General features: G+C 49.9%; 5 protein-coding genes across 8 annotated transcripts; 3 read left to right on the forward strand and 2 right to left on the reverse strand.

The window, feature by feature from the left end:
- The first annotated feature begins 853 nt into the window (after positions 1-853).
- Positions 854-43,789, forward strand: ADAR (adenosine deaminase RNA specific). Of its 3 annotated transcripts, none has more exons than XM_045816439.1 (15): positions 854-942; positions 23,481-24,910; positions 26,633-26,816; positions 27,276-27,424; positions 27,984-28,128; positions 28,260-28,450; positions 35,828-35,975; positions 36,307-36,478; positions 36,794-36,887; positions 37,474-37,596; positions 37,850-37,983; positions 39,741-39,923; positions 40,410-40,522; positions 40,860-40,987; positions 41,121-43,789. In XM_045816439.1, exons 2-15 carry the CDS (start codon positions 24,198-24,200, stop codon positions 41,377-41,379), a joined length of 2,736 nt encoding a protein of 911 aa, XP_045672395.1. In that variant the 5' UTR covers positions 854-942; positions 23,481-24,197; the 3' UTR covers positions 41,380-43,789. The 3 variants fall into 3 exon arrangements, with proteins under 3 accessions (XP_045672395.1, XP_045672393.1, XP_045672394.1); XM_045816437.1 differs by lacking the exon at positions 854-942 and adding an exon at positions 17,554-17,749; XM_045816438.1 differs by lacking the exon at positions 854-942 and adding an exon at positions 17,554-17,749 and having other exon boundaries at positions 27,276-27,352.
- A 4,375-nt stretch (positions 43,790-48,164) lies between these two features.
- On the reverse strand, positions 48,165-68,869 carry CHRNB2 (cholinergic receptor nicotinic beta 2 subunit). 2 transcript variants are annotated; one of them, XM_045816595.1, is made up of 6 exons: positions 67,196-68,869; positions 55,568-55,713; positions 55,343-55,387; positions 54,518-54,627; positions 52,749-53,721; positions 48,165-49,513 (listed from the first exon to the last, which is right to left on the reverse strand). In XM_045816595.1, exons 2-6 carry the CDS (start codon positions 55,595-55,597, stop codon positions 49,343-49,345), a joined length of 1,329 nt encoding a protein of 442 aa, XP_045672551.1. In that variant the 5' UTR covers positions 55,598-55,713; positions 67,196-68,869; the 3' UTR covers positions 48,165-49,342. The 2 variants fall into 2 exon arrangements, with proteins under 2 accessions (XP_045672551.1, XP_045672550.1); XM_045816594.1 differs by lacking the exon at positions 67,196-68,869 and adding an exon at positions 56,912-57,004.
- On the forward strand, positions 66,296-74,649 carry UBE2Q1 (ubiquitin conjugating enzyme E2 Q1). Its single transcript, XM_045816596.1, has 13 exons — positions 66,296-66,837; positions 68,888-68,992; positions 69,325-69,429; positions 70,037-70,087; positions 71,489-71,629; positions 71,851-71,935; positions 72,189-72,249; positions 72,469-72,559; positions 72,678-72,736; positions 72,826-72,874; positions 73,140-73,235; positions 73,631-73,697; positions 74,162-74,649. Exons 1-13 carry the CDS (start codon positions 66,511-66,513, stop codon positions 74,191-74,193), a joined length of 1,269 nt encoding a protein of 422 aa, XP_045672552.1. The 5' UTR covers positions 66,296-66,510; the 3' UTR covers positions 74,194-74,649.
- A 2,436-nt stretch (positions 74,650-77,085) lies between these two features.
- Positions 77,086-82,961, reverse strand: TDRD10 (tudor domain containing 10). Its single transcript, XM_045816944.1, is given in 6 exon segments — positions 77,086-77,125; positions 77,303-77,366; positions 78,889-79,043; positions 79,331-79,461; positions 79,698-79,766; positions 82,878-82,961. Coding segments are annotated over 6 exon segments (543 nt in total).
- A 39,258-nt stretch (positions 82,962-122,219) lies between these two features.
- SHE (Src homology 2 domain containing E) lies at positions 122,220-138,877 on the forward strand. Its single transcript, XM_045817182.1, has 6 exons — positions 122,220-123,133; positions 125,166-125,292; positions 133,132-133,437; positions 134,697-134,853; positions 135,170-135,289; positions 136,537-138,877. Exons 1-6 carry the CDS (start codon positions 122,528-122,530, stop codon positions 136,721-136,723), a joined length of 1,503 nt encoding a protein of 500 aa, XP_045673138.1. The 5' UTR covers positions 122,220-122,527; the 3' UTR covers positions 136,724-138,877.
- Positions 138,878-140,763: the final 1,886 nt, after the last annotated feature.

Genomic DNA, 140,763 nt, shown 5'->3' on the forward strand with positions numbered 1-140,763 from the left:
AGTGGGCCACCTGGAGGAAGGCCGTCACCCACTGTGTTTGCACCCACCGTGCTTGCACCCACCGTGCTTGCACCCTGCCCTCCAGCCTCCAGAACTATACTTCCAGAACTGGGCCAATAGTAAATTTTTGTTGCTTACAAATGTGGTATTTTGTTAGAGGGGCCAAATGGACTAAGACATTTAGTAACATTTCTGAAAATAAAAGTCCAGAACACTAGATAAAATTCCAAAACACACAAAAACTAATACAAATATATTGCTTAATAAGGCACATTAATGTGAAACTACATTAAAGCAATGCGAGAGTTGTGTAAACACAAGTCATGGAGATATTTCTGAGGGCAGGCAGAGAGGTAAAGGGCAGGGACCACTCACAAGAAGACGAAAGTTATTGGTAATATTTTAGTTCTCGGGTTGGGGTGGTGAGGTGAAGAGTTAAGGGGGTGTTACATAACTTTAAAAATAATTTAACATAAAAGAACTCTCAAAGAATTATAGTGCATTACCAATTCTGGGTACCTGAAGTCCACTTAAGTAAACATATATTTTAATGTATATGAGTATGGCACCCACATACCTCCAAACCTTCTGCCCGACTACGTTATAAACGACCGAAGAGTTCGGTCAGGGCTATGAGCAAAAAGGCAGCATCCCACACTCAAGTACCTACTCCCTAACGGGCCAACAATGCGATGAACAGGCCGGTAAAAAGGAAGAGAGGGCAGCAAAACCCCAGCCTAACTAGGACGCAAACAAAAGAGGGGGGAGTCACGTGGTACTCCCTCCCACACGCGGCGCGCCAATGATGTCACCAAGCCGCGTCCGGGCCATTGATTCCCGACCGAAGGTAGAGAGGGCTACGTGGTGGGGGCGGGTGGGGGGAGGGTCCGGCGGCTGTGGCGGCCTCCTCTGTGGGCTGCGTTCCGGAGAATTACGAGATCGGTAAGAGGCCTTTTCCTTCTTCGCCATCACCTTCCTGGGCCCAGCGCCCGGCTCGCGCCGCCTCTGCAGGCTTGGACACTGATGGAAGGGGTAGCCTGGAGGCTCCCGGGGGGCTCCGAGGGTGGCCGCGGGGCCGGGTGGGGATGCAGGGGCTGGGGGCCGCGGCTGGGCTTGCAGCCTGGCGGGGAGGCGGACGCCTGGGCCCGTGTGCTGGTTGCATGTGCGCGCGCCAGTGTGTGAGCGCGGCTGTGGGCGGCAGAAGCCGCGCACGGATGCTCCGGCCACTCGTGCCAGCCGGAGGCCAACAGCTGGGTACCACAGGCCCTTGTTTCCCTCTCGCCTCGGAGAGTGACTGGATTGAGAGGCGCCTGCGACTGGTCTTGTGCGCACCTTCCTCCGCCGTGCCGTCCTAGTTGCAGAGGCCCGCGCCGCATCCTTGGGATAACATCCGCCGCCCTTGGCATGCCTGACATAGGGATGGCGTAGGCGGCCGTCGTGGAGAGCCCACTGCGGGGTCACGGCTGCCGCGCTCTGCCTGGGTCTGGCCCTGTGCAGGAGGCCTAGTTGCGTCACCTCCCCATCCTTCATCTCCTTGGCATGATTCTTGCTCCCTGTTAGAAGGTAAAACTGCCTCCGATGTTCCATGTCGGTGTCAGAGTTTGGGAAACTTGCCTTCCAAAAAGACACCTGTCGTTGAATTTTAAATGTGTGCGGAGGGTCCCAGCGTGGGGTTAGCTGAGGGAGCAGAGTCTAAGCGGCCCAGAGAGGAGACGGCTTGCACAGTGGCTGTGGCATTGGGAGCAGAGAACACAGAAGCATTAAACTGTGGAACAAATATGAGTGATGATGCCAACTTCTTTCTTTACCCAAGAAGACTTGTTCCCATCTTTCAAAGGTCCTGGAATATCTTTTTCATCATTTCATTATTTGACAAACAGTTGAGTGCTTTGCCGTGTGGGGGGCAGGGAACAGTGGAAGGGGGCATGAACTTTGGAGTCGGGCCTACCGTTCACCAGCTGAGTGACACTGAGTGAATTATTTAGTCTCTCTACTCCTACTTGGTCTTATCTCCAAAATAAGGATAATTTTATCTACCTTGCAGAGTTGTTCTCAGAATTTGAAGTGTCTAGCTGTTTTTAGTAAGGGCACAGCACCCAGGCACTTGAACTTGCTCCCTCCCTCCTTTGAAGGTACAGCTGCTTGAGAAACAGGGGAGCTTTTTGCTATTTCGGAGGTTTGCTATTCTGCCAGATATGATAAAGCAGACTTGGGTGGGCGGAGTGGTTTAGGTGGGCGGGGCAATCTTAAAATCCATAATCTCTCTGCTGTAGACCTCAACATTTTAGAGCTGGAAAGAGGTGAAGGCCACACTTTGTTAATTATAGCTTCTTTTTATTGAGTTCTTGTTATTTGCATTACACTGAACCAAGCACTTTACATATGCTAATTTATTTAATCCCTCCAGCAATCCAGAGCAACAGTTAAGTATTATCCCCATTTTACAGAGGCAGAAGGTGAACCTTAGCCAAGATCCTGACACTGGCTAAGGGCAGAACTGGAATTTGAACCCAGGCCCTCAGGCTCATAGTTTGGGTCTTGTTATTTCTCAGTGGCTAGAGTCCCAGAAATGTGAACCTGAGTGGTGAAGGAAGGGAGGCTAAGCAGAGTTGAGAGGGCCAGTACTTCCTGTAAGAATAACATCTCAAATTGTTCAATGATAAATTATCTTTTGCTTTGCCCGGCATTGCCCTGGCCAGGTGGCTTATTTGGTTGGATGTTATCCTGTGCACTGAAAGGTTGCAGGTTTGATCCTTAGTCAGGGCACATACCTAGGCTGCAAGTTTGATCCCCAGTCGGGTGCATCCAGGAGACAACCAATTGATGTTTCTCACATCTATGTTTCTCTCTCTCTCTCTCTGTCTCTCACTCAAATCAATAAAGTCATATCCTCAGGTGAGGATTAAAAAAATACTTTGCCCACATGTGAAATGAGATTTGGCTTTTTCACCCCGAGAAAAAGGAAAGGTTCATGAGGCACATGACCTACTGTGTGCACACAGTGCTGGGACCGTGCGCACACAGTAGGTATTTGGCAAATGCCCGTGAAAGAAGAAAAAAATCTGAAGGTATTGTTATTTCTGTCAAAAGGATACCCATTGCTTAATACGCAAAGACTTCCTTAAGCAGAGCTATATGTAATGTATCTTTCTGGTTTATGGTTTTAAAGACTTGAAGCTGTGTGTCAGACCAAGGTTGGTGTTATCATCTGAGACCAACTGATTAGAGTTTTCAGATACGAGAACAGCGGGATCTAAGCCTTTGGGCTTCTGCAGTGATCCCTTGAGATACAGCAGTTTATTTATTTGGCTGTAACATCTACTAGGCCTGGGCTGTGATGGGTGCAGCTGCTTGGGCTGAGTTTGCTGGAGAACACTGCATTTTCTGGCATCAGGAATAAAGAGTTCAAAATACTAGTTTGTTACAAAATTATATATCTGGGAAAGATCTGTGACTGATATGCATTAATGTGGGAATAGCAGAGTGGATTTAAATAGATGATGTTCTTCGCATTTTGGATGAGCTATGTTCTGTTGGCCCTGTGTTTGAAAATGACTTAGGATTGTATAGTCAATTACTAGGGACTCATAAGGCTTATATAACTCACCCACCTAAACTGTGACTTACTTGTATACACCCTTACCCCAAGGAGCTCATGTTGCTGCTTCTATACCCTCAATAGGTGGAAGCCACCTATTTCACGATCTTCATCAAACGTAATGGGAGAAACCCTCTAACACAGTTCAACCTCCTTTCCGTCTGTCCCTCACCACTACCACACAGTGGTGAAGCTCTTTCCCAAAAAGGGGATATATTAACATAGTTGCAAATGGCAGAAACACAGTGTAAACTAACTTAAGCACAAAGGGGTTTTTTACCCTCTTTGATCATTTAACTAGGGAGTCCAAAAAGGAGCTTCAGGCGTGGCTGGATCATGAGGCTGAAATGCAATCATGAGGACTCTCTTGGCTCTGCCTTTCTCTGCTTCTTTCTTTTTTCTTGGCCTCAGTCTCCTGCTGTTTCTCCACACATACTGAAAAGGCCGACTGCTGGCTGCCGGCTGCCCCAAGCCTGTGGCAGTAGAGCTGTCTTCAGGCGTTGTAAAATACTCACCGTGGACAAGCAGATGGGGGGCCCCGATGGGACAGGTCTCTGTCACAGGCCCACCCTTGGGGTGAAGGAGTCAACTGCCTCTCCCCACTCACAGGGGACGGGGAGTCTGGGGACGGGGCAGGCAGAAACAGCGGGTGACTGCACTGTGCGTGTGTCTGCACGCACGCGTGTGTCTGTGCGCTCACAGCCACTTCTTGGAAGCCCTGCCAGAGCCTTCCAGCTGAAAAGGATCCTCCTGGTTTTGTTTGTCTGTCACACATTCGTTCTGTTTGGCATCGACCGTTTGTTCTCTGCCCCTTCCAGGCTTTTACATCGGCCCTTTGGGTTGCCCTCCCCCGCTGCTTCAGCTGGCTGACTTCCTTTCAGAAGCCTTCCTTGGCCTCCACCAATGAATTAGGCAACCTTTCCCATCAACGCCTCAGCACACCCGACTGTGGATTCGACTTCTGTTGGATGGTTGTCTAAACTGGTCACTTCTCTAGATGGAGAGCCCTCGAGCACAGAGGGGCCGTTTGCTTGGTGTTTCCCACCCCCCGTCCTTGGCTGGCGTTCTCTTTCTTCATTGCATGAGCATCCAACCGACATTATGTATTTATTTGTGTTTTGCCTGTCTTCTCACTGGAGCATCAGCTTCGTGAAAATAATAGGAAAAGAATTTTCCTTCTGCTTACTGCTGTGTCTCTAGGGCCTAGGGCAGTGCCCGACACACAGTATGTGCCCAATAAATGTTTGTTAAACGAATGAATGACAGTCTGCTCACAGGGAGAATGTGCCGGCATTGTGGTGAGGAGGATTCTGATCTACATGATAGATGCAGCTCTCACGGTAAATGTCTGTGAACTCGAGTGCTGCGAGGGTCCGCCCTGGAAGGGCAGGACCTCTCTGCCCAGGTGCATCTGTCTAAACCTGCAGAGACCGAGGTCAGGCCCCAAGGAGAAGTCACTGGAAACTTCACCTGTGAGATGTCGTACTCCCCTCAAACCTTTCCGAGCGATGACAGGGTGTATATTAAGGCTTTTTTCTATAGTTTGAATCTTTTTCCATATTTGTTTTTGAAACTTTTCCTTGAGCACTTCCAGTGTGCCAGACACTATTCTAAGCCCTTTTTATCAGTAACAACTCACTCTTTGACCAGAGTTTTGGGATCAAGGCCTGTGAACTTTAAAACATTTATCAAGTACCAAAACACTCAAGAAAAGCTTTAAAAAATCCTTATTAGAAGGTTATGAAAGAAACGAGACCCCTCTCCCTGCAGCCTGCCCCGCCCTGGGAGGTGGAGCTCTGGCAGTAGCTCCGTGTGTGTGTGTGTGTGTGTGTGTGTGTGTCTCCTTCCTGACCTTCCCTCAGGGTTTCGGTTAGAGCTGCTGATCAAGTTGTTGATGGGTTTCTGCCCCCTGCAGCCCTGTTCTACGTGCTGATCTGCACTTGCCTCTCCCGTAGCTGCCTTCAGGGTGCTTCTGCTGCACCCTCCACGGCTCCCCAGGCAGAGCCGCCCGCTCGGGTTTGTGGCAGTGCCGGCTGGGGCACCAGGGGCCCAGAGTGAACTCTGTCCTTCAGCCATCCGTCCCCCAGGGAAGGCCCAGTCCTCATCTCCCGCCCGCCCCCATCTTCCTGCTTGTCGAGGTGCCTTAGCGAATACTATCCATGTCACACTCACCTCCTGATCAAAAGAATAAATAAAAATAAAAACTGGGAGGTAGGGAATTCTATTTTCGAAAGAATAGTTCTCATGAAAGCACTGTAGACTTGAGGTGAGATAATAGTGTTTAGCCCCGCTCCCTTACAGTGCCAGGTCCTGATCTGCTTCCTGGGAAGGGGACTCGGGCCCCACTGCAGTGCCTGCGGTTGCGCTGCCCTCCTCTCCCACCCCCCCCCACCCCTTCTTTCCAGGCTGGTGTTCTCACTGAGACAGGAGGATCTGAAATAAATTGAAGAATGACATCTCTTTTTAATTTGCTTTTTTGTTATGATTAAGTTTTAACTATTTTTATATACCTATTAAGCATTTTTATTATTTCTGTGTTTAAATTTTTCAGTTAATATTTTATCTAGTCACTTATTGTGTTATTTTTATAAATTATACAAGCTCTCTTAAAAAATGAGTATGTGCTCATTATTTTAAAAAACAAACAAAAAAACTTTATTTTCTGTAAATAGTTTTCCAATTTGGTATTGGCCTTCTCATTAAATATACATATTTTTCATCTTTCTGTAGACAAATTGCTTGTAAGCTTTAAAGTGTTTTTTCTTGTTCTGTATTCTAGTATTTTATGATTTGCTTATGACATACTACTTTAAAAAGCTAATACTCAGTTTTATTTCTGATTATGACGATATTTGATAAAAATATTGTGTAATGTTTTAAATAAAATCAGTATGAATTAGATAAAGGTCTATGTTTTGTTTTAAAGATCTTTGCATTAGTGTATATATCATATATTTTTCCTTTTTAAAATAATTGATCAGAATATCAAAGCATGCTCTATGAAACTGAGATTCAAATACACGTGTAGTTCTCATGATCGCAGTGTTCTCAGCATTTCCTTAAACTGCTCCGTGTCCATTTGTCCACGTCTGTCAGTTGGTGTGACGAGTGCTCGCATTCCACCCACAGCTTCAGAGTGCATAGCCGCGAGGGTGAAGTTAGCCTCTTCTGGTGCTCTTACTCCCACTGCTTCCCAGCTCTCTTTTACTGAGATATAATTATATGCAATAAACAGCACACAATTTATGGGTGTCATTTAGTGACTTTTGACAACTATATAGTATACCCATTCAATCACCATTCGAATCAAGAAAATAAAACACTTCCATCACCCCAGGAAGTTCTCTCAGGCTCCTTTCTAGTCGCCGCCCTCCCCAAACCACCACTATGCTAATGTCTGTCATTGTGAGTTAGTTTTGTCTGTTCTGAAATTTCATGTAAATGGAATTGTGCTTTTGTAAGTGGCTTCTTTTAGCCAGGCTAACCCGTGTTGCATGAGTCAGCATCTTCTGTGTGAATGTACCTCAGCTGTTCCTTCGTTCTGCAGGTGACAAGCAGTTGGTTTGTTTCTAGTTTGAGGCTATTAAGGATAAAGCTCCGTACCCTGGCCAGTGGCTCAGTGGGGTGGAGCATCGTCCTGTACACCAAGGTTGCAGTTCATCCCCCATCCCAGCACATACCTGCGGTGCAAGTTCAATCCTTAGTTAGGGCACATATCGGAGGCAAGCGACCAGTGCTTCTCTCTATATAAAAATCAATAAACATATCTTCAGGTGAGGATTAAGAAAGAGAAAAAAGGAATAAAGTTCTATGAACATTCTTTTTTATTGTGGTAAAATACCATGACATTTACTATTTTAACCATTTTTAAGGTACAGTTCGGCAATGTTACATATATTCACACTGTGAAACATCTCCAGAACTTTTTCATCTTGGAAGTCTGAAACTGTACCCATTAACCAGCAACGTCCCTTTCCCCTTCTCCCTCCCCCGGTTCTACCACAACTCTCCCTGTCTTCTTCTGGTTGTTTCTTTCCGTTTTTCCGCCAGCATCGGTGCACAGTTGCCAGGTTGTAGGGAGGGCAGTTACGTACTTAACCCTGGAAGAAGCTGCCAAACGGTTACCAGAACAGTTGTACCTCTTACATTCCCACCAAGAGCGTAGGAGACTTGTAGTTGCTTCATTCCCTGACCGACGGTACATACTGTGAGTTTTTATTTCAGTTGTTCCGGTATCTGCAGTGGTGTCTCATTGTGGTTTTATCAGGTCACATTTTAATTCATTTACGTGGCTGTTTCTATTATTGTACTGAGCTTCTTAAGGGCAAATTTCATGCAATTCATTTATCCTTTTGTTACTATTAACTTTTTTTCCCTATTGAAGAGGTGACAGGTGCTTTGTTATAGAAAACATGAACATTGGTGAAAACTACAATATTAAAATGAATAAGATTACTGGTAGCCCCAGGCCTCATCACGAGCAGTTTGCTGTCTCGTGCAGTGCGGCGTTGGTCACCCCGCAGGTAAGGCTGTTCCAGGGGCTGGCTGAGCGGGCAGCTCAGCGGCGTGCCCGCCCTCCCTTCCGTCATCTCGGACGGCGCTGCTCCACAGCCGGGAGCCGGTGTCCCAGAAAGCCCCTGGCAGACTTCCTCTTGTGTTTCCTTGACCAGAGTCATGTCACCTGCATTACTGACAGGAGACATGGGCGTGCAAAGCGGGAGCTGGGCCTTCTCCAGGGAAGTGGGCGGAGCCAGGCGCTCTCGGAAAGGAGGCACTGGTCTGGGGGCCAGTCGGCGCGGTCTGCCACTTGGGCATATTGTTTTCCCAGACTTAAATTGTTCCCTCTTTACATTTTATGTTCTTTCCGCTTATTATGCTCTAAACACCTTCCACGGTGTTCACTCTGTAAATATCACTTCTGGGTGTCGCGTGCTCTCCAACCGCACCCGAATGCGCCTGACTGTGTCTCCAGTTCTGGACCTTAAGGCTGTTTTCGATTTCTGCTATTGTAAACAGAACTATAGCGCACATAAGGTTTTGTAGTAGATTTTAAGTTCTCCATCTCAAGGTAGATTTTTATTTACATTATTGATAGTAACTGTAGGAGTAGGTTTACATTATTAGTAACAATGACTGCTATTAGCTGAGGTTATGGATGTACTGAAGACTTTGATACACATTGTGCAATTGCTTTGTAAAAAAAGTTGAACTCAGCAGTTTAGCTTTCCCAGCAGTATAGTAGAGTGCCTGTTCCTCCTCCTCACTTTTCCCTTGTCTGTCTTTCTTTCATTCAATCAGTAATATATATCCTATTGGCAAATATTGGCTGAGTACTTTCTCCAGGCAGAGCACGTGCTGGGTCATGGGGTTACAAGACTTGTTCTGCTCAGGAAAGACACATTGCAGTTTGTATGAAGAAAGCTTCCCAGGGCTATGAGAACTGCAGGCGTTATAAGCCCACTTCCCCCCCCCCCTCACTTCCCTTGCCCCGCATGGGGCAGGCGTGGAGGAGGAGCCTGTGACTGGGCTTTGCCAGGTTTGCAGGAGTGCTCTGTGGCTGCTGGGCAAACAGGATGGTGTCTTTCATGAAGCCTGGCTGGGACGGGCTGGGCGGTGGAGTGGGGTCACATGGCAGACCTCGTGATGGACTTGGGCCTTCCTCCAGAGAGTGATGGGCAGCCACGAATCAAGGGGTTTCCAGAGAGGAGATGGTGGTGACCCGATCGTGTGTGGAAGCATTTGGGAGGGACCGGAGTGGACCCTAGAAGAAAGATGAGATTGCAGAGGTAGCCATGGAATGCCCAACCAGCACCGAGTGAATCTCTTTTTTTTAATTGCTAATTTCATTAACGAGAACGTAATTTATCACATTTCCGTGGCTTTAATGGTTAGTGTGATTGGATCACTTCCCCACATGCTTGGTGGGCGTTTGCGCTCCCTTTCCGGTGGGTGGCCTTTTGCAGACTGCTGCGTCAGTGGGGCGGCCCCGTGTGGCAGCCGGGCTGCCCCCTGTGCAGCCACAGTGCTGGCCGTCACCCTGAACTTCCTCTGCAGCTTTGTTCTGCCTCGGTTTCCTCTTCTGTGACATGGTGAGGGTTACAGGTAAACCCCAGTGCCAACCCACGTGGGCGCTGCGTGTGTGTACGTCTCAGTTAAGTGTGTGGGCCCCGTGAGCTGTGAACATACATGAGCTGTGTTTAACTCGGATTCAGGGTCTGTACTCATTTTTGTTATTGTTATGTTTTTAACTCTTCCCTACAAACAAACTCAAACACTGCGTCGCTGTTCTGAAGTACAGACGTTGTCTGCGTGAGCAGATGCCCGGCCTCTCTTTCCGGGGCGTCTCCCGCCACTGTGACACCGGTCAGGTCGCACACACCATTTGTGTATCGGTGTATTTATCAAAATGCTTTACAAGTAATCTTCCAATCCATTTATAATGTCTACTGGTTTGTTAATATGAGACAAGGCTGTAAATAGATTTCTTTCTCGTGAAGCCAGCCAGTAGGCTCCACCTGCTGACTCACCCTCCTCCCCTCGCCGGGGCTGTGGTGCCCCACCTGCGGGGGCCACGCACACCTTGGGTCTGTTTTGGGGAACGTGTCTCCGTGGTTAGGCTATAGCTCCGTTCTTGTATCATGCTAGGACCGCCTTGATGTGAGCAGGGCAGCTGTCCTTTTAAAAAAATAATTTAGCCATTCTTACCTGTTTGTTCTTGCACTTGAACTTCAGATTAATCGTTTCATTAGGTATGCACTCCTCACTGTCTCTATCCTCATTAGAATTTTCAGTAAACTGCTATTTAATTTGGTACTAATTAGCATTTATAAATTATTTGACTATCACATTTGGGGGTTGTATATTCTATTTAACACACATGTATTTCTCAGCAGAGTTTCATACTTTCCTGTATTTCTTAAGATTATTCATAAATGTTTCTGTTTTTTTAAAAAAATGGTTTATTTGCTGTTAAGGATATAGTATTTCTCAAGAACGAAGTTGTCTTGTCTTGTATATTTCTGTTTCATACCCAGCCACATTCCTTGACTGGTGGTGGTTCTAAGAGTTTTTTAGGTAATCCTCTGTCAAGTAGGGTTATGATGCTATCGCAAATAATCTGGGTTTGTTTCCTTTTTTAATAGTTTATCTTTTATTTGTTTTGTGTTATAGAATATGCTAGAATTTGCCAAACAACATTAAATACAATATTTCTTTGATTTTAAAACCATTCAGCTTAAGAACATGCTATTGATTTAACGATAGCTTTTGGGGGCTACTATTTGAAATGCCCACATGTTGTAACTCACGTTCCAATATCAGACGTGTGTGGCGTACATCTCACAATTGGGGAAATAACATAATAGTGGTAACAGTGGCTCCCATTTCTTATTTTAGTGGGATTTATGATAGTCTTTGTTATGTTAAAGAATATTCTTTTTTCAAGTCAAATAAAAAGCTCTAATTCTGCTGGACAGTAAGGAGAAGGCTGTACTGTTCGGTTTAACAAAAAGGGGACATGGTAGCTGCGCACGTGTCAGCCAGGACGCTGGCGTGTTTGGCCCTTGCCCTCTGGCCGCCCCAGGTGCGCAGCGCCCACTGCAGAGCGCGGTCTCTGGAGGCCCTGCCCTCGGGGCTCCCGGCCGCACGGCCCATCGAGGTGGTATATTAGTCTCGAGCATGGCAGTGACGCATTTGGTTGCTTAAAGCAACAAGTTTATTTTCTGACTGTTCTGGAGGCCAAAAGTCAGAAATTGGTACCACTGGGCCAAAATGAAGGAGTCTCGGGGCTGTGCTCCTTCCGGAGGCTCTAGGGAGGAATCCCTACCTCACCTTCTCCAGCTCCTGGTGGCTGCCTGCCTTACTTGGCTTGTGGCCACGTCACTCCAGTCTTTAAGGCCAGAATCTTCACATCTCTGTCTGCGGCGTCTTCACACACCCTCTCCTCTCTGTGTGTAATGGAAATTTTTGTGAACTTGTTGGTGCTGAGGGTGATGCTTTCAACGATGTGTGTTAGCAGGGGCAAAGCCTTGGTCATGCCCTTTGGAAAGAAGACTGTCGACACCTGGAAATGGCTCCAAGTCGATTCTCAGAAAACCAGTTCATTATAAAACTGGTTCTACAAAGGCCGCTGGACCTCACCCCACCCCAGCCCCCACTGCCCCTGGTCCGCAGCTCTACGGGGCAGGGAGGTGGGCAGAGGACATTTTCTCTAATACTGTTGTGAAGGCAGAATAAAAACTGGTCAATTAAGACCTTAAAGAAAGAAATCAGTTCAGCATATTGGTTGCTTAGTAAAGTGATAATTTAGGAAATTGGCCATTTGGCAAATTGGCTTTCTGCAGTTGGCTCTTGGGGAAATCAGTCTGCTTCCCTAGAAAACACTGCGGGACTGGGGCAGAGGCTGTCTGCAGCCTGCCCGGAACAGCAGTGCACTCGTCCCCTCTGCTCGTCCCTGCAAGCCACGGACACGGGGACATTGCCCTTGCAGGAAAGTGGGACTCGGCCCAGCCACTCGTTCTCTGTGAGGGCTGGGTCATAGAGGGGAAGAGGAAGAGAAAGCAAGAGTAGGAGGTGCCCCACCTTTGGACCCTGACTCAGCGGAACCCAGATGTGGGCCAGCAGCTGAACTTCTCTGTGCTGGTCAGGCCAAGCGGGAGGGCGGTCAGCTGGTATGTGCCAGCCGGACGTAGGAAGGCGGCCGTAGGGTGTCCAGACTTAATGCATACAACCTCAGGTTGTATGGGGTGATCTTGGGGAGTTGTTAGGAGACTAAATGTGCACTAACTGTTTCAACTTACAGCATAAAATACTCAGCACAGGGCTGTTAGCCGTTGTTAGTGGTACTGTTCTGACACTGGTGCGACAGTCTTAATGTGTGATCATACCCACCACCACAGTGCCTGGCGCCCACTTCTCTTCTTCATTGTCTGGGTAACTTAGGGTACAGGCGCTTGTCCACTTTGGAGACCTGTTTGTCCTGGGGGTACCTGAGGCATCTCTTGTTTCTTGTAACTTCAAAAGCCAGTCTGGTCATTAACATCAGTGGAGTATATACACAAGCACAAACACAGCCACGGAGCACTACTCAGGCAGTTGCCCAACTCACTGTTCTGTCTGCAGAAAGCCTTACCGATCACCAAAGCAAGTGGGGGCTACTGGGGGAAGACCCTGAGGATTTTGACATTATGTTGATGCAGCATGAACTGTTACAATGGAATAAAAAACCCAAAGATAAAGAAATGAAAAGAAACAACAAAACAAGGAGGACAATAAACTGGTGCCTGGCAACCCTGCAAATTGCTGATTATGTATATTATGTGCACATATCACCTTGGACTAAAGATAAGAACAAGGGTTTATTCCTGTGCGCATCCTTTTCTAACACAATGACCTGGGAACTAAAAATAACTCAGCGCTCTATTGCCTTTTGGTGATACGTTGCCAGTGTAGTAGCACACATTCACAGGCAGCGCATTTCCGTTGCCGCATCCCTGTGTGAGCAAGTGTTGGAGGGGCCTGCAGACATCTGCCTTACCAGAGGGAGCAGACGATCCAGCTGGATGCAGCCCATATGTGCAGTAGTCTGGTATACGAAGCCGTAGACTAAAAAGACTTGTAAATCCCCTTCCCTGCACACAGTGAGGTTAAACAGAAGATCTGCAACAAGCCAGACTAATGGTTATTTATGGTGAAAAGGCAAGAATAGCAGGGATTGGAAACTAAAACCAGACCAGTAGCCAGATGATAACGTCCTCCCCATAAGGGGGATGTCCAGGCCCCTGAAGGCACATACGGAGCCGGAGCTTGGCAGCGTTACGGGAAAGCCAGAGTTGGAGTGAGGGGCTTTTTCATGCTCACCTTATTTTAGATGGTAACTCTGAAACCATTTAGGTGGTGGTTAGTAAATAGCGCTCGGTTACTGCACAGCGGGGCAGCAGGCGCGCTCAGACCCCAGGAACGGGAGCTCCCCAAAGTAGTCGAGGAGCATGTTCCCGGTGCCTTTGTGCATGGGGGCAGCACAGGAAGGGAAGGCACTGGTCCACAAATGGGGGAGGGGGGGGAGGGGTCATTTTGACTGTTTGCTTTTCTGTATTTTCTGGAATTTTCTCTAATCAACTTTTTTTTACTTCTTTTACCTTTTTTAAAAAATATATTTTATTGATTATGCTATTACAGTTGTCCTATTACCCCCCTTAATTTCCCTCCACCCTGCACACCCTCTCCTACCCACATTCCCCCACTTTAGTTCATGTCCATGTGTCATAATTTCTTTAGCTTCTACATTTCCCATACTATTCTTGCCCTCCCCCTATTTTCCACCTACCATCTATGCTACTTATTCTCCGTACCTTTTCCCCCTCTCTTCTCCTCCCACTCCCCTGATGCTAACCCTCCATGTGATCTCCATTTCTGTGGTTCTGTTCCTGTTCTAGTTGTTTGCTTAGTTTGTTTTTATTTTGTTTTAGGTGTGGTTGTTAATAATTGTGAGTTTGCTGTCATTTTACTATACATGGTTTTTATCTTCTTTTTCTTAGATAAGTCCCTTTAACATTTCATAAAATAAGGACTTAGTGATAATGAAGTCCTTTAACTTGACCTTATCTGAGAAGCACTTTATCTGCCCTTGCATTCTAAGTGAAAGCTTTGCTGGATAGAGCAATCTGGGATGTAGGTCCTTGCCTTTCATGACTTGGAATACTTCTTTCCAGCCCCTTCTTGCCTGGAAGGTCTCTCTTGAGAAATCAGCTGACAATCTGATGAGAACTCCTTTATAGGTTACTGTCCCCTTATCTCTTGCTGCTTCTAGGATTCTCTCCTTCATTTTTCCCTTGGCTAATGTAATTATGATGTGCCTTGGTGTGTTTCTTCTTGGGTCCAACTTCTTTGGGACTCTCTGAGCTTCCTGTACTTCCTGGAAGTCTATTTCCTTTGCCAGAATGGGGAAGTTCTCCTTTATTATTTGTTCAGATCACTTTTCCACTTGTTGCTCTTCCTCTTCTCCTTCTGGTACCCCTATAATTTGGATGTTGGAATGTTTAAAGATGTCCTGGAGATTCCTAAGCTTCTCCTCATTTTTTTTTTGAATTTTTATTTCTCCATTCTTTCCTGTTTGGTTGTTTCTTTCTTCCTTCTGGTCCACTCTATTGTTTTGAGTCCCAATTTCCTTCCCATCACTATTAGTTCGCTGTGCATTTTCCTTCATTTCTCTTATCGTAGCCTGCATTTGTTAGTCTAATTTGTGACCAAAATCAACCAATTCTGTGCGCATCCTGATTACCAGTGCTTTGAACTGTGCATCTCATAGGTTGGCTCTCTTTCAGTCGCTTAAGAGTATTGCCTGTGGGGCTTTCATTCTGTTTGAGCCATCTTTTTTTTTTTCTTCCTTTGGTCTGGTCGCTCCTGTTACATTGAGGGGCGGAGCCTTAGGTGTTCACCAGGGCGGGGTACCCTAGTCGCTGGGTTGTGACGTTGTATGTGGGGGCGGGGTCCGAGAGGGAACAATGGCGCTTGCTCCACTCTCCGTCGGACCTCAGTCTCTTCTGCTACTGGGCCCCTCTGGTGCCAATTCCCGTGTGGGTGGGTTTGTGCACCCCATGGGACTTTCCAAGGACCTCTCTTGTGAGGCTGGGAGTCTCTCCCTGCGCCTCAACTCCCACAGGTGTTTTCAGTCAGTGCCCCAAGGCTCTATTTCCCGGTGCTGGGATCCTGGGTTGTGTGCTGTGCCTTGCTTAACAATCCCCAGCTCCCTGGGTCTGCTGGTTGCCACCCTTCAGCCAGGGTCTGCCAACTGGCGCTTGTGCACTCAGGGTCCATCTGCTGCGGTCTTGAGCGCCCAGGATGCCTTACGAGCCCGGTCCCAACACTCTGTTCTCCGTGCCGTGACCCATGCCCGGCTGCCCGACTCTGCCCCTCCTATCGGTGTGGATGAACATGTCTATTTTAACTTCTTGGTTGTCTGACCTCCATACAGTTCAACTTTCTGTCAGTTCTGGTTGTTATTCTGTTTCTAAATTATTGTTGTCCCTATCTTGGTTGTGTGAGGAGGCACAGTGTGTCTGCCTATGCCTCCATCTTGGCCAGAAGTCCTGGTTAATTTTTTTTTAATCAAGCCCATACAACAGAACAGCAGAAAGGTTCACGGGTCACCACCTCACAACCCTGTGGACCCCAAAGCAATTGCTGGGGGCGGTGGAAGTTGAAATGTTTATGAATGAGACTGGCTGCGGTTACTTGAGCTGCTAAGATTAAATTACAAGAGCAGTTGTTCTTTCAAGGCCCAACTGACCCTCTGCTTAGAAGACAAATCTCCCTTCTGCTCTGCCACTGCGTCCTATGTTAGATTATAAAAGGGACAGGGCAGCAGCAGCAGGCTTTCCCCTGCCCAACTATGATTAAGGCTTTTCTGGAATATTCTTGTAGAAGGGTTAAGAGCTGTGGTGTTGTTTAGCCCAAAGGCAAGGTAGCAGAGGTAAGACATAACTTATTTGAAAACAATGGAAAAATGGAAAACAATATGGGGAGATAGGCTGGAATTGTTATAGCAAGAGTCTGTTCTTGTTCTTCACCTTATAAAATTATGACGTAGCGCAGAAAGAGTGAGTGCGTGACAATGAACCACTGGGAAGCAGCTGTATATGTGTCCGCCCCCCAGCGCCATCAGCCACAGTCTTCCCCACCAGGCTGACTCTTAGCTGGGAGATGGGGGCTCTCATGCGTGTCAGGTCCTCCGTACTGAACACATGTCCAGCACGTGTCAGGCGCTCAGACTGAATGAGCTGTGTTCTGAGATGGTGAAAGTGTCTAGTAGGGTAAGTGCAGAGAAACGCAAAATGAGGGACCACAAATTGCACCTGCTCCCCCAACCTAAAGTAAGGAAAGGCTCCCTTGGAGGTAATAGCTGAAACAGATCTTCAAAGACTGTTGCACCAGAAGCAGTGCAGGAAGCACAGTATACACCAGGGAACAGAATGTGCAAAGACAGGGAAGCAGGAAAGAACACAGCCAAGCCAAATGTGAAGTCTGGGGCGACTGACACTTAGGGTGACTGGAATAGGAGGAGAGTGGAGAAGGGACATCAGCTGGTGGTAACGCTGGAGAGGGACTGCCTTGGAGGTCTCCAAAGCAGTGGGGATAAAATTAAACACAAAAAGGAAATGTTCAGAGGTGAGGGTTTGTTGAGCACTGGGGCTGATCCATAGAATTTTTTCTAGGTATCTTGAGCAAAGTAGAGCAGACACATGAGCCTGGTCACAAAATCAACTGAAGTTTCGCCTCTAGATAATACAAGCGACCTTTCGGACAGTCGGGCTGTCACTGGAGCGAGTGCGATGGTGGTTTTCCACAGCCAGACCTGGAAAGCCTCACTCCCCACCTCTGTGACTTGGGGATCTTGTCTACCAGGTAAAGCTGTGTGAAGATTAAGGGGGTGTGTGCCCTCCTTGAGATGGCTGGATGGTGGCAGCGGGTAGGTTTTATGACGTAGATCCTAAATTGTTCAGTTGCTGTCATTGTCTTGCATTTTAGTGGCTATTACCAGTTCATGTCTGTTCATAATATTAATCCTATGTTAATGTTAACCATGTAAGAGATCTGCCCTCAACCCTACCCCACCACTTGCCACATTAGGGATTCAAGGTCGGTAGTGCGGGGCCAGGGCGACAGCAGAGGGAGCCTAAGGCCATTTCTCCAGTGTGGGGCTTCCTGGTGCGTCTTTGTTTTCCTTTGCTTTTTCCCTTGCATACCTGAGAGGGCCGCTTAGTAGCATTCTTAGTTCAGTATTTACAGATGTTTTCCAAAAGAAAGAGCACCCTGCCCAGGATTTCTGAAAGGAAGGATTGGAGCTATAACCGGCTGAGACCAGGCAGCTTCTGTTAGCTGTGCTCAAGCCCCTCCCCTTGGCCAAACTTTCCAAAGGGGCTGTCCTTCCCGAGAAACGAAAGTGAAATTGAACCGGAGCCATTTCACAGCCAGTTCACCAACCGCCTGGCCCAGGGGTGTTTCCTGTCTGGACTCCACCGACACCCCCTTTTCTGCGAAGCCACGAGCGGAAGCCTGGCCCCTGGAAACGAACGGTGGCCGCGGGGAGGGTCCCACCGCGGGGAGGGTCGCGCTGCCCGGACATGTTTCCCGGGCGCCATGGACCCGAGGCAGGTAAGTGTGGGCCCCCCAGAACTCGGCGCCTTGGCCCACCGCTGGTGCGCTCGCGTTTCAGCCCTTGGTCTGTGTGCTCTGTGAGTGCGCGTGCACGCACGCGCGTGTGTTTTCTTTCCAAGCAGAGTTGCTGTTCTCGTACTTTGTATCCTGCTAATCATAGTGCCGTGTTGAGCGATGTGAGCAAGAGGGGCCGTGAGGGGGCTGCACCTCCGTCAGAGGAGCGAGGCCTGAGCCCAAGTCGAGGCAGAGTCCCTCTCCCTTGCTGGTTGGACCTCCGAGGCACGCCCCCGGCCGCCCTTGAGTCCCATTTAGACAACATGCTTTACTTCTAGCAATCTCCTCTCTGCGCCCTTTAAACTTCCTGAAGGCATTTGGGAAATTAAAACCCACTCTTCTTAACCTGCAGGAGAAAGTTTATAGCAGCTTTATTCATCATGGCTAAAAACCCAAATGTCCCTCAACAGGTGATGGGATTTAAAAAAAAAGATGGGGGGCGTCCGGCGGTGTGATGGACTACCGCTTGGCCAGAGGAAGGAGGAGAGGCTGGTGATGCGACAGCACGGGGGCACCCGCGATGCTCTGCACTAAGGCACGGCCTGCGTGCTGTGTGCGTCCCCTTAGCTTTGTTCTGGAAAAAAGAAAGCCATAGGACAGCACCCAGGTGTGGGTGCTGGGGTCTGGTTGGAGGCAGAAGGAGTTTGCTGCAGAGTAGGGAAAACGTTTTTGGGAAAGGGAAATATTCTGTGTCTTGATTGCGGTGGTAGTGATAAGGCTGTATGTGCTCTGACTCTATGCAGTCAAGTCTCAGAATTATACACTAAAAAGGGTAAGTTTTACTCTTTGTTAATTTACCTCCATTTAAAAAAAATATACAGGATCCCACAGGTAACACCTGCTTGAGTGTGGTTGATGGGGTAATGATATGGGTGTAATAATTCATAATTTCAATTTGAACAATTCACCTGAAATGTCATATGGTGTGCTTGAGTGTGACATTGTTCTGTTTCAGAATTACATGCTTATCATTGTGTAGTACAAGATTTCATAATACAAAGGGGTGTTACTTGTGCCAGACCCTGTGTATAAAACACATGTACATGTATGCATGCATATGTGTGTGAAGAACAGAGATATCGACCAGAGCGGGCAAGTGTAGGTTTACAGTTGTGAGTACAGGGAACAGTTTATTCTTGTATTATTATTTATTAACTATTATTTGTATTACAACTCACTTCATATGTGTTTTATATATGTCTTTAAAAATCAGGTAAATTTAACATACAGTGAAGCTTACCCTTTTTAGTGTTTAATTCTGAGTTTTGACTTGAGTCAAAGCACACAGCCTTATAAATGCCTCCACAATCGTACAATATACACACGTACACGTGTGCACATAGGTGTGTGTCCCTGCTGTGAAAGAGCTGGAGACATCCTACTTGAAGGAAAAGCAGTCTTCGCACTCCTAGTGTATTGCCCTACGGGGCCCGTGTGATGAACGTGGGGGCTCCTCTCGTGACCCCCGACACGTGAGACTGGGCGGAAGTGCAGCTCTGCAGGGCAGCAAGTGCGCAGCGGCCGTTACACGGTTTGCGTGATAAGCAGGTGTGAAGCAAGTGAGGAGGGATGTCGAGGGATTTAGGAACCATGGTGCAAGTTGGTTTCCCACTTTCTTGCTCTCACTCCCGTGCAGCAAATCTCCAAATGGCGATTATTTTCAAGTGTCGGCTTGGCTTGGCTTCCCAGGGGCCTTGGGTGTGGGGGAGGGGGGAGAAAAAATTAACAATCTCCCTCTAATCTTTCCCTAAAATAACAGTTGTTAACAAATGTAGCCTTCTTTTCTCTGTGCTCATTCTGGCGTGTACACGCACATGCGTATTCATGGGGGTTTTCTTTTGTTTACAAAAAGGTGGGTTACAGCATACATGTTCCTCTGCAGCTTGCTTTTTTATTGCCGTTTAATTTAACATTATATCATTCCTAAATTTTCTCCAGGTGAATACAAATAGATTGCAACACTTTTTTTTATAAAAACTGAGTACTTTTCCAAAGCATGAATTTGTCACAATTCTATTCTTTTCACGTAGATGAACATGCAAATGTTTTGCAGGTAGACGCAGTTTAAATCTAGAAAGCATTTAGCTAGGAACTGACTTTAGCCACTTTGAAACAGTTATTTTGACCGAGGTCACTCTAAGAACTAATGAGAACAGCACAGAAACCCTCCTAATTCAGCTCCCGGGGCCAGGCTCCCGGCTCGCACACACACCTCGGCTCTCAGCAGTGCGGTGGGGACGGTTGTGTGTATGCAGCAGGAGGGACAAGGGAGAAGGGGCTGCGGCGTAGGGGTGTCTTGTTTGTGCAATTGTAGTTCCACAGATGTTGGTTTGGGACCAGCCCTGTGCCAGGTGTTCTCTTCGGTGCTGGGGGTGCGGAGACCACCCAAGCGTGCGTGGTCCTTTCCCCCGGGAGCGCACCGTGGAGCTGACGGAGCCCCCGTCAGTACCATGTGAGGAATATTGGGAGTAATTGGGAGTAGTTTCTAGGGCACCTACTGTTGTTAATCACCTTTCAAATGTATTGCAATCTATATATGTGTGCCATTTACAAAATCAGTAGCTGTCCGGGCCGGTGCGGCCCAGGTGGTTGGAGCCTCATCCCGTAACCGCAGGGCTGCGGATTCCGTTCCTGGTCTGGGCACGAGTGAGAGGCAGCCAGTCATTCAGTGTTTCTCATGTCGATGTTTCCATCTCTCCCTTCCTTGCTCCCTTCTCCCCGTCTCTAAAAAGCAAGGGAAAAAAATGTCTTCAAGTGAGGATTAAAAAATAACAAAATAAAAATAAAATGAGATATAAAAACATTAGTAGCTATGATAAAAGGTAAAGTAAGCACTGTAACACGTGCTGAGTAGGAGGAGTTCAAAGACAGGAGGCGGGAGGAGATGGAGGCAGAAGTCTCCTGGAGAACGCTTTCAGGAGATCTGCAAGGGAGAGGCTGGACTTGCAGTAGGTGGTCATAGAGGGAGAAGCAGGCCCACTGGATTGGCATGCAGAGGGATGGAAAGGTGAGAGGCTCTTGTCCTAGGTCGGTAGCCCTGGTGAGAGGTAAGGAGGGGCTAGAACTGTAGGCAATGCACTTACGGGCAAATACGGAGGTGGCAGACAACACAGGACTTGGCAACTACCTGATTTTTAGATGTTGGAGACTCGGAGGAAGGCAGGCAGGCAGCAGAGAGGACTCAGGTTTCTAGCCTTAATGACTAGAAGGAGAAGGGTGCTGCTAACAGTAATGAGAACAGCAGCAGGAGGGGTGGGGGTGGGGGGAAGACTCATCCAGTCAGAATTTGGGGCATTTGAGGAAATGGCAAGGATAGCTAAGTGGACAGATTGTTTAGGCGTTTAAAAATTCAGTCTTGAGCTTCAGCATAACATGGTGGCTGGAGATGATCAATGTGAACAGTTTCTTAAGAGGGCTGGTTTAGGTTGAGGGAGTGGATGGAATCACCTCAGGGAAGGAAGAGGCAGCCCTGAGACAAAGCCCTGGGGACCAGTTGCGTGTGAGGGGCAGGAGAAAGGGCCGAGGACAGACAGAAGGTAAAGAGGGGTGAAAGGAGACCTTCGATGCTGCCACCAAACTGTGGTGGTTGGGGGGGGGGGGTAATTTCTAAAGGACAGAGCTCAGCCCACAGTGAAGCAATGTTGAACTGAACTGACCACCGAAGAAGTGAAAACCTGAAGTTCAAGAGGAGGAATTTATGTGACCCCTTTTGTCAGTGTCCTTCTCCAACACCGTGTGGACCCTTTGGAAAAGAAAAAGGGGACAGTGGGCCTTGCTTGGGTGGGTAAGGGAACCGACCACGACATCCAGGCTGAACGAGGAGGTGTGTGGAGCCAGGGTGGTGTTGAGCGGGACTGGCTGACCCGTGGCTACGTGGGGATCACATGAATAAGGAGAGGAAGTTGTAGGAACGGGGAAGTTTCCATCAGAAAAACAGCAGGAGTCAGCAAAGTGCAGCCCTCCACCTGTTTTGTAAATGAAGTTTTGTTACTGAACTCTTAGGGGTTCAGGGTGGTCTGTTCGAAAGTGAAAGTGGTTGCCGCCACATAGTTTTATTTATACTTCCAACAGCAAAGGAGGCTGGATTCATATCAGAAGCTCTGCCTCCCCAAGGGAGGCTTAGCCATTCCTTATACACACTGTTTGGTCAATTACATGTTAATTTTCTCTTTGCAGTTGGCTACTTTCATTCCAGTTGAGTTCCTGTCTGCTCTTCCTATTTACAGTTGTATCTGCAAAATACTTGGCTACATTTTAACATTTAGCAAGAAATAACACTGAGAATTTCCTAGACTTTGAGACCTTTGTCCCATCTAACAGTTTTCATATTGGGGACAGCTGCTTTTGTGCTACAATAGAAGATTCATCTGGCCCTTTTCTAGAAAAAATGTCCCGACCCCTGGAAAAGAGTTTGAGGGCTTGAGGTTTGGTGGTGGCGACAGCTAGAGTTGATGGTGAGACTGAATGAGAAACTAGAACAGCCAGTCACGTGGCTGAAGGGTCCAGGTGGCAGTCATTCGGGAGGCCCACAGCCAGGGCGCCGTGGGCCGGATTCACAGGGTGCTGAAATCCCCTGATTGCATCAGGGGCGTGGGGAAGTAGAAGGCTGAAGTCATCGAAAAAGGGGCACAGCTGCCTGCAGGGCCCCTGGAGCCTTCAGGAGATTCGGACAAGGGGGACAGTCGTGGGGAACACTGTTCCTAGCAGTTGCCCCACCTCCACCCTCAGGCGCACACAGGTCTGCAAGCCCCAGAGGGAGTCAGCAAAGTATTTTCCGAGAGCCCACCCTGGGTCCCCTAAGTACCTCCTGCCCCCACCCCCACAAGGGAGAGGGGAAGGGGTCACAAGGGCTCGTCCTGGTAACTGTATGGCAGTTGGTGAGGACGTGGTGTGCCTGTGCCCTGTGGAGCTGGGTTCTGAAGGACACACCGTGGAAGCAGGGAACTCGGGGAGTATGGGAGCGTGGGGCTGCGGTGTCCGGGAATAGGCCCTGCCGGCTCCACTTGCCCAGGAGAACCTGGGTAGTTTGGGAAGAAAGGAGTAAGGGCCCAGCGTCCCTTCTGAGCTTGAGCTCCACACCGAGTCTGGAAACAGTGTAACTTTTTTTCAAAGGAATCTTCCAGTGCTCTAAAACCAAATTCTGGCAGGGACCTGCAGATGAACCTGTGCACTCCTGCTGCCCTTCTCAGGGGCGGAGGCTCCCTCTGCCGCTGTCTGGGGAGACCCGGCTTCCACCTGTGTGTCTTCTGATCATCCAGAGGGGTCAGAGGGAGGGTCTGTGCTGCAGGCTGTTCCCTGGGCCCCTGCTCCCTTTGCAGTCTAGGTTATTATCCTGTTTTTGTTTCTTTTTAAAACAAAACATCTGTTTGTTTTTCTGATTTGAAAAGGGTAGTTGTTTTGATGAGTAGGAAGATTTTTCTCAGCTCCCTAAAGTTCTGCCAAAGGGGAAAGAACGAGCTAGGTTGCGGGAGAGGCCACGCTACTCCTGGGAGCCCTGTGTTCTGCCTCCTGTGCCTCCCTCTCGCCTGTGCTGGGTCCACAGGCAGTGCCTACAAGGTGGGCAAGCCCTCCCGGCTGGGTCCCACCAGGTGCAGTGCGCGCCCCCCCCCCCACCTGCAGGGCCCGGCTGACCACGGCAGCCCTAATTCACATTCTCTTCCGTCCTGTTCTGCAGGGGCCTTTCCTGAACAGATACTACCCCAGCCCACCTCAAGGCTATGTGCACAGTGAACTCAGACACCAGCAGCCGGGACCAGGATCTTATCCTAACAGTTTCCAGCTTCAGCAAATAGAGTTTCTCAAGGGGCAGCTCCCAGAAGTACCTCTGATTGGAAAGCAGGCACCAGTCCTGCCGCTGCCCCTCCCTGAATTCTGGCCAAGGTTTCCAGGACCCCCTGCCAGAGGCAGGCAGCCGGAGATCTGGGGTATCCCCAGGGGCGCACCTCTCAGAAGTCAGGTGCTCCAGAGAGAATTCCAGCTTCCTTCCCCACACGGCAGGATTCTGCCATGGAGGGGTGTCGATAGGCTCTCCTCACACTTCCAGGACCTGCGGATCGGCCTGCAGGGCCAGGAACAAAGGGTGTTAGAGCTCTTTCAGGAGCTCGGCGAAGGGAGGGTCACCACAGCGCAGGATCTGGCTGCGAAGCTCCAAGCCCCCAAGAAGGAAGTCAATCGCATTTTGTACTCGCTAGCGAAGAAGGGCACGCTGCATCAGGAGGCAGGAAGGCCCCCTCTGTGGAGACTTGCGGCCTCGGCCCCGCGCTGGAACCAGCCCAGTCAAGCACCGAGAGCAGACGGGTGTAGCCAGGGAGCTCCAGACTCAGCCCCCGGTTTGGAAGCTGAAGACAGAGACCCCACGTCCGGCTTGGAAGACCCTTCTGAGCCTGCTGACATGGCCGAGATCAGGGAGGAGATCTGCAACTACTTGTTCAGTGTGTTCCAGTCCTCCGCTCTGAATTTGGCCAAAAACATCGGCCTCACGAAAGCCCGAGACGTCAACGCCGTGCTGATTGACTTGGAAAGGCAGGGCGATGTCTACAGGCAAGGGACAACCCCTCCCATCTGGTATTTGACTGACAAGAAGCGGGAGAGGATACAAATCAAGAGAAATACGAACAGTGTCCCTGAAACCCCTCAAGCTGCTGTCCCTGAGACCAAAGGAAGCGCAGAGCTCCCTCCTTGTGACTCACCTGTGCAAGATGCCTCCAACAGTGTCGCCACAGGAAACCTGGAGAATGGGCAAGAACCGGTCATAAAGTTAGAAAGGGAGCAGGATGTCACCCCAGAACCAATAAAACCGAAACCACCTGTCCGTGACAATGGCCCCTCAAAAACAGGGTATGTTGACTTTGAAAATGGCCAGTGGGCCACAGATGACATCCCCGATGACTTGAATAGCATCCACGCAGCCCCAGGTGAGTTTCGAGCCATCATGGAGATGCCCTCCTTCTACAGTCATGGCTTGCCGCGGTGTTCACCCTACAAGAAACTGACAGAGTGCCAGCTGAAGAATCCCATCAGCGGGCTGTTAGAATATGCTCAGTTCGCTAGTCAGACCTGTGAGTTCAACCTGATAGAGCAGAGTGGACCACCCCATGAACCTCGGTAAGAGACCCCAGGAACTGTGCCTAGGGTTGGGGTCAGGCGCTCTGGCTCCCGATGCAGTCTCTGCTGACTCGTGAGAGTGCCATGTGGTGGCCCCTGTCTTTTCCCTCCTCTTCTCTGCCTTTTGGCAAAAGCACCCTTGTTGGCCCTTCCTGTAGCTCTTGAGCAGGGAATGTAGGGTTGGACCAGCCAGGATCTTGGCTGAGCAAGGGGGAGGTTGACCCTGTTGGCTAGAATGAAGCTTCTGGGGAAGGATGAGCTTTCATGCATCAGTATCGTGTCTGCCCGCTAAGGCCGGAAGTAATAAAGACCAGACTCCCTTCCCGCATCTCTTCACGTGCCATTCCCCCCTTCCCGACACTGAGTCCCCGAGAGTGCAGGAACGGAGGGGTTGGGGCAGGCTGCACACCCAGAGCCAGGGCGAGCTGAGCTGTAGCAGCAGTGGATTCAGACCCACCCCCAGCCCCCGAAGGGAAACGGCGCTGTAGGGCGAGCACAGCTGCCTGCCTCCTGGAGGTGCTGGCTGATTTTGCATACCTCCTCTGCACAGATGGCTGGGCTAGCACTTGCTGCTGCTCCTGAGCTGTGAATAAGAAATCCCCTCCTCCAGGCTCCTGCAGGCCAGCGGACAGATTGAGGAAGACGGGTGGGCCCCAAAGAAGCTGCTGCAGGGCCTAGCAGGAAGCTGAACCCACTGAGGCTAGTGAGGACAGGAGAGAGCAACCTAGACTGTCTCTGAGGGTGAGGGTTCCCAGCTTGACCTGCATCCCCTGTTGTGACTGTCTTAATGACACGGCAGTGTCACTGCGGGGGAGCCGGCACGTGAAGGGGGTGTGTCTGACCGAAAGCTAGCAGGGCGGGGCCGGTTCTTTTCCGTTTGGGGTAAAGACTGGATGGCTGCTGTTCTCTTTCCTCTGCCCCCTCCCCAGGGTTGGGGACAAGCAGTGGGTTTTGTGGCTAACCTTCCTTTGGACTCCGGCTATAAGAAACATTGGTGCCATATTCAAATATTTCAGAAGACCCAGGAAATGAGAAATTTGACCTACTTTTCTAAATGAAATCCCAGGTTGAGCAAAGAGCTGAACAAATTTGAAAGCTTGGACAAAGGAAATCTAAGTTTAGCCCAGAGGCCCAGAACAAGCGCTTTTCGGTTTTCTACATAACGGGGAAATTCCTTTCATCTCTGGCGTCAGACAAACAGACCTTTAGAATGACTCAAACCACGAGCGAGTGGTGTGTCTCTGTAGGCAGGTTGGGGACAAGAACAGGCCCCCAGGAGTGGCAGGGGCCCAGGGGTGTGAGGCCCCATCGCAAGGCCCCGCTCGCTGCCCTTGGGGCGGGCAGCCTACCACAGGTGCTTTAGGGCGAAGGCTTTTTGGTTGCTAACAAGACTGTGATGTGGTGGTTTTACCTCATCCTTTTCGTGCAGACTCATTGCCGAGAGGTGAGAGACAGTGGGTGTCCCCTGAGCTAGTTCCATGTCACCTGTGGCTACGTTTGCTCTGACGAGCTGTAGGGAGGCAGCCACTGGCTGCTTTGTTCCCAAAAAGTAGCAACAGGCCGAGCCTCCAAAGGGACAGGAGTCTCTTGGCCTACCTTCCGTCTCCTCCACAAATCAAAAAGCCCCTTAGAGTAGCAGGAGTTCCAGGGTGAAGATCTCTTTGGAGAGGGCAAAAGGGAGGCCTAGACTAGTGTTCACACATCTAATCACTTTCCGTCAAGATTTAAATTCCAAGTTGTCATCAATGGCCGAGAGTTTCCCCCAGCTGAAGCTGGCAGCAAGAAAGTGGCCAAGCAGGACGCAGCCATGAAAGCCATGACAATCCTGCTTGAGGAAGCTAAAGCCAAGGACGGCGGAAGACCGGAAGAAGTGAACTGCGGCTCCACGGAGAGAGAACCGGAGAAGGTGGGTGTCCTGCCCTCCGGGAGGGCGTCGCTCAGGACGGGGCTGGCCCTCTTGGGGCCGTCTCGGCCTCCTGGCTGGTTCCTCATCTCCGAGCCGGTGGCCTGCTGCTCCCACCGGCCCCCCTCGCCTGCTCCTGCCCAGCTCCCCTCTGCCCTCCGCCCCCCGCCCCCGCCCCCTGACCAAGTAGACTTACAGATTGCAGAGCTGCACGAGACATTAAAGATCATCAAGCCCCATCTCCAGATAAGAAAAGAGACCCGGGACATTTAAATAACTCACCCTCTCCTGTAGTGCGTAGAACGTCCCCCCAGTCCTTTCTTCGGGGGAACCGGCCCTTCACGTGCAGTTGGCCAACAGAAACTCTCCCGTCGCCATTCCCTCTGCTCGGATGGACTAGCTGATGTTTTCTCAGTTGTTTTTGTTTTGTTTTTGTTTTTCTTTGTCTCTCATTTTCTCCAGACGGCAGAGGCCCAGCCCACCACCCCTTCAGCAGCTTCCTTCTTTTCTGGGAAGAACCCCGTCACCACATTGCTTGAGTGTGTGCACAAGCTGGGGAGCTCCTGTGAATTCCGCCTCCTATCCAGAGAAGGCCCTGCCCATGACCCCAAGTACATCTCTTGTATCATGTATCTCTGCTGAGGTTTTCTCAAAAGAGAGAGAGATGCAGCTCCTCTTTGCCTCCTCAGAGATGGCAGATTATTTCACAGAGCGATCACTCCTGTGTTTGATATGGAAGACGGGGGGCCTTGAGGGCATGGCAAAGAGTCTGGGACTAGGAATTCAAAGGGCGAAGCAGGGACCGAGCACTGGGGAGCTGCACGGCTCGGGGGCTATTGGTGGTGGGACAAAATGGTCCGGGACCCGGGCATACGTGTGACAAGCTCTGCTCTGAGGCTCTGCAGACTTACATGTGCAAGAGAAGGGTTCCTGGAGGAGGTGACTCTAGGCCGGTGCTCAGTGTTGAGTAGGGGTGAGCGAGACTCAGCGAGACAAGGGCAGGAGGAGGGAGAGAGGCACCGGCTCTTCAAGGCAGAAGTGGCTGCGTGAGCCAAGGCACAGAGGTGATGTGTGCAAGGAAATGGCGAGTCCTACAGGATAACAACCGACAAAGGCTAGGTATGTCTCTTAGATCGAAACCGTTTTAATTCTCCTTTCATCTCCTGCCAGGTTCCAGTACTGTGTTGCGATGGGAAACCACACTTTCCCCACTGCAAGTGCCCCCAGCAAGAAAGTGGCAAAGCAGATGGCTGCGGAGGAAGCCATGAAGGCCCTGCACGGGGAGGCGACCAACTCGACACCTTCCGAGACCCAGGTGGGGCCACTCCCTACTCGAAAGATACGGGTGGTTTTTAGCAGCAGGATGGTGTAGGATTGCCCGTGAATCCCTCAGTTTCCTTAAGTGTTTATGGTCGGTCCCTCTTGGTTTGGCTAATTCTCTTTCAGCCCGGAAGTACCAACACAGAATCGTTTGATAACTCGGAATCTGCGATGCCCAACAAGGTCAGGAGGATTGGTGAGCTCGTCAGATACCTGAACACCAACCCCGTGGGCGGCCTGTTAGAATACGCCCGCTCCCACGGCTTTGCTGCTGAGTTCAAGCTGGTTGACCAGTCCGGACCGCCTCACGAGCCCAAGTGAGTGTTCCAGGGCTGGTGGCTGCCCAGTGTCACCGGGGAAAGAGAGGGTGGGTGTGCATTAGCTGTGAACGACGGACGGGAGGGGCAAGCTGAGGGAGACGGGTCCAGCCCTGTCTCTGCAGCCCCTAGAAGATCAGCCACTTTGAAAATAGTTACTTTTCCAATGAGCGTGATCTTTTTTAAAATTTTGTAACTAATTTTAATTTGAAAGAACTATATATATACATAAGAGAATCATTCAAGCTGATTCAAAATGTATGCAACAGAATGTCTCGTTTCTATCTCGGATTCTAGTTTCCTTTCCCTTACCCCCCATACACTATTACCAGTTTTTTGAGTCCTTCTAGAAATTTCCATGCACATATTAGCATAGTTTCTTTTCTGTTATAAAGAAAAATAAGTATATAACACTTCTGTGTTAGGCTGTGACTCCTTTACTTACGAAAGTATCTCAGAGGTCATCACAGGTCAGCGTGTACAGGTCAGTGGAATCGTACACAGCTGCCTAACGTTTCGTTGAGCAGATGCTGTTTTTAAATGGTTCTGTTAAACCAGAGATAGAGGATCTCTCCGAACATGTTCACCGATGTCGTGCCCCTGGTTTAAGACAGTGAATGTCGGTCCTGCTGATGCCCTCCCTCACATGATTTATTTAACCAGCTTCCAATGGCGTTTAGGTTGGTTTCGGTTTGACCAACAAAAACACTCCGGCAGTGACTGTCCGTGCACTGTGTGCACGTCTGCTCGCGTGTGTGCACACGTCTGTGGTGTAAACCCCGCGGTGACTGTCCGTGTGCTGTCTGCTCACCATGTGCGAGCAAGTGTGTGGTGTAAACCCCGTGGTGACTGTCCATGCACCACGTGCAAGTCTGCAAGCATGTGTGTGCACGCCTGTGGTTTAAACTTTCAGGAGTGGAGTTTCTGGACCATGGGTTGTGTAGTTTTATTTATTTATTTAATCCTCGCCTGAGGATGTGTTTGTTGATTTTTAGAGAGAGGAAAGGGGGGAGAGAGAAACACAGATGCGAGTGAGACACATCAGCCATTTCCCTCGTGTGCAGGCCTCAACCGGGGATGGAACCCACAACCCTTGGTGCATCATGGAGGGTGCCCCAGCCAACTGAGCCATCCTCCACTGAGAATTACACCAGCTTATGCTTCCGTCAGCAATGTGGGGTGGGGCAAAAACTAGGTTTACAGTTGTGAGTCTGCCAAACACAGTGTATCGTAGTCTTGTGTGTCAGTTACTGCTTTCCCACACAGACCACCGCAAACCTGCTTGCACTGCGCCCTGTGCGTGAGAGTGGCTCCCCCGCACCGTGAGTGGTGAGTGCAGCACCGTCAGCATTTCTGTCTCTGCCGTTCCACAGTGTGAACGATGGCACGTCGGTGCAGTGCGAAGATTAGTCTACATTCGGATATTTATTATTGTAATTTACCATATTCATAGATCAAAGGAGAAAAATTCCAAAAAGTCATTTAGTAGAATTCAGCATTCACTCAGACTTTTTAAAAAATCTAGTCTGTGAAATTATTGAGCGCCTCCCTGGCAAGATAAAAATACACGTCTGAAGTCAAAAGCCAGCCACTTACCTAGCACTGAACCTGGAACTGTCCCTGAAGTCAGGAGGGAGGTGTCATTATTTACTGTTGTCCTGGAGCTGCTGGTTAATGCAGTCCACAGAGAAAAATAAGTATAAAGGAAGGAAAGAGGATGTAAAGTTACCATTATTTGCAGATAATGTATATACGGAATATTCTTGAGAAAACTGAAGAAATATTAGAGACAAGGGAAAGTTTAGGAGAGCAGGGGAATTACAAAATAATGTATAAGAATAAAGAACTGTTCTGCTTGCAGCCACAAGCAATTAGAAAACACAGCGGGAAAAGACCCTGTCTGCCCCAGCAGCTGAAAACATGAACAGCAGGCACATTGCTAGTAAGAAGTGCAAAGTCTGCCCAGCAGGTACCCAGCCATGTAATGTGTCTCTATCTTTGTCTCTATAAATGTCTCTGTAAAAAATCTATTTTTATGGAGACATTTATTGAAGAAGATACAAAATACACAAAACATTGTACTCAGAACAGGGACGCCTCAGTCCCCTTCAGCGTAGGCACCTTGGGACCTCACACAGTCAAGTCTCCATCAGCTGCCCCGCCGTATTTTCCTGAATCTCATCCATGGTCTGAAATCTCTTCCCTTTCAAAGGTGATTATAGTTTTGGGAAAAGCCAGAAGTTGCAGGTGCCAAATCTGGGCTGTAGGAGGGCTGAGTCACCTGGGTGATTTTGATGTTTCACCAAAAAAGGTCTGCACAAGGCATATTATCATGAAGCTGCCAGTCACCAGCTGCCCATAGCCGTGGCCTTTTGAATCATACAAGTAGTTTCCACGGAGGAAAGTTCAAGTTTAACGCAAAATTTGGTGCAGATTCATTGCTGCACTGACTAGTACAGTGAAGCTGTCATTGCTCACACATGCGCATTCCAGTCCACCCTCCTTTGCTGCCGGGTTACATTGATGTCACACAAACCATTCTCACTGTATTAACAGTGACTGGACTTTTTCCAGACAGACCTCGTCATACCTGGGCTCTGCCTTAAGTAAAATGCTGCTGGAGAGTCGAAGGAAGACTGGTGACGTGGGGACAACTGATAGAATGACTTAATGATCATATTTGTCTCCAGGTTAATCTTCACCTTTAACGCGATCCCAATAAAACACCATTGGAATTTATTTATTTTAGAACTAAAATTTGTTTTAGAACCAGAAGACTTAGGTTCTAAAGTTCACATGAAAAATAAAGATGCAAGGAGAGGAAAACTGAAAGAATAATAAAGTAACTGCTGTAGCAAACATTAAAATAGTGCCGTCTTGGCGTGTGGCTAGCGAGGCGGCGGGTCAGTGGAACAGAAGGAGGTGCCTAGGAGTAGGCAGAGACGTGAGTGGGACTTCCGTGCATTAGACAGATGAGGCTCCAGCTCCGTGGGGAAGTGATGGGTCACTCAGTGATGGTGTGAAGCTGCTGGCGGTCCGTCCGAGAAGGAAACCAGCTGGGACGGCTCCTTCCCTGCACCCAGATTCCGCTGGATCCAGGATTTAAATATAAAGTGAATGAAGTCATAGAAGCACTAGATAAAAAGTAGGGACTTTTTTTTTTTTAATTTTGGGATGGCAAAAAGCCCTTACAGTCAAGACATAAAACAGTTATAAAGGAAAAAGAAATTTGACTGTAAGAAAAATTGATGTGCCGTCACGAAGCCCCACATAAAAACCCCTGGGGGGGGACAGCCCTTCTGATAAACAGCGGCCCAAGGCTATTTTTTAAATATTAAATACATAAGGGATTCTTTTCAAATATAATAGAAAAAATAGAGAAAAACAGAAAAAGAAAAATAATGAATTATTAATAAATGACCAGGTGCTCCTCCTTGCTTTGTCATAAATTAGACTTTGTCAATGGACTTTAGCATCAGTGGTGTGGGTTACCGTCTGCACCGTTGTGGAGGGTGGAGAGCGGTGCCTCCCGACCTAGTAGTGCCACCTGTAGGAACTTTGTCATGCTCGTGCACACAAGCTTACACACACACACACACACACACTGGCAGGCTGGTTAAGTAGCCCACAGCACATTGACGCCTGGGGGTACCAGACCGTAAGAAACTGAGGTGTATCCATACGAAACCACCTCAGGCATGTTCCTAATGAGAAAGCCAGGCGTAAAGCGAGGGCGGGGGAGATAAGTAGCATACTTACACGTGCACAGAATATTTTCATGAAAGATAAAAATCCCATTAATCGTATGTGCTTCTAGGGAAAGAGGGGCACTTATTTCATTGTACAATGAAACTAGTTGAATTATCTTAACTATTTGAATTTTTACTTGTGGGTTAGTCAGTGTTTCAATTTTTAAAAGTCACTAAGGAAAATGTATAAAAATGGTCTCTTGTATCTTAGTTTGAAACAGTAATAGGCAGTGTTATTCATCTAGTCATGATTATGCTACTCGTACTTCCTTTCCTGTGAACCGCCTGCTCTCGTCCTTGTCCATCTTTCCTCTGGCTCGTTCCCCCTCACTGACACATAAGAGCATTTAGCATCATTGAAAACTCGCGCTTGGACCAGCATGCCCCAGTTTAGAACAGTCAGCCGAGGGGCCAGATGCATTTAGAACGAGTTAGACCAGTGGGACTCTGCCCTCTGTTTAAAGCCAGCTCAGAAAGGAGGGGCGTGGTCTCCCTCCAGCTGCTTTTCTCCTGGTTCACACCCTTCAAACTCCCGGTCTTTAACCTCATCCTTCGGGTGGTAGGTTTATCCATTTCTTCTTTCCCTTCAGTAATCTTCTGTAAAATCCTCTCTGGGACTTCACGTCAGTCATTCATTCAGAACTTAAGAACTCCCTGTGAACTAGATTGAAGATTCAGAAGCCGCCTGCCCCGCGATGTGCTGCAGACACTGATCACAGCACAGCAGGTTGTAACGGCGGTGATGCCCTGTGCTGTGGGGACGCGGTGCACTGCGTGGCCAGTGCCGCCTGGGGAGTCGAGGAAGGTCGCAGAGAGGAGGGGAAATGCTAATTTAGAAGCTACAAGTGTCGAACGTCTAGTACAGTAACACACGTTATACAGTAACACACGTTACTTCCTTCTTACTGTGAATGATCCCAGGTCCTCTTTTTCTCCTTTTTTTCTTCCTGGCAACCTTCAGCAATTTCACGACTTTTAATATCGAAATGCTGGAGGCCTTTTCAGAGCTTCAGACTCCTCTCTGCCCAGCTGCTCACGTGTCCCTTCTTCTTGGACAGACATCTCTAATATGATGTGTCCAAAGCAGAACTCCTGACTTTCGCTCCCTTAAGCTCTTCCGAGCTGGGTCTTTCCCGTCTCAGGAGACGACGGCACTGCGCATCCTCGGGCTCCGTTCATCTCTATCCCAACCCCCTTCCTCCCCCCCCACTGTTACCCTCTGGGTTGAGCCACTGTCCTCTCACGTAACCCCTGGCAGTAGTGTGCTGATCTCCCTGCTTTATTCATCCAACAGATATTTATTTGTTAGTACAGGAGCTGGATACTGGTGATCACATGAAATGCAGCTCCCACGTTGATACGCATTCCAAAGGGCTGGAGTTGCATGATACAGTCAGGGAGCATCTACGTGGCCTGACTTGACTCAGTAAGGAGAGGGGAGGGGGCTTCCCTGAGAAGCGAGGAAGATGAAGAGAATGCACCACAGACCCTCCATCACAGCGCAGGGTTATAACAGGCGGGGGGGGTGAAGGCGGACGGTACTAGGCGAAGGCGAGAGTCCCCTGCAGGGCTGTGGTGGAGGCCAGGGCCGTGGGCGGCGCTCAGGGAGGCCTGGCGCCAGGTGAGGCTGGAGGGTCGGGGGGCCCCGGGGCCTGGGAGGCCTGCAGCCTTGACCACATGGGCAGCGGAAACCCACTGAAGGGTTCTGCGTAAAGGACTGCCACTTGCCCCCATTCCCACTTTTGCCCCCCTCCCAGCATTTTTCCTGCTGTTTTTTTTTGTACTGAATTTTCTTTCCTACTCTGAAAAAACTATTTCAGACCTTCGCCTCTTTGTTCAGATCTCCACCAAAACCCGTCCTCCTCACACTAAACTGGTAACCTTAATTCACACTTGATTGAGAAAATAGCAATACTCATGTGACAAATATTTTGCCTTGTCATCAGCAAGTTCACCTCCCTACCTGCCCATCTTTCTGTTGCAGCAGGTGCAGGGGGCCTCTCCCCTCCACCCCTCTGCCTGGGCCCCTGTCCTCTCGTCTGCGCCTTCAGTGGCCTCTCTCCCACATCACCAGCCGTTCCCTCTGCTGGGAAATTCCCATCAGCCTGTGGACATGGCCTTGTCCGTCTTAGGGACCTTCCCTTGACCCCACACCTCCCTCCCAGTACCACCTCATCTCCCTGCTCCCCTCACAGCCAGACCTCTCCGAAGAATTATTTATAGTCTTTGTCTTCACTTTCTTAATCATTCCAGTGCAGCTCCTGTCCCTGCGTTTCACTGAGAAGGCTAAGCACCAGCCATATGTGGTTATTGAGCATTTGAAAGGTGGCTAGTGTGACTGAGGAACTGAATTACTAATTGTGTTGAATTTTAATTAAAGTTAATAAGCTTGTGTGGCTAGTGGCTACCATGTTGGACAGGGCCACTCTGAAGGGTTCTATTTGCATAATTCACAAACTGTCACAGGTGCATCTGTGATATATGCTCAAACACACGGCACCGTCGTGAAATCTCAGGATCCCTCTGGCAGAGGCCCCCGTGGTTTAGCCCTCCACGTGCTCGGTGTCGCTCAGCCTGCTGTCCCTCTCCGTCACCAAACCTCCGCCCGCTGCCCCGCATGACCCTGCCGCCGGCAGCAGCAAAGTCAGGAGCGAAGGCTCTTGGTGCTTAGGATAAGCAGGGAACAGTGGGAAGCTCTGTGTGGGCGCATGTAAAGATCGATTCCTGCTGCCACCTGAGCTGCTAAGTCTCAACACGGAAGCTTTTCCCGTGAGCAGTCGGATGAGCCAAAGCAGGGTCCCCACCCAGCAGCTTAGGGCCTGGTTGGAATCCAGGGCTCTCAACCCCTGGTCTGGTCGGCGCCCCCGCCATTTCGCTCCGTCCTGCTCTTCCCACTGTGTGAGAGACCCCCGCCAGGAAGGGAGGGGCCCCCAGCGGCACTGCCCACCTCCCTGCTCCACTGGAGCCCTGCACGGCTCGCCAAGCTGACGTGCCCAAGGGACCCTCCCGTCCCCCAATATCCGCCTCGAGGCTTCCAGGAGTCAGAAAGTGCTTCCTCGTGAAAGCTTGGTTCCCCGGACTAAGGCAGACCTTGGCATTTTGACTTCTTGAGGTTAGGTCCTGTTGAGCTGATGAGGAAAATGGAATCAGGTACATCAGAGTGTTCAACGCCGGTGGTTCAAGCAGGGAGAGAGCTATTTGCTTCTCCTTTTCTGCTTAGGAAGAAAGTCCGAGTCAGGCGTTGGTGTTTCTGTACATAAAGGCCGGCCCGGAGCCTGCAGGCAGTGGTGTCAGATTCAATGGCTTCATCATACTCAGTTCGCAGCCACCTTCAGATGATGACGAGTGACACGGTTTTTCTTTCACAGTGTGGTATTTCCATGTTAAACGTGTTTACATTTTAAAAGAGTCAGTTCAGGGAAAAATGTTTCATAAGTAGCCGTCCAGGTGGTATCTGAGTCTAGCAGACACCACCCTGCGATCCCCGAGCACCTGAGTCTGGGCGGCGCCGCCTGGGACGCAGCTGTGCGAGTGACGGGCCTCGTGCCGGCAGGACTGGCTGCCCCGGCAATGCCAGCCGCCGTCCATTTCGGGGGCCTGTCCTGACCCCCTGCTTCTCATCCCAAAGGTTTGTTTATCAAGCGAAAGTCGGAGGCCGCTGGTTCCCAGCCGTCTGCGCGCACAGCAAGAAGCAAGGCAAGCAGGAGGCAGCGGACGCCGCTCTCCGTGTCCTGATTGGGGAGAACGAGAAGGCAGAGCGCATGGGCTTCACAGAGGTAACCCCAGTGGCAGGGGCTGGTCCCAGAGGAACTGTGCTTCTCCCCTTAAGGTCCCCAGAAGCACAGCCAAAGACAGTTAAGACGTCTACTTTTGTGCTGTCTTTTTGGGGGTCCAGCTAGCTCCTGTCTGGGCGAGTTAGCTTTTAAGTTGCTATTATCTGAATTATTCCTGGGCTTTAATATTAGCCTTATAGGACACGGAACCGGGACACCAGGCGTGAAGGGGAAAGACGGTTCACGGTGGTGTGAACCTAACCCCCCCGCCCACTCTGAGACGAGGTGGCCATGGCCCAGGCTTGCGGCCCTGACACGGCCTCCGTCCCCACAGCTCCCTCTCACCGGCAGCACCTTCCACGACCAGATAGCCATGCTCAGCCACCGGTGCTTCAACGCTCTCACCAACAGTTTCCAGCCCTCCTTGCTCGGCCGCAAGATCTTGGCTGCTATCATCATGAAGAAGGACTCTGACGACCTGGGGGTTGTGGTCAGCTTGGGGACAGGTCAGTGAGGCTTCGAGGCGTGCGCCCACGGTGCGGTGCCTGGGAGCAGGTCTGGCCACTCTCTGCTGGCATCCCCCGGGGGCGAGTTGAAGGCGGGGGGGAGGGGGGCGGTGGCGGAGACCTGCTTGTGCTTCAGTGTGCCGGCAGTTAACTCAGAGCCGGGAGCGAGTTCTCATTTCCCAGGGAGGAGGGTGCAGGAGTCGGGATTGATGCATCGAGGGCGTCTCTGCCTTCACGCCTTGAGAACAGACAGCCTCCCGCTCTTCATCACCTCTCCCTTTGGGAATTCCCCGTTTCCCGCCGATGCCCTTCCAGGGAACCGCTGTGTGAAAGGAGACTCGCTGAGCCTGAAGGGGGAGACCGTCAACGACTGCCACGCGGAGATCATCTCCCGCAGGGGCTTCATCAGGTGAGCGGGGCTGCGGGGGGCGATGGCTGCGCCTGCCACCGGCCGGTGTGGGGGCCAGCACCCAGCAGACAGGCAGGCCCCTGGCCACGGCGTCGGCCATTTGACCCCGTGACCCAGGCACGCCCACTTCTCGGCCTGCGGTCAGGTGCTCTCCCTTCCTCTGCTAACTTGGCTTCGTGCCTTTTTTAAGAAGCACAGCATGACCTCAGGGATGAGGAAGCCCTCCATGTGCGTCTGAGGACCTTTAAACCCGACAGCCTGTCGGCCTTCTCCTCCAGTTCACCTTTCCTTTATGGTGGAGAGACTCGGGGAGAAGCCACGGCCCCCTTGGCCCACGAACCCGTCTGCTGCGCCCGGGAACCCTGCGCCTGCCACAGCGGGCGCTCCTGGCAGAAGGGAGACTTGCCCTGGCTGACGGGGCTTTAACACACGCTGAGGTCTCCCGTGGAGAGCTCCCACCACCTCTTTCCGCCTGAGAAACCGCGGCAGGTCCGAGGCGTTCAGGCTCTTCTCCCTTGAGGCCGGAGCACAGGCAGCTGCTCTCCCCAGAACCACACGTTTTCTCAGCCAGGCTTCCTTGTCGCAGGTTTCTCTACAGCGAGCTGATGAAGTACAGCCCCCAGACTGCAAAGGACAGCATATTCGAACCTGTTCGGGGAGGAGAGAAGCTCCAGATAAAGAAGACCGTGTCGTTTCACCTGTACATCAGGTCTGCCCTGCCTGTCGCCACGCTGCCCGGTGGGGTGCCGGCGTGCTCCCCTAGTCCCTCGGTCAGAGCCGATTCCTGGGCCCCTGTCAGCCCTGGTGTGGAATGAGTCAGTCCCACATACAGTCCGCCCGCCCCCGTCACCCGTGACAGGCTTCAGAGAAAGTCCCTGGTTTCCCCTCGAGGGAGAGTCCTTGAGCTCAGGGAACGGGAGACGCCTGCACGGGCAAGTTTACCAGCTGCCCCTGTTCCGCAGCACGGCCCCCTGCGGGGACGGCGCCCTCTTCGACAAGTCCTGCAGCGACCGTGCGGTGGAGAGCACTGACTCCCGCCACTACCCGGTCTTCGAGAACCCCAAGCAAGGCAAGCTGCGCACCAAGGTAGAGAACGGTGAGTGGTAAAGCCTTCCCTGCCCCCGCCCCCCAGGAGGGCTCTGCAGAGCCCAGGTCCGCATGCTTGGTCATGAGGACTCAGATGCCAGGGTTTTGCCATTAGCTGCCGGGTGCTAGCGCCTTGTTCGCAGGGAGAGGGGAGGTCTGGGGGTGGGGGAGCTGTCTGCCGGAAGAGGAAGACCAAATAGGAGGCAGAGGTAACGGTCTAGAGCTCAGGGGCGAGGGCCTGGCTGGAAGTGGCAGTGTGGGAGTCAGCTTCCTACAGCTGGTCTTTTGGCCCTGGGGGATGGGGCGGGGGGGGGGGGGAGAGGTGGGGCAGACCCAAATCCTACAGAGGGGGACACCACGTGCTGGGCCCCCGGGTTTGCTGCTGGCTCTGCTCCTTGTCTGCCCACTCCTTTTCCACTGGCCTCTGGCGTCTCTTACTGTCCCCTCACGACTGCCCGTTTCCTCCCGCAGTCATCGGAGCCACACTCACACGTGAATTAGACGTGTCACTTTCCCACTCACAGTCCTTAAGCTGCTCTTAGGTCTTTCTCTCCGAGAGAAATGAAGAGCTTTGTTCATACAAAACTTGCACATGAAAGTTCATAGCAGCATTCCTTATCGTAGCAAAAAGTGGGAACAACCGAATGCCCAAACTGATAAGTGGAGAAACCAGAAGCAGTACATCCATTCTGTGGAATATCATTCAGCCTTGAAAATGAGCGAAGTACCCATACATGCTGCCACGTGGGTGGGCCTTGAAAACACAAGTGAAAGAAACCAGACACAAAAGGTTACACATATGATTCCATTTATACTAAATGTTCCGAATAGGCAAAGCCATGGAAACAGAGTAAATTACTGGTTGCCAAGAGGTGGGAGGGGTCAGGGGAGACCGGGTGTGACTGCTAACGGAGGATTCTTTTTTTTTTGTCATTGTTTTTTTAAGATTTTATTTATTTATTTTTAGAGAGGGGAGGGAGGGAGAGACAGAGAGAGAGAGACACATCAATGTGTGGTTGCTGGAGGTTATGGCCTGCAACCCAGGCATGTGCCCTGACTGGGAATCGAACCTGCAACACTTTGGTTCACAGCCTGCGCTCAATCCACTGAGCTACGCCAGCCAGGGCTAGAAGATTCTTCTGGGGATAATAAAATGTTTTAAAATCGATTGGGGCAATGGGTGCACAACTGTGCACACCCTGAAAAGTCGCTGAGTTGCGTGCTGTAAGTGGGTGAGTTGTCTCTCACTCCAGCTGTCATTTAGAGAAGGAGGAGCTGCCCCCTCTAGTGGTTTCCCCGTCACGGCAAAGCAGACCTCCTTCGCCACCGGCCGCAGTCAGCTCCCGGACAGCCCACCCTCTTGCTGCCTCGGGGGCTCCGCTTGCCCTGTTCCCCGTGTCTGAACACGCTCGACCGTTCCTTCTCCTTTGCATCTCAGCACCCTGGTGGCTTCTCCCCGCGGGTGCCCTGCTGTCCCTCAGAGCCCTCGGGGCAGGTTGCCCCCCAGTAGCCTTGTGTCCGTGTTGGTTTGTATCGCTCGGTGTCTGGCCCGTTTCCCTTCTGTTCTCACACCTCCGTGAGCGTTCGGGGAGGGGAAGGATCTCACTCGGTTTTGCTCACCGTGATTCCTCGGCACCAGACGCAGCGCCCCACGCACAGTAGGCGCTGTGGGATGTGTGAAGAGCGAAGGCGTGAGTAGCCTGTGGCCCGAGTCGGAGGAACAGACCCTGCACTCCGGCCCAGGGGTCTGACCCGGGTCTCTCGCAGGGGAAGGCACGATCCCGGTGGAGTCCAGCGACATCGTGCCCACGTGGGACGGCATCCGGCTCGGGGAGAGGCTCCGCACCATGTCCTGCAGTGACAAAATCCTGCGCTGGAACGTGCTGGGCCTGCAAGGGGCGCTATTGACCCACTTCCTGCAGCCCGTGTATCTCCAGTCTGTCACACTGGGTAAGGGCCTGCCTGGGAGCCGGGACCAGGCTGTCCTTCTGGTGCCCAGATCTCAGCAGACCACGTGCTTCGTGGCCAGGTGTTAGCGTGAAGCCTCCCCTCTCAGAGTGTGTCTGACCCAGTCGTCAGTGGTTGAGTCCTTGCGTGTGGTCTGTCGCGCTGGGGGGGCTGGTTTAGGCAGCGAGCCCAGGCAAGGATGTGCCAGGCAGGTTTCTTCAGGATGAATTAAGGAAGCACAGCAGCCAAAGACTGCAGCGTCTTCGCTTCCTCCACCTCCCCAGCCCTGACCTTTACCTGGAACCTTACACATTTTGCCCACATCTTCGATGATGGCAGCCACAGCCACGGTTCAGCCTCCTTAACGTCCCGACAACTCCGTTTTGTACCCTCAGGCACCCCCCAGCTCCAGCCCCTGCCCCTGCATGCCTCTGCTCAGTGCGGCGTTTGGTGCAAACACAGGTGTGCACATTTCTCTTTTGTACCCAGGTTACCTTTTCAGCCAAGGGCATCTGACACGTGCCATTTGCTGTCGTGTGACAAGAGACGGGAGTGCATTTGAGGATGGACTGCGACACCCCTTTATTGTCAACCACCCCAAGGTGCTATGTGTAACCCCTTCTGTTTTCCCCTTGACGTTCTTCTGTTCAAGTACTCCGTGTGCAGGGCAAACATGCGCAGTGCAGTCAAAGGCAGCCTTAGTCAGGACCCCAGGAATTTACCCTTTTCTTGTGATTGCCAACGGCTGCCCTCCTTTTTGTCTTGGATTCATCTGAATCTAGGAGTTAGTATACCTCGTGCCACAGTCACACAGAATCCTACAGAAGGGGGAAGGTCGTGAGCCCGTGGTCCCTCTTCCCTCTGAGTCCCGAGTTCCTGCTCCAGCACCTTTTTCCTGAGCCGTGTTCCTCCTTTTCCCGGCGCTCTTGCGACTCCTAGGTCGGCCGAGTCAGCGTGTATGACTCCAAAAGGCAGTCCGGGAAGACCAAGGAGACGAGCGTCAACTGGTGTTTGGCCGACGGCTACGACCTGGAGATCCTGGATGGGACCAGGGGCACCGTGGACGGGTGAGGAATGGGGAGCACAGGGTGTCGCGCGGGGCCACTCTCTAGGGCTGCCCTTCCCGCCGTGGTGTCCCCTCCCGGGGCTCCCCTCGATGTCTGGTCCCAGCCGAGTGATGAATGCCTTCTGTTTTTCCAGGCCGAGGAATGAATTGTCCCGGGTCTCCAAAAAGAACATTTTTTTTCTATTTAAGAGGCTCTGTTCCTTCCGGGGCCGCAGAGATCTACTTCAACTCTCCTATGGTGAGGCCAAGAAAGCTGCCCGTGACTATGAGACAGCCAAGAACTATTTCAAAAAAAGCCTGAAGGACATGGGCTATGGGAACTGGATAAGCAAGCCCCAGGAGGAAAAGAACTTCTATCTCTGTGGTCCCTCGACTGACCACAGGACAGTGTAGGGCGGGGCGTTTCACACCAGGGTGAGAGACGTCGGTCGGAGCATCCCTCAGCACATTGGACGTGGGGGCCTGTTTTTTCTTTCTCTTCCCTTTTTAATGGAACCACAGTTGCTGGTACTGAGACCTCGGGGTTCCTGTTTGTCCTGCTTCCCTTGGGAATACCAGGCCAGTTTCTCCAGGTCCCTTTTCTTTTCCCAAGGGGAGAGAAAAGGGGTTCTCTCGTCTCTCCACCCGACGCATAAGCAGTCACTGAGCACCCGCAACCCACCTCCTCTTCAGTTGGGTTTGGGTGTTTTCCGTTTCCTTTCCCTCTGTCTGCTCCCCTGTCTTCTCGTGGTCAAGAGCAGGTTCCATCAGCTCTGTGAGTCGTGTCAGGGACGATGGTCTCATGTGGGTGATTTCATCTGCAAGCCCCCCCACCCCTTCTGTGGTCACACTTCTCACTTTCCTCCAAGCAGGTGAGCAGGGGACCTACAGAGTCTAGTGAGGCAGTTAGAAGGACAGGGTTTGAAGCTGCAGTCAGCTAATTCCTGGTGCCCAGTGTGATTGGGATCTGTAGACAATACTCATTGATCTTCGGATCTTGCACTTTAGCCAGCTGGGGAGGGGCCCAGAGGCAGGGACAGCTGCCTCTCCAAAGTGTGTCCCTTGCCCAGGTGGCAGGAAAGGTGAGGGCCAGCCAGACTGGACGAGGGAATTGCCCGAGGGGCGGCTGAGATGCCCCCTGCAGGGCTGGCCAGTCTGTTTCCCAGGGGAGCACAGGCGGGCCTTGGAGTGTCGCCAGGGCCCCAGCTGTCGCTCCTCCTAAAGCATTCCTAGGAATTCGCCCTGCCAGTACAGGGATTAGGGCCTGGAGGGCTGTCCTCTTTCCTTAAGTAAACAGGACTTAGCAAGAACAAGGCAGAAACGAGGTCGGGGCAGGTCGCTGTCCCACCCAGCATATTTCTTAGGACAGCGACCCCAGGGGAGGCCAGTTAAGTCGTGGGTGAATTAGGAGTGTTGAAAGGAATGCCATAATTTGTAATTGCACAGGTTGAAATTCAGATACAATTTTCCATTTATCCAGGCGTTTATCATGCTTTTGTTCTGCTAGGTAGCTCCAGAAGGCTGTTCGCGGGCAGGTCGCACACCTGTGGTGTCCCTGCCTGGCGGGGAGTTCTTCAGGGTTGACGTGACAGCAGTCGTAGGGCAAAGGGCAGGTTGTCCTCAGATTCTGTGAGGGGGAGTCCCCAGTCTACACCTTAAGTAATGACACTTGTGGTCTGAGCCTCCGGCTCTTTGTGGGGCCTGGCTGTAGGCCAGCGTCAGGCAGACACGCTCCAGAGAGGCACAGAGGCCCTGCCGCCTCGCCACCTGCGCCGGCCTCTCTGGAGGAATCTTCTCTCTCCGTCTGTGAACGTGCTGAGCCAGCACCCTCCATGGTTTCCCACCCTCCCCTGCCCCACCCACTGCTGACTAGGCAACCCCGCCTGTCCCCCCCCCTTCAGCAGTAGGTATGTCCACGTGTATACTTTTGTTTTTATTCTTGTAGCTACTGTTCCCAAAAACTGACCAAATGAGAAACCCAAGTTTTATTAACACACTTAGGGTGTCTGCAGACACCCGAGTGTCTGGAGGGGCTCGTAGGGAAACGGCGCTGTCTCCTGGAGCGGAGGGAGCCTGCCCGCCGAGTCCTGTGCGTCTGCTGAAGGCACAGTGGGCAGTCCTACCTCGGAGGCAGCTGGTCCTCCTGCTGCTCCCAGCTGGAGGCTGTCACCCGCTGGTTCCTCAGAATATCGCCCCCCCTGGTCCATCTCAGGCACTAGAATCTCTGGCTTAGCTCTTTAACCAGGAGCACAGGGCTCTCAAAAGACCAGAGACCCCGCTCACCCCAGGGTCTTATCTAGCAAGCTTGAAGCATTTGGTTTCTGCTGTAGGAAGAAAGCAAGGCACCCCGAACCCCCCGTGTCTGCTGGAATCAAGCCTGTGTCGGGCCCTGCACAGCCATGCCGCCCCCGCCCCATGCCCCTCAGTCACATGGGACAGAGGAGGCAGAGCCCGTGCCTGAATCCCTCTCTTCACTTTCTCGTCCACTATTTGTTTTTAATGAGCAGGACCCCCTTCTGCCTCTCCCCCCACCTTTTTTTAAATGATCTTTGTAGTTGATTTGTCTGAACTGTGGCTATTGTGCATTCTTTGAGTAATCACTTGTAAAAGTTGTCGCTGCTCGAAGCTATTTTCCTTTACTCACTTCTAAGAGATTTTGCTGGTTTGGGGGTCCTGGCAGAGACTCCCAAGAGCAGAGTAGGGAAGAGCCCCGCGGGGACTTGGATGCCACGATGGCCGCAGTCAGGTTTTGATTCCGCTTTGTGTGCCCCTTAACAGAGACTAACTGTCCACATTCCTCCTGAATAAAAGATCTGAATTGGTAGAAAGCGTCACGTCCTGGTTTCTTGGGGAGGTGAGAGTGGGGGCGATGGCTGCACCTGGCGCCTGGGGAGAGGGCCGCCCTCTTCGCCATTTCATCGGCCCCTCTGGGAGGCGAGCTTGTGTTTGGGTGGGCTGAGCTACACCAGGTACATGCCCCACCCCAACCCCACCAGAGCCCACCCTTAAATGCCTGGTTCCCAGAAACTTCACAGGCAAGATTTCAAGGCCTAGGGGAGGAACCGTATCACCAATCACACACGGAATTCCCCTCCCCTTGCTGGTGGTGGTTCTCCGCCCCCGCCCCCACCCACCCACACACCCGCTCACGCTGCCTTGCCTGCAGGGCTGTGCCTGTTCGGAGTCAAGTTGCAGTCTGAACCCGGGCTGGCTTGCCTGCATTCTCAGGAGACCATTTGCCTTTTACTTCATAGATGGCACCCAGAATATTTCTTCATCTTGAATTTCAAAGAGAATGCACAGCTTTCCACATTGTCATTTAGTTCGGAATTTCTACAGGGCTCATCCTTGACCTTTTAAAAATGATATGCCTGAGGACAGGGGGGTGGGCCTAAGTCACAACAAAGCCTGCTTCCTCATGCATCATACAGACAGCAGCGGGGCAGGAGGGCCAGCGACATGCTTGGGCGCGCAGAAGGACTCTGGGTATCACAGGGGTGCTGGGTGAGCCGGACAGGGAAGGACAATGTGCCTGCTGGGGTGCCCTGGGACCCTGGGCACCCGTCTGGTTCTTGGGCAGCTCCCGGTTCCACCTGGAGGGAAATGTAGTGCCCGAGTATTTCAGAACGAGGGCCATTTCCTTCGTACCTGAGGCGAGTGCCAGGCGCGCCTGCGGAGGAAGCAAGGCCGTCCTCCCCACCGTGCACCTCCAGCTGGACAGGAGAGCAGACTGCCCTGCAGGACCTCAGGGTTTTCTTCCACTGCTGGTGACCCTGCATTTCATCTGGGGGCCCACTGATACCAGCTTGAGGAGTTGGGACCAGGTCATGCCAGTGTCCAGGGAGCAGTTCTGGCCTCCATGCAGACTACGGCCTTGACTTCCCAGAGCACAGGGAGAGGTGGCCCCAGCCATCCCTGCCTCCAGGAGACTGATCCTCACCTCTACCCTGTCCTCTGGGGTCCTCCCCTGGAGCTTTTTCTGGGCTCTGTCTAGTACAGGCCCAGGCATTTCATTTCCATCTGATGGACAGACTTGTGAGGCAACACAGCACGATAATGGAACTGTTACTACTGACCTTTGCTTTAGTTTTCTTCAGAAAACTGCATGCATGCAGCTTTCCCTGAGTTCTCCCTTTTTCCCATGCAGCCGGTCCCTGAGGATCCTCCCCCCTCCCAATATAAGAGACAAAACATTTTTGGAAACTTGTCTTTATGAGAATCTTGAGTTCCTAATGCATCTGGCCTGGAGTAGGCTGAACAGTGCAAATATTCCAGGAAGACAGACAAGGGAGGCCAACCGAGGCCAGTGTCAGGGAGAAGGGGGCACTGCGGGCTGGCGAGTGAGGCGTCCTAAGATTCCTAGCCCTATGGTCCCTTAGCAACCACTAGGCTCTCACACCCACCGCTGGGACCTGGTGGGACGCATCTCTAAAGGTAGCTGCTTGTCCTCTGTCTAGCCTGGCTGGGTGAGTGGGAGGCTGGTCAGCACCAGTGGGCTGTGAGGGATGCTGTGACACCAGCCCGGCTGTGAAGTGGAGAGTGGCAGCTGGGTCCGGGGCCACTCTGGCTTGGGAACAAATTCAGAGCAGACCGATGCCCTGACTTTCCTGCTACCTGCCTCAGAGGACAGCTGGACTCTGAGACCAGGAGCCTTGGGTTTCAGGCCCAGCACTGCTCGCCAGATGTCGCCTGGTTCTCTCTTCTGTCAACAGGGCCCCTTCCCTGCGGGGTCGTGGTGAGGGGTAGAGGCGGTGCAGCTGGAGCACGTGGCAGGGATCAGGCTACCAGCGAACGGCAGCCACGCCGGAAGTGGGAGGAGACAGGACGGGAGTCTGAGCTCCAAAGTCTCCGCAGAGCATTCCCCGCAGAGCATTCCCCGCCTCCTTCCCGGGAGCCTGCTGCCCGTCCTCCGCAGGCGGCCTTCCCCTGCAGGAAGTGCCAGCCGGGGGCTGCCCCTGTCTTGTTTGCTTTTAAATTTGCAATAACTCGGTACCAGCTGTCCGAGCATTAGCCCCCTCGCTGCCAGGAAACTGCCTTCCTCCTGCGGCAGTGCCAGCCAGCCGAAGCAGGGAGTCTGCGCAGAGCCTCTTTTCAGACAAAAATGGCTACAGAGCACCTGTGGTCTCCCGTTTCTGACTGAGACCATCCCAAAGTCTCTCCTCACTGTCCCCCTCTGGCCCACCTCACTCAGGTTACAACCCAGAATCTCCCGCCCTCCACAGGTCTGGGGCCCCTGGCCTTGCCCAGTGCTGAGCCAGGCTACCGGTTCCCTCCAGAGACGGCTGGGCTGCAGAAGGGGCAAGGTGCCGCCCAGACAACACCCAGGGAAGAAGACAGAGGACCTGAGAACAGAAGAGACTGGTTCTCCAAACCCGGGACTGACGAGTAACACCTGGCCCGTGCAGCGGCGTCCTCCTCCCTGCACCTCTGCCCTCCCCGCTCAGCCAGGATGGCCCCTGAAGGGCTGCAGCCGGAGGTGGGGGGGGATAGCGCTGTCCCACAGACCCCGACCAGTTAACCCCTCAAGTACACCGACCCTCTCTTCCTTGCTGCAGCCCTCAGCCTGCTCCGCCTGATTTATGGTCCCAGCCTGTGCTCAGTGCTGGGACAGCAGGTGGCCAGTCACAGAGGGGTCACTATGCCAAGTGCACTGAGGGGCCTGCCACGCACAGACCATGCTCTTCTCATGCCCAGCTGGGCCCCTGCTTCTCCAGGCACAGCGCCATTTGGCGTGGGGGCAGGTGCCAGTGGGTAAGAGGACACAGGTGGCACATGCGAGCACCAGGATCACATTCTGGACTCTAGTCCCGGCTGTGCCTCTTCCTCAGCCACCTGGAGGGAGTCTGCCTCGCTGGTTCTCAGCTTCCTCACCTGTCAGATGCGGACAGTCAGATGTGGTCAGATGCGCTCAGCTTCTGTTTACAGAAGAGGAGGAGCAAGTTCTGAGCTAGGTGCTGGAGGGAGCGCAAGGTCAGGCAGCAAACGCCCTCCAGGCCCCTGTTTGGTGGTGTCAGGCGGGTTTCGGAGAGGATTTGGAGAAGCTGCTCTCTAAGTCCCCTGAGCCATCTGCTGACTACCTTGGACAACAGTCACTTGGGAAGTACTGAAAGCATGTACAGCCGACAGCAGCAGCCGATGGGGCCAGGAGCCTGGGAGAGCTGGCCCGGTGGGCCCCCGGCGGCACGCCACCCTTCAGAGGGAAGGTTCCTTTCCAGTTGCTGTTTCAGGTTCCAGGCTGTTTCTTCAGGGCTGTGAGTTTGAGGCAGGGCCCAGCACAATGCGGGCAACTGGAAATTTGCTGTTCTATTTTGTTTGAACAAAAAGGAAAAAAGGACTCATAGCCATGGTCAATAGTGGGGTGATTGCAGGGGAAAGGGGCTATGAGGGGTTAAACAGAAATAGAAAACAATACAATAAAAATAAATCAATCTGCTGTTCCAGAAGGGAGTGTCCATGGAGCCAAGACACTAGCCCTCGGAAGAGATGTGCAGAAGCCCACGCTGGCAGGTGGGTAGCAGCACTGGGGACAAGGCACACGACACCGGCAGGGTTAGGTCAGCAGAGGGCTCTGAGCGCACATGCATGGGGAGGAGCTGACCGAGAAGGGAGGTCAAGGCCAGTGCCAGAGCTCTCAACCCAGGAGAGGCAGGAGACTCCGCTGAAGACGCTGGGGGAGCCCTGCCCACCAGACTCACAAGCATTCCCTCCAGCTCGCAGTTTCCCCGGGCCCAGGCCCTGTTCCGGGGGACTTGGTTTGTCCGAGGAAGAGGCAGGGTAAGTGAGGGTCTGGGGGAAGGCGGACATGACAGGGGACCCCGTTCCCACTGGCTGCGACTGCCTCACATTCACAGAGCACCCTCTCTGTGCCAGGGAAAGCACGGGGCTTTTTCACAAACGCCACTTCACCCTCAGAGCAAGCCCATAAAGGGGCACCACTGTCCGCATCTGACAGGTGAGGAAGCTGAGAACCAGCGAGGCAGACTCCCTTCAGGTGGCTGAGGAAGAGGCACAGCCGGGACTAGAGTCCAGAATGTGATCCTGGTGCTCGCATGTGCCACCTGTGTCCTCTCACCCACTGGCACCCGCCCCCACGCCAAATGGCGCTGTGCCTGGAGAAGCAGGGGCCCAGCTGGGCATGAGAAGAGCATGGTCTGTGCGTGGCAGGCCCCTCAGTGCACTTGGCATAGTGATCCCTCTGTGACTGGCCACCTGCTGGCCCAGCACTGAGCACAGGCTGGGACCATAAATCAGAGCCCGTCATGTAGCAGGGACAGGGACAGAAGATCTCATAACAGGTCTCTTTCCTATGCTAACAGGCCAGGTGGCCTCCAGCTGTCCCCTGGGAGCAGTGTCAGAATACGGCCTCCGGGGACTCGCAGGACAGGATGCTTTCAGGGGCGCTGCTGGCAGCAGCAGCCCCGTCCCACTGCAGCCTTGCTCAGGTTTGGGTTGGTGGGGGGGTGGCAGTGGGTGGGCACAAGCAGAAAGGATGGAGCCCTGAAGGGAAGGGCGGAGCAGGAGCAGCGCTGATGTGGCCACTCGCTCTGCAGCCGGCTCCGCTTCGGGCAAAAAGGCCGGGTCTGCTTACAGCTAACATCCTCCCTTCATTTACTACAAACAAACGGTCAGTTCAGCTGGGATGAAAAACAGCCTGTGGACATGACCTCAGGCTCCAAGCAGGTCATGCAAAGACTCAAAACTCAGAGGCTCCCCAATGCCCAGCCTTGCCCACCACACCCGGGCCAGGCAGGAAAGGAAGAAAAACCCAGGGGGTGTGAGAATTCGTCACTGGAGAAGGGGAACTGGGGCTGGGCTCTGGACCCCTCAGGAGCAAGGGGCTGTGGGGCTGGGCTGGAAGCTTCCCTCCAGGAGGCTGACCCTCTTGGCAGGACCCTCTGCCCAGCTGCTGTCCACTGGGGCGGGGGCAGGTGTCAGGTCAAGTCCAGGCCGCTCTTGCTCCTCCCTTCTGAGCTGCCTCAGGTCCAGCCAGCCTATCACAGGGTCGGAGCCCCTGTTCCTCCTCCCCACGTCCCTTCCCAAGATTGGGAGGCAACAGATGATTCTGTCCCTTCTCGGCCCCTTCCCCTTGGCACTGTCCTCAGGCTGGAAGTCTCAGACGTCTCCGTCCTCTTCTTCTCCGCTTCTGTCCTCGACCAGCAGCACTCTCCCTGGGCTGGTGCAAGAGAAGAGCGGCCCGCCCAGCCCCCAGCTGGAGCTGGCTGCGTGTGGGCTGCGGTGCGGGGGCAGGGGCTCCAGGCGATGTGAAGGAATGGATCTTTGTGGGCAGCGACCCTTTCCTGGTCGCTCATCCACCTCCACCCGAAACTACTGAACGACAGAGGACAAAGGGGCGAAGGAGCACGTAGCCGGGGGGGCCTCACTTGGAGCTGGGAGCCGAGTGGTCTGCGTGGAGGAAGGTGGCCGTGGTGTAGTTTTGGAAGAGAGGCTGTAGGAACATTCCGATGGTGCCAAAGACACAGACGAAGACAAAGATCCAAAGGAATAGGCGATCGATCACCATGGCAACATACTTCCAGTCCTCACTCACCTGGACGGGAGACAAATGATGCCCAGGTGTATCAGTCACATGACGTGGGATAGGAGTGGGGTGGTGATAAGCAGGTCACACCTTACGCACACACATCACTCTCTCCCTCCATGACCCTAGAGTGACCCTTCCGAAGCATGGTTTCAGTCCTGCCTGCTTAAAAGCCTCCAGTGGCCCCACTGCCCCCAGGACCTCTCCAAACTCCCAGATCTGGAATCAAGACCCTGCTGTGACAATGTGCGCCTACCCCCACCCTCTTCCATGCCGGAACCCGGATTTACCAAACCCTGCAGGTCCTCTCGGGTCTCTGTGTCTTTGGGTTTCCTTTCTGTCTAGAATTCTGGTCCTCCCTTTCTATACTTGCTGAACTCCTACACATCCTTCCAAGCCCAAATCAAATGTTACCTCTTCTGGGAAGGCTTCCTTGATCCCCCTGATCAGAATGAACCATTGTCCCTTCCAGGTTCCTTTAGCACTGCATACACATTTCCGCCACGGCATTTTCACTGCACTGTGCCATCACTTCAATTTGCATGTCTGCCTCCGCCCCCACTCCTAAACTACAGGGACCCATCAAATGTACTTGTGTCATTCCAGCACCTGGAACACAGAGAGCCAGGAAATGGGTCTTGAATTAGCGAATGGATGGCTCCCTCTGCTCCCTGTGTGACCGCAGGGGAGCCCCGTCCCAGGGCACTGCCTGAGCATGCAGGCCCCAGAGGATGAAGACTGGGTCCTGGATGTGAACAAATCTGTCAAAAAGACAGTGACTTCTGTGGGTTCTAGGGGGAGTGGTGGCCTCCCCTCAGAGCTGCTCCGCTCTAGCCTGGCTCTGGGCCTGGGCACAAGCTCTCCTGCAGCCCGGCCGGCGGGGGCTGGGGGAAGAGGCTGCGCACCTTCGTTTAGCCAGGAGCTGAATAATGACTCGTTCCCGTCACATGTGTGCCTCCTGTGTCCCTGGCACCATGCTGGCACGGGAGACATATAAAGAGAGCAGGACAAAAAAATACATCCTGTGGTTTGCAGTCTACTGAGGGAGGTGATGGACACTAAATAAGTAAAAATTTAAAAAGTACACAGGCTGCTTATAAGGAAACAGATGGCTGAGACAGAGAAGTGGAGGGGACGATGTGATTTACAGTGTGGTCTGGGAAGGCCTCCTGGAGGCGGTGACATCTGCAGTAAGAGGGGATGTGAGGAGCCAGCTGTGGCAGGAGCAGTCACCTTCAGCCAGCCTGCACCCTTCAAAAGGGTTTACACCAGGGAACACCAAGCTGAGGAACTGCTCCGGGCTGAACTAAAGAGGCGGGGCAGCCAAATGCCCTGGATTTGCCATGGTCCCGAGACCATGGATTGACATGAGGGCGATGCTACCAAGGGCATCACGGAAAAACTGGGAAAACTGAATCTGGACTTTAGATATTGTACTGATGCTGAGTTTCCCGAATTTGGTCATTGAACCTGGTTTATGCAAGGCAGTGTCCCTGTTCTTAGGAGGGGCACGCTGTCGTGCTTGGGATAAAGGGTCACAATGTCTACAACATAAACAGGATATCGAAAGTTATTAATAAATGTTTAAAAGGGAAAAGGGCATTCTGAGCAGAGAGACCAATCTGTGCAAACGTCCTGAGGCAGGAAAGAGCTTAGCTTGCTTAGGAAGGTCAGACAAGCCAGTGAGCTGAGCAAGGGGGAGGAGGCACAAGGGGGCGGGGGCGGGGGAGGGCGACACTGTCTGTCTGGATGGAGACGCACAGGAGCTGAGTCCAGGGCACCAGCACACGTCTCTGCTCTCGCCGGGGCGAGAGCTGACCGAGGCCCACAGCCAGGGGCAGCGTGCAGACGGTGCAGGAACAGGGAAGCTGAGGATTATGTTGGGGGTTGTGCTCACGGGTCAAGACTTCTGAGAATCTGGACAGTGAGGGAGGTGAGAGAGAAAGTTAAATGTAGGGAATCACTCGAGGTTTTTAGTCCAAACCATCACATGGAAGGAGCTGATTCCATTTGCTAAAAGATGGATGAGGAGGAGGTGGGGATATGTGTTAAGCACTCAGCTTGGGAACGTTGAGTCTGAGATGCCTCCGAAGCATCCAAGTAGGTCACTGCACCGTCAGCACCAGCTCAGAAGACGCACAGGGCAGGAGCGGACTGCAGCAGAGGCGGCGGAGGCGGAGAGGAACGGCTGAGCCCCTGCACCTCTACCCCCACCCCTGCCTCTCCCACTCGGCCTCTGCTGGCTCTGAGGCTTTCACCCCAAACCCTCCAGCCTGGGCAGCCCCTCTTCCTCCATCAGAACCCGAGCAAACGCCAGGCTCTGAAGTCCTCCTCCTCCTCCTTCTCCCTCCAAACAGTAGGGCAGAGAGCTCACCCTTCCTCACCCACAAACCAAAATGGCAGCGACCCAGCAGAAACATCACCGGTGACCATGGCAACAGCTGGGCAGCAGCCAGGAGCTAGCCAGGTACTGGAGACTGAAGAGGGTGGGGGCTGGGCCTGGCCAGCCACAACCCAAAGTGGGGGCACTCAACTCTTTATACTTGGTTCCCAGATGCAGAAATCAGGGGAGTCCCCGTCTGAAGAAGTGTCACAGAAAACGCCTGCTGGGCAGCAATGTGGAGGACAGGTCTCGGAAGCCCCAGCCTCCACCTGCCCTCACCTCCATAAACATTTCACGAGGCCATCCCCGGGGCCCCATGACAGCAGAAGCAGTATGTTGATCTGGCATTGTTCTCCCCTCTACCAGCGGGCTCTCGGAAACTCTTAACCGCCCCCCAACACACACACCCTTTGCACTCCCCTTAGTTTTGCCCCCCCCAGGGGAGGCACACAAAGGACTCAGCTGTGGTTTGTGCTGAGAGCTGAAAATTAACAGCTTGGACTTGGGAATGCAAGAGGTGGGTAGGAACTCTCGGGACACGGCCACAGGCCAACTGCAAACGCAGAAGGGCCTCCTCGCTTTCCTGGCCGTCCTCCGGACACTAACGATGCCCCAGATGGGGCATCTTCGCCCTGGCTACTAGTCCTCAGGGAGCCACAAGGTCAGCCTGTATGGACTCCAACTTAGGCGGCGCCACCACCTGGAAGCAGACTGCGAACGCCGACCAGCGCCCATGCCTACCGCCCCAAGCAGACGCACGTTTCCCTCATCTAGCCCTTTTCGCTGTGCACGCGGCTACCCTGCGGCCGCTTTCCACTGCGGCCCCGCATCTCACGTCCCACGACCGCGCGCTGCACTCACGCTTTGGTCGTCGTCCTCGCTGCGCATGTGGTCCGCGATGAAGCGCACACCGTCCACCGCCTCCTGGAGGCCACAGCCACACGGCCCCCCCAAGCGCCCCGGGACAGCTGCCGGCGCGGGCTCTGCCCCAAAGGCCTCAGCCAAGCCCTGGACCGACGCGCGGTTGACAAAGCACGTGCAGGAGTCGGCCCCAGGGGCTTCGCGGAAGAAGAGGGTCCTGGGGCCCTCGCGCTCGCGCTGGCGCCTCCGAAGGCGCAGGCGTTGGCGGGCGCAGTGGCGGCGAGGCTGCTGCATGAAGAGTAGCGTGGGCAGCTTCTCCAGGAAGACGACCTTGACCCAGGGTGCCATGGTGTGTGTGGTGGGCGAGCGGTGGTGCACGTTGAGCACGCACACACTGGTGACGATGGAGAAGGTGACGAGCACCATGGTGAACATGAGGTACTTGCCCACAAGCGGCACGTCCAGGGACGTGGGCGGCACGATCTTGGAGATGAGCAGCAGGAAGACGGTGAGAGCCAGCAGCACAGAGATGCACAGTGTCATCTTCTCGCCGCAGTCGGACGGCAGGTAGAAGACGAGGATGGCCAGGGAGGTGATGAGCACACAGGGGATGATGAGGTTGATGGTGTAGAACAGCGGCTTGCGGCGGATGATGAAGTCGTAGGTGATGTCCACGTAAGTGGAGTCCTCCGGGTTCTCGTTGCGCCGGCCGGGCAGCGCCACGATGTCCCACTCGCCACTGGGTGTGAAGTCGTCCAGGCTGGCCACATCACTCTTGAGCACCAGGTCGATCTCCGTGCGGTCGTAGGTCCACGAGCGGAACTTCATGGTACAGTTCTGCTGGTCAAACGGGAAGTGCTTTACTTCGATCTTGCAGGCGCTCTTGTAGATGGCCGGTGGCAGCCAGAAGATGCTGCCGTCGTAGGAGACCACGGCGTTGGAATAGAAGGACACCTCATACATGCCGTCCGCACTGCCGAGGGATGAGCAGTCAGCTCTGGCCCCAACGTTCTCCACCCCCACCCATCAACCCAGCCCTGGCTAGGAGGAGAGGAAAGCCAAAGGGAGGTACGGGAGGGGGAACCCAGGTCTGAGGGAAACCGCCCAGAGTGTAGGGAGGTAGAGCAGGAACCATATCTGGGGGGGGGGGGTTGTGGGGAGAAGGGGTGTTCTGCTCAGAACTGTGAGGCCCCTCTGAGATGAAGGGGTGGGGGGGTGTGGCTGCTACCTGTCCTGCACTGTGGAAGCCGTTTGCTTCATGTAAGGGTGGAGAAGCTGGGGGAGCCAGGGAGGCCAGAGTGAGGCACCCCAAGCAACGGTGTGGGACAGAGGCAGGTGGGAGCAGGAGATGGTCCCAATAACGGTTTTGGAGGTAAAAGGGATTATTTCAGGAGAGGGCATAGCACCTGGAGGAGGAAGTGAGACCTCCGGGTTGTCCGATCCTGACCAAGCCTCCAGGAAAGCCTATCCTCGAATCAGTTTAGGCACTGGAGGCTATGAGTCCTTGCTTACATCCCATAGCAGCTCCAAACACTGGGACTCCTGAATGGCTGGGCGGGGCCAACAGTGGGCCGAGTTACCCTGGCTGTCCACATTATACCTCACCGGTCTGCGTCTGTCTGTCTGTCTGGGTAGCGCCTGCATCTACTCCAAGGAAGAGACTCTTCTCTGCACCCACCATGAGCTGAGTTGCCTCCCCCGAGACCCCTTCCTTCTCTGAGCACTCCCATGGTCTCCCCCAGCCTTCCCATTGCTCCAAGGTCACCTACTTGTTGTACAGGACCACATCTGGGAGCCAGATGTGTTTGGAAGGGAGTCGAACTTTCTTCATGTTGTCAAACTCCTCAGGCTTCCAAGTGAGGCGATAATCCTCCCATTCCTGGGAAAGGGAGAGAGGGAGGCAGCACCGACCTCTGGCTTGGGAGGGGCCCACAAGTTAAGGATAGTGACAAGAGGGGCCCATCTAGCTTGAGGAAGCTTTTCAAGCCATCACCTTTCCAAGGTGACTACTCTGCCCAGCAAATGTGGCTTATAAAATACACTCTCATTTAAACTGCACAGCTGAGCCAAGACATTAGAATCTACATTTTACAAATGAGAAAATGAGCCCTGGCTGGCATAGCTCAGTGGATTGAGCACAGGCTGCTAACCAAAGCATCGCAGGTTCAATTCCCAGTCAGGGCACATGCCTGGGTTGCAAGCCATGGCCCCAGCAACCGCACATTGAGGTTTCTCTCTCTCTCTCTCTCTCTCTCTCTCTCTCTCTCTCTCTCTCTTTCTCCCTCCCTTCCCTCTCTAAAAATAAATAAATAAAATCTTTAAAAAAAGAATTACCACCAATTAACAATAAAATGTAATTATAATACTCCTTAAAAAAATGAGAAAATGAATCTTGTGGAGTTTAATATGTTCAAGTCATAGAGCTGGTGAGTGGAAGAACCAAGATTCAGATCCAGTTATTTAGGACACCAAAGTTTATGCCTTTCTGCCCCTCTTCAGGAGAGTAAAAGAGGGGAAAGCACCTAAAAAGAGAAGAAGAAGAAAAGAAAAAGGATGAAAGAAAAGACCAGGGTGTGGGCAGGAAGAGCACCTACCTGGGTGAGCCAGACATTGGTGGTCATGATCTGCTCCCGCTCGTGCTGCAGGACAGAAGAGAAGCTGCTGCAAAGGCCTCCCCACCTGTGGGCCCCCCACAGCTGCCCCCAGGCCCCGCCACAGCTCCCAGGCCTTGGGAACTCCAGAGGAGTCAGCACTAATATGAACACATTCTGGCTGTGTTGAGTTCGGTAGCTGGGCGGAGAGTTTGGGAGCCCACTCACCACACTGATGAGCTGGGCCAGTGAGACCATAAGCTGGACTGTCACCAGCTCAGAGCCATTTGTGGCTGGGCGGATGAGCTTGTTGTAGCGGGAAGGATCCAGGAGATGCTCCACCAGCCGCTCCTCTGTATCCGTACCCCAGACTCCTGGGCAGGGGATTGAGGGGCAAGAGGTAAGTAAGTAGGCAAAAAAGGCCCACCCCCCCTAGGCAAGGGGGTCAATCCAGGCCCAAACAAGAGGCTGTAGCTTCCCAATGTTCCATCCCTAAGGATACATCAAAATGCTTTGGTTCCCTATAGAGGCCCCTCATAGAGAAACCCTTCCCGGAGAGCCCCAAGCTGCCCAGACAGCCCTGCACCAATGTCTCCGGCCCAAGAAACCATTCTGTAAAGATTAGTGGAGACCTGCTCTTCCTCTAAGGTCTCAGAGAGTGGTTTCAAGAGACATGCACGTTTCCAGAGCTTCTCCTAAAAGATGCCTACAATTCAGAGAAGGTTATTCATGTCCCACCATACACCCCTTCCCCTCAGTCCGTGTTCATCTATGCACTCAAGTCACATGATGTGCCTCCACATGTAACTGGCTGTGACCCCACCCCCACTCTCGAAGGTACTGGGTTGGAGTAGAACCGCTGGAATTTCTAAGTTGTGGGTCAGGGTGCATATTTAGTCCCAAGTTTCAAATATACAGGATCCCACACCCCAGGAGATGACATGCGGGGGTAGAAGTCTCATTAGGTTGTACCTTCCCTTTGCACCTGCTCTCCATACACTTCCTCTCCTTCTGTAACTCTGCACAAACACACGCCATCCCCTCAGAGAGGTCCTCCCTGGGCCCCAGCCTGGCAGAGCTCATTCCCCTCCAAGTCTCCTGTCCCACCCTACGAGACCGTTGAAAAGTCACTTCTCTCCCCCTCCTTCCCTGCCTCTGTGGAGTGACCGGAATCAGGAGCCCAAGGTGGTGGGCATGGGCAACAGAATCAGGAGCCCAGGGGAATGATGGAGAGCCAAGGGAGGGTGCTGAGCCAGGTGGATGTCTTGACACAATGTTTCACAAGAAGTCAATGGCATCTCAGCCGCAGAGGCTGCCCTCCTGACGACCTAGAAAGCCTGGGGAGATTCCCTCCCTCCTTCTTTGTGTGCCCCACCTCCCCACCCACCCCTGCCCAGGTTTCTGTCGCTTCCTTTCATCACTGCTCCTCCCAGCTCAGTCTCCCGGGGCTCCCTGCAGGCCCGAAGGTCTCTCCCCTGACTCCCAGCAGACGCCCCCACCTCCAGGAATCCCTTCCTCCCCCCTCGGAGCCTGGCCGGGCGAGGCAGAGCGCGGCGGGCGCTCCGGCGTTACCTGAGCACAGCTGGAGGAGGCCGAAGCCGAGGAGCAGCGCCGCGGAGCCGGGGCGCCAGGCCATGCTGCGGGCATCGCTCGCCGCCTCGCGTAGACCGGCCGGCGGCGCCGCGGCGGGTGCTGTCCGCGGTGCTGAAGCCGCGCTCGCGCCGCCTGCGCTCGGCTCGGGGCTGGGCCTTCGGCCCGACGCCGCGGCGACTGCGGGGCGCAGGGAGTGGGCTGCGAGAAGGGACCGGCTTCTCGCGGGTCCGGTCCGAACGGCGGAGGCTTTTCTGGCCGCTGCTCCGGGGAGTGCGAGCGGGACGGCGAGGGGAGGAGTCTCCGCCCGGAGGCGGAAGCGCCGGGCCCCGGGAAACCGGGGTCTCCGGGCGGGACGCTCTTTGGCCGGTCCTGCCAGGGCGCCAGGTGTTCGGGAAGCGAAAGCAGACGGCCCTTCGGGCGGCGGCGGCGGCGTCCTGGAGCCCGAGGTTGGGGCAGGGCCTGCAGGCTGTTGGAGAAGAGGCGGAGGAACTGCGCGGGTCGGACAAATGAATGGGCCGGGGCCCGCTCAGTCCGGAGGGACGCGGGCCAGCCTGAGGGGGCGCCAGTCGGGGGTTCTGGGGTCCCGCCCATCTGTTTTCTCTCACCGAACCCGAATGATCCTGCCTCCTGGGAAGGCCGAGGGTGCCCCAGAGAACATGACCCTAGGGGAAGAGACAGGGGGCTGTGGGTTTGCTATTTTAAGAAAACAAACAACTTTGGAGTCTGGAAACAGGGCCCCCTCACCTGTCCCACTCTCTACCTCCCTCCATAAATTCCCTAAAAGGCCAAGCTTTCTGTCCCGTCCCAAGTGGTCTAAGGTGAGGACTTCTGGACACAGTCTGAATAGGTGACCTTGAAGGTCGTGAACAGTGGAAGGGTGGGTGGTTCTTATCACTTAGCCTTCCTCACCTCGTTTCTTTCTACTCCAGTCTTTGGGTTCCCTGTGACAAGGTGGATCAGAAGGCCCTTTCACAGAGGCCAGCCCAAGAACGTGGTTAACACAAAGGAGAGCAAAGACGAGATAGAGAAAGAGGTGTCAAAATTCAATGACATCTTTGATCTTGAAAGCCCTGAACTTTTAGCTTGAGAGCCGATAAAGGCTTCCCTTTTTTCTTAGGTGGATTTTTATCACTTTCAACCAAGATTCCTGCCTAAAGCAACCTTATCATACATCAAGGCTCTGTCTTATTCCCTCTCTGCCTACTTCTTCCACCTCATCTGGGCCACCACCTCCATCTCTACACTTCAAATATTGGCAATGTCTCTATGATCCTCGAATATTCTGTCCCTTCCATCCTCCACACTTCACGGTCCTTTAAACATGGAGTTCCCTTGGCTTTTTTGTTACCCATTTCCCCCTCAGCTGCCTTTTACTTAATTTTGAACATCTGGCAGCAACGTCAGTTCCTCAAGGAAGCTATGCCTGAGCAAGAACTAGATCAGTAACTTGCTTTATGTTTCCAGAGGATGTCCAATAAGTCAACGAACCAGCCTAGGGTGTTGCTGTCTCTTCCACGGGATCATGAACCAGCACAGTGCCTGGCATATTGTGAGGGCTCAACAAATATGGAAAAGGGCTGGTACAGGACTGACGCCTTTTACTGTGTAGGGGGATGCTCCACTTTAAAAGCTCAGTTCCTGGAATGGGGGAGGAAGAGCAGGACAAGTACCAGAAAAGGAAGGACTGGGGTGACTGCAAGCCCCTTACTGCACATGAAAGTAGGCCACAGATCTGCTCCACCAGCTTCCAGGCAAGTGCCTATGTAGACATGTGATAATATCTGAAGAATGAAAGAAATCCTGGAACCAAGGAAAGGACTGAATGATAACAGCCTATGGAAAAGGGAAGGGAAAGAGAAGGGTATACAGTCACACCGCTGGGGGAAAGGGTCAGAGGCAGGAAGGACTACCTTCAGCAATCAGAGCCACGTGTGCTGAGTGCACAGGTGTTGAGGATGCATGGACCAAAAAGACCTAGTCCCAGCCATTAAGGAGATCACAGTTCGGCAACAAAGGCTTATCACACAACATGGTGGCTGCTCAGTAGAGATATAAATGAGGAGCTGTGGAAGCAGGGGAGGGAGAGGTGAATAGTGCCTCTGTGCCTGGAGGGCATGGAGATTAAAACCGAGATTTGAAAACTGAGTGTGCCAGTATGACAAGGGTGGCTTAAAGGCACTCCTGAAAGAGGGATGGTGGGGGGGGGGAGGCTTATGCATAGATGCTGCTTAGTCCTTTCTTCTTCTGGTGGGTGTCAGACGATTGAAGAAGGCTTCCTTTATGAAAATCTCTCTCTGGGGTAGTTGCTTGTGTCTTGTTTGACAGACTAGAGGATCATTTGCTTTCTTGAAGCTCTTGGTTTCTCCCCGATGCTCCTTTAGGCCAGTCACGCAGCCTGCTCACCTTGGCCTCTACCTTCTCTTTTCAACTTCCCCAGCTTTTACGTGAAGAGTAATTCCAGCCTGGCAGGGAGTGAGTCCTCTGCACAACACCCTGCAGCCAAGGAGAACTGGAACGCCCTCTCTCCCTCCTCTCCCACACACGCTCCTCCCACACCCACCAGGAAGAAAGGCAGCCAGGGAGAGAGGGAACCATGCAGGGTGATGGACAGATACAGAAGTATCAGTCCTGAGGCAAAACAGGGACCAGGCAAAGTCTGGTGTGGCACTCCCTTTGCCTCTGATGGAAAGACATTTTCTTTTGAAAAGCATCACAATCCATTTGTTTACACATTTATGTGTACTTAGATATAACATATATACAAATGTACATAAATTACAAATGTACAGCTAGGTACATTTTCACAACACAAACATAGCCACATCATTTTCACCCATATTTGTAAAAATAGAACATTAGTGATGTCTCGAAGTTCCCCCGGAAGGCACCCCCATCATTATCCTCTCCTCTCCGACAGTTCATCATGAGGGCAGCAAAGGGGAGGGACCGCTCCATGAGCCCTGCTTAAAGTTCCAGAACTAGATAGAGGTGACAGTCACACGACACTGTGAATGTGCTCAATGCCACTGAATTGTACACTTTAAAATGGCTAAAATGGTAAGTTTTATGTTATGGTATTTCCCCACAATTTAAAAAACTGACTAATAAAGTAAAGATTATTCTGACTTCTAAGAGCACAGATGGCCTTTGCCTGCTGAATTTCATATGAATGAAATCACAACCTTTCATACTTTCTAACCTGTGGACATTGTTGAATGTGGTTGTAGTTTATTCATCCTCATCGCTGTAGAATATTACATTGTGTGAATACACCATCATTTATTTGGGTTGTCTCCTGTTTTACTATTAAAAATATTTCTATGAACATTCTTGGTATACAAATATATGCATTTGAGTACATAACTAAGTCGTTTCCATTTTAATTTATTTTTTCAAAGGAATACACTATAGCTTTGTAACCTATATTTTTCATTTACTATTTCTCAAGCATCTCTTCATACCAACAAGTGTTCTTCAATGACTTTCTAAACAGTTGCATATATGGCACTGTAGATGCGTTTTGGAGTGTATCTTTAATAGAATGTTGAAATGAGACTGCTGGGTCCAGGCATTAACGTTTTTTGACTGTTTACTTATTTATTGCTAAATAATTAAATAATTGTTTTATCCTGCCTCCAGGAGGACTAACACTGTCGAGGTTACCCCGGGGCCTCAGGCTAGAGCGCCAATGGTCAACATCTCTACAGTCGTGCCCACGCCCTCCTGGTCTTCCTCTTGCCTCCTGAGTCATTCCTCCATTGTCTTAGGGCCTTTCTCCCCAACCTCCTTCCACTGAGCCTTAAGGCCCAGTTCTTTCAGAATGTCCTCCATTTCCATTTAAGGAACTTCTGTCACATTCTTCCTGGGGAGTTAATCCTGACTAATATCACCCTCCAAGGACCTTACCTCTCCTGATCCCTGTTAGCGTGTTTGCTACATTGTATTATAGTTGATTACATCTGCCCCCCCTCACCCATTACCACATGTTCCTGAGGGCAGGAGTAAGAAATGCAACAAAAACAGTAAGATGGGTCACAGCTGACATGTAAGGAACCCCTCCTCTGTGCCAGGAATGGAGCTAAGCTACCCACAGGGACTGTGTCTTATTTGTGTCTGCTCCCCTAGGGCCCATTACAGTGCCTGACAGAGCGCAGCTGCCCAGGGCGCACTCGTTGAGTTGGCGACGGAGTGCCGTCCTTCTGAGAGCAAGTCGAAGGAGAAGGATGATCACTCTGCCCCAGACAAGAGCATCTGCTTGTTCTGATAAAACATGACCTTTGGGAGAAACAAAAATCCCTTCAATCCTTTTTATATACAGCAGCCAGAATGATCTTTTAAAATCAGATCATGCCACTCACAGCTTAAAAATCATTCAATGGTGCCCCACTGTACTTTGAATAAAACCCAAACAACTTGCAGTGGTCTCTATAATCCAGCCCTTGCTTTTTTCACTGGCCTCATCTCCTACCCCCCTTCTCTCTTCTTTCGCTAGACTCAATGCCGATCCGCTCTCTATTTTCTGAAACACCAAGCTCTTCCTATGTGCACCATTCTAAGCACTTTTCATGTGCTACCTCACTTAAGCCTCCCACCAGCCTCATGCAGTAAGTACTACTATGATCTCCGTGTTACAGATGTGAAAACTGAAGTACATATTGGCGAAGTCACACCATTAACAGCTGGCAGAGCCGGGGTTCAAAGCCCATGCTCTCAGCCAGTACATCATTAGCTTCCTGCTTCTAGCCCCTGCCACCTTCGTTCGCACACAGGGTCTCTGAGGTCATTGCTCTCCTTGCTGGAATGCTCTTCCCTGCCCCTGCCATCCTGCCTTCTCTTCAAAACTCAGCTCAAACACCGCCTCCTTAGGGAGACCTCCCCTGACTAGTGGACTTAACGTTTCCCTGAGTCATTCTCTCCCACATGACCCTACTCTAATTCCTTGCATCTACTTACCAGTCATTCTGCTGGTCATTCATTTGTTTAGTATCTGACTCTGCATCAGAAAATAAGCACCACCAGAGCTTGGATCTTGTCTGTCTACTGTTGTATATTGATACTTAAACCAGTGTCTGACACACTGCATAGCCCCATAGACGTTCACTAAGTGACTAGTAAACATTTGTGCTTCGTAAACATCTTGACTTTGTAACAGTGACAGTAACCATAGCAACAGTAGTATCTAGCATTTGCTGGGCAATGTACTGTGTGCCCATCAGTATTAATCATTTTACATATCTCATTTCTTCTAAACTGGAACAATAATCCATCCTGCAAGGCAGAAGAGTATCATGCCCATTTTACAGATAAGGAAACTGAATTTCACAGAAATTAAATAACTAGACTGATGTCACATAGCTAGCAAAGCAGAGGAAGTTAAATCCAAATTTGGTTCTGACTGCCTAGTCCATGGTCTTGCCACTCAGCTGTGCTGCCCCTTTTACGGTGTGATTCAAAGAATATCTGTAGCTGACTCTCTAATGAACGCTTATGGCTCTGCCTCTCTCCTGAGCTCAGAGCTCACACCCCACGGGATGTCTCCAGGAGAATGTCCCACACCCCCTCCCCTCCACACACTCAGCACATTTATAACCCAAAGCTCCGCCCTTCCCACAAAACTCCACTCCCCTTTGAGCTGTCTCACTCTCTGTCGGCGCTGCTACTGTCAGCTGCCCAGGCTTTCAGAGCTTCTCACAGTTCTAGAGACCTTCTGTTCTTCCTTGATCTTAAAATAAAGCCCAAGTTCCCAAACATGGTTTTTAATGTCTGCCAAGATTTAACCCTTGCCTACCTAACATGTATCTCTCTCCCTGCCCCCCTGGACAAGGTCAGACCCTCTTTCCATTCCTCCAACTTGCCATGGTCCTACCTCAAAACTCTTGCATATGCTGTCCCTTCTGCCTGTGGCAGTGTCCAGCCGCACCCCCACCCACCCACCACGCTCACCGTAGGTAATTGTACTTGTCCTTCAGAATTTAGCGTGTCACTTGTTCAGGGACACGTTCCCAGATACCCGGTCTCGGTCTTCTTTGAGGCACCGACCATAACTGCAGTTAAGGACTGGGTGTGCAACAAGTCACAAAGCGTCTGACTTTCTGCCAGGCTGAACACACAGAACAGGTGAGGGCTGGTTCTGTCTCGTTCAAGGCTGCAGCCCCAGTGCCTCCCACGTAGTGGTGGGTGCTTGGGAAGTACTTCCTCTTCTCCTCTGACAGCCAGGGAGTCTGCGCACGGTGTGGACTCCACCTTTACCCCTGCTGTTTCCCCCCAGAGGCATGTAGGCTCCACGAGGGCAGCAAGTTTTGTTTTATTCACTCTCGTTTCCCTAGCACTCAAGAATTCATTAAATGAATATATTCACCACTTTCATTCCCTTTCTAATGCCCCTTCCCTCCATGTTTCAGAAAACACCAGCTACGACTCTACATCTGGCTTCTGTCAGAGGGCATCCCCAGCCAGAGAGCTGAGGTCCTGAGCGGAGGAGCAGAGAGGAGGAGACAGGCCCCCCCACAGCGACCACCACTTTGGAGTTTCCTCAGCGGGGGACTTGGAGACTGTGCAAAATTGTGGGACTACCTCATCACCTCTTTGTATTCTAATTAATGTCCTCTATAAAATATGGAATTCAAGGTCTTCCGAATGGCTGTAATTGTGGGTTTCTTGGGTAAGAGAGTCAAGTGGCATGAAAGTCTCTTGATAAAGCCAGAGAGAGAGAGAAAGAGAGAGGGAGAGCGAGGGGGAGAGAGAGAATGGTGCGAGAAAGCAACTGCAGCTTGACTACCTCTGCTAAGAAAAGCCATAAGTTTTAAACACCACTTTGGCAGAGGGAGGTTTCCACACATCTTGGGCTCATCTATTAATTAATTAGCTTCCCACCAGGAGTTATACACTGTGATAGGAAGTCTAAGGAATACAAATATGAGCAATGCTCAGACTTCAAGTCCTGCAGATACCTGGATGATGATTAAAATACTATAAATAAAAGAAAAGCTTATCAAGAAACAACTACAATGTTTTCTGGCTGTGTGGGAGAACCAACCTCATTTTCACTTTCACAGTCTGCATAAGCCTGGGCTGAGCAGGGTCTGGGAAAACATGACTGCCCGAAAAGGGGAAACAGAGAGGGCTGCGCTTTTGGAAGGCCAACTAGGAGCGAAAGAGAAAAGGGAAGGGTGCACCCAAATGAGCCAGCACAGTTCCCCCCCATAAGAGGTGGACAGGCTGGTGGGGACAACGGACAAGACATGTAAGGACTCAGTACATAACAGCAGATGCTTCGACGGGGTAGGGCCATAGAACCGCCCTGGAAGCAGTGTTTGTGATGAACGCTACGTGAGCAAATCAGGAAAAGTTTCACTGAGGGGCTGATGTGAAGTCAGGTCCTCGTGTCCAAGAATTCCTTGTTTAGGAATTTGTTGTCCACAATGCGCATGAGTAACCAGCCATATCTAATATGTAGGGAAGAGTGGAGGTTGGGATGGTAAATCTCTCTGGGCCCTTTCCAGGACTGGCTCAGGGTTGAAGTGACAGTCCCGAGTGTGTGTGTGCGCATGTGTGTGGGGGCGGGGGCAGGGGCACCCAGTCCTTTTCTCCAGTGGTGAGACCACCACCAACAATGACAGCAATCACAATAGTCATGATGACTAACCCCCTCATGGCCCTTACTGCATACCGGGAGCTGTTGTAAGTGCTTTTCATAGTCAACTCTCATAGGTAAAAACAGGTGGTGGGGTGGGGCCCAGGTACGGGTTCATGCATTCAGGCACGGGCTTGCCTGGTTTAAATCTTCCACCGGTGCCACATGAAGAAGCACCCAGATTTTCTTCTCCACTTGCCCAGATGTGAGACGCAGGGATAGAGGTAGGGGGTGAGGCTTAGAAAAAAGAAAGTATCAGAGGAAGCTCAGAGAAAGCGGAGTGGGGTAGGAGGACATTGAGTTTGGAGACACACCCGAAACACTGCTTACTAGTTGGATATCCTTGCACAGTCACTCCTTCCCCCAACTTGTAAAACAGGAATAGAAAATGCTTACTTTGAAATGTTGTTTGGGGAGTGGGGGATAATTTGCAAGATACCCTGGCTTAGGAAGTGCTCAATAAATGGGAATTCTTACAGCAGCCTTTTATGCCACCGACTTGCACAAACAGGGAGCATTCTAACTCTCCATGCTCCCTGAAGGAGACACATCTCAATCATCTTTAAATACCCAGAGCCCAACTTAACCAAAAGAAGGCCCGTATCAACGGTCACTGAGTAGATGAAAGAGTAACGCAGCACTGAGGACCAAGGTCGTCTTCCAGCAAAGAGTCACGCATTTTGGTCCACGTGGAGAGGAAGATGGCAATCTGCCAATGGCTCAAGTGAGGAGCTGGCACAGCGTAACTCCTCCTCCGGCCCTACCACAGGCTAACACGGCGGCCCTTGGCTGAAGAACGCCTGCTCCGGATCTCTAGAACCTCAGCCAGCTTTGTCCTTTGTGATAGTGCCACCTAGCGAAAGCCCTGGGGTACTGCCACCTACTTGCGGCTACTGAGACAAGGTGTTAGTCTTTTAAACTTGGGAGGGGATTGTGGTCCTCGGGGCCTGTCAACTTCCATTCCACCGCCCATGCTGTCCCTCCCTTAACCTTGCCCAGACCCCGTAGGTCTGATAAGTGCCAAGGGTCAGCTATCCACTACCCCTCATACATAAGTGATCAGCGATCTAGCTATCACACGACCCTTCAGGGCATTGGGGCATCACATCTTTGGGAGCAAGCAAACATGACTCGTATCAGGGTCATTGCACGGATGGGGACACTAAGAGAAGATGGTTAACACAAGGTCACACAATGAACTAGCTACAGGGCCGGGATGAGGATCCAAGACTCGTGATTCCTTGGCTCCTTCCCCAACCACACGCCCCTCATTCAGTGTGACGACGGAGCATGCCCACCCCCACGGGGGCAGGGACTTGGGGGCCATGTGCTGAGGACCAGGGTGGGGGCGCAGGATTAAGGCGGCACCGCAGCGATAGCAGCTCCCACTCTTTCTTCTCTGCCAACCGAGCAACCAGCACGCTGGCCGCAGGGGAGAGAGGCAGGGGAAAGGGCCCAGAACAGGAAACACTGTCCCGCGCGGGTAGCCCCTGGGAGCACGCGGTGCCGGGTCATGTGAAAGCGGAGAGCAGACGAGGGCCGTCGCACGCACGCACGCCCGCCATACGTAAACACGCACTGAGGCACAGACAGCCGCGAGGCCAAAGCCCCGGGTCACATGTGGAGAGTGGCAGTGGAGAACAAGGGGGCGGGAAAGAAGGAAAGATCACGTGAAAGAGACCAGAGCAGAGAGGTCACGTGAAGGAGGCCGGAGGCGGGGCTGCGGAGTAGGAGGAGAGGCGCGCGGCTTCCGGCGGCTGGGGGGGGTACGGCGAGCGGAGGGGGGACCCTGTCCCGGAGGTGGCGGCGGCGCCATCTTGGCGAAGGGGGGATCAGGAAGTGCGGACCGCGGCGGCGGCGGCGGCGGCGCGGCGGCGGCGGCGGAGCCCGGAGCGGAGGCCGGAGGCTCCCGGCCCGCCGGCCCCGGAACGGAGCGGAGCGGAGGATGCAGCAGCCGCAGCCGCAGGGGCAGCAGCAGCCGGGGCCGGGGCAGCAGCTGGGGGGCCAGGGGGCGGCGCCGGGGGCCGGGGGCGGCCCAGGCGGGGGCTCGGGGCCGGGGCCCTGCCTGAGGCGGGAGCTGAAGCTGCTCGAGTCCATCTTCCACCGCGGCCACGAGCGCTTCCGCATTGCCAGCGCCTGCCTGGACGAGCTGAGCTGCGAGTTCCTGCTGGCTGGGGCTGGAGGGGCCGGGGCGGGGGCCGCGCCTGGACCGCATCTCCCCGCACGGGGGTCGGTGCCTGGGGATCCCGTCCGCATCCACTGCAACATCACGGTGAGGACCCCCTTGTGTGCGCCTCTCGGGGGGGCCCTTGTCAGGGACTCAGGATCACCCCGCACGGCTTTTTGATCTCAGAAGAGCTGGGAGGCCGAATCCCCTCTTGGGGCTCGCTCCTTTTCTCCAGGTTACATTTGTTTGTGCCGCTCGAGGTTCTGCCGAGCACCCGGAATCTCTACCATTGATCCTTCATAGTGAGACACCCGACATATGGCGCCCCCACTACCCCTTCCCACTGACCCACCCACACCCCAGGGTTCACGATTTTGGGTGCTCCTCCACTTTACCTTGCCACCTCCGAATGCCCCTTTCTTCCCCCTCACTCTCATCTCAAGGTTCAGGCCTCTGCACTGACCTGAGCTGGAACGACTTGGCTGGAACTCTGCACGTTTCGGTGATGCCCCCTTCTCAGTAGTACCTTTAACTTACGACGTTGCCACCTGTGGGATCCCTGCCCACGCGTCTCTCGTGCAGCCCCTCTTTGCTCTCCGAATCTCACCAAGTGGTAGTTTGCAGTACCCTGACTCTTCTTCCTTTCCTTTGGATTCCCTTTTATTCTGGTGTAACCTCTAACTCTCCTTTGCCCCAGCTGGTAGCAGATCTGCCACTCCCCTCCCGTTCCCTGTGGATATCCGATTGTCCTGGGTTGTTTGTTGCCTTTCCCAGTAATGGTGGTTGGTCATGTTTGAGGGCTGTCCCATTCTAAACAGTAACATTCCTTTTCTCCTCAGTGAACATCGTTCCACCCTAGGCATGCAGGACTGGGAGACGCTTACATGTCTCCCGCCCAGTCCACCCTCATATGTCCCTTGAAGACAGTTGGCCTCTGGTAACCCAGGAAGATCTGATACTGCGTGGTGCAGCCCTTAGAGTGGCTGGCGCTAACTGCTGCGGTAGCGTTCGCCCAGCTGGAGCACTGGTTACGGAGCCAGAGGGCAGTCCCTTATCCAGGCAGGCAGACTGTGAATGGGATTAGTCTGGGGAAACAGAGGCTTGTGAGTTGTGAAGTGCTTTGGGGCCGGAATTCATTTTACCTGGTTCCTGTTTTCTATCTCTTTCCTCCATCAAACCAGGTCAAGGTTTGGTGAGGCAGGCCTCAGATGGGATGGGGTGGCACCCCACCAAAACTCATGAGTCCAACTTTTTCCTTCTTCCATCCCCACCCCACCCACCCCACCACCTTTCTTCTTACTAAAGCAGAAAGTTGAGACTGGAGGACTAGGTGTGGCTTAGGTGAAGACTTGAGCGTCTTTATTTTGTTTTCCCTCAGCATCGAGGGTTAGAGCCCTGGCAGAGCTCACACCCCCAGTGAAGGTGGATATGGTTTCCTTGGCATGTGTGGAAACCTCAGGGGTTAATTTTGTTCCTGAATGAAATTTCTAATTCCTTAAGGGTAGGTGTGCCCCATTCTAGCTGCCCTTCCAGTTGCCAGAGGCCACCCACTATCTTTGTCTCTGAAAGGAAGTTAACTTAGAAGGTTCTCAGCTAGGCTCTGTGGCCCCTGTAAAGGAAGCTTGGTCTGAACTGGCCCCCTCAGTTTAGGCAGAGGGGGAGTCTGGTCAGGCCGCCTTTGGCACCATGGCTCAGGAATGCTGGGAATGTTAGCAGCGTAGGCTTCTTTCTCCCAGCCTGCCATGTGGAGCCCTCCAGCCTACGCCTGGACGAAGAGGGTGGCAGGTTCCCAAGGGAGAGGTGGGGAGAAGGGGCCTTTGAGGGGTCCTGTGGGGTGTGGAAATTCTTCCTGCTACCTTTTCCCTTTTAGGTTCTGCAGATACAATCTAGTTTTTAATCCCTCCTTCCCTAGCTAACCTGAAAGTGATCTGTAGTCTTTTTCACATCCGTGTGATTGCAGTGAGGTGATCTGTTTCTCGTCTCATGGTCTAGGGTTTGTTGGAAAGCTGCTTGGCTAGATACTGACTTGCTGAGCTGGGCTTTTATGAACTGGGGAAAAGCAGAGGGGCTGGTTTGGGGGAGCAGAGGGCAGGCAACATCTAGCTTTTCCCACAGCCGCCCGTCTTGACTGCTCTCCCTGCTCTTTTCCCATTAGGAGTCATACCCTGCTGTGCCCCCAATCTGGTCGGTGGAGTCTGATGACCCTAACTTGGCTGCTGTGTTGGAGAGGCTGGTGGACATAAAGAAAGGGAATACTCTGGTGAGGGGGCCAGGGTGTTGAGGTGGGGCTCATGTCTTGAAGACTACCCATGAAAGGGGGATATATCTGGAAAGTGGGTGGTACAGTAGGCTGCGCTTTGGAGGCAGACTTCTTAGGGGACTTGCTTACTGAAGCCAGAGAGAGAGAGAGAGAGAGAGACCCCCACACCAGTCCCAGTATTGGTCCAGTACACTCTTCCCACAGCTACACGGTCCATCAGGTGTAGGGAACTAGGTACCAATTTGGGGTCTGAGCTAAGAGCTCATTAGTGTACCTGTCCAGATTGGGGTGGGGAAGGAGTATTTGATGTCACTGTGGTCCCCTACCCCCAGCTACTGCAGCATCTGAAGAGGATCATCTCCGACCTGTGTAAACTCTATAACCTGCCTCAGCATCCAGATGTGGAGATGCTGGATCAGCCCTTGCCAGCAGAGCAGGTGAGCAGCTGAGAAGCTCTGGCCTTGCCCGGCCATCCCAGACAGCGCTCCTGTAGATTGAGACAAATCTGCAGTAGTTTCTCTCCACCCCTACCCACTCCCAACACACATATTGTGACTCTTGGCCTCTTCTGCACGTAGGAATCTAGCTTAAGTGGGACCCTGATAAGAGCTTCCTATCGGAACTTACTCTTGTGGGCAGTATCCCTCGTGGAGAGGAAGGGGCAGACTTTTACCAGTAGCAGTTGGTGGCTATTGGGATCTCAGGCCCCTTGTTGAAAACCAAGAATGCTATATCAGTCTAAAGACAATTGAGTAAAGGAGACAGTCTTATGGAAATTAAACTGGGATTTGTGAGGTGGGTGACAGAGACAGCCGTTTTGCTGCTTTTATTCTTTGGCATTCAGTAGGAAGAGAGTAATGGGCTGCCAGTAAAGTCATTCCCTGGGCTGTTGCTTCCACGCAGACGTGGCTGGTGGAGAGGTTAGCAGCATTACGGACAGGCACATAGCTTCTAGACCTGGAGGCTCAGGGGAGTCCGTCGGAGGTTGCATTCTGGAAAGCCATCGGGGGCTCTGATCTCCCACCTTTCCTTTCCCTACTGCAGTGCACACAGGAAGACGTGTCTTCAGAAGATGAAGATGAAGAGATGCCCGAGGTAGGCTTGCCACCTGAGGCGGCAGTGGCAGGAAGCTCTTTTGGTCAGCAGCACTGAGCACCCACAATACACGAGCTCCAGTCTAGAATGTGGGAGAGAACAATGCCAGAGGAGTAAAGACAGATTTACTGACTTGGAGGAGTGGCCAGTGTAAGAAAGACAGGGCACCCACATCCAACCACTGGAGACAGTTACGTGCAAGTCTTACACCAAACGGCAACAATGTAACTTCAGATATCTACCATATATAGTTGTCTTGAAGATTAAATAAGGCATTACACATAAAATGTTTCATGCAGTATATAAGTGCCAGTTTATCTGATACATCGTCTAAAAAGATACTTTTGCCGAGTGTAACATTACAATTATGAACTTGAGCTTTAGAGCCAGACAGAATTTGATTCACATTTTAGCTTTGCTAAGAGATGTCTGATTTTGGATGCACCTTAGTTGACCTCAGCTTCCTCATCCGTAGAATGGGGGCAGTGACAACATAATGGCATGGTGGTTATAAGAATGAACTGAGCTAGTGTGTACAGCATCTAGTACAGTGCCCAACATTCATTGGATGTCGGCTGATGTAATATTAGGACATCACTGATCACTTTGTGTCCTAGCATTGGGTTAATGTCCCAGGTTCTGTAACTTTATTAAGGTCTTAAGACACATGAAGGACTTGCGATACACGAACTTACTCCTGTAAGTAGAGCACCCTCTGTGCCATCCCTTCAGCATCTAACAGAGGGTTCGGATCCTGAATGTGGGCTCTTCTCCCACGCACAGTGAACTGCTTGCTCAATGAGCGCAGGGTGAATAAGGGGCTGACTCTGTTCTCGACCTCTGCTGTCTCCCTCTCTGGCCCTCCTTCCTCATTTCCCTCCTGGCACTGGGCGCCTCTGTGTGTCCTGCGCCAGCTCACGCACCTAGGAGGGCATGAGGTTTCTGATGCAGGCTTCTCCTTTAGACCGGGAGTCCTGAGGACTCCTGTGTACCACAGTCACCTGGTGAAACATGAGCTTCGAGTCACAGTGTCAGCGCAAAGTCATTCTAGGAATTAAGAGCTTCTGCTGCCAAGGGAGAGTTTTAGAAACGGTTAGAGCAGAGTCGTTCTGGGAAATACAGGGACTGAGTCCTCCCTGCTTGTTTTCCCGGGCCCTCGAGTAGTCTGCTGGAGAAGCGAATGGGAGGGGAGACTGGCCTTGTCCATTAGATTGTAGAGGGAACGGGGCTGGACGTTGTTGTAGAGACGGAAAGGGTGCTGTACTCCGTAGCCACCTAGGTAGACCACTGTTCCTTCACTTGCAGCTCTAGACCGAGTAGGACTGAAAGGCGATGCCCCCTCCAAAACCTGTGTTGGTGTCTTTTCTCCTCTGTCCCACTCCCACTCCATACCTTCCCCAGGACACAGAAGACCTAGATCACTATGAAATGAAAGAGGAAGAACCAGCTGAGGGTAAGAAATCTGAAGATGATGGCATCGGAAAAGAAAACTTGGCCATACTAGAGAAAATTAAAAAGAACCAGAGGCAAGATTACTTAAATGTACGTACCTTCTAGGGAGAGGCTGGGCCAAGGGGTTGGTGGGTAGAGGCTAGAAGGTGGTAGGCCGTTGTGTATCAGTCTGGGGAGCAGATTCCTTTTGGGTGCTACAGGTGTGCCTAACCCTTGCTTAAACCCTGAGCGGGCTGCCAGACTGCCCCTGAGGTCCAGAGTGTTTCCGCACCACGTGACCATGAACTGTTTCTGTCTTCCTGCCCTTGCAGGGGGCAGTGTCTGGCTCGGTGCAGGCCACTGACCGGCTGATGAAGGAGCTCAGGGATATATACCGATCACAGAGTTTCAAAGGTGGTGAGTGGACCCTAGGGAGGGGCCTGAACAGGAGCTTTTCATAAGGAAGGATATGGTGGTGGCCAGGGCCCCAAGAGGTTTGGGGTTATGAACTTCTCAGGCCAGAATGGAGCTCCTGAAGCCAGTGACTTATTCTGGCTGCATGTCCATCACTGGTGAACCTGGAGCCTTTCATAGTTTTTCCTCTCGGCTTGGGAGAGGGATCCACAACCTGGACCATCCTCATAACACCTGTCTTCTTCCTGCCTTCCAGGAAACTATGCAGTCGAACTCGTGAATGACAGTCTGTATGATTGGAACGTCAAACTCCTCAAGTGAGTGGGGACTTGGACTGGAAAGGAGGTGGGGGCGCAGGATGTGTGGCGCCCTGTGCTGGGAGTCTCTGGGGCTGTCCCAGGAGCGTGTCGGTCGGGGGTGCCAGGAGCAGACGGAGCAGTGCTGTGCCCCTCTGCTGTGGGCCTGGAGGAGGGGAGGCTGCCCTGAGGCTCCTGAGCGGGGACCAGGAGTCTGAGCCCAGACTCGTTGTTCCACAGAGTTGACCAGGACAGCGCTTTGCACAACGATCTCCAGATCCTCAAAGAGAAAGAAGGCGCAGACTTCATCCTACTTAACTTCTCCTTTAAAGTAAGACTGTTTCCCTTTCTGCTCCTCCCTCCTTGGCCTAGACCCCCTCCTCCACCTCCCAGTCCGGTGGGGGATGCCGGTCTCTCCTCCCTAACTGTCACCTTTGTCTCTCTCACAGGATAACTTTCCCTTTGACCCACCATTTGTCAGGGTTGTGTCTCCAGTCCTCTCCGGAGGGTGAGTGGCTGAGGGCAGCTCCTGTGACAGGGTGAGAAAGGGGCGTGGAGCTTTTTGCCGGGCACAGCTGACTAACCTTTCTCCTGCAGGTATGTTCTGGGCGGAGGTGCCATCTGCATGGAACTTCTCACCAAACAGGTGAGCCTGTCTCTTGCTCTTGGCCAGGCTGGCATGGGCAGGGTTCAGCTGAGCTTCACCACACACCCCCTGCCAGCTGGGTGACAGGCATAATGTGGCCCTTTCACTCTGTCAGCAGAGCCTGCACCCACTGACCTGGGCCAGCAGGCGATGGCTGTTTGGGAGGGAAGGGCAAGGCCCTTCATGGAAGCAGTTCCTTGCTAGAGAACAAGTGTAAAGTTCTGGGAGCGCTCCTGGCTCACTCGCTTGGCCGCTCGTTTCCCAGGGCTGGAGCAGTGCCTACTCCATAGAGTCCGTGATCATGCAGATCAGTGCCACGCTGGTGAAGGGGAAAGCACGAGTGCAGTTTGGAGCCAACAAAGTAAGGAGCTGGGGGCCCGGGGCTGCTGCCGCTGGCCTGAGCCAGACACAGCTTGGGCCGGTAGCGGGCCGAGGCTTCCTTCTCTCACGGGCCCAGAGGATATTCCCTCTGGGCTGATGGCATTGTATGAGTGGGCCTGGGACATCCTCAGTGGGATCGGGAGCCAGGCCTTGGCCTGAGGGTCCTCCTAAGATTTGGGAGAGGTCACAGGTGTAGGAAGGGAAGGCTGTGGGATTGCACCTGAAAGGGTGCCTCCAGGTGAAAGGCACTGAGTATGTTAACACAGTGTAAGGTCGGGGGTGGGGACTCCTGGGACTCCAGGCGGGAGCCTGGGGAAGGTAAGGGACAGTAAGGCCACAGCTGGCCATGGCCTGATTTGTTGGCTTCTTCTCCAGTCTCAATACAGTCTGACAAGAGCACAGCAGTCCTACAAGTCCTTGGTGCAGATCCACGAAAAAAACGGTGAGACTGGAGCCAGGATTCAAGATTCGGACACTTGGAAGGCCTGAGGTTTTCACTTTCAGCTAAATAGCAAGAACCCCGTTTTGGTGTCTGAGCCTTCACCCCCCAGTAACAAAGCACCTGCCCCCCTTCTCCCGAGAAGGGCTGGCGTGGCTGCGTCCACAGCCTCTCTTCCCAGAAAAGCACCAGTGCTCACTCCACGAGTGGACTTGGTGCCACCCCTCTTCCCGACCACCCTTTGAGAAAGCTCACCTCACTCTTCTGTCATCTCAGGTTGGGCACATCAGTCTCCCCTTCCTTATGACCTCCAGGTAGGCAGTTGCTCAGCTTCCCACACCTCTCCCCGCACACCGGGAAGCCCTTCTGAGGCTCTTGGACCTGTAATCCTGGAGGTGTCTTCCGTGATCAGGCCCCGGAGCAGGGACTCGAGCCTCCACCTCACGTTCTGTTGGGTTTCTTTGCAGGATGGTACACACCCCCAAAGGAAGACGGCTAACCCCGGAGTGTCGCCCCTCCCTCCTTCCCCAGGCACCACTGGACCAATTACCTTTGAATGCTGTATTTGGATCTTACGCTGCCTCTGTGGTTCCCTCCCTCGTTTTTCCTGGACGTAATAGCTCTGCCTATTGCAGGACAATGATGGCTATTCTAAACGCTATGGAAAAAAACACAAACACAGAACTGTTTCAAGTACTCAAGACTGACTTACAGACCAACCAACCACCTGGCTGGAACCCTTGCTAGCAGGCGTTCTTATAAAAGAAACTTTCGAGCCTCCTTATATTGCTGGAAACTCAGCTGTGCTCCAGACTAGAGCCTCCTTACCTATGCTATGGATTTTTAATTTATTTTCTCTTATTTCATGTACACTGCTTTTTTTGGTTACAGTGTATGATGGATGTGTATGGAAAAATGTATCTTTGGGAAAACAATTACAGTTTGTTAATTTGAAGATGCTGGTCTTGACTCATCTTTATTTTTATTCCCACATCCCACCCCACCCCCATCCCCTGAACTACTTGGGTGGTGGGGGAGGGGGAGAGACGAGAGCCAGAGAAATGAGGAGCTGAAGCACACGCCCAGCCCTCAGATTTCTTCCAAAGGCCCCTGGAGTGACCAGCGTTTGTCCCCCGTGGCATGCAGAGCCTGGCCTGCTGAACCACGGTGTAGTAGGCTGAAACGATGACCTTAATTCTTGGGACTATTTTTCTCTTTTAGTCGCAGATGTTTCCATATTTCTAAGAAAAAGAAAATTGGGAAAGTGCTTAAGAGGCTGTTTCACAGAACTGCTTTTAAATGCGTTGAGTGGAGACGGGGCATGATCTCAAGTGTACCCACGGTCTCGCGGGTCCGGCAACACGCTGTGTGTGCACGACTGCGGCGCTCGCTGGGCCCTCCGCCCTGAGGAGGGCTCTGAGCGAGCGCTGAAGGGTGTTCCTCTGTGGCTTCTCTGCTCACTCTCCCGTCTCCTGCTTTGCTGGGTCTTGTAAGAGCAAACAGGCATAACAGAAATTGTTTGGCGTGAGGAGTTGTGGATTCTTTCAAGCCACTCCCGTAAGGTGGGTCCTCTGAGAAGGTTAGCTCTAAGGGGTCGCTGTATATGCCTGTGTCCTCACCCCAGGCTCTGGGAACCGCTGGGGGACCGCGAGAGTGAGGTGGGAAGTCTGCTGAGCCAGCACCGGCGGTGCTGTGTTGTCTGGACGCGCTGTTTAAAACTAGGCGTCGCGACGGCTGTGTGGGACGTGAGCCACCTGCCTCCCCTGGTCAGGGAGCTCGCTCTGGAGTTGACACAGGCTCTTGGGGACAGGCTGCCTACAAACTGAATGATGACTGCGGTGACAGAAGCCAGGGATGCTAAGTGAAGAGGCTAGACTTGGAAAGCCCAGTCTTGAGGTGGCTGCCTGGGAACCTGGAGGGCGTCAGGAGTCCTGCAATGCTTTGTTTTAACCTTGCTCGTTCCCCGTCTTCTCTGAAGGGATTAACGTCTTGCTGCTTCAGGTGGAGAGAGAGTTCAACAGCCCCCCTCAATGCTGCTCTGACTCTGCCCACACCCACCTGACACGGGGTGCACAGTGGGGGCCCCAGAGCTGAAACCTGGTTCTCAAGGCCTCTGTGGCTTTCTCCTGAACTTACCACCAGCCTTGGCTGAAATGTAGATTGTGTTTTTAGTAATGTGTACTGTGAGCTGTCCTCTGTATAATGTATTTTGTAATGTATTTTTCTCATCTACCAAAGGATGAAACAAATAAAATTATTTAAATAGTTTGGCTCTAATCAGATTTTTTAAAGAAATAATGGGGTCCGCACTCCCCAGCTGTGAAGGGTAGCACCAGCCCCTGTAAGCTGTACGCCCGCTGTCAGAGAGCTCTCCGCTCGTCACACCTAATGTTCCCTTCCATGACCTTACATGTAAAAGGTCTCTAATGAAGTTGCAAATCTTAGAAGAATCATTGCCATATCATCCTGAATCCATGTTCTCCTAGGAAGGCAAGGAGATACGAAACAAGCTCCTTTAGGTTGGTACCCTGCACCTCCAGCAGGAATGAAGCTAGCCCCAGGCAGGGTTGCCCCAGGCAGGGTTCCCCAGGCTACGGCCTGCACCAGAGCCGAGTGTGCGCCGGAGGCACAGGGCACACGAGGCACACGGAGTTTCCCCTCGCTGCTGCGGCCCTAGGAGAAGGCGGGCTGGGGAGGGGCGGCTACTCAGGGATTGACCACCCCACACTCGTGAGACATGCCAACTGCGTTCACCGGGGGGTGGCTCACTGGTTAAATGCGCCCCACCGGATTCCACAATGGACTGCCCGGGAAGTTGAGCAGTGGGCAGCTCCATTCTCCAGACTCTGTTAGGGCAATGTATATCATGCTCTGGGGTGCAAAAAAGAGACAGAAAAGGAACACGTGGCCCCTGAAGCTTTCAGTGTAAGCTTCCTAAGTTTGATTCAAACATTCGTGCTGAGGGGGGACTGAAGACACAGGACAAACGGAGAGACGTCACTGCTCTGAGAGCTGAGCTGACAGCACAGGCCACTGGGCATCACATCAGTCTTGGGCACCAGTGTGGCCTCTTTCACTCTCAAAGCCTCAAGAGCAGAAGGGGGAGCCCTGGCTGGTGGCCCAGTTGGCTGGAGCTTCACCCCACACACCAAAAGGTGGCAGGTTTGATCCCCACTTGGGGCACATATGGGAGGCAACCAATGTATGTTTCTCTCACATCCATGTCTCTCCCTCCCTTTTTCTTCCTTCCCTCCCCCTCTCCCTCCCCCCTTCCCTTCCTTCCTCTAGTGAGGATTTGAAGGAAAAAAAAAAGAATGAAAGGGGACAGCAGGGCAGGACAGGCAGACGTGGACAGAATGGGAAGGGGCTGATCCTAGCCACGTCATTCAAGTTATTTAAACCCTTCAAACGTCAGGATGTGCAAATGGGAGAGAAAGACTCAGTGGGAAGGATGGACCCCCCCAGCTGATCCACCCAAAACCTTGAATAACTTCAGTTTGTTCTGCTGAAGGCCAATGCCAGGTGATTCCACAGATCCAGGCCTTGGCCCCTGGGGTGGGAGGGGAAGGAGAGGGCTGAGTTAAAGTACAGGGGCAGTTACCTCCAAGTTCAAAGCACCAGTGATTTTCCCTTGGAGGATGCGATGGATCACCTGATTGGAACTCAAAACGCCTGCAAAACAAAACGCACCAACAGGACGTTGGTGGCACTGGGTCAGGCGGGAGGAGCCAGGGAGGGAAGTGAGAGGCCAGGGCTGTGGGAAACTGCTCTGGCTGCAGACCAGCTCCTGCGACAAGTCTCTGCTAGTTACTGCTAACTCCCTGCTGCCGGGAGAAAAGGAGATAAACGCTAGCGGGGGGAGGGGGAGGGCGCGGTAAGAGCCTGTATGGGGAGGTGACATATTATTGGTGCTAGAACAATCACACGGATCTGGCACTTTACATTCTGTAATGGGAAATTCTGGGGGCCGAAAGCTGTTCACCAACTCTGCTCTGAGCAGTCAGGCTGGAGAGACAGAGGTTAGCAGCAAAGGCACGCTCACCATGATGAGTGGGCATTCTCACCCGCTGGCAGGGGGCGGGGCAGGCCGCTGGTCAAAATGTCCTGCAGTCTGCCGAACTCTGGCATGTCTGCATGCGTGAAACTGGCCGTACGAAAAGTCGGACCTCACTGCCATCCCCAGTCACTTCCTGGCTGTGAGAGGTGAGGTGGTTCCTTTCTCTCCCTGAGCCTTACTTTCCTCACCCTCACAGAGAGGACTGCACACCCCCCTGCCCAACCTCTGGGGGCCATCTCCAAGCCCACATGGGAGCCGAGCACACCCCACATCTGGGATGGGCATTCTGGCCTCTCTGGCGGGCTGGAAGCTGCTCTTTGGGGCAGGAGTAGCCTCTACTATGGGCTGCCCCCTAACACCCAAGCAGTCAGGCTCAGCCGGCCTCAAACTCCAGGCCCTGGCTGTGGGCCTGTCACTCCGCAGGCTGGGCAGCAGGGCCCTCTTCATGCAATGACACAAGATGACCTGTGGGTGGCGCCCCTGACCAGGAGGCATCATTCCCCTCAGCCTCCCATGGGGCCTGCAATTTGGGAGTGTGTTTGTGTCTGTGTGTCTTCACCTCTGCTTCTCTTCCTGATCTCTCAAAGCGCTCTTTCATCCTTCCACAGCTCCCCACCCCAGTCTTGAGAAGGAGCGGAGTAAATAAGGGGCCCCTCCGTTCTTTCGGAGGGTGTGGAATCTGAGTCCCCAGCAGGTGTCCAGGTCAAAGGAACAGATGTCAGAAGGCCCAGAGTCGGTGCTCCAGACCCTGCCCTTGGATTTCCAGTTCTACTTTTCATCTGTAGCAAAATCCTCTCCCAGTGAAATCTTAAGCAAAACTCAATGTACACGAAACAGGTGAAAGCTGAGCAGCTCTGGCAGAAGCAGGCGTAAGAAGCCTGCCCTCCCTCCCTGCACCCAGAGAGCTCAGCCTTTGGACCGCACCTGGGGCCCCGCAGAGCCCAGGTGTGAAAACTAATATTCCAGAGGCAGCTTTTCGAGGGGCAGATGCCAAAAACTGGGGTAAGAGCAGATGAATAGAGGTCAAAGGGCACCCTGAGGGCCCTGGCTGCCCACGCCATGCCCCGCCAAGCTCCTGGAGGTGGGCACAGCACCTTCCACCCTTCACCCTCAGGAGGAGGTCGGAGGACATCTCACCTTTCTCCAGAGTGAACGGCCGAGTCGGAGGCGGGATGGGCCAGAAGCCATCGCTGTTCAGGCTGCGCAGGGGCTCTACCTGCATGGCAGCTGCCTGGCCAAAACCGATGACCCCGACCACGGCCTGGATATCCACCGTGTCCACTACCCAGCACCTGGCCGGAGGGAGGGAGCGGGGAGGGAAAGGAGGGTTGTTCCACCTGGCATCGTGCACAGTAGTCCTTGACTAAGAGGGCTTCAAGGCCAAGGCTGACAGGAGCAGAGTGCTTCCTTTGCTTCTCCTCTTCCTCAGGCAGGGAAGTGATAGTGATCAGAGATCTTGAGAGAGGAAGCAGCAGGAGAGAAACCAGAGTCCAAACGAGGGACAGGAAAGGCGTGGCTCTGTCCCCTGGCCCCTCTTACACCGTCCATCCCTGCCTGGCACAGGCCTGTTCCAGCCCACCCATAACCGCCCACATGGTACTCAGCCAGACAGCGGGCCCCACGCTGCATGGCTCAGCCACGCAGGTGTGGCTGCTGCTCCTCAGCCTCGGCCACAGGGCTGAACAGCACCTACATGTTCCGGTGCAGAGTCTACGGGTGGCAGATGGGCCTCACTGCCTGCGTCACATCACACAGCTGTCTCTGCAGACATCACCTGTTATGCCAGCACCACTCATCTACCCCAAGGGAGCCACAGGTACGAGGTGGGAGAGAGACACGGAACCCTGGGATCACACTTCGGTCACTCTTAAGTCCACCGCTGACTGGCCCCAGGAAGGCTCTGTAAGAAAACACCAAAACCGAGAGGGCGACCAACAAGCCCATACCTCCGTGATGTGCATGGCCCAGAAGAACAGGGCCTGAGGACAACGCTGGTCACCAGCAGCCCTGCCTCGCTGTCAGTGGGAGGCCAGCCAGCTCAGGTCCCGGGAGCATTCCCTCAGAAGCAGCACCAGGACGGGTCCTCGGGGGAAAGGCAGGGGAACACGGGCAGGGGGTGAATGAGTGCGTACCCTGACCAACCCTAGTCCTGGAGGATGCAGGGTGGGTCCAGACAGGACAGTCACCCTGAGCAGGAGGAAGCTCAGGCCCACCTCCTGGATGGGGGTCAGGATGTGGGGGGGCACACATACCCAGGTGCATAATGCAGAACAAAGGCAGCACCTTGCTATGGGGGGGTGAGGTGGGGGGCACATTTGGGAAGGGGTGTCCCAGAGAGAAACAAAAACACGGTGGGGATGCCACAGAGATGGGCCCGAGCCCTCACGGGGCTGGTTCTGAGCCTGCCAGCCGCTTAGGAGCCTCTACATGATGCAGCTGTGGGACCGTCCAAAACCCAGGACAATCACCCCTCCCCGCAGCCAACACCTGCCAAACTGCATCCTCCCACTCCACCAACTTTACCACCTAAGTCCAACATATGGCCTGCAAGGCAAACCTGCTGCTTTGAATAAACAAACACCACTCATCCTACAGCATTTCAAGTCAGACAGAGTATCCTGGCATCCCTGACATTGAGAATCGTGGCCACTGTCACAGCAGGAGACACGGCAGACACGATGATCTCATTGCACCCAGGGTGGGAGAGAGTCACAGGCCTTCACTCTCTGAAAATGGAAACAGCCCTGGCCGGTGTGGCTCAGTCCATTGGAGCATCACTTCATAGACCAGAAGGTCATGGGTTTGATTCCTGCTTAGAGCACATGCCTGGGTTGCGGGTTCGGTCCCCGGTTGGGGTGCCTATGAGAGACAATCAATCGATGTATCTCTCAAATTGATATTTCTCTCCTTCTCTCTTTCCCTCTCTCCCCCTTTCTGACATCAATAAGCATGCCCTCCAGTGAGAATGGATGGATAAATAAATAAATACTGAAACAGATTTTCTTAGGTCACTGTGGGTCTGGTACAGGAGTTCCTGAAACTTCATCCCCACACCTGTAGCAGCCCTGGCCCCACTCCAGGGACTGAATGATGCTTGTAGTCACCGTTTGCTCTGCTGGCCCATATACCCATCCAGTGACCTAATTTCCATGGGAACTGCAAAGAAGGTTGTCCCCGGTTTCTCCTGTCTCTTGGGAGTCACAGACTCCTCAATCCTGAAAAATCCCTCCTGAACTTTTTATCCAACACACGTGGATGCAGGTGCCACCCATTCCACTTCTCTGTCCCTCCCTAACAGTCTGGATGTGGTTTCTTTAACTCCATAGTTGTCCATTCAACTCGATTTCTGACCGTTCTGAGTGATGGTTGTTCTATAATTTTGTTGTGATTTTGATGTGATTTTGTGCTGTATTTAGGTGCTGTGTACATCACCTTATTTTAACTAGTACTTATGACCTGGAATTTTCTATTTATTGGTTATTGTGTGTCTCTTCCCATTGGAATATAAATATCATGATAATAAGAATTGCATTTGCCTTTTGACAATTACCTTGATCACTGAGGTAGCCCCAGGGACTAGAATGATGCCTGGTGCATATTAAGCTCTCAGTAAACAGATGTGGAACAAATGGATGGATGGATGGATGGATGGATGGATGGATGAAATGGGTGGATGGGATGGAATGGATGGAATGGATGGGATGGATGGAATGGGTGGAATGGATGGATGGATGGATAAATGGGGTGGACAAATGGAAGAGTGGGGAGGGAGGAATGATAGAAAAAGAGGGAGGGAGGAAGAAGAGAAGGAAGGAGAAATGACCTGGGGCAAACTATTACCTCTCTAAGGCTTGGTTTCCTCTTCTATCACATGAATCACGTCTGCTCTGATGAGAAGATACACTTGGGCTAATTCTCTTCAGGGTACAACATACAGTAGGTACTTAATAAATGGAAGCAGTATGACAGTGGCTGAAGGTGCGGGTTGTGGAGTCAGACTGTCTGGGCTCCACTTCTGGTTCTAGAAGTGATGGGCTCCTTAACTTTGGGCAGTTGCCTGGTCCTCCTCTGCAGGCTGGGAGAGTGACAGCACCCACTGCTGCCATTCAATGAGTTCATACAGCAAAGGGATGACAGGACCTGCAGGGTGAGCCCTCCACAGGGGCTCCCTACTGCTGTCAATCAATGAGGCCCTAGTCAGATCTCCACGTGAAATCTGACTAGATCTCACCTCTGCTCCACCTGTGCACCTACAACAAGCAAAGTGACAGTGCAGACAACTCTCTCTAGGCAAGCAAGAGGGTGGCTTTGTATTTAGAATCTCATAAGACAGTTCTCTCTACCAATCCCGAGAACCAATTATCAGCAGTGGTTTCAAGCTAAACATTATTAATAGAGAAATATTTTACCAAAGTGTCACAGGTTAGATTCCCAGCCAGGGTACATGCCTGAGTTGCAGGCCATAACCCCCAGCAACCGCACATTGATGTTTCTCTCTCTCTCTCTCCCTCCCTCCCTTCCCTCTCTAAAAATAAATAAATAAAATCTTTAAAAAAAGAATATACATATTTATTTAGAAAAAAGAGAAATATTTTAGACCACTTATGGTCTAATTATTATTCCCTAATGATTTAGGAGATAAATATAACAAGCCTTTTTTGACTGTGAAATTAAGCTTCAGAACATAATCATCATCTAACCACCATGGCAGGCATGTCGCCCGAAACAAACCTCCAATTTCAGGCTGTGTGTGTTGCATGGAAGTGGCCACCTGGAAGCTACAGACCATCTGAGGCAGCAACTCAATCTCTGCCAGACCAGACAACTTTAATTAAGCTCCACTGTTGCTATAAGCACAGTAACCCTCATGTCCAGATCAATCATCAGCTATTAATGGTCTCTTTACTTTGTTCTTTACTTATATTGCTACCAGTTGGTCAAACGTCCTTAAGAGGTGGCCAGCTATAGAATGATGCTGGTGAGTCTAAACAGTGGGAAAGAAAACAAGAGGATACACAGAGGTCAGTGGCCAGAAGGCTCTGGGCTGGCGGGGGGCCCTCTGGTCCCCCCCCCAGGGAGGGGTTCTCATTCCACTGCTCAGCAGGGGTGCAGCCCTCACGTCTCACAAAGAACAGCAGCAGCTGCCCTGCCTGCAGCCTCCGAGTCTGTTCACTCCCCACGCCTGGACGGCTGCGGTCACTCTGAGCCATCTCTCTCTGTCTCTTTTAAGATTTTACTATTTATTTTTAGAGCAAGGGGAGGGGAGAAAGGAAGGGAGAGAAACATCAACGTGTAGTTGCCTCTCACATGCCCTCTACTAGGGACCTGTCCCACAACCTAGGCTTGTGCCCTGACTGGGAATCGAACCAGCCACCCTTTGATTTGCAGGCTAGCACTCAATCCACTGAGCCACATCAGCCAGAGCTGGGCCATCTCCTTTTAAGGTCCCTGACCCTACATAGGGAACTGTACCTAGAGCCACCCAAAGGACGCCTCTTGGTAGAAATGTAGTAACATTTACAGTTACATTAACCTTCAATGGCTTTCCTCTCCTCCAGGTTATACACCCTGCACTTCTATTATGTCCCAGGCACTGAGTGACAAAGATGAGAGACACAGACCCTGTCCTCAGGGAGCCTACATTTAGTCGTCACTCCACAAATATTTATAAAATGTGTACACTCCAAACATTGCCACGAGGAAGCTCACATTTTGGTGGCAGACAGTAATAATACAAATAGGTAAAACACTGGATGGCTGACACTTGTGATCAAGATGGAGGCACAGGTAAACACAGCCCACCTCCTCATTCAACCACATCAAAATTACAACTAAATTATAGAAAAATCATCACTCAGAACCATCAGAAATCAAGTTGAATGGAAGTCTGACAACTAAGGAATTAAAGAAACCACATCCATCCAGACTGGTAGGAAGGGCGGAGACACTGAATGGGTTCCATGGTGGATAAAATTTGGGAGGAATATCTCAGTAGGGAGGAGTCCCAGCCCCACACCAAGCCCCTCAGCCCAGGTTCCAGTGCCAGAAAGGCAAGTCCCCATAACTTCTGGCTACAAAAACCAGTGGGGGTTGAGTTGGTGGGAGAAATTTCTGGAGTCCCAAGCAGTTCCTCTTAATGAACCTACATATGGACTTATTCAGACTCACGCCCTTAGCTCTAGCACCAGATTAGCATCTTAACAGGCACCAGTGGCACACAGGGAAGAAGTGAAGTATCTGGCATGAAGGCAAGAGCTGGGGGATAGCTTTCTCCCAGACAGAAAGGCAGGCAGAGGCCATTGGCCCTTTTCTGAACCATCTCCCCACAGAGCCACAGAGACCACAGGCAGGTGCCATATCTGAGACTCCATCAATCTGACTAACACTATTTATAGGGAACATGTCCGCATGGCATGGTGAATGTAGCCCAGCCCGATTCGGAAAACTGCCGGGAACCAAGTTGGCACACAGGACCTAAGCCCATGGATGGGTTCTTCTATGAGGAATCAGGCCTGTATGGTACCTAGGCTGCTTTGAGGCTTGCTTTTTGCTAAAAGTCCCTCACCCTGAATTAAGGCAGCAAATGTTTACTGCATATCTTTAAAGTAATTTCCTAAAATCTATGCTAAAGTATCGAGTGTAACCAGTTCAACCACTTTTTCCTTTGCATTTGTAAATATCCTTTTTTCTTTTTAGTAATTAGCAACTTCTTCTCCTTTGTTTTCTGTAACCACCTACAGCGAACCTGTGCATAGTAAATGAGGACCATCCTCAATGTAACGTGTGACCAGAAAACCAATAAAAGCCTGTCCAGGCAGGGGTCGGGGCCCTCTCTCACTGAGAGAGTGGCCCTGCAGTCCCTTTTTCTCCACAGAACTCTGTAGTCTGTGAGAATTTGTTCGTCACAGCCACAGCACACAGACCCGCTGGCTGGATTATGTATCAACTGTTTGCCCCACTCTGGAGATCCCCTGAGACTCCATCCCACCAAACTGACAGGGTCCACCTAGGCTAGTTAAAAATCAAGTTAACAGTGACTTTTGCATATGATGGCTGGTCTCGGCTCATGCTCCACAACTTCCTAAATCCTATCAAACAGCAACAGCTGATCTCAGCCACCCCACAGCCCTTGTGCCTCTTGCTAAGTCGCTTAGGCCCAGCACTACCAGCAGTCAACCTAGATTCACAACTTGGCCTCACTTGGGAATCTCTAAGCCCAGTACAAGTAGCAGCCATCTCAGATTGCTTTATAGCTCAGGTAGGGTGGCCCCAGATGAAACACAGGTGGGGGCTGACCATGGCCTGCACCACCCAGGAAACCCTAGGGCCAGCACACCCAGTGGACAGCTACAGACCATGTCAGAGCACCACCACCCTGCCCCTGCACAGCTGATCCTCCTGAGAGGGCAGAGGGTGGAGGTCAGTGGTCACAGCCAATCCTTGAAGCTGACTGACCTGGGTAAATCCCTCCCACTGATCTGCCAACAGCAACCAAGGCTCCACTACAAAAGGAGGGTATACTCAGCCCATACTAAGGGCACCTGGAATACTCAGCTTGGGTGAAAGGGGAGGCTGTGCCCTGGACCCTATAGGACACCTACTATAGTAGGCCATTCTACCAAGACACAGAATTAAAGCAGCTCTACCTAATAAATAGAAACAAATGCAGGAAGGCTGCCAAAATAGGGAGACAAAGAATTGTGGCCCAAATGAAAGAACAGATCAAACCTCTAGAAAAAGAGCTAAACAAAACAGAGATAAGCAATCTATCAGATGCTGAGTCTGAAACACTGGTTACAAGGAGGCCAAGGTACTTAGGAAGGACCTCAGCCGCAAAAAAAGATCCAGTCAGAAACAAAGGATTCACTAATTGAAATAGAGAACAATTTACAGGGAAACAGTAGAGTAGATGAAGCCAAGAATCAAATCAATGTTTTGCAACATAAGGAAGCAAAAAACAACCAATCAGAACAAGTAGAAAAAATAATCCAAAAAATGAAGACAATGTAAGCAGCCTCTGGGACAACATCAAGGGGTCTAACATTTACATCATAGGGGTGCCAGAAGGAGAAGATAAAGAGAAAGAAATTGGAAATCTACTTGAAAAAATAATGAAAGAAAACTTCCCTAACTTGGTGAAGGAAATAGACATGCAAGTCCAGGAAGCACAGAGAGTCCCAAACAAGATGGATGCAAAGAGGACCACTCCAACACACATCATAATTAAAATACCAAAGATTAAAGATAAAGATCTAATACCAAAGATTAGAGAATCTTAAAAGCATCAGGGGAAAAGCAGTTAGCTACCTACAGGGACATTCGTTCCCCTTAAGACTGTCAGATGATTTCTCTAAAGAAACTTTGCAGGCTAGAAGGAATTGGCAAAAAATATTCAAAGTCATGAAAAGCAGGGACCTACAGCCAAGATTGCTCTACCCAGCAAAGCTATTATTTAGAATCGAAGGGCAGGCAAAAGCTTCCAGACAGGAAAAAATTAAAGGAGTTTATCATCACCAAAGCATTATTATATGAAATGTTCAGGGGAGTCATGTAAGAAAAAGAAGATCAAAACTATGAATGATAAAATGGCAATAGATACATATCTATCAACAATTGAATCTAAAAAACAAACTAAGAAAACAAGAACAGAGACAGTATCATGGATATGGAGACCATTTAGATAATTGCCAAAAGGGAGGGGCGTAGTGGAGAAGGGGTGAAGAGGCGAGGGGATTACGAAGTGCAAACAGGTAGTTACAGAATAGCCATGGGCATGTAAAGTACAGCATAGGAAATGGAGAAGCCAAAGAACTGCTACATAGGACCCATGGACATGAACAACAGTGCGGGTATTGCCTGAGGGAGAAAAGGTGTTCTGGGTGGAAGGGGAAAATGGGGCAATAATGGGACAACTGTACAGCATAATCAATAAAATATAATTTAAAAGTAAATAAATAAAGTTTTTGCACAGCAGAGGAAAACATCAACAAAATGAAAAGACAACCCACAGAACAGGAGAATATATTTGCTGATACATCTGGTAAGGGGTTAATATCTAAAATTCATAAAGAACTGACAAAACTCCATGCCAAAAAAATAACCCAGTTAAAAAAATCGGCAAAGGACCTGAAGAGATACTTCTCCAAGGAGAACATACAGATGTCCAATAGACATATGAAAAAGTGCTCCACGTCACTATTCATCAGGGAAATGTAAATTAAAACCACAATGAGATACCACCTCACACCTGTCAGAATGGCTGTTGTCAGTAAGTGAACGAACAACAAGCGCTGGCAAGGATATGGAGAAAGAGGAACCCTCCACACCGCCGGTGGGAATGCAGACTGGGGCAGCCTCTGTGGAAAGCAGCATGGAGATTCCTCAAAAAATTAAAAATGGATCTGCCATTTGGTCAACCCAGCGATCCCACTTCTGGGAATATATCCTAAGGAACCCAAAACACCGATATGAAAGAATATAAACACCCCTATGTTCATTGCAGCGTTATTTACAATCACCAAGATATGGAAGCAGCCCAAGTGTCGGTAAAACAACTGTGGAACAGTCACACAGTGGAATTCTATTTGGCCATAGAAAAGAACACTTTGCCCTTTGCAACAGCATGGACGGACCTGGAGAACATTACGCTGAGTGAAATAAGCCAGTCAGAGAAAGACAAATGCCCTGTGATTTCTAACAAACTGAACTAACCAGCAGAACAGAGACAGACATAGACGGAGAGCAGGATGACAGCTGGTGGGGGAGGTTAGGGGGTGGAGGGATTGAGCAAAAGGGAAAAAGGACTCATGACGACAGCATGGTGATTGCTGAGGGGAGAGGGTGTAAGCGGACTAAATGGTAATGGAAAAAATACAATTAAAAAAATTAAAATAAAAAAAACCTTGACCCAACTATATGCTATCTACAAAAAGCTCACTTCAAATATTATGATATAGGCAGTTTTAAAGTAAAAAGATGTATCATGGAAACATTAATAAAAGGAAAGCAGAAGTGACTACATTAGTATCAGCTCAAGTAGACCTCAGAGCAAATAACATCACTAAAGACAAAGGGGATACTATACAGTTCCACAAGAGTCACTCCAGCAAGAGTTCATGGCAACCCTAAACGTCTATGAACCACACAACAACACTGCAAAACAAGTAACACAAAACTGGTTGATCTGAAAGGAGAAATCCACAACTATAATTGGATACTTCAACAGCCCTCTCTCAACGATCCATAGAGTAACTAGACAGAAACTCAGCAAGAACACAGGATAATTCAACAACATCTTCAACCAGCAGGATCCAATCAACACGCACAGGCCTCTCCGCCGAACAGCAGAACACAGACCTCTTCGTGTGTCCTGGTGTGCAGACCGAGACAGCTGTATCCTCGGCCACAAAGTAAGTCTCCGTAAATATAAAAGGATTCAAATAATATGAAGTATGCTTGCTAACCACAGTAAAGTTAAATCAGAAATCAGTAATACAAAATATGTGGAAATCTCTAAATATCTGGAAACTAAATAACACAATTCAAAATAACCCACAGGATGAAGAAACCAAAAGGAAAGTTAGAAAATATTTCTAAATGAATGAAAATGAAAACAAAAATGAAAATGAAAAACAATATCAAAACTGGTGGAATGCAAGCAAAGTATTACCTACATTACCTAGAGAGAAATCTAGAGCACCTAAAAAGTTTATATTAGGAAATAGAAAGGTCACAAATTAATGACCTCAGCTTTGACATTTAAAAAGAAAAGAGAAAATTAAACTTAAAGAAAATAGTACGCAGCAAATAATAAAGATTAGAACAAAAATCAATGAAATTGAAAACAGAAAAACAGTTTAAAGCAGATCAATGAAACGAGTGTCTGACCCTCTGACAGGATTGGTGACACTGACGCACACCCACAAGTTTGACAAAGTGGCGGGGGGACAAAGACCACCAACACCAGGAGCGGGACAGGGCATCACCACCGACCCCAGAGACTTCAAAGAGATAAAAGGGAATAGGAAGAACGACTCTACACACTCGAATACAACTTAATTGTCAAACATGAAGTCCGATGACTTAAGCAAAATGTACCACTTCCACCAAACGTAACAACTATCACAACTCACCCAATCTGAAATAGATCATTTGAACAGCCCCATAACTATTGAAGAAGCTGAGTTAATAATTAAAAGTTTTCCAAAAAAAGAACTATCCAAGCCCAGACAGTTTCACTGTAGAATTCTACCAAACATTTAAAGAATTAACATCCATTCTGTTATACCGTCTCTTCCAAGAGGAGAGAAACGCCTCCCAGTTCATTTTCGATAGCCAGTATCACCATGTTCCTAAGGCCAGACAAAAACAGTACAAAAAAAGAAAACTACAGGCCAACGTCCTTCATGAAAATAGATGCAAAAATCCTTAACAAAGTATTAGCATATAGAATTCAGTATATATAAAAATAATTATATACCATGACCAAGTGGGGTTTATTCCAGGAATACAAGGCTGGTTCAATATTTGAAAAGACAATTGATGCGATCCATCACTTTAACAGGCTAAAAAAGAAAATTACATGATATTATTTAATACAAAAAAAGCATCTGACAAAATTCAATCTGTGTTATAAGCCAAATTATGTCCCCCCCAAAGGAAATGTTTAAGTCCTACCCCCAGTACCTCAGAATGTGACCTTATTTGGAAATAAAGTGATAATAGAGGCAATCAAGTTAAAATGAGGTCACTAAGGTGAATCTTAAGCCGATACGAATGGCTGTCCCGAATAAAAGAGGAAACCTGGACACGGACACGGAGGGAAGACCGCGCGCGGACACGGAAGGAGAGCGCCACGCGCAGACGGACGCTGCGGGGATGCATCTAAGAGCCGAAGAACACCCAAGACTGCCGGCAGACCGCCGGGCGCTGGGACGAGGCGAGGAGTAATCCGCCCCCACGGTTTCGGAGGGAGCGTCGCCTGTGGACACCTTGATTTTGGGACTTCTAGCCTCCAGAACCGTGAGACAATCAATTTCTGTTGTTCTAAGCTACCCAATGTGTTGTATTTTGCTACAGCAGCCCTAGGAAATTAATGTAATACCCACTCATGAGAAAGACTCCCAGAAGCACAGAAATAGAAAAGGAGAACTTCCTCCTCAGCTTGGGAAAGGGCGTCTACTAAAACCCCTGCAGCGAAGGACCTGATGCTCCCCACGATGACAGAGTGACTCCGGGTGTCTGCTCTCACCGCTCTAACTCAGCTCAGTGCTGGGGATTCTAGCCGGTGCCGGGCAAGAAAAAGAAACAAAGGGCTCACAGATTAGAAAGGGGCGAATAGAAATGGCCCTATTGGTAAATGACATGATTGTCTACATAGAAAATCCCAAATAATCTACAAAAAAAAGGAAAAAACAAGAAAGAAAACAACTCCTAGAACAATTGAATTTGGCAAGGTCACAAGATGCAAGATAAACAAAAAAATCAAGTATATTTCCACATACTACCCTTGAACAAGTGAAGAGAGAAATAAAAATGCAACGCCATTTATAATCACTAAAATAAAATGCAATACTTAAGTGCAACAGAACATGCTAGGACTCGTGTGCTGAAAACTATACAATGCCGAAGAAAAACCAAGGAAGAGCTAAATAAACAGTAATCCATGCTGTGCTCGTGGACTGGAAGACTCGGCATACAGTGAAGATGTCAATTCTCCTTAAACTGACACATATGAGGGGGAATCAAAAAAACCCTCTCCACTTGATACAATACACCTATTGCGATGTGTTTCCACTGCTCAAAACAGGTTTTGAACTCTTCAATGTTGATGCCTTTTAGTGCTTCTGCTCTTTTTGTTTCACCTCTTCCACATCTGCAAAACGTTTCCCTTTGAGGACTTTTTTCATCAGGGAAACAAAAAGAATCACTTGGGGCATGATCAGGTAAATAAGGAGGATAGGACGTGGGGGTCATGCCATTTTTGGTCAAAAACTGCTGAAGAATCACAGTGGTGTGGGAAGGTACTAAATCACCCAACGTGCAAACATGGTGTGTCTTCAAAAAAATTCACTGAAGCTGTATGCAGCCTCTCACAACAACACCAGTTGGTACACTGATACAAATGGGTTCCTAGAACATTCACCTAGCAGGGGAAGCCTGTACTACATGGGGCCCACCCTCTGGAAGATAATTCTGGTTTTTCTGGGGTGCCCCCTCATAGGTTTAACACAAGTCCTATCAAAATCCCAGCAAATTTTTTTCAGGTATAGATAATTATTCTAAATCTGTATGAAAAGCAAAGGAACTACAACAGCTAAAATAATCTGAAAAAGAAGAATAAAGTGGGAGAAATCAGTATACCCAATTTCAATAATTTTTATAGTTATAGTAACTGACACAGTGGTGTTCGAAAAGACACATAAATCAATGGAACGAAACTGAGAACCCAGAAATAAATCCACACAAACACGCTCAACCAATTTTGTATAAAGCTGCAAACGCAATGTAATGGTGGAAATGAGCCTTCTCAAAAGCTCTGGAGCAACTGGACATCTACAGGCCAAAAAAAAGAAAGAAACTTAACCTAAATTTCACAGCTTTTACAAAAATTAACTCAGAATGGATTATGGACTTAAAATGTAAAACTATATAACTTTTAGGGAAACACAGAACAAAATCTTCAGAATCTAGGGCTGCCTAAAAATTTCTTAAACTAGTGGCGGGAGAAGGTACAGGGAATAAGCAGCATAATTGGTAGGCATAAAATAGATGGGGAGAGGTTAACAATGGAATAGGAAATAAATCAAAGAACTTATATGTATGACCCATGGACATGAACTAAGGGGGGACAATGCTGGAGGGCTGAGGGGTGCAGGGCAGAAGGTGGATAAAGGGGAAAAATTGGGAAAACTACAATAGTAAAATCAATAAATATACTTAAAATTTTCTTAGACTTGGCAAAAAAAGGGCACAGTTCATAAAAGGAAAAATTGATGAACTGGACTCCATCAAAATTTAAAACTTTAGCTCTGCAAAAAAAAAAAACAGTTAAGAGGATGAAAAAAGTGTCACAGAGTAGGAGAAAATATTTGCAACAAATATTCAACAAAAGACTAATATCTAGAATATATAAAAGAACTCTCAAAACTCAACAGCAAGAAAACAATCCAGTTAGAACATGGACACACACACAAGAAAAAACCATGAAGAGGTGGTTCACCAAAGAGGATATACAGATGGCGACAAGCACAGGAAAGATGTTCAACATCACCAGCATTAGGGATGTACAAATGAAAGCCACACTAAGATGTTATCCCCCTAACGTATCACAGCTACATCAAACGCTGGAGGGCATGCAGTGAACCCCTCAGGCATTCCTCGCAGTTTGGCTGTTTCTTTACAAGGTAAATATACAATGAGCATACCACTCAGCAGTTGAAATTGTGGGCATTTACCCCAAAGAAACATGCAAACTGTATACAAGCATGTTTAGCAACTTTATTGGTAATTGGTTGAAAACCAGAAACAACCCAGCCCTGGCCAAGTGGTTTAGTTGGTTGGTCACCCTGTACACAAAAAGGTCTCAGATTTGATCCATCAGATAGAGGTCTCTCTCTCAGAACAATATTTCTCTCCCCCTTCTTCTCTCTCTAAAATCAATAAACATACCCTTGGGCAAGGATAAAAAAACTGGGAACAATCTAGATGTCCCTCGGTGGGTGAGTGGTTAAGCAAACTGTGGTACATCCATGCCATGTACTACACTCAACATGAAAAAGAGACGGGCCATTTTAATACATACAAAAACCTGGGTAACACCTCCAAAAAACTGTGCTAAGTGAGAAAACCCAGTCCCAAAAGGTAATATACTGTACAATCCTATCCATGTAACATTCTTGAAATTATGAAATTACAGAAAAGGAAAAGGGAGTAGCTGTTGCCGGGGATTTAGGTGGGGAGGGCTGTAAAAGGCAACATGAGGGATCCTCATGGTGGCGCAAATGCTTTGTATCTTGACTGTATCTTGACTTTGTATCAATGTCAATATCTTGGTTGTGATGTTGTTTTTGCAAGATGTTACCAATGGGGAAACAGAAAAGAGCGCGAGGGATCTCTCTCTATTGTTTCTTACAACTGCATGTGAATCTACAATCATCTCAAAATGTAAAGTTTAATTGCGGGGGACAGGGGAGCATTTTTAGCTTGCCAGCAGCATAAAAACAGGCAGTGGACAGGATCTGAACCACTGGCCAAAGTCCGATGATCCCTTTCCTGATCCTTTTGTTTTATTGTTGCAAATATCCTCTCCCAGTTTTTGGCTTGAATTTATCTTCCCTTACATTATCTAAAAGAAGAGAAAGTCTTCATTTTAATTCATGCATCTACTCTTCCTCAGTTAACTCTTTATACCTGAACAAATCTTATTCTACTCTGGTGTCATAAAAATATTCTATATATTTTTTCTCTGAGTTTTAGTTTTGTATTTCACATTTCAGCTTCTAATCCATCTAGAATTTACTTTCTGTGCATGAGGTAAGGCAGGGACATAATCCACATTTTGCTACATGAATAAGCATTGTCCTGGTTCACCCCCTGAAGGGCCCATTCTTTCACCAGAGACCTACGACTCTGCAGAACAAGAAGTAGTTTCTGCATCTGTATGAGCCTCTTTCAGGGCTGTCATGTTTTACTGGCCAAACTGTCAGGACGAGGCAAGGCCTCCCATCTTTCTTTTCAAATGTCTTAAACATTTTTAGACTTTCAGTCTTCCATATAAATTTCCTTAAGTCCTCACCCAAGACTATGTTTACTGACTTTTTGAGAGAGAGAGGACGGGCACCCCAACCAGGGATTGAACCTACAGCCTAGGTACGAGTTCTGACCAGAGGCAGAACCACAGCCTTCAGGTGCATGGGACGGCACTCCAAGCAATGAGCCACCCAGCCAGGGCCCATGTAAATTTGAAATCAGCCTGTCCCATTCCTGAGAAAACCATGGGCATTCTGACTGGAATTAAACAGAATCAATAGATCAATGGAGGAGAAATTACTCTTAGCTCTTATTACCAATGAACACAGCATTTTTCCTACTTAAGTCTTTCTTAAAAATTTCCAATAAAGTTCAATTACTTCCCCCAAATATACCATGCTTACCTTTTATTTAATTTATTCCTAGGTACCTTAATTTTCTTAATTGCTCTTGTAATTGGTATATTTTAAAAATAACATTTTGTTGTTTATTCATGGGAAATACAACTGCAACTGATTTTGGTATGTCTGATCTAATGTATCCAGCCGTGTTGTTGAACTGTCATTTCTCTCTTTTAAGATTCTATTTATTTTTAGAGAGAAGGAAAGGGAGAGAGAAAGAGGGAGAGAAACATCAATGTGTGAGATAAACCTTGCCTCTCGTACACCCCCAAGTGGGGACCAGTCCTGCAACCCAGGCACGTGCCCTGACTGGGAATTGAACTGGCGACCCTTTGGTTTGCAGCCCCTGAGCCACACCAGCCAGGGCTAAACTGTCATTCCTAATAATTTATATATTATTTAAGTTTTTCTACATAAAGAAACATTACTGTAAATAATGACTTTTTTTTTCTTCTGTTTCAAAATGTATGCCTTCAATTAACTCCTTTTGTCCTACTGGACAACTCCCGTGTATGCTGAACAGCAGTGGTGGCGGGGGCAGCCTTGTCGTGCTGTTTTTTAAAGAGAATGCTTGTAATGTTTTCCCATTAAAATATTGTTTTCTGTAGAGCTCTGTAGTTGAATTTGATTCAACTACTTTGTGGTTACAGGACAACCAGGGTTCTTATATTTGTTTTAAAAATTATATACTTTAAGAAATATGTCAATGTCTTCAATTTATTTCCATTTTATAGTTATGATCTTCTTTCATTACAAATAATAATTCATGAGCTTTTCTCCTTTCTTCATTAATCTTACCAAAGATGTTTCTATTTCATTAATCTGTTTAAGGATTTCTTTTATTTTTAAAGAGAAGGGAAGGGAGGAACAAAGAGAAGGAGAGAAATGTCCATGTGAGAAAGAAACTTCAATTGGTTGCCTCCCATATGCACCTTGGCCAAGAACTGAACCTGCAACCCAGGCATGTGCCCCAAGCAGGAATTGAACCAGCAGCAACCCTTGGCTCAGTGGGACAACATTCAACCAGCTGAGCACACTGGCCTGGGCATTAATCTCTTTTAAAAATGAAATTTTGGCCTTATTGATACCTTCTATTGGCTGTGTTTTTTATGCTCCCCCCCCAGCATTATTAATATGTAATTGACATGTAACTAGCTTTGTGTACAAATTTTACTTTCAAAAAAACTGTTTTTCAAGTTTTGTTATCTGCTCTCTATTTGGATTTATTTTTACTTTTTATCTACTTCTTCAATCAACTTTTAGCTCACTGATCTTCAACCTCTTCTTTGCTCATTTACCCATTTCACAAGTCCGCTTCCCGGTAAGTCCTGCTTCTGCCCTGTCCCACAGCTTCTGACGGGGAGGAATTTCCTTGCTGTTCCGTGCTAGGCATTTTCACATTTCTGCTCTGATTTCTTCTTTGACCTACGTGTTGTTTGCTTTGGAAAGTGTCTTTAAATTTCCAAGTGTATGAAGACGCGTGTCCATCTTTTGGATACTTAATTCTAGTGCAAAAGTACTGGGAATGTTCCTGGGAAAACACATCCATCGGAAAAGCAAAGCGAGCCCCCAAATTCTCTCTTCTCGTAGCTGGTCCTGGCATGACAGAACTCACTCCCCCACCCCAAACAACCCTAGAAGTGGACACAACACATCACTAACCATTTCCAGCCCAGATCAGGATAGCGGACAGCAGCGTGCTGCTTCCCCGAGGAAAGGACAGCACAGAAGGTGAGCGCCAGGTTCCCTGCAGCCTTCCCCTGGGGCAGCTCCCCAACCACAGCAAAGGGAAGCCAACCACTCAGGGCAGAAGAAGCACAGATAAGAATTTGTGGGACAGGGTACCAGAGAGGAAGGAGCCACAGAAAAGTCCCAAAACTCCAGGGGCTCACCTGGGGTCCTCGGCTGAATCCTAACCACCCACGTGCAGGGGCAGTTCTGAGAGGCCTTGGAAAGAAGAGCTGCTGCAGGCGGAGGGAGCGGAGCTGTGAGAGGAATACGGATACCGGAGGTCCCACAGCTCTGGGGAACAGGGGGGCTCCCACTCGGCCGAGGGGAGAGGCCTTGGTAAGCATTCCAAGATACTCGAAAGCCAAACCTGAGGAAAAGGATTCTGCCCAAGACCAGACATACTGACATACACTGAGATCCCAAAAAATAAGACCAACTTGAACAAGATCAAAAAATAAGCTAGTAATTTGATTTTCACTGGGAAAAAAAAACAGTATTACATAGAGAACATAATAGAACATAATCTACAATATAACATTCACAATATCCAACATACAATAAAAATTGCTGTATTTGTAAAGAAGCCGCCCTGGCTGGTGTGGCTCTGTGGAATGAGTGCTGGCCTGCAAACCAAAGGGCCATGGGTTTGATTCCCAGTCAGGGAACTTGCGTGGGTTGTGGGCCAGGTCCCCAGTATGGGGCACGCAAGAGGCAACCACACACTGATGTTTCTCTCCTTATCTCCCTTCCTTCCCCTCTCTCTAAAAGTGAATAAATATTTTTTAAAGCCTTGACCCATAATCAAGGAAGTAAATGTCAATAGAAGCAGAGCCACAAATAACGCAGTTGTTGAAATTAGCAGATAATGATTTTATAACTATCATAAATATTTTTAAAAGATTTTACTTATTTTTTAGAGAGAAGGGAAGGGAGGGAGAAAGAGAGGTAGAAAAACATCAATGGGTTGCCTCTTACAGGGCCCCAGCTGGGGACCTGGCCAGTTAACAAGTTGGTGGGAACGTCCCCAGCAGCTGAGAGGGTAGCTTCAAACCAGGCAGAGGGCTGGGTTCTACTGGGAGTAGGTTTTTGCAAGATATAGCCTACAGTGAGTTAAGGGAGTTAAGGATGTTCCAACTAAGGCTGCTGTAACTGTGGAATCTAAGGTATGAGAAGTGAGGGAATGAAGAGAGTGTGGAACAGTGAAAAAATAGTGGGGGCCATGGTGCCGGGGTCCCGATGTGTCTAATGGTGGAGCTGGGGTCTGCACAGCCTTGCTACTGAACGCGTGTTCCCAGGACCCGGAGCTCCAGCGCCCGGCACGCGTGCAAGTTCTCCAGCCCCGCCCCGGAAGCAGGTCCGAGCGTCGGCCTGGAGCTGCAGAACGAGCTCTTGGGTGCCGCTCTGCACGAAAGGGGGCGGGGCAGAGCGAGATGCTGCAGGGGGGCCTTTGGGAGTCCCTCCCTTATGAGCGATGACCAGGTCTGAGATAAGCTCGGGGAGTGAGAAATGGACTGGATTCTAGAAAAGATCACTAAAAATACAGTGGTCTAGAAAATAAGGGCTGGACTCTCAGATGGGTCACCCACATGGACACTACACTTGAGGAGAAAAAGAGAGTGAGCCGGGAGCTGAAGCTGCCGGCGAGTCAGGGGGCACGAGAGCGCGGTGGATGGCTGCCACCCGGGAGGTTTCGGAACCTGACAGGACAGTCTCTCGTTACAAAGAGCTGGGGCCTAAACAGAAAGGAAGACAGTCGTTCGGAACTACCAAGGGGGCCACTCGACAGTCTTACAGTCTTACTGCGGCGACTCCCATCCACCTCCCAGCTCTCATCTCCGGCCTCTCCAGCTGTGGCTGACCTTGCAAACCGCCTGCCAACATGCATTCTCTCCTTCCTCGCGACAGAACCCCAAGTCTGGCAACAATGTGCCTATTTTAAAAGCTACATTTTCCAGCCTCCTTTGCATTTAGGGCCAAGTGTTGCATTCCGCCCCCCACCCCCCACCCCGTGTGCCTCTCCCCTTCTTCCTGCCTGGAACCCTGATAACATCGTGGAGTTCCCATACAACCTTGGGCTCCCTGCCTCCTGAATTCTTCTACAGGAAAAGAAAAGAAACGGCTAACATTTAAGTCACCATCACACATTTTCTCGTACACACCGCCAAGTCAGGCCCTCACAGTTCAGGCTCTGAAGTGGACCCTGTGTCCCTGGTTCACCTCTGCCCACTGAGTGTGGACCCACTCCACCTGAGGGAAACTCTGGGGGTTAGTTGGGGAACTTCCCTTCTCCGTCCACAAAGGCAGCCCCCACCACGCACTGCCCTCACCCTTAGCTGCCCCATCCCATACCTCACAACTTGGCCTTATTTGTCTTTGCGCCAAGAAGGACCAGACTTTTGTCTTAACCTAGCCACAGCCGCCAGAACAAGGCTGTGCAAGCAGCAGATATTCCGTATTTGCTACATTAAAAGTAAAAATCTCAATTTCAACATCCGAGTTGATAAAGCCCTGACTGAACTGCCCAGCTACCTAGTCCTTGCCCAGAAAACACAGCCTTCCCTTTATTTAAAAACTCCAACTCCTCTGTACCTGACCTTGCCCCTGGCAGTTACAGATCACACAAGTTTCCCTAAGTCCATCCAAGCCCCCCCTCCTCCTCAGAAAGACCAGAGGGAAGGAGGACAAACAGCAGGCGGGGTCTGAGCCCTCTGAGGAGGCAGCACAGAGGTCCAGAGCCTGGATCTCCAGCCTCCGGTGTCCCTGGTTCACCTCTGCCCTCTCTCCACCCCACAGGTCCTCTCAGACAGCTTTTGTTGGAACTCACGCACCGTTTTGATTGTGGAAGAGCTTCCCATTCAGCTCCTGGACCATCTCTGCACGGAGCCCAGATCCACAAGTGCAAAGCTGTGAAGCAAGGAGACAGGGCAGCTCTGAGCACATCTCAAGACAGAGCTGCAGGAGGGTGCCACACCCAAACGCATGCATTCTTCCCTCCCCTTCCGAGGCCACAGACGGGGTGGGGGGCAGGCCCTGGACACACAAACAAGTCACTGAGGCCCACACTTAGGCTGGGCTGGGCTTTCCTTCTTTGGTTTTCTTTGGGAAGCAACTGCTTTCTGTCCGTTCTGCTGATGCACTGACTTCGCAGGCGAGCTGTTGAGCTCCAAAATCCACACTCACTGTGTCTCGGCAAAGTCACATTAGGGAAGCCCCCTTTTTATACTGAACCCTCTGACGTGGCAGCTAGTGGGGATCAGAAGACAGCGCACTGACCCTCCCACCGAACATCACCTGGCTACGGACGGCTTCGGACTTCTTTCATGCTACTCCCCCAAAAGTTCAAAGCACTTTCACTGCCTTGAAAATAATAAAGGGAAAATATGAGCAGGTCCTGTTTCTGGTGCAGCCAAGGCTAAGGGAGGCCTTACCTCAAGTCACAAAACTGAGCGAGGACATTACCAACAGCAAACCCAGGTCTCTGGACTTCTAAACCACGGCTGTGTGGACAAGACAATATCAGCTGCCACACGTCAGAGGGTTCAGTATAAAAGGGGGGCTTCCCTAATGTGACTTTGCCAAGACACAGTGGGTATGGATTTTGGAGCTCAACAGCTCACCTGCAATGTCAGTGCATCAGCAAAATGGACAGAAAGAAGTTGCTTCCCAAAGAAAACCAAAGGACAGTCATTACCGCTCGCAGCCACTCTGGATTTTGTACACATGGAGAGGGCTGAAGTCTTTCAGAAGGTACCAGACTCCCTCCTAGAGAAAGAGACCTGGAGACGAAACTCACAAGGAGTTCTCATCCTTTTAGTCCCCAGTCAGTTACTCTGTGATCAGCTGAACACACATCTACTGAGAGTCTGTTATGTGCTGTGTGTGCCCGGTGTTATGCTAAGTGATGCAAATATAGAGACAAGAAAGACACAGCCCTGCCTTCAACTGAGGCTCAACAGTCCAGTGGGGCTACAATCAGACAAGTAAATAGACCGCTTCACACATGGTGATAAATTCTGTGATAAGGGTGTAGAGAGAGCTGTGAGAGCACGCAGTCTGAGTACGTAACCCAGATGTAGAGGGAAGAGAGGTGGTCCGGGCAGGCTCCCAGGAGGAAGTGACTTTAAATTTATTAGGATCTAAGCTATCTCGCTTTCATCCCACCTGTGCAAGGCCAACTCAGTCTTGTGTTCACAAAAGCCTCCCCTCATTTCTTTCTCCATGCGTTCAACGGACATCCAGCACACGCGTGCCATGTGCAAGCCGCACGCTACGTGTTACAGCAGATACTGATGTGAATTCAACATGGGCCTTGCACTCAAGGAGCTTCTGGTTTAGCGGAACCACAGGTGGTCTCCTGGCCATCCTACGGTGCTGAGTAAAGTCGGGGAGGGAGAGAGGCAGAGGAAAGGGGGAGGCCGTTTGCGAAGGGACGGTAAATCCTCTCGGGTCCTCCTCCCGTGGAGCTGTGCATTCCCACTGCACCTTCTCTGGGAGTCTCCCCGTCCACTGTCCTCACTGCAGCCTGGTCTCCACTGCCCGGGGCCAGGGCCACCTTCCCCCTCCCTGGACATTTCTCCACACCCACTCTCAACTCCTGGCCTGCCCTCAGGCCGCCTCCCCCCAGGGGCAGCTGGTGTCACCGCTTCCCACTGGGCTAGCTAGGGCCCCTCGGTCTCCAGATTCTTTGGGCACCGCCCCCTTTCTTTGGGCTAAATGTTCACAGGGCCCCGATGCCCTTTGGAACTGCACCCTATTTTTTCTCTTTTCTCCCAAACCTGTAGAGAGAGCTGTCCCCACCTAATGCCTCCCTTTCCTCCCTTCCCACTCCCTCCCAACTGCCCACGGTCTGGCCTCTGTCCCTGCTCTGCCGAAATGCTTTCCTGAAGGTCACAGGCACGTTCCCGCTGCTGCGGGGCCTCCACTCCCAGCGCCGCCTGCGCCTCTCCACACCGCACTTGTAAATTCCACCACCATGATAAAAACCAACTCTTCCCTAGAAAATTCTATTTGAGAAAAAGTGTGTACCATTTATACAATCTTCTTTTAAAAGCAGTTTTTACCCATCTAAAGTCACTTTGCTGGCTAAGGAAATTAGAAATGCATTATGTATAACTCATTTTTCTCAGTCTTCATGTTTACATTACATTTAAATTCAAATTTTCTAATTTGCTTTACTTTTAAATATTTAATGTTTATTACATATGAATCTACGAGATGCTGAGCAACAAGCAATTTGCGAGTACAAGCACTATGTGCTTAGCATTTTCAGTTTATAAAGCACTTTCATCTACCTTATTCCATTTGATCTTGAAAACCACCCTGTGAAGTGTACTTTATTATTGTCCTCATTCTCAGAAGCATAAAATAAGAATCTGAGGGGCTAAGTGACTCCCCTAAGACCACACAGCCAGTTTAGAGTCCGGGTTTGAACCCGGGATTGCAACTTCAAACCCTACATTCCTTTCGTTACATCACATGAAACCACAGCTGTTCAGCATGTTGGCTCCCTCTGCGGCAGCTGTCAGGACACCACAGCCTCGAGCTAAACCCAACCCACCACCTTTTTAACAACAAACTTCTATTGGGACACAACCGCACACATTCGTCCAGTCATTGTCGAGGCTGCTGTGGTGCCACAAACCCAGGGCACAGCATTTGTGCCTGAGCCACACGACCTGCGGAGCGCGGGATACTTGCTCTCCAACCCTCTGCAGAGAGAGCTCCCCGCCCTGGTCCCACAGCAATGGTGCTCAATGCTGCCTGCCAATGGGGTTCTGCTGGACAGTCGCCCTTTCTCTGGGGTTGGGGTTAAAGCATCAGTATTTTTAAAAAACTCCCCAGATGATTTTAATATGCAGCCAAGGTCAAAAACTAATATTCCACGGTATTGAACAGATTCAGGAAGGACTAGTTTTCAGAAAATGTGCTTGAGGGTGAGAGGAGAGGAAACCACCACCGCTGAACTCCTAAAATGTTCTGAAGAGACACTCCTATGGTTTTTTCCTGCCCTTTAGTACAGTAGCTGCCCCCGCTTATCCACGGGCTATTCATTCCTCCTGAGGCCCCGGCGGGCTGCCTGCGACTGCAGACGCACCGAACCCCACCCATCCGGGGGTTTTTCCTATGCGCATGGAACTATGACAAAGTTTCATTTATAATGAGGCATAATAAGAGGTTAACAAAAATAATAACAAAATAGGACGGTAACAATATACCATAATGAAAGTTACATGCACGTGGTTTCTCTCTCAAAACACCCCTGCACCGTGCACACAGCACACAGCGCGGGTGGAAGGGACCAGCGGCGGTCGGCGTGCAACTTAAAACCAATGAATTGTTTATTAAGTGAGAAATCCCAGAAGTATTTTTGGACTGTGGTGACTGTGGGTAACTGAAACTGCGGAAAGTAACACTGCAGATCAGGGGAGGCCACTGCAGTTCTACTTAAAAGTGTTTCTGATCGATTATGGATTTGACAGGAGGCTTCTTGGTACATTAAGCTAAAATTGCCTCATGCCCCTTAGGAATCTTTCGAGTCTCACTTTAAATAATAAAATTAACTTACTGGAATGTTTAATTACAAAAGCACTACGTGTTTATCATAGAAAAGTTTCAAAATATGGACAGCAAGCCCTGGCCAGGGGGCTCCACGGGTTGGAGCGTCGCCCCAAAGCACGAAAGGTTGCGGGTTCCATCCCACTTGGGGCACGTGCGGGAGGCAACGCCTGATGTTTGCCTCCCCTCCCTCCCCCCTCTTCCGCTCTAAAACCAACACATATATCCTCGGGTCAGGATCCAAAATATCTACATATACACACGGATAGTAAAACAGAAGCACCGCCCATACACCCACCGCCAAACACGAGCACCGCACAGCCACGTGAAGACTGCGGGGCCACGCTGTACCTTCTTCTCCGTGACCTGTTCCACGAACAGTACCTCCCTTTCTATTAGTCATGACTGAAAACGTCATTTGCAGGACCTATAGCCTGTCATCAGTTATGGCACCAGCATTTACGGGCCCCTGACTTTATGGCAGACAAGTGGGTTAGGCGGCCGCCCACAGGCTGAGTGCCACGCCCATTGGACGGGCAGTTAGCAGCGGGAGGACACCGGGCGCCCGGCCAGCGTGGGGCGGGGAGAGAGGGGCTCTGCTGCCGCTGCTGCTGCTGGAGGGTGCGTGGGTCAGTCTCCCTCCTGGTCCAGCCGTGTGTGCTGTGTGTGCCGGATCCCACTCCCAGGTGCAGCGCCTGGACACACTCACACACACAGACACGTATACAAGCTGGTTCTGTTTAAAGCAACAAAAACGGAAAAACTGGGAGATACTAGTTTGAAGCAATGTGAAATTAACATCTTGCAGATAAAAACAGTTGAACAGCAGCAACTACCGACGGGACAACCTAAGCATCCAAACGTCATTGGTGTGCATGTGCCAACACAAACACGTCTTTAAAAATAGAGAGCAATAAAAGTAAGTCACAAACACACAGCGAGAAAAAGAGAGCACCCAACAGCTGCCCCCATCACCTGAGCTCCCTTCTTCCTGGGGCACCCGGGCACCCTGTCCTCACCGATGACTGTGCCTCCAAGTGGCACCTTCAAGCCCTGACCACCAATCCTGCGTCACCTGGAGCCCTCCAGCCCCACTCCGGCAGCGCGAGCCTTCAGACCCTGCCACTTCCCCACCGCCCCGCCGACGCCAGACTCCATCCCGACTCCCTGGCTAACCGCTCTGCCCACCCCCACCCCACCACATCCTTGCTTTCCTCTCCAGCCACCTTAGATTCCTTGGTTTCTCACTTCATCACGCCCCTTAGATACGCTTCCTGTGAGAGCACGTCACGACACTCCTGCTCCGTGTTCCTAATCATCAGGCCCTGTTCTCCCACACAAGACTTCCACACAACTATTTCTCTGCTCAAACCTTCCAGACCCTCTGTTCAGCTGGTAACACTGACAGGAGAGACTCGATCAAAAGGGAACCTCCACACCCTGCATCCCCACATGGCCCCCTCTACGTGGAACACCTGTGCTTGCCCTGGACGCCCCCAGAACCCCCACCATCTCAAGGCCCCTGAGGCTAAATTGTCTCCTCTCTGCGCATCCATTCCCCTCTCGGCACACAAGTGAGCTCTAACACCTGCCATCTGCGCACCTGCAGACACACGACTCGCTGACCACACACCCTCCTCCTCCTGCCACCACCCCATCTCCCTGCTCTTTTATTACAGAGGTCCTTGGGAAACTTGTCTATACGCAATGTCTTCATTTCTTTTATTCATTCAACAAATATTTCTACTTATTAAGTGCCTAGTCTGCATTACAAAATGTTTCAGCTGCAGTGGACAGAGTGGGCAGAAACCCCTCCCTTCCTGGGGCCTCTCTTCTTTGAGGAAGACAGATCGTCAATAAGGAGAATGAAAACCGTGCCTGGCCAGTTTGGTAGTGGTGTTAAGGAGACATATAAAGTTAGAGAGGGGACAGGAGGGGGCCTGCAATCTAGAGAGAATGGCCAGGGAGGGTCCTTTGAGAAGGAGACACTGAGCGAAGAGGGGAGAGCAAGTACAAAAGCCCTATGGCAGGGGCAGGGTCTAGCAGGACCTCGTGAGGCTGATGAGGAGTAAGCAAGAGGGCACAGGAGGTGCGGGCCTGGGCCTGCAGGGGACCAGCTCATGTGGGGCCTCGGGGACTCCGGCTCTTTTCCCTAAGGGAGAGGGAGACGCTGCCAAGACCTGCTCACCGTGACCCAGGTGAGACGAGGTGGCTTGGCCAGGGCACGAGCAGTGGGTATGACGGGAAGCGCTCAGCTTCCGGATATATCTACCTTTGTGTGGCAAAACATCCCAAACACGTAGAAGGAGAAAGGCACGGTGAACCCCCACAAGTCCATCACCGCATTCCCCCGTGATCAGCACCTTGAAGTGCTGCTTCGTCGCCTGTCCACCCCGTCGGCCCGTGCGTTCCGGCGGGCTCCAGGTACCAGGTCACCTCATCCTCGAACACTGGACACCTCAAAAGAGGGTGGTTGTGTGTGCAGACTCTATGCCACTATCAAACTCAGATGGTTTACAGTAGTTTCCTATCAACTAATAGGCATATTTCACTGCCTCAAAAATACCTTTTCAAATTTCTTCGGTCCAAACCAGGATCAAAAACAATGTCTAATCATTATACTTGGTTGTTGTTTCTCTCAAGTCTCTTCTAAATCTCTTTAAATCTGTATCAGATCCCCTACATTAATTTCTCCCTGGCTTTGATTTGTTATAGAAACCAGGGCAGCGGTCCTGTAGACAAGAATACCTCCTCTTCTTTTTGTTTATTATTTAAAATTTTATTTTTAACCTTCCTTTATGGTACACAATATTCTTTTGGGATTTGGGGAAAAAAGGAATTAGAAAAAATGCTAAGGTTGCAGAACTCTAAGAATCTCACAAATGTCTTTCCTCATCATCTCCTTTTTAATTATTAAGTCTTTCCCAAGGAGACACTCAACCTCCTTACAAAGTGGTTCAGAAGCTCAGCTCACTTAACCTTCTGCTTTAATTTGTGCTTAATCACTTGCATTCCTCTTTTTTTTATTGTTGACCCATTACAGATGCCCCCATTCTCCCCCCCCCCTTGCCCACCTCCATCAGGTGCCCGCCCCCTCCCCTGGCCTTCACCACACTGCCGTCTGTGTCCGTGGGCGATGAATCTATGCTCTTTGACCAATCCCTTCACCTTGTTCCATCCAGTCCCCCTTCCCCGCCTCCCCTTGGACAGCTGTCAGTCTCTTGCATGCATCCATGCCTCAGTTTCATTTTGTTCATCAGCTTATTTGTTCATTAGATTTCACATATGAGTGAAATCATATGGTATTTGTCTTTCTCTGACTGGTTTATTTCACTTAGCATAACCATGTCCAGGTCCATCCATGCTGTCACAAAGGATAAGAGTTCCTTTTTTTTCAACATTGTGTACTATTTCATTGTGTAAATGTACCACAGCTTTTTTTTTATCCACATATCAGCTGACGGGCACTTGGGCTGCTTCCAGATCTCGGCCATTGCAAAGAACGCTGCTGTGAACATAGGGACGCGTACCTTCTTCCTGACTGGTGTTTGGGGATAAGAGGACAGACGTGCTCCTTATGGTAGCAGCATTTAACTTGACATTCTATTTCCATTTCCTTTAGACTAGAAATTAGCCATTGAGCTTTTAAATGTTGTTACTTGTATTTCTTTGGTGAGAATACTTTCTAAATGGTTCTGAATGGATCTCCTTCAATAACACTGCAATGATTTAGATTGTCTCTTTTCATGATGCTTATTAATCACCAAGTTCAGATGGTGACAGCCTGATCCCTCCATTGTGAAGCTACCCGTCAATATCTTACCTGATGCAGTTACAGCACTCTAATAACCCCTGTCTGAAACAGGCGTTTACTATGGTTCACAAAATGGTCATTTTATAATTCAATCATTTCTTCTGCATTTACGAGCTGGAGTTTCTCTGTCGAGAAAAGCTTTCTCTCATCCACTAGGGCAATTTGTCCTAAAGTAGCATTTGTGTTGGAAAAGCAAGATTAACATTTATTCTTTCCCTTTAATCTTCAGGCTTTACGTTAATGAACTATTGTCTTTCTACCTTCAATGGTGTCCAGGGAGTTTTGTTTGTTTTCTTCCTTTGTTTCTCTCGGTATCATTACAAATGACAGCTTTTTTGTCATCAGTGAGTTTTAATCAAATGTAGTCATTAGCATGTTTTGCACAAATTGTCCCACCTTGGCCATGGGACCTCCTTTTCGCTCATTCTTGTGTCTCTCTATTTCTACTTGGGAACTTTCAACATGGATATAACAAATGCCTATATACCTACCACTTAGCCTTAACAATTTTCAGCTCTTCTTTTTTTAAAAAGATTTTATTTATTTATTTTTAGAGAGAGGGAAAGGGAGAGAAACAGTCATGTGTGAGAGAAACATCGATCGGTTGCTTCTCACACCCAACCCACCTGGGACCGGGTCACAACCCAGGCATGTGTCCTGACCAGAAACCAACCAGCGACCTTTCACTTTACAAAATGACACTCAATCAACTGACCACACTGGTCAGGATGTCGCCAGTCTCTTCTGAAACAAATCCCAAACTCCTCACCCTACATCTGCAAACCTCAGCTCCGAAAACACGTACCCTGCCTCTAAATACAGCCTGTCCCTTCAATCAAACCTCAGTAGCCTTTGACAGCCTTCTCACTTTCTGGCTCTGGAATCAGTCTCTTCCCTGGGAAGGCTGGTTCCTCTCAGGGGAGAATGGTGGTTGGAGCGCACAGTCCAGGAGCTAGGAAGTTACTAGGATGTGGGAGCTCCAAGGTCCTCAGTGGACAGAGCAAGAAGATCACGTGTCTCTAAAGAGGCAAACAATCGTGGTTGTCAGGGTTTCCAATCCATGAGCAAGAGCTACACATAGTTTTTATTTAACTTTTTATTCTTATCTTCTCTCTTATGCTGAAATCCTATTCCTAACAACAGTAATCTAATTACTTGTCATATCCTACTTTAAGTATATAACAGTTTCCAATGATAATACCAGGATTATTACTAATGATAAAATTATTGAGTAAAGTTAAGGTTTCTTTGCAGTGCTTTTCATCCCTATAGTACATCCTGCTGAGGTCAAAATACTGTGTTCTGAGGTCAGTTTGAATAATTCTTTCCTCCAGCACCAAACTGGTTATATTGCCAATTAATTTTCAGTTTTTAGAGAGTGCTTTTAAAAATAATAATGTTGATTTCTTTAATTATAAACACATTTAAATATTTCTAAAGTCAAAACAATAATACGAGGTAATTCAGAGTTGTGCTCCTGCCTTCCTTCTATACTTTCCCCTCCTCCACCACAGGGCACCACCTCCGTGCCCTCCCCCTGTTTATTTTGCCCATTTAAAGAGATAGTCCACTGACCTCCTCCCTTCAGATAAAAAAAATTGTTTGATTCTAGGTATACTTTTAAGGTAGAGACAAAATTACCTGCTGACACTTGAATTTCAATTGTGAGAAAAATGTGAAGTGTAAAACAAGAATATTTTTCAGGTTTCAGGCCATTTACTGAAATGGGGAAGACAGTGGGATAACCAGGCTGGGGACTATCAGAAGCTCAGTTCAGACACAGCAAGTCTGAAATGCCTATTAGTCACCCATGTAAGATAGCAAACAGACTTCCGGCCAAGATGGAGGCATAGGTAGATATACTTTGCCTCCTTGCACAACCAAGAGAAGGACAACACCAAATTGAAAAACAAAAGTTAGTCAGAAATGCCAAAAAATCAAACTGTATGGAAGGCCGACAACCAAGGAGTTAAAGATGAAACATTCATCCAGACCAGCAGGAGGGGTGGAGATGGGCAGCAGGGCGGAGAGGACTCATGGCAAGGCAGCGGCTGGTGGAGCGGGCCCTCCAACATTCTGTGCAGATAAATGGGGAGGAACAACTGGGGAGTGAGAGAGACCACACAACCCAGGGTTCCAGTGTGGGGAAACAAAGAAAGCCTCAAAACCCTCGACTGAAAAAACCTGTGGGGGTTGAGGAGGCAGTGGGAGAAACTCCTAGCCTCACAGGAGAGTTTGTTGGAGAGACACATGGGGTCCTAGAATGTACACAAACACACCCACCATCAAATCAGCACCAGAAGGATCCACTTTGCTTGTGGGTAGCAGACGAAGTGACTGAGAGAGCTCAGCCAGCAGCACTGTTCCCTCTAGGACCCCTCCTAGACATACAGCTCCACAATGCAGCAACATGGGTTGCTCCACCCTGGTGAACACCCAAAGCTCTGCTCTACATAACAGGCCCACCGAGACAAAAAAAAATATGGTCCAAATGAAAGAATAGATCAAAGCTCCATAAAAAATACAACTAAGCAATGAAGAGATAGTTAACCTATCAGATGCACAGTTCAAAACACTGGTAATCAGGATGCTCACAGAATTGGTTGAACATGGTCCCAAATTAGATGAAAAAATGAAGGCTATGCTAAATTAAATAAAGGAAAATGTACAGGGAACCAAAAGTGATGGGAAGGAAACTGGGACTCATATCAATGGTGTGGACCAGAAGGAAGAAAGAAACATCCAACCAGAAAAGAATAAAGAAACAAGAATTCAAAAAAATGAGGAGAGGCTTGGGAACCTCCAGGACATCTTTAAACATTTCAACATCTGAATCATGGGGGTGCCAGAAGGAGAAGAGGCAGAGTAAGAAACTGAAAACTTATTTGAAAACATAATGAAGAACTTCCTCAATCTGGCAAAGGAAATAGACTTCCAGGAAGTTCAGGAAGCTCAGAGAGTCCCAAAGAAGTTGAACCCAAGGAGAAACACACCAAGGCACATCATAATTACATTACCCAAGATTAAAGATAAGGAGAGAATGTTAAAAACAGCAAGAGAAAAGGAGACAGTTACCTACAAAGGAGTTCCCATAAGACTGTCAGCTGATTTCTCAAAATAAATCTTGAATGTAAGAAGGCACTGGAAAGAAGTATTCAGTCAAGAAAGAAAGGCAAAGACCTACATCCAAGATTACTCTATTCAGCAAAGCTATCCTTTAGAATGGGAGGGCAGATAAAGTGCTTCCCAGATAAGGCCAAATTAAAGGGGTTCATCATCATAAAGCCCTTATTATATGAAATGTTAAAGGGACTTACCTAAGGAAAAGAAGATAAAAAATATGAACAGTAAAATGACAACAAACTCACAACTACCAACACCTGAGCCTAAAAAAAAACAAAAATGAACTAAGCACACAACAGATTGTGTACTTAGTTCAGATTGACAGAAATGGAGATCACATGGAGGGTTATCAGCAGGGAGGAGGAGTGGGAATAATGAGGGACAAAGTACAGGGAATAAGAAACATAAATGGTAGGTACAAAATAGACAGGGGGAGGTTAAGAATAGTATGGGAAATGGAGAAGCCAAAGAACTTATATGTATGACCCATGGACATGAACTAAGGTGGGGGATTGATGATGGATGGGAGGTACAGGGCAAATAAAAGGAATAAAAGGGAGAAAAAATGAAACAACTGTAATAGCATAATTAATAAAATATATTAAAAGTTAAAAAATAACAAATAGGCCATTGTATATACAAGTTCAGGGTTCGGGGGGAAAAGGACAAGCTGGGAATATGGATAACTCGTCATGATTTTCTATTCCCACAATCATATCACCTGTATTAATGACAATTTTGTTTCTTTCTTTCCAATCCTATTTCTTGCTTTTTCCTTGCCTTACTCCGCTGGCCAAACCCACCAGTGCACTGTGGGGAGGAACAGCAGTCACTGGCACCCACTTCTCACTCCTGATCTCAAAGGGAAAGCTATCAAAGTTGTGTCACCAAGTGTCACGTCTGCTGTATGTTGTTGTTAAGTCCTTGATCCATCTAGAACCCATATAAGGTAAAGGTCCAATTTCATTTTCCCTGTATGTATAACAGAACATTTCAGAACCAGTTTATTGAATAGCTTTTTCTTTCCCAACTGATCTCCAATGCCACCTGGTTTTTATACACACGTTAGAAGTGCTTGTATGTGGGTCCCTTTCTGCTCCACTTACCAACTGTCCAGCCCTGCGCCCACGCCAGGGTCATACCACCACAGCAGAGCGATGCTCGGCTCTCTGTCCCCCTTACTCTTCTTCACAAAGATAAGGTTATTCATGAGATTTTTCTGTTTCAAATAAATTTTAGAATAAGCTTGTCAAGTTTTTCTTTAAGCCTTTGTGTATTTTGATCAAAGTGGCATTGATTACAGTTATCCCTCACCTATCTTGGGAGTTATGTTCCAGAGACCCCCGAGATAGGTGAAAATCTGCAAAGTGGTGGCATTATATTTATTTTTTACATATATTTTAAGGCTTTATAAACCCTTTCCACACTCCTATAAACCTTTCCCACACTCTTATAAACACTTCACACGCTCTTAAACACTTTCTACACTCTTAAACCTACATAATTTTAACAACATATAAAATTCTATATGGGTACTTACCAGTGAAGTATACAGTTGTCCCTCACTATATCAAGGTTCACTCATTGCGGCTTCACTGTAACCCACAATAAAGTGAATGGATGACTGTAATGGCATTGATGGCATTGTCAAGAATCATAAACTGAGTCTTCTTATCCATAACATGGTATTTCTGTTTACTTTGGTCTTCTTTAATGTCTTTCCATAAAAATCTCGTAATTTCTTTTCTGCCTTTTTAAAAGATTTTTATATATTTATTTTTAGAGAGAGATGAAGGGAGGGAGAAAAAGAGAGAAACATCACTGTGTGGGACACGAGGGACCTGGCCCACAACCCAGGCATGTGCTCTGACTGGGAATCGAACCAGCGACCCCTTGGCTCTCATGCCAGCACTCAGTCCACTGAGCCACACTAGCTAGAGCAACATGGAGGACGGTGAAGGCTGATGTCAAAAGCACAGGCTGAGTGCTGGCACAGCCACACTTGACTGCTTGCATCTGCAAAGCAGAGCAAGCCAGCAGCTGATGGCAGCCAGAACTGACCGAGGTTGAGAAGGGAATAGGTAACTGCAAGCTTTGGCTGAATGCGAATAGAACTTTTGTAGAAGACATATTTATTGTAGATAGACTGGGGACAGAACAATCCTTTCCCACAGCTTTTCCCTGAGTCTACGAAATTTGCTTGAGCTTTTTGTAACCAACCCCTATAACACAAACGCAGATACCATGTTCAGGGTCATTGTCTCTGCATCTGAGGACCACGCTCCACTTGGCCTCTGCTTTTCCTTAACCATTGTTGTGTTGTGTTTTTCTCAATCTCTTGTTGCTCCCACTCAGGGACCTCAACCCTGCGCTGGTCGCGGCACAGCAAAACTTCCTAATTTCTTTACATACATCTCCCATAACTTTTATTAGAATTATTTCTACCTCCTTGTATTTTGGTTCCTTTTGTACAGAAATAAAATTGACTCTTATTGACTTTTATATATTTATCTTATATTCAACCACGCTGCTAAATTTTAATAATTCTAGCATCCAGGATTCTTTTAGGCTTTCAGCTTAGGTAATTACCCTGCAAATAATGACAGTTTTGTTTTTTCTAAGTCTCCCATTGTCACAGAACGAACCCGTGGAGGTGGGGAATGATACACTATTACCTAATGGACCCTCCTACTCCCGGGGTCCTCCTGTACTAGGTTCGCCTTGCCCGCTGCCAGGAAATTATAGCTCTCAGTGCCAGAGACTGGTGAAAAGGAACTTAGAGAAATGACCTAATGTCTTAGTTAAAATCCCAAAGTCCCTTAGAACACCCCTAAACACACACAGTCCTTCCTTCCCTCTCTGCCCAGTCCAGGGTACCATATCTCAGGAAAAGGAACAGAAGTCCGTGGTTAACGTAGCACCTTGGCTCCCAGTAATCTGCGCTCAGTTGGCCAGCCTCCCTGGTTCCCAGCACCATCACCTGTGTCACCGCCGTGATCTCCAGGTAATTCAAAACCACATGGCACCTTCTCATGGCCGACCAGCAAAAGTCCTTTCACCCCTTTTCTTCCCAGCAAGGTCTCTCCTGCTTCCTAAGCCAGTGGAAAAAGGAGCACCCCAAAGCCTCATGGTCCGCACCAGCATGGTTGCCACACCTGGGTTCACTCCCAGCACCAATCTTCCTTTGCAGCCCCATTTCCGACTCCTCCCACAATCAGCTACACCTGTCAGCATTCCCCTATTTTTCCAGCTGTTCTGGGCTGCCATACTAAGTCTGGGCAGGCGTGGCCCCATGGAGTAGAGTCAATCTACTCTTAGCTCTCACACAGGCACTGTAACCCAGGGGAGTTGCCTCCCAGTTACATCATGGGTTGAAGTCACTCCCATCTCTCTGGCTCAAGGCTTGGCCACAGCTATTTAACATATCTGAGAAACCACTTAAAGGTTATAGATATGTTAAGTGACCATGCCTGAGGTTAGTTGCAAAACTGTTGCTGTACAAAACAGCTCTCAATGGCCCTGTTCCAGGTGTCCCATCCCCCAGCTCAGACTGGTGGGGGTGAGGACATCCCATATTTCTAAAATTTCCTGGACACCCTGAGTTCTGGACCCCATTACAAATCCCTATTTGGGGGTCCCTGGCTGCACCCTATATCAACACCATTAGTTTCTCTTTATTTTCTCACTTACTCTAAGACCTCCCCTAAAATATTAAACAGAAGAGATGACATAGATACTCATGTCTTGTTCCTGATTTTGAAATACTTCTGTTTTCCAAATGATAACGTTTTCTGTATATTTTTGTAGATTAACTTTATTAATTTAGGAAGTTTCCTTCCATTCACAGTTTAAGTGTTTCTTCATGCATTGGGTTTTTTTAATGTTAAAAGGGTTAACCTACAGGTAACATGAATTTAAACCCTGATTCACATAAAACCAGGACTTTTGTAATATGTTCTTGGGGAGACTGCCAGCCCCCAAAGCCCCAGATCCAGGCCAGGACAGAACGGCTTCTCTCAACACCATCCTGGGCCAGTGACCACAGGTTTCATGGTTCACACTTTCACGGAGGGTCCAGCCCTTCCAGGATCCTGCTTTTGCAGCAGTGTGAGTTACCACTCCCTCCTCGCCCAGGCGTGTGGGGTCATCTCCTGTCCTGACGTGGCTATCACAATCCAAGCCTTTTGGGTTTGAGGCAGGCACAGGCCGCAGGGCATCAGCTGGCTCTTCTGCTTCTCCATTACCTGCTTATTTTGGCCCTCTTTGTTTTCCTTATTTTCTTAAATCTCACCTATGCATTTAAAAGTGGAGCTTTTTAGCCCTGGCTGGTGTCACTCAGTGGTCACACCACTTTGGTTCGCAGCCTCACAAACCAAAGGGTCACCAGTTCGATTCCCAGTCAGGGCACATGCCTGGGTTTCAGGCCAGGTCCCCAGTGAGGGGTATGTGAGAGGCAACCACACACTGATGTTTCTATCCCTCTCTTTCCCCCTCCCTTCTCCTCTCTCTGAAATAAATAAAATATCTATGTTTTTAAAGTGAGGGTTTTTAGAATAGACTCAGGTTGTTGCCAGATAAGAGGGCAGTTGAGAGACAGGGTGAAAAAGGTGAAGGGATTAAGAAGTAGATTTGTAGTTACAGAATAGTCACAATAAATTGCATCACAGGAAATACAGTCGATAATATTGAAACAATGATGGTGCCAGGTGGGTACCGGAAATATCGGGGGGAACATTTTGTAAAGTACATGATTGTCTAGCCACTATGCTGCACACCTGAAATTAATACAGAATTAATACTGAATGTAAACTGTAACTGAAAATAAAATTTAAAAATAAATAAAAGTGGTGTTTCTTGTATTTTAATCTCCATTTCAATTATTTCCTTGTGAGACGGTTTTCAAGTTATCCACTCTCTAGTAGTTATAGAAACAGAAGGCATTTGCACCATGTAAGTTCCTAGTATGGTACATTTAAAGTCAATTGTTTTTCCACAAGGTTGCCAACATAATTCAATGAGGAAAGAAAAGACTTTTTAAACAAAGGGAGCTGGGACAACTGGATATCTACATGCAAAAAGGATGAAACTGATGCCTACCTCACATCACTCTTAAGACTCACTCAGAAAGGGCCAGAGGCCACATAAGCACTCCAAAGCTCGCATCAGAAAACACAGGAGTAAACCTTCGTGATGTCAGATCAGACTGTGGTTTCTCAGACATGACAGTTAAAGCACAAGCAACCAAAAAATTAGAAAGTTGGACTTCACCAAAATTAAAAATTTTTGTGGCAAAGGATACTGTAAAAAGAGTGAAAAGACAATTAAATGGGAAAAATATTTATAATCATATCATATAATCAATTATAACAGATCCGTTAAAAAGGCAAAATGACTTTATCTTTTTAAAAAATATTTTATTTATTTACTTTTAGAGAGAGGGGAAGGGAGGAAGAGAGGGAGAGAAACATCAATGTGTGGTTGCCTCTCACATGCCCCCCACTTGGGACCTGGCCTGCAACCCAGGCATGTACCCTTGTAGGAGTGTGCAGCCAGGAGGTCCCCAAAAGAAGGATTTGTAATGGGGTCCAGAACTCCGGGTGTCCAGGAAATATTAAAAATATGGGATGTCCTCATGTTACAGAACAACAGGGGGGCCTGGGACAATATACTATTACCGAAAGGAACCCCCCAGGTTCGTTATGTCCGCCGCCAGAGGAAAGATGTCTCTCAACGCCAGAGATTTGTGAAAAGGAAATGTTTATTTAATGCTATACAGACTTAAAGTAGTGACTTAATGTCTTCATCAAAATCCCAAAGTCCCTTAAAACACCCACAAACACATACAGTCCTTCCTTCCCCCCTTTGTCCAGTCTGGGGTACCATAACTTAGGAAAAGAAATAGAAGTCCATGGCTCAGGCAGCCCCTGGTTCTTCCCAGTAATCCGTGCTCAGCTGGTAGGCCTCCCTCAGTTCCTGGCACCATCAGTTGTGTCACCGGGATCTCTGCTAAAGCCGGGTGGTAGTTCCCTCTTCTAAAGCTGTGGGAGTCTCCACTCTGCCAAAGCCTTATGGTTCTCCCTCCTCAATGGCTGCAAGGAAGGGGGTTGCCACTCTGTCAAAGCTGAGTGGCAGTTCTCTGCTAAAGCCGCATGGTGATTCTCTCTCGCAGGGCTGCGGGAGTCCCCACTCTGCTAAAGACCAAGTGGTTCTCCCTCCTCAATGGCTGCTGCGGCTCGGTTTAAATCTCCGTGCCAATCTTCCTCTGCAGCCCCATTTCTGATTCCTCCCACAATCGGCTACACTTGCCAGCACTCTCACATCCTTCCAGCTTTACTGGACTGCCATCTTGAGTCTGGGCAGGCATGGCCCCGTGTCATGGAGCCAATCTTCTCCAAGCTCCCAAGCTCCCATGCAGGTGCTGTAACTCGGGGGACCTGCCTCCCAGTTACATCTTGGTGGGGAAGTTAATTCCATCCCCCTGGTTCAGAGCATGGCCACAGCTATTTAATATATCCGTGCAACCAGTTAAATGTTATAGATATGTTAAATGACCACACCAGAGGTTTGCTGCAAAGCTGTTGCTATGCAAAACAGCTCTCAATGGCCCTGCTCCATTTGTCCCTTCCCCCAACCCATACCTGTGGGGGGATGACATCCTAATATTTCCTGTACACCTTGAGTTCTGGACCCCATTTCAAATCCCTATTAGGGGCCCCCCTCTTGGCTGCACCCTGTTACACTCACCACTACAAGTCTGAGCTGGGGTATGGGATAATGGGCAGGACCATTGAGTTGTTTTGCATAGCAACAGCTTTGCAGCTAACCTCTTCCATGGTTATTTAACATATTTATAACCTTTAACTGGTTGCACAGATATGTTACATAGCTATGGCTGTGTTTTGAGCCAGGAGGATGGGAGTGACTTCTACCCAGGATATAACTAAGAGGCAACTCCCCCTGGTTACAGTGCCTGCGTGAGAGCTTGGAGATGATTGGCTCCACTCCATGGGGCCACGCCTGCCCAGGCTCACTATGGCAGCCCAGTAAAGCTGGAAGGATATGGGAGTGCCAGAGAGTGTAGCTGATTGTGGGAGGAGTCAGAAATGGGACTGCAGAAGAAGAGTGGCGTGGGGATTTAAACCCAGACTCAGCAGCCATTGAGAAGAGGACCATGGGGCTGTGGCAGTGAGGATAACCACACACTTTTGGAAGAGTGGGGACCCCCTGCAGCCATGAGAAGAATCACCACTCAGCTTTAGCAGAGAACCACCACTCGGCTTTAGCAGAGAACCACCACTCAGCTTTAGCAGAGAACCACCACTCGGCTTTAGCAGAGATCCCGGTGACACAGCTGATGGTGCTGAGAACTGAGGGAGGCCTCCCAGCTGAGTACGGATTACTGGGAAGAACCAGGGGCTGCCTGAACCACGGACTTCTATTTCTTTTCCTGAGTTATGGTACCCCAGACTGGGCAAAGGGGAGAAGGAAGGACTGTGTGTGTTTGTGGGTGTTTTAAGGGACTTTGGGATTTTGATGAAGATGTTAAGTCATTACTCTTAAGTCTGTATAACTTGAATAAATAACTCCTTTCCTTTTCACCAATCTCTAACATCGAGAGCTATAATTCTCTATCAAAGGGAAAGGTGAATCTAGTACAGGGGGACCCCAGGAGAAGGGGAGGTCAATTCGGTAACATTGTGGGACCCCCTTCCCTGGCAGCCAATCAGGGAAAATCATGGGAGACCACTTGTGCAGTAGCTTTAAAGTAATACAACTACTTGTACATGCGCAGTGAAAGCCCACCAAAACTAGCCAGGAAAGGTCCACCCTATAAGAATAGAGTCCCTCCAGCCCATGAGGTCAATCTCTGCTTGGAGTTGGCCTGCTCCATGTTCTCTGCTATAAACTCTGGGTGTTTGGTTCAATTCTTTGTCCCGATCACTAAGAACCTGGTTACCTGTGCCCACCTGTGACACCCTGACTGAGAATTAAATTGGCGACCTTTTGGTTTTGCAGATGATGCCCAACTCACTGAGTCACACAGGTCAGAGTGAAGGATTTAAATAGACACTTCTCCAAGGAAGACATATAAATGGCCAAAAAGCACATAAGCAGATGCTCTTCGATTGTTAAGGAAATGCAAACCAGAACCACGGTGAGATACCACCTCACATCCACTAGATGGCTACAGTGGAAAAGGCAGGTTTTGGCGAGAAAGTGAAGAAGTTGGAATGCTCATGCATTGCTGGTATAAATACAAAATGGTACACTATTTTGGAAGAGAGTTTGGTAGTTCCTGAAAAAGATAACCATAGAACTATCACGTGACCCAGTAATTCTACTCCTAGGCATATAACCAAGAAAATTGAAACATATTCACACACAAACGTGTACACCACATTCAGAGCATCATTATGCATAATAGTCAAAAAGTGGAAACCCAGGTGTCCCTCAAATGATGAACTGATAAACGAAAGGTGGTGTATCCATGTAATACAATGTTATCCGGCCGTAAGAAGGAATGCAGCACGGAGGTGCAATGTAACGTGGGCGAACCCTGGAAACGTTATGTTAAGTGAAGGAAAACACAATGCCACGTGTCCTATGATGCCATTTATAGGACATGTCCAGAACAGACACATCCAGAGAGACAGAAAGTAGACTAAGGTTCCCGGGGACTGGGAGGGAGGGGGGAAGAGGAGGAACTGCTAACGGGTATGGGACTTATTTTGGGGATAATGAACATGTTCCAGAATTAGCGGTGAAGGTTGTACAACCTTGTGCATGTACTCAAAACCACTAACTGTGTGCTTTAGAATAGTGAATTTCATGGTGTGTGATTTATCTCGGAATAAAAAGGAAACATTAACACAATGGAAAAAGACCTGGGTAAGTTATTGCTATGAGCAATAAGTCATCCTTCATCTCTGACCCACAACTTTCATCTTCTACCTGCAACCATGAAACTGCTGCAGGCTAATCTGTTGGTCTGCAAGTAGAGAAAAGTTACAAGTCTTCACAGGACATTCGAGTTGTTACCAGAAACCTCTTTCTAAAATCCTACTCCACTAGCTCAAGAATTTCCTATGAGGATGGTCTGAGTTTACAGGTTTGGGGGAAAGGCTGCTGGGTCCATCTTTTACTATTGTGAGTTATTTATATGTCTTATCAGTGATATGGTTTGGTACTTCAGGGCAACCAGATATGGATTCAACTCTTGGCTGACCACTCACTAGGTCTGTGTACCTGGACCTCTTACAGACCTGCCCACCTCATTTCCAAGGTGAAGGTAACACTCACCACCCAGAGTTACCATAAGAATCTAATAAAACCACATGAAAGAAGGATTTAGCCTATTTCTGGAGCATTTCTATAATTAAATATAGTAAGTGGTACCCTGACTGGTGTGGCTCAGTGGGTTGAGAACCAGCCTGAAAACCAAAGGGTCACTGGTTCGATTCCCCAGCAGGGCACATGCCTGGGTTGCAGGTCAGGTCCACAGTAGGGGGTGCTCAAAAGGCAACCACACACTGATGTTTCTCTCCCTCTCTTTCTCCCTCCCTTCCCTTCTCTCTAAAAATAAATAAAATCTTTTAAAAATATACATAGTAAGTGGTGTAAGAGGAATAAAATAGAACTTGGGCAGACAACATTGAGTTTAACTGGCTGGCAAGGGGGCACAGAGACCAGGAAATTTTTGAAGAATGTTTAGCATGCAGCAGGGGCTCCACAAAAGTTAGTTTCTCTCATTCTTCCAAGATTAAGCTCCTTGAGTGCAAAGGCTTGGTTATTTCTCTTTAAGTATGCTGAACTTTAAGCACATTATTTTGCATATAGTAGATACTCCCCCCAAAAGTCTAGGAATGTTTTAATTTAATAGATTACACTTCCATTTTCCTTGCATCTATACCTCAAATGCACTTATTACAAATTTTAAATGTTTACGTGTCTCTATAATTATTTCAGGTTCGTTAGTTTGGCCTCCCCAAAGAGTAAAATTCCTGGGGTCAGATATACTATTGTCACCCTGACCGGTGTGGCTCAGCTGGTCACAGCTGGCCCCATTGGCTCATCCTGTAATTGAAAAGTCACGGGTCTGATTGCCGGTCGGGCACAAAGCCTGGGCTGTGCGTTTGGTCCGAGTCATGTGCGCAAAAGCCAAAAAGCTCAAGGACATCAGATGATTTGCTCAAGATTATAAAAGATACTGAGGTAACACAGGTCTCTGACTCCAAAGCCTTGGTTTTTTCCCCTACAAATACAAAGGCTGTCCAAGTCATTTTAAAGGATTTCTTTATTTCAGAAGAAACATAAATTAAAACATTAAAATTTTAAAAAACTGGTAACTCATCTAAATTGTCCCCAGCTGTGGAAGGAAAAACAGCTTTAGCTGCAACTACATGTAAATAGAACTAAAAGATAATTAAAAGATGGAGATATGGACATATAAAAACAGAGACGTTTATGGGCAGAATCAGGGTTATGGGTGTTTGTCCCAATCTCCTAGTAATTCACAAAAAAGGTCTACAGGCTTCTGCAACAGGGCAGGCATCAACACCTCCCAAGCAAAGGCCCATAAATCTTTCAAAGGTGCCTTTAAGGGCCTGCCAGGTGCTAACCACTAATAAACATTGTCTCATTAATCCTCACTGGAAACTTTAAGAGCTAGACATTATTACCCCATTGTACAGATGAAGTTCTGGAGGCTCAAGGACAATAACCTGGTGATTTGTCCAAGGTAACAATCTATGCTCATTAATGAAGAAGCTGTTTTTAGAATCCAGATCCCATGACTCCAAAATCATGAGTTTCCACTCTATTGCTTGGTCTGGAGAAGTATCTTATTTGTGTTAAAAAAAAAACAAAAACAAAATATATAAAGAATCTTATAACTCAATAACAAGAGGAGAAAGAAACCAATTAGAAAGTGGACAAACGATCTGATAGACATTTCTCCAGAGGTACACAGACAGCCAATAAGCACACGAAAAGATGCTCAACATCCTTAGTCACTAGGGAAGTGCAAATCAAAGCCACAATGAAACCACCTCACACCCACTAGGAAGGCTGTAATAAAAAGGACAGATGATAATGAGCTGAGGCCCTGGCTGGTGTGGCTCAGTGGACTGAGTGCCGGCCTACAAACAGAAAGGTCACTGGTTCAATTCCCAGTCAAGGCACATGCCTGGGTTGCAGGCCAGGTCCCCAGTTGGGGGTGTGTGAGAGGCAAGCAGTCATGTATCTCTTGCACACTGATGTTTCTCTCTCTTCCTTTCTTTCCTCTCTCTAAAAGTAGATAAATAAAATCTTTAAAAAAATAATGTGTTGAGGATGTGAAAAAACAGGAACCCTCATAGTGCCAGTTGGAATATAAAATAGTGTGGCCACTTTGCAAAACAGTGCAGCAGTTATCAAAAAGCTAAACAAGAATCCTGTATGACCCAGAAATTCCACTCTTGCCTACCTTCTTCAGAGAAATTAAAGCTTACGTCCACACAAAGACCTGTTGTGTGAGTTCACAGCAGCATTGATCATAACAGACACAACTGGTGTATGAGTGGACCAGTGGTGGTATATCCATGTAGTGGAGTAGTATTCAGCAATATAAAAGGAATGAAGTATTGACAAATGCTACAACACAGATGCATCTCAGAAAGGTGATGCTAAAGGAAAGAAGCCAGATACAAAGGCCAAACGTTCTATTCCTTCACTTACATGGGAAGTCCCAAATAGACAAATCTCAGAAGGTTTCCTTCTGAGGTGATAGAAATGTTCTAAATTTAGATTGTGGTGGTGGTTGTACTGTAATTATATTAAATATCTTTTAATTGTACACTTAAAGCAGGTGAGTTTAATGGTGTGCAAATTATATCTCAATAAAGCTTTTTTTCTAAAAAGTCAAGAAAGATTTTTAAGACCTGGCTGGTCTACGGAAGCATTTTTTCGCATGCTAGCCCACAAAGCACCACTCACACAGATGAAGGTGATGGGTGGCCAGGATCACTCGGTGCCTGTGGGTTATAGTGAGGATTTAGAACGTACTGCGTGAGACTCTGGCACATTTAGGGGTTTTTTAAGCTAACAAAGTTTCATATTGCTTCAAAAAGGAGGGAATGGCAGAGGCCTCTTTCAACGTAGAGTGACCCACAGTTCTTCACAAAACCCTCCCCACGTATACACCTTCGGTCACTGCTGTGTGCGCCCCGCACACCATCCCTGCCGTTCCCACCTTCCCCGCCAAAAAAAATTCCGCAGATGCCCGGGGTACAGGCAAGCTACCAGCCAGCTCTTCGGCCACAGCTCGCCCTGCCGCGCTGGAGTGGAAATAGGGGTGCGAGTTGCACAACTGATTCCCAACGCCCCTATCCCCACAACCCCTCACCCCACACCCCGGGACCTGGAACCAAGTACCTCTCCTGGGCCAGGGGAGTCCACTCCGCAGTCCCTACGCGAAGCCTTCGCGCCTCATCGCTACGCGCTCCGTCTCCTTCGAGACCCGCGGGGCGCGGGGCGGGCCACTCACGCTACCCAGAGACCAGTCCCGGGGTGATGGCGGTGGCCGGGGCTGGCGGCAAGCGCCAGATCCCCACGGCGAGGAGTGGTGCTTCGGCACTGCCTCTGCACCCATTTTTATTAGGCGCTCCCCCCCCCCCCACCGCACGCACCAAAAATAACGTTTACAGAGGATGTGGAGGGTGCAGACCCACCTCACCTGGCCCTCTGGGGAGCGACTGGGCTGCTTCCGAGGTGGGAGAGAAGCACGTGGCGCACCCTGGGCACATTTGAAGGCAGCGCCCGGGAGACACCCGCTCGGTGGAGAAGTGGGGGGACTCTAAGCTCCGGGGCGTGGCTGGCCAGCACGTGCAGCTGCCGCCACCTTCTCCCGAACGTGCACCCCCAGGCCCTATCGCTGCATAAGCTCGGGGCCCACCACCCCGGGATCTGGGCAGGAGCGGGGCGCGGAGTGGCGGAGCTGGGAGGCGCCACTGCGGAGGGGTGGGGCGCGGAGGGGGTGGGCCGCCCGCCGTCGGTCCACCGTTTGTCCAGGCGCCGGGGACACTCCCACTATCTCCTCTGCTTGCCCTCTAGTCCCTGGGAGTGTGGGCAGGGCTGTCTCGGGGCTTCCGTGGGCCAGGCCTCCCCTACTCCGGGAGGAAAACGCAGGGGAAGCCCCCGGTCCGTGCAGGCCCTGAAGAGGAGCCCGGGCGGGGCCCCGGTGCGTTGTCCCTGTCGCCGTCTGTGTCCGGAGCAGCAGCCCGCGCCCGCCCGCTCGGCGCCCTGGGCCCCCCGCCCCGGGCCGGAGGGGCCCCACCCTGCCGGGCGTAGACGAACACGGGCCGGGGACACACGGAGCAGCCGTCGCAGGGTCTCGTCACGGCCTCCAGCGCCCCAGCCCCGGGGAATGCAGTGGCCCCCGGCCCCTGGAACCTCTCCGTGTCTGGGCTGGACCTCCTTCACCTGCTCCACGGCCACGACGCTCCTGAGCTGCGCCGGCCGGGCCCCCCTCATGGCGGCCAAGTGGTTCAAGGAGTTCCCCTTGAACCTGAAGACGGTGTCGGAGCGGGCCAAGCCCGGCGGCGGTGGAGGCGGCAAACTGCGCAAGAACTTGGAGGCGGGCGGCGCGGGGCCCACCCCCGGCAAGGGCCGCAAGAACTCGGCGGCGGAGCTGGGGGGTGGCAGGGCCGGCATCGGCCCCTCCAAGGACAGCCGGCTGTCCCGGGACAGCCTGCAGGGGCTGATTCAGGCCGCCGCGGGCAAGAGCCGCAAGAACTCTCGGACCACCAGCGAGGAGGAGCCCCACCGGGGCGCGGCCAAGAGCTCAGGATGCAGCACCTACATCAACAGGCTCATCAAGGTGGACACTCAGGAGAAGAACGGGAAGAGCAGCTACCCCGGCGGCGGCGGCAGCAGCAGCAGCAGCAGCAGCAGCTCTTCCTCCGCGTCCTCGTCCCCTTCTTCCCTGGGCCCTGACCTGGACAAGGGCAAGATTATTAAGCAGCAAGACACGGTAAGAACACGGTCTCCCCTGGAGCGCCTGTCCCTGCTGAGTGGTGGAAACAGTGGGAAGGAGCAGAGCGAGCCCGCCAGCCCCTGGGTAGGGTTCCCTGGGCCACAGAGCGGGGGAGGATGTGCTCCTCCCCTGACATGCGGTGACTTCTAAGTGACTATTTAAAACCATCCGTTTTTTTTTTTATCTTGAAAAATCCTCATTCTAGGGACGGGGAACTTTTACTTTACTATCTATTTCATTTTGTTAGCGGTTTATAACAGTAATCGAATGAAATGTTCCTGCTTTGTTCAATTTGGCGCCCTTATAGGTGGTGGTTTATTTTAATTTCAACATCCCGAGGAGGGGTGCAGAGCAAGACTGTGTGATTTTAGTTCTTCTTGAGCACAAGGAATGGCAACCTTCAAAGCTCCAGAGAATGGGTTGGCCAGCCCAGGCTACCCCACCCCCAGTTCAGAAGCTCCACCTAGTGAAGGGCTTCTCTGAGCTTCACCAGCACCCCAAGGTTACAGCCCTTTCAGTTCAGCCCATGACCATCTGCTGTGCGGCAGCCACAGAGGATGAGCGACCCAGGGCTCTGCGAGGACACAGGATGGAACAAAGAAAATCTGCTCTTCTCTGTGGAAGGGGGAGGGAGGAGAGCTCGAGCTGAGCTTTCAGACTCAGCCACGGGCATCACTTCCTGTCGTGGGAACTTGAATCTGCCCTTGCCCCGGCTTCACACATGCTGCCCGCCTGGACGGAGTCAGGAGCCAGTAGCACAGACCATGTGTGTCTGCCTTGGGCACTTCTGTTCATTCCTCCGTTCATTCTTTCCACAGACATTTACAGCATGCCTACCCTGGGCCAGGCACTGCGGGAGAACTGTGGAAAGACTGCCAAGGACCCAGCTGGCCCAGATATTAGTGGTCTACCTGACTGACTAGCTCATAAGCACCTCGCAGCCAGCGGCTGCATGTCCCACTTCCTGCTCCTCCTGCACGAGGGCAGTTCCGGCCGGGGTGGGTGGTCAGAAGAATGGAGTCAGGGAGTGAGTGGCCACTGCAGACCTCGGCAGTGGTTGCCTGGTTATGTCCATGGTTGTCACTTCTGGATGTCTGAGTTTCCTACTCCCAGGTGGGCTCCCATCCAGGTGGCAGCCTCTTCCTCACTTCTCCCTATTGATCCAAATGCTTCCTGCCAGCTCCAGTGGTCCTTCTCCATGAACTCTTTGGAGAATGGAATCAGAGATTGGGAAGCAGGCCTCTTCCCAGAGAGGGGGTTTCTTGCCTTGCCCCCCACCTAGTCACTCCGCTGCTGCAGAACAGAACCCTTGCCCACGCACCACCCTTCCAGGCCCCTTTGCATTTTGGGAAGAACAGGTACTTTCTGACACAAATATGGATCAAAACTCTATCTGACTGTAGCCAATGAGAATAAGTCTGCCTCTGAATTATTGAACCTTGAATTCCCAAAATACTGTTTAGTTCTGACCTATTTCTTATTATGAAGCCTGTCTCTTTAGAGCTGTTACAAATTTCTTGAGGACAAAAAGCAGTTCTTGGTCTTGTTTTGATTCCCTAACCAGTGCTAGTGGATGTTCAGTGGAGCCCGGGTGATTGACTGATTCACCCGTGAATCAGTCAATTCAGACCGTGACTGTGTTGCTCATCTTGCTGGCACTAAAAAGACCAGAATCATGGGAAAGGTGGTAGGCCAGCTCGTTTTTTTGTGCTCTAAAGCAGTAGACATCCCCTCTCACTTCCACCCACCCCTGCTGTCCTTCAACTCAGCAAAAGCTTTATTGCTTAGGGGAAGAAAAGGAGGTGGAAAGAGGCTTGGGGATAAGCAGAGTTTAGATGTGCTAACAATCAATTACACTACCAAAAAAAAATCAGATGTCTGTGCAGCTGGGTGAGTAACACGAGCAAGTGCAAAGGCTGTCCCCCCGGACCTGGCTGGAGACGTTGTGGTCTGTTCGGATCAGCAGACCGTCCGTGGCCGTTCCAGCATCCGGTGGCCCTTAGCAACTCTCCTGTCTGGCCCCTTCCAGGTCATCATTTTAGAAGACTATGCTGACCCGTACGATGCCAAACGGACCAGAGGTCAGAGGGAGGCGGAGAGAGCAGGGGAGAACGACGGCTACATGGAGCCCTACGACGCCCAGCAGATGATAACAGGTTTGTGCCCAGGAGCTGCTTATCTGGGGCAGAAATCTCGCACCCACCTGGAGAGTGCAGAACGGTGGCCGCTGTCTGTCTGGGGAAGGGGAGGGGGAAGGGGGGAAGGGGGAAGGGGTTTAACCAGACCCTGCTGACTGGAAGGAACAGAAATGAGACCCCAAACTGAAGTCAGACACCTAGTTAGCTCTCTGTGTAGTTTGGGTCCTTCAGCTTTAGACTTTTCAGGGGTCTTTAAAGTTTCTCTCATTCTGTATAAAACGGCAGTCTTCCATGGTGGGTTTGCACATCTGCTCAGGATGTGATCTTTAGTTTTAAGGCACTTCTGTACATTACTTGGCCACTTTCAAAGCTTTGCCATCCATCATGTGAGTCGAAAATCTGCACCAAAGGACTCATCCATACCTGAAGGGTTTTAAGTTAAAGGATGCAAAAAGACACAGTCCTCTGTGTTGCAGCAGACGACCGATTTCTCAACAAGCTCTACAACATTGGAGCAAAACACTTAATTACTAAGGAATGATTACCAATCACTAGCATGAGCCAAGCCATTCAAGAGAAACCTCCTAAAACTAATTGACAATCTTGTAACTTTTGAAGTGGGACAATTCCAGCTGGTGAGCTAAGCAATCACCCTGTCATTTCTGATATCAAGCTTTTCCCTTAAAAAAATAACTTTTCCCTTTTATTCATAATTCTCTTAAGTTGGTGTCAATAATACTTTCACATGATATACTTACTAGTTATTTAGCTTTATTTGTGAATATCAGAGTCAGTTATTTATTCGCCTAATTGTCCTTAAACATTCTTCAATCCATAAAGAGAAAGGAAGTTTCCAAGTGCTGACTGAAGGTAGCCTTGCTTGAGTGTCGTGGGTCTCATGCCTGGAGAAGGCTAATAACTGGTCACACATTAAAGACAGTCTCTTCTGTTGAAAAACAGATTGAAAAGCTGTCCAGCTCAGACTCCATAAGCTTAGTCTCAGAAGAGCTGAGCAGGAGGGTAGCAGCAGCGCCCTGGAAGGGCCGAGACAGGCCTCAGAATGGACAGGGGCTGCCGCAGGAAGGCACTGCTCTGCTTCCTGCACTCTGCGTGCAGAGATAAGGCCCGGGTTTGCGGAGGGTGTACCCTGGCCAGGCTGTGACCCTGCAGGTCACTGGACTGTGACCTCTAATGAAATTTGTGAATGAAAGGAAGTGAAAATGAACTTAGTCAGAATTTTAAAAAATATTGGAGTCTTGAAAGAAATAGGGGGAAAGAATTACTGTCACATAAATTGAGGAAAAAGATATTCTAAAAAAGCAATGCTTACTTTCGATTCACCTTTCTTTGTCCTTTGGTTTTAGTTTCCTCTGTCTTTTTAACTGGAATGAATAGTTTCTCTAAAGTAGCCCAGCTGCTCGTCTGCGGAGCCGCACTGATCATTGGCAAAGTGCTGTGCTTCTTAAAAATGAACATATCTTTTTTCCCCAAGTAACCCCCACAAAACTCTATAACTAGGAGACTGCAGTACTATTCCTGGTTACAGAGATTCTAACTTGCCTGTGCTCACAAGACCTTTTCTAAGAGACAGGGCAGAAATTACAACTCCGATCTTCCCCCTCCGGGCAGGGTGGTCTGCTCCCTGCACCAGGCTCCCAAGACAAGAAATGAGGTGCACAAACGCACCTGAAACTGTGCTGATGAGTAAGTCCTCTTTCCACTGAGACTCGCAAAGAGGGGTATAGTGAAAAGTCAAAATTGCCCAACATGAAATAAGTATAATAATAATAATAATAATTGCTAGCATTTAATATTCAAGCATTTATTAAATTCTAGGCCCTGTTTTAAATCACTTACATGAATAAATTCATTTAGGAATATGGAATTAGTCAATTGGAGAATAAATTCAAGCTTATTAAAAATATCAATTACTTTTTTAATTGCTAGATTTTTTCTATGCTCTTAAAAAATATTGGTGAGTTTTAAAGTTTCTTCATGTAAAATATATACTAAGAAGCACTTTCTCAATCAGTGTAGAGATAGAGAATACACCTCTTGTTCTACCCGTAGGTTACACAGCTGGACAGAATAACAGGAAGTGAGTCTGTCGGAAGCTAGGAATAAAAGTTTTGCTGCTGGTTTGTTTTCTTTTAAACCTTTTACCTTTTTTGTTCAGTTGGTTCCTTGTGATTTGTTGTCAAGTCCAAGTTCAGAAATGCCCCATATTTCTTGAGAAACAGTAGGGATTTCTTTTCAGTTTGTTTCAGCATTTCTGTAGGAGAAGGAGACAGTGCTAATGAGTGATTTATCTCTGGACCACCCAGCCTCTGTCCTGCCTTTTCAGTGCCTGTGAGGTGGAAACAATGTATCTGATTTTATAATACCTTGGGTGTATATCACACTGTTCGTGAGGTTGTATTATAACACCCAACAAGTATTTCTTCACCAAGCACCGGGCCCTGTGCCAGGAACTGGGCATGCAGAGAACAAACCCGGTGGCCCTGGTCCTGTGGCCCTCGCAGCCCAAGGGGTAACAGACCTAACAGCGACACAGAAGAAAGCATGTCATTGAAAAGTGTGGTTGGGGGACATCTGTAACAGTGTCGTCAGGAAAAACAAAATTTTAAAGAAAGGTGAGGTTAAGTGTCATGAATTAGAGAATTAGAAACACCGTCGGCCTCAGGCCTCAGGGACAGAGGAAGAAACAGAAATCAAGAGGCATTTAGTACTTTCCTGTAGCCCAGTAACTGGGGTTTAGGCTCCCTGGATCTCTTCCAAGACTTTGCTCTCAACTTTTAGAAGCTAAAAATTCATAAATTTATGAAGAAATTCTTACTTATATTTATTCAAAGAATTGTTCATAAAAATATATGACTATGAATACAAGGCAATAATAGTATAAATTTCTTTGTTTTTCTGATAAATTAGCGGGATCATTATGGCTAAATAATTAATAGAAATACTCCATATAATTTAGCGTTTTGGGTTTTAGCACCAAGTAAAAACTCGAAAGGGTCTCTAGAAGCTCCCCAAGACAGCTGTCATTCAGCACCGAAGTTCCTCTCACAGCTGGTATCGCACGGATGGAGCATTTGTGAGGTGCCAGACTCACCACATCACCTCCCTGAGCCCTGCGACCCAGAGAAGTGGGTCTTAGCAGTCTCTGCGTATTGTCGAAGAAACCAAGGTTCAGAAGATTCAGTAACCTGTCCAGATTATACGGGTGGAGATACAGGTCACTCACCATCCCTTTGGTTTTAGTTACAGAGTTCTAGCCACAAGTGGTTTTACATTTTTTTATTTTTGCCTCCGAATGGTTTTGTTGGTTTGTTTAAATAGTGCAGTCTAAAAGAGAATCTCATTGTTCAGGTCTCCATTTAAAAAATTAATCACTTTGAAAAAGTAATAATAGAAGACTATTTTTTATTTACGTAATGTCTGTACTTTCCTTATTATACTTAAATTTCAGGGCTTCTAAATTATATCTGTTTTTGTTCAGGAAATGTTAAAGTAATTTTAAATCAAAAGCTCGAGCACGGATAAAAAATGTGAGTAAAGTTACCTAATGGCCCTTTTTCTGATTCTAAGAATGAAAAAGAGCCTCATGAAGCTCTAAGTTTAGTTTTGAAAACATTAGGAATGAATGAGGGGAAAGGTGCATTATAGAAATTGTACTTAATGTTTTACACGAGATCTTTGGGCACACAGTGAGGAGTGACGGAGAAAGCTCTGGCGTCTGTGCTCAGTGGCGCCCCCCGCTGACTGCCGCCCGGCCTTGGTTGGTTCACCTGCGAGATGGGACTCCTCCCTCGCCCACCCTGAGGTTTCACTGAGATACTGGGCGTAACACGCCGGCACATGCACATCCAATGAATGCAGCCGTCATTTGGACACTTCAGAGAGAGAGTTCCATTTTCGAAGACAACTCTGGACAATTAGAGAAATAACAATTGGTAACTACAATTAATTTAGTTGAAGGAAGTCTTAGTCTTCTGCTATGCTTTTAAATAGAAGTGGCATAATTATGCACAGCCAGAGCTGGGAATAGGGAAGGGAAGATAGGGACCCACGCTGCGCTGCGTTCACGCCGTCGGTCGCGTTAGCCGCTGCGGGTCAGGCCTGGGCTTCAGCTGCAGACCGTGTTTGTCTGCAGCCCGAGGCCTCATTCTGTTGTCTGCCATGTAAATGGCCTCTATCGGCAGAGCCAGGGCGTAGCTTCCTCTCGCCATTTCCTCCTTCTCAGGCTCGTTTCCTCTTGGAGCCAGCTCCGCACGTCAGGGGCTATTCTCCCTGCAGGAAGGGTCGGCCTGCAGCCCCGCGATTGTTTCTGTTTCTATGGCACCTCAGGTTGGGGGCAGCCAGGTGTTGGAACGGACTGGAAGGTTACTTCCCTTGAAGGGGCGGAGGGGCGCTGCACTCAGGCCCTTTTTCCCCTAATTAAACATTGTTGAAAAAGTTGATAAAACTTTGCAGATTTTGCCCAATTCCAGGACCACCCCGGGAAGGGACACTCTCAGTTGTTTGCTCCCCAGTGTTTCTGCCGGAGGGCTGTGCGTGCCGATTGTCTGCAGTAGCGGGGCAAGACCTCATCTCGAAAGCAAAAACTTGAACACATCTGTAATAAGGACTCAGGATTCTAATCACGGCATTGTTTTAACACAAATCTGTTGAAGTTTTCTTGTGAGGGGGACGCCTCCTATCTTAAGGTTGCAGTCAGTTCCTCCGCAAGTAGTGCAGCTGGGGCGGACGGGAGGCGAGGAACCGGACGGTTTCCCCAGACTGCGCAGACTCAGCTGAGGGCAGACTTAGGTTCTGGTCAGAAACTTCCAAAATTCCAAATCCGTCCTATGAATTCCTTTGTGTTTTCTCTTTCCTTTTAAAAAAACTCCAGCCTTATCTTAACTGAACCAAGAGCAGAATATGTTTTTGTTTCTTATTTTCCATAACTCCATCTAGAATAAGCAATGAAGAAAAAAAGCTGCTGGATTGAAAGTCAAGAGGCTTGGGCTGGAGGCAGCCCCAGGCACCTTTCCCGGCCGGGGGCAGAGTCGGCTCGTCCTGCGCTCCCATTCCTCGGCCTGGAGGCTTTAGACTGGGGAGAGCCCTCTGCTTGGGATGGGGCTAGCAGGGACGAGATGAGCCCTGGAGGGCCAGAAGAACTTGGGGGGGGGGGCACCCAGGAGGTGTGGCAGTGCCTCTCGGGCTTAGCTTCTCATTAGAATCACCTGGGGAAGCTTCCGTACCCCAGACCACTTAAGTCAGGGCCTCCGGTGGGAGGACCCGGGCATCCACCGCTGTTGAAGCTCCCGATCCCAGTGCACTGCCACCAGGGCCCCCATCCAGCAGAATCACAGCCTCACCCTCTCAGTAAATGTTGTCCTTTCTAATTTAGTGTCCTGATTTTAATAACCTTTCCTTGGAATGTTTCATTTGCTGTCCTTTCCTTGTTATAGAAGTCTTGTTGAGTCCATGATTCTTCTTCATGGAGCGTCTCCATGCCTGTTCTACCTGGGGACGTTCTCACTTTCCCCGGTTTCCATGGCGGTGCCCCTCACCCCACCACTCCTCCTCGGTCACACTCTCCTTCCATTCCCCCTCCCCTGAAGAAGCCCCAGACCCTGCCTTCCATCCTCCCTTCAGACTGCCTGCTTTCACTATCGCACTACTGGCAACAGTTCACTCGTGAGTGACTCCTTGGCGTGTAACTTTGTCCTTCATCTCTCTGCTGAGCCCTGGATCTACATTGTCACCTGCTGGGAGAAGTGCTAAAGCTCCACCTGTCTCTTTTTCTCCTCCCATCCATCCAATTATTATTTAGCTCAACTGTGTGTCTTACAAAGAGAAACGAAACGGTGGTGGCCCTTGCCTTGGCCGTCTCCACCGGACTGGAAACCCAGGCACAGCAACAAGCAGATGCGCACGGTGGGAGCCGTGCGAGGTGCGAGTGGGCTGGCGAAGTGGGGCCACCGGGAGAGGTGGGGGGTTGGAGGAGAAGCCCGGTTAGATTTCGAGGGATGGAAAATCACCCAGACACTACTGGGTATGAGGCAGTGTAGTGCTCAGGGAACTTCACGAGTTCCATTTGGTTGGATCAAAGAATTGGATTCCAGGGGGACAGGAAGGTGGCAGTGAGAGAAGAGACTGGAGAGGGAGACGGTGACCTGGTCACGGAAGGCCTCCCACGCCATGCGAGCTGTCTGTACCTCTTAAGTAGACAGCTGAGAGTTTATGGGTGTTAAGGGATGAGGTGGGGTGTTTGTGTTTATAAAAGTGCTCCTTGACTGAGACCAGGTGGGCAGATGGAAGGCTTCCTGATGGACATTTAGAAGAACCCGTAATGCCTCTGCTGGTCTGTGTCGCCAGCTCTGGTTGTCCGGACCGTAAGCACCTTTCACTCTACCTGCCAAGGCCTCTGGGCTCTGAGCTGCCCAGCCTCCAGGCCCCTCCAACTTCTCCCCGCTGTGGTCGGCTGGCAGGTTGGGTGGCGGTTGGTTGATTTGCATCAGGTTTTTTGCCTCTGTTTCTTTGCCTCAGTCCAGACCATATCATTCTGGCATATTCTATCCTGTATACTGTGTTGGAGTTATCTTCCAACAAAATAAAATATAACTGTTATTACCTGTTTTTATAAAAACCATCATTTTGCAGTGCATCCTTCCTTTACAACTTCTACACTGGGGGCCCCTGGCCCGCCTCGTGCTCCGGCTGCTTTCCCCACCACCACTCCCTGCTCCTGGCCTCTGTCCTTTGGACTTATCTCTCACTGTCCTTTCTGGGAACAAGCCTTCTATGGCTCCCACCTCCGTATCTTCACTCATGCAGCTTCCTGCACTGGAAATGACCTTCTCTATCAGAGTCCACTCATCTCCCATGTCTCTTCCACTTGGAGTCAGTCCACTCTTGGTGGTGAGCAGTGTGGCTTCTGGAGCCCAGCTTCCCGCTTTGGAATCTGGGCTTCACCACCGAATAGCTTGGGCAATTTCCTAAACTCTCTGTGCCTCAGTCCGCTCTAATACTGGGGAACTACCATATTTTTTGGACTATAAGATGTACTTTTCCCCCAAATTTGAGAGGAAAAGGGAGGTGTGTCTTATAGTCCGAATGTAGCTTTACATTTACATTGGTGAAATATTATGTTTTTTGTGTTATTAAATGTTTTACCGCATTTCTTGCTTCAAATTTTTTTTCCTATTTACCTCCTCTAAAACCTAGGTGCGTCTTATGGTCCAAAAATACGGTGATAGTACCCATTTCATAGAGTGGCTATGAAAACCGCAATGCACTTAGAATAGTGCTTAATGCATAGTACACCATCGACGAATGTTAGCTGTTTTACCATTATTGTTTTTCCCTGTGGCGCCTCTTTTACCTCTCCTGCCGTCATTAGCCCGCTATGTGTTGTTCCTGAGTGTGTCTGGCTTTGCCCACTGTACTGAAACCACCCACAGGTCAAGAACTCTAATGCCTAGTGCTTTGAAGATAGTAAACACTCCGTCAATTTTTATTAAAATACTTTTATCCCAGCTTCCTAACGACATGTGAAAACTGCAGGCGAACCACACTCAGAACCAACGCGGGCCCAGTGACTGGCACGCATCTGCTCTCGCAAACTGCAGGCGGCCCGAGCACGCCTGTCCTCGGATGTGACCTGTAATGCTGTGGATGACCCAGTCCCGTTATCTGGCTCAGAGGGGCTGCCTTCTACAGCCGGGAAGTAGCCAGCCCTTAAGGGACAGTGTTGGCGGTCTCTGTCACCTTCCACCACACACAGTCCCAGGGGAACAGGGAATTCTGTGAATTACCAAGCTTCCGTGGTGCATTTCTTTCAAGGTGTTCTGTGTGCTGCGTGTTTTTCAGAAATTAGACGCCGAGGTTCTAAAGACCCCCTGGTGAAGGCCCTTCAGCTGCTCGACAGCCCCTGTGAGCCGGGGGAGACGGGCGCAAAGCCCGAGGCGCTGGCCAAGAGACGGAGCTCCAGGGACCTGCTGGGGAAGCCTCCGCAGCTGTACGACACGCCCTACGAGCCTGCTGATGGGGGTCCCGAGCGGAAGGCGCGGCCCCCGGACGCCCACGGCCGGCTGCCCGAGGATGATGAGCGGCCCGCGGCTGAGTACGAGCAGCCGTGGGAGTGGAAGAAGGAGCAGATCGTGCGCGCGCTTTCAGGTGAGGGGCAGCGTGGGTTGGGGAGCGTGTCAGGCGACGGGCGTGTCAGGCGAAGGGTGTCCGCTGCGCGCTCTGCTGTCCTGCTGGGAGACCTGCGCCCCCTGGACCCCTCCGCCAACGCCACGTGCAGTTCTTTACTGCAAGTCTGTCCTGCGAATCTGGTCGGGGCAACAAGAACTGGGCCTGGTTGCAAGACCAGGACTGAAGAAGAGCCCTTAATGTTGCATTTCTCTTTTATCCTTCTGGGCATCTTCGTTTTCCTTTCTCTTCACCGGGCACAGCTGTTTTTAGAGACGCTTTAAATGACTATTGAAAGGCCTTACTTGATAGCTGAATCTTCCTAATAGGCAGCAGCTTGTCTGACTCTTACTTGACTCCTCAAAACTGCTTTTTACCAAAAATTTTTGGTAAAAAATTCTAAAGGAATCAGTTCTGAAGTATGAATTTTTAAAGTGACTTACGAGGAAAGTGACAGGTGGTCAGTAGTTATTAAAGGTAACTGGCCCTCTTGCTTCTCCCAGGACATAGTTTTTCTACTTACCTGGCCACATAAATTCTTTTGCCTTTGATTTTTAAAGTTAGGGATGCCTTTCGCCCCAGCAGTAGAGCCCTGTTTGTGAGTGAACGTTTCGTCAGTGCACAGGGCGAGCAGAGAAGGCAGCACAGCCGACAACAAGCGTCCGGGCCAGTCCGCGAGTCCCTGTGGTCATGGTTGTCACAGGTCCCGGCTGGGCCCTTGTGCTGGGTGCTGCCCGCTGCCTCTCGCTCTGGTCTCTCCAGCCTGTGCGCCATGGCATCTGTATGGCAATATTCAGCAGTTACTTTCTTTCACAGCTGGTTTTCTTTTTGTTTTATTATTTCATAGCAGGAACTGTTCTCTTGAGTTCATAGAATGAAACACTCTTGCAAGGAATCATCACCTGTAACTACATTTAGTCTTTTACTCTAAATATACCACAACCTAGAGTTTTTTTCAAGTACATGCTGACATATATTAAAGTGGTTCCCTCTCGTATTGTAAAACTGCTGTACAGTGATGAGCATCTCACAGAAGACATAGCTGTCTGGATACTTGCAGTGGGATCAGACACCGGAGACAGCGGGAGCGCAGCCGTCCCCGGCTGCTTGTAGAACGTTAGCTCGCATTAGAGGGAGGGGCGAGCTTCTTTCCCGAGCTGAGGCAGACAAAGAGGTTTTTCTCTGAAGTCCACGTGGTTCACCTCCGTGGCCTCTGATGTTAAATGGAGCCTTCCTTCCAGTTCAGTTTGAAGGCTCTGAGCGACCTTCCACAAAGGAGGAGCCAGTGCGGCAGCACCACCGCCAGAAGAGCTGGACCCCGAAGATCCTGAAGCCAGCCCTCTCTGACCACAGTGAGGGGGAGAGAGTGGACCCCGCCCTGCCGCTGGAGAAGCAGCCGTGAGTCTCCCGTGCAGCCAAGTGACAAACGGCAGCTGGTAGCTCATCCATAGCCTGGGAGTGGGGGGAGCCGTGGCCCATTTTTACCTGATTATTCCTGCTCATGAAGACTTGTCTGGGTGGGCTTCGTAATGAAACCCACTTTCAAAGCCCAGTGCACTTGTGCAGAAGGGAAAGTGTACTGCATCCCAAGAGCCTGAGTTTAAATTTCATTCTCCTATACAGAGTGAAAACTTTTAAAATGACACTAGCCCGGTAGCTCCCTCTTGGATTTCTGTTCTGACGCTGTGGTGTCTCCCCCAACTCCATTTTCCAGTTGGTATCATGGTGCCATCACCCGTGCTGAGGCTGAGAGTCGACTGCAACCCTGCAAAGAAGCTGGTTACCTGGTTCGGAATAGCGAATCGGGGACCAGTAGGTACTCCATTGCACTGAAGTGAGTGTGGCACCCTCATGGTGTCCCGTTTGGATACAGCGGCAGGGGCAGGGGGAGTATGGGGGTTGCTCCATGTCAGTCTTTCCTATCCTGGTCAGGTGACCAGTCAAAAGATATTATTTCAGGGTGCTTCATAGGGGCCTATGTTGCCAGAAAACAAGATGCATTTGCTTGGACAATGGATAGGAAATGCTCTGATTAGAATACAAAATTGGTTTTGTACATTAGTCAATTTCTACCTTATATTACTCGATCTAAAGTAGGTCCTCTCACCAGAGAAATAACTCCTGATAAAAAGAATAATATCTTACAGGATGCTTTAGTCATTCTTCTTTTACTCCCTAGTGTTTGGGGATTTTAATAAATTAGATCCCTTGATTGTTCAAATGCCAAGTCAATTTTGAGACCAGCTTCTTCTGGTGAAGAAGGAAATGCTGACTTGCTATTAGTCCCTTGTCTGACTGTACACAGAAATCCACTTCTGCCTGGTAGGCCTGGTGGAACTTGAATCATGGAAATTCTCGCGGCTGCGCGAGTTCGGCGGTGCTATATTGGAGGGTCATTGTCGAGCGCCCCAACGGCATTTCCTTCCTGAGGAAGCTGAGCCCCTGCAGCTGAAACAATCAGGCTGGAGGGGAAAGAGGCTGGGGCGGGAGGGTGTTTGAGCAAAGTGGCTCAGAAAACGGGGATAGGCCAGCAGATACACAATACCAGGAATAGCTTTGCTGTGTTCCTGAAACCAGCACCACGGATTAGATCTTTGAGCCTTCGGTGCCAGCTGTCATTACATGGGACCAGGAACAGCCTCTCCAGATTGAGGTGGAGTGGGAGGGAGGGGGAGGAGGAAGCAGTTTTTTAAATTATTATTCTTAATGTATTCTTTGGGGAGGAAAGAAGGAGGGAAATTTACACATGTCCTTTGGCTGTGATGAAGAGCATGAGTTTAAACCTCACCTTAGCAGTCTCATGCTTGGGCTTAAGCACTAGTTTGGCAATTTGGGGGCCAGGAGGGACTGGACTTCTTTTTGGTGTTTGTGTTTCTTGGCTGGTGTCTGACAACTTGTGTGCACTAAGGACAAACAACTCAGAGAGGACACACATTTGTTCAGGGCTGCACTTGTTTATCAACAGTCGAAGGAATGGATGAAAGCCTGTCCGCCTGTGAATCTGGCTGGGGTGTTTGCAGTGGGAGGGACCCCCCTGCTCACTCATTCATGTCCCCCTCCTTGATTTCTGTTTTGTTCCAGGACTAGTCAAGGATGTGTGCACATCATTGTGGCTCAGACCAAAGACAACAAGTACACGCTGAACCAGACCAGCGCGGTCTTCGACAGCATCCCCGAAGTGGTACACTACTATTCCAATGAGAAGTTGCCTTTCAAGGGGGCGGAACACATGACCTTACTCTACCCCGTGCACAACAAGCTGCACTAAGGTTCAGCCGCCGAAAGCCCTGGCTGGGCCTCTCACACTAAGAGGGCGTCAACATTCCACTGGCATCTCAGGGCCCAGGGCTGGACTGGGCTGTAATGATTAGTAGGAAGTGGAGGCCTTCCTTAATAAGTCAGAAGGTCTTTGGGCTTGAATCCGCTCCATGACACTCAGTTACTGACCTGTCCCTTTTCTCCCTGCTCAGTAGTTCTGTAGGAAGAAATCATAACTTACCAGTTGCCTCTACTCTCTGGACTAGGGCGTTCTCTCTGGGTGTGGCCCTCAGCAAAGGGAAGTCAGGAGTCCAGGAATATGGATGTTCTCCAGAAATGTGCTAATTGTCACCCAAAATGCCTGGTCTTCAAACAAACCAACACAAACATACTTGGCTTTTACACAAGACAGCAAAATGGTCCGGTGAACCAGGGGAGCGCATAATATCGGATCCCTTCTTGGACCAAAGGCTGGACAGGAGAGAATAAGTGAAGAGTGGACCTTAGACAAAGTTGCCTTTCTTGGGTGGCCTAGTTCAGCTTCACAGTCCATGAAAATTCACAGCTTTAGGGTCTGGCATAAGGATTATTTTGTGGTCAGCCTTCTAAGGAAATCTGTGCTTTCTCTCTGTGAGCTTTTTCATCACTTCAGCAAATCAGGAACACAAACATAAATGGGAAGGATGACTAAAGAATCACCGACAGTGGCTTCCAGTTAAGATGGTGGAGAGGGTAACTGTGGTACTCGCATCCTCCCACAACCACATCAGAATTGTAACTAAATGAAGGAATAACCATCATCCAGAACTGCCTGAAATCTAGCTGAACAAGAAGTCCTACAACTGAGGATATAAAGAAGAAGCCACATCAAGACTGGTAGGAGGAGCAGAGACGTGAACAGGCCGGTCCCACACCCACATATGGTGGATAAAAATCAGGAGGGATATCTTGGCTGCAGGGGTCCCCCTGAGGAGCAGTGGGTCCCAGCCCCACACCAAGTCCTGCAGTCCAGGGTTCCAGTGCCAGGAAGAGAGTTCCCCATAATTTCTGACTGTAAAAACTAGCAGGGATCAGCTCAGAGAGACAGAGGGCTTCTGGGGTCCCAGGCAGTCCCTGTTAAAGGGCCTGTGCATAGACTTATTTGGACTCACTCTCTCTAAGCCACAGCACTGGGGCAATGGCTCAGAGGGCACCAGAGACGTACGGGGAGGAATAGAATTATCTGGCATGAGGAGGCTGGAGGGGCAGCATTCTCCCAGACAGAAGTGCTGGCAGAGGCTGTTGTTCTTTTGCTGAGGCCTCCCTCCCCCCACATCTGAGTCTCCATCAAGCTGGCTATCACTGCCCTGCCCTGGTGATTCCCTGAGATCCTGCCCCACCCAACCAGTGGGCCCATCCCAGTTGTTTCCTCTGGTTTTTCCACATGAATGGCATGTCTTGGCTCCTGCTTCAGACTTTCCTAAAATTTCTCAAAAAAGCAGCATGTAGTCTTGTCGTGCCCCATGCCTCTTGCTGACTTGCCCCAGGCCTGACACTAGTGGCAGGTGGCCTTAATTCACAGTTTGGCATCTCCTGGGCCCTCCAAGCCCAGTACAAACAGCAGCTACTACAGGTCACTTTGTAGTTCATGCCAGGAGGCCCCAGGCAGAACACACGTGGCAGCATACCTTGGCCTGCACTTCTTGGGAGACCCCAGAGCCATTGCACCCAGTAGACAGCTTCACATCACATTGAAGCACCACCCAACCACCTCCACAAGCAACACACTCAAGGGGCAGACTCAGCAGGAGCCAGAGTCCTACTTAAGTGAGTCCTGTTCCATGGGGTGGGCCCCTGTGTAGCTGATCCTCCATGGTGGTTACAGCCAGACCTTGCAGCTGATCAGCCTGGGGGTAAATCCCTCCCACTGACATGCCAACAACAAACAAGGCTCAACTACAACAGGAGCGTGTATACAGGATAAACATGGGGGAGGGCACACCTGGAGTGTCCGGCTCAGGTGAATAGGGAGGCTGTGCCACTGGACCCTACAGAACACCTTCTACAGTAGGCCACTCTACCAGTCTGGGAGACATAGCAGCTCTGCCTAATACACAGAAGCAAACATGGGAAGCTCCCAAAATGAGGAGATGGAGAAACATGTCCCAAATGAAAGAACAAAACTCGAGGCAGGGGCGGGGGGGGGGGGAACTAAATTAAATGGAGACAAGCAATGTACCAAATGGAGAGTTCAAAACATTGGTTATAAGGATGTTTAACACATTGTATGAGGGAAACGTATTTATACGTTTTACATTGACTGGTAGTAGAGCACGTGATAAAAACTACCCGCAGACAATGTGTTAATGAACTTAGTGAGAACTTCAACAGCTTAAAAAAAGACAAGGAAACCATAAAACATAACCAGCCAGAAATGAAGGATACGCTAAATAAAATGAATAACTTTCAGGGACTCACAGTGGATGAAGCTGAGAATCAAGTCAGCAATTTGGAATATAAGGAAGAAAAAAGAATCCCCCCCCCCCCAAATGAGGATAGTGTAAGGAGCCTGTGGGGCAACCTCAAGCATTTCAACGTTCACATCATTGGGGGTGCCAGGAGAAGGGAGTAAGAATTGGAAACCTATTTGAAACAATATAACAGAAAACTTCCCTAACCTGGTGAAGGACATAGAAATGCAAGTCCAGGAAGTGAAGAGAGTCCCAAACAAGATGAGCCTGAAGAGGCTCACCCCAAGATAATTAAAATGTAAAAGTTTAAAGACAAAGTGAGAATCTTAAAAGCAGCAAGAGAAAAGCAGTTAACTACGAGGGAGCTCCCATAAGACTGTCAGCCGATTTCTCAACAGAAACTTTGCAGGGATTGGCAAACAGAAGGGATTGGCAAGGAATATTCAAAGTGATGGAAAGCAAGGACCAGCCAAGATTGCTCTACCCAGCAAAGCTATCATTTAGAATTGAAGGACCTACAGAGAGTTTCCCAGACAATAAAAAGTTAAAGGAGTTCATCACCACCAAACCAGTATTACATGAAATATTAAAGGGTCTTCTTTAAGAAGAAAAAAATAGATAAAAATATGAACAATTAAGTGACAATATGTATCTATCAACAATTGAATCTAAAAATCAAAATGAATAAGCTGAATAGAAACAGACTCAAAGATACAGAAAACATTTTGACAGTTGCCAGATGAGCAGGAGAGGAGAGTGGGTTTAAAGAGTGAAGGGATTAAGAAGTACAAATTGGTAGTTACAGAACATTTGTGGGGGTGAAAAGTACAGCATAGGAAATATAGTCAATAATCCAGTGATTATATATGGTATCAGATGGGTACGAGATCTATTGGGATGATCACTTTGTAAGATATATAATGTCTAATCACTGGGGTGTACACCTGAAACTAATGTAATGTTGTATGTCAACTGTAATTGAAATATAAAAAGTGATTTTAAAATGGAATCACCAACATAATTAAACATTGGCATTATTATAACTCTGAATTGTGGAACAAACACAACAATAATTTCATTTCTGATTTTTTTAAAATTTGAAAATTTGCAAAGCTCAACAACTGTTTTCTTATTAGATAATTACACAGAACTTCTGATACCTTTGATCTTATCTTTGTGCATTATGGTTGTTATGAAACTTTTGAATTTTTGTCCCTAAAATTAGATTTGCTTTGTATTTTCAGAGTAAATTAAACACATATTTATAACTCTAGGATCTGATTGTATGGACTGGGTCTCTAAAGCCTGCAAAGTCTCTCTCATGCTATACAAAGCAGACCAGTTCACATTGTATAAAAATATTTTAAAAGACAGATTTTTCTCTAACTCTGCATAAGATATTAAATTAATATTCATACTATTGTTATCCTTAAATATTGTGAACTCATGTCACCAATTTACTTACTGTGAAAAAAGAAAAGTAGGAATGGCATGCTGTGAGAAGACTGCCGTGGTGAGTGGCTCCATAGTTACAGCTGAGAGGTGTCTCTGTGCTGGAGTTTGTAACAGGGTTCTCTGGGCCAGTCCGCATGCAGATGTG

This window comes from Phyllostomus hastatus, unplaced genomic scaffold (genome assembly GCF_019186645.2).
Source record: "Phyllostomus hastatus isolate PE091 unplaced genomic scaffold, TTU_PhHast_1.1 phas_scaffold_216, whole genome shotgun sequence".
Lineage (NCBI taxonomy): Eukaryota > Metazoa > Chordata > Mammalia > Chiroptera > Phyllostomidae > Phyllostomus > Phyllostomus hastatus.

Excerpts from the sequence above, each read along its gene's own strand:
- ADAR (XM_045816437.1), top strand. Across the intron at positions 27,425-27,983 it reads GGCCCTGCCCATGACCCCAA|GTTCCAGTACTGTGTTGCGA; the intron begins GTACATCTCTTG and ends ATCTCCTGCCAG. Across the intron at positions 40,523-40,859 it reads TTATTGTCAACCACCCCAAG|GTCGGCCGAGTCAGCGTGTA; the intron begins GTGCTATGTGTA and ends TGCGACTCCTAG.
- CHRNB2 (XM_045816594.1), bottom strand. The coding sequence starts at position 56,975 with ATGGCCTGGCGCCCCGGCTCCGCGGCGCTGCTCCTCGGCTTCGGCCTC. Across the intron at positions 55,714-56,911 it reads CCTCCTCCAGCTGTGCTCAG|GAGTCTGGGGTACGGATACA; the intron begins GTAACGCCGGAG and ends TCCCCTGCCCAG. Across the intron at positions 54,628-55,342 it reads CCAATGTCTGGCTCACCCAG|GAATGGGAGGATTATCGCCT; the intron begins GTAGGTGCTCTT and ends TCCCTTTCCCAG.
- UBE2Q1 (XM_045816596.1), top strand. The coding sequence starts at position 66,511 with ATGCAGCAGCCGCAGCCGCAGGGGCAGCAGCAGCCGGGGCCGGGGCAG. Across the intron at positions 68,993-69,324 it reads TAAAGAAAGGGAATACTCTG|CTACTGCAGCATCTGAAGAG; the intron begins GTGAGGGGGCCA and ends CCCTACCCCCAG. Across the intron at positions 71,936-72,188 it reads ATCACAGAGTTTCAAAGGTG|GAAACTATGCAGTCGAACTC; the intron begins GTGAGTGGACCC and ends CCTGCCTTCCAG.
- SHE (XM_045817182.1), top strand. The coding sequence starts at position 122,528 with ATGCAGTGGCCCCCGGCCCCTGGAACCTCTCCGTGTCTGGGCTGGACC. Across the intron at positions 123,134-125,165 it reads TTATTAAGCAGCAAGACACG|GTCATCATTTTAGAAGACTA; the intron begins GTAAGAACACGG and ends GGCCCCTTCCAG. Across the intron at positions 133,438-134,696 it reads GATCGTGCGCGCGCTTTCAG|TTCAGTTTGAAGGCTCTGAG; the intron begins GTGAGGGGCAGC and ends CCTTCCTTCCAG.